Genomic DNA, 142,175 nt, shown 5'->3' with positions numbered 1-142,175 from the left:
TGTGGGTAAATCTACTGCATGTGAGTAAATCTACATGTGGGTAAATCTACTACATGTGAGTAAATCTACATGTGAGTAAATCTACATGTGAGTAAATCTACATGTGAGTAAATCTACATGTGAGTAAATCTACATGTGAGTAAATCTACATGTGAGTAAATCTACATGTGAGTAAATCTACATGTGAGTAAATCTACATGTGAGTAAATCTACATGTGATAAAAGCTTTCTGTTGACAATAGTAAATGATGATTTCAACGTTTGTGTTTCGTGCACCGCTCCTTCAGATATGAGCAAATACTTTTTACTCTTAGTTGGGTAATTTCCTTTTAGGTGTGTAATATTAGTGAAAAGTAGTGGCAGCAGCGGTTGTCTTATAACTGGAGGGGATTCAATGTCCAGCCAGTGCATAATTCATTGTATACAATATATAATCGTGATTTAGATTATTACTCTATTCATTTAGAAATAAATACAATTCATTTCTTTCTGTTCAGGATTATAAGTGGACTCCTTCTGCCACACATAACCTGGAGCACCTTTCTAATACATTACTAATAAAATACATTTGCTCTATACTTTTTCTGTTGGTTCGTTTAGTATAAAAGTAATTGTTTGAAATAATCAATTATGAGCATTTGCCATAATATGTATCATCAGCAGTTTCACTTTGCTCTCTTTTGTTTCCCACTTTTTTATTCCTGCTTATGTACCAGGATTTACATATACTTCTGTGTTAATCCCCAGTATTCTTGTGAAAAGGGGATTTCTAGTTGTGGTTCTGGAAAAAGACAGAGAAGTGGAAAGGCTCTGAGCAGATATAAAATTTGAACTTGCTCTAGTCGAAGTCACTGGGATAGGCTCCAGTCACCCGCGACCCCGAAAGGGAACAAGCGGTAGAAAATGGATGGATGGATAGTGGGGTTTCGGCACCATCTTTCCCTTCAATAGCACCACCAGCAGCAGAAGCAGGGCATTTCATAAAAGATGTTCCCATTTAGTGAGAGTGCGTTCTAACAGGTTGAGCAGGTTACCCAAAGCACCTGTGGACAATAAAAGCCGGGAATCTGTGTGTGAAGGCCTCAGCGGGAGCACCCACGCCCTCAGACGCAGCCGTTGCTCCTGTAAAACCACAAAGGCGCTCACACGTAATGCGTCGAGTGCGTAGTTCTTTCCGTGATGACGGTCAGGGAATCCTCAGGTTAGAAAAACTAAACAAACAATGACTCATTTTAGGCTCATTCATAAAAGGCATGCAGTTACAACACAGGAGGGGTCAATGAAGGTCACAAACCAAAAATAAAGTTTTATTCTTACTATATGTCACAAAATGTTGTAGACGTGACAGTGACGGCAGTAAAATTCTTAATTTCTCTTGTTCATGATGTCTAATAGATCATAATTCCTCTAAGCTGTGACCAGCTTAATTTATAATAATATGGGAGTTAATATCAACAGTCAGATGTGAAAGCTTTTTACATTCCGGGTATGGATCCAACTGAAATAACACACTTTTGCTTCTAAAATGGTCACAATTATTCATTTTTAATTTGTACTATTAATCTATACATCGCTATTCGTAATCTTCACAGTTTAAAATGATCTCCCTAATGATTGTTTACATGTTACATTTGTCCAGACAGTATTGCAGGCGTAGTTATGGAGAGGACGAGTCTGAGGAGGCTTCTGATTCTGCTGCTGTGGTGGATTTGTGGCGGGACAGAGGAACGTTGTGGCACATAACTGAAACGACATGACGCTGGAAAGGGGGAGCGTTGTGTTTGTTTTTTCACACAATGTTATGAGGAAACTCAATTCGACCGCTTTTATCAGCGATCTTGTCCTTTCGGTCATTACCCAAAGCTCATGACCATAGGTGAGGGTGATTGACCGGTAAATCGAGAGCTTTGTCTTTCGACTCAGCTCCTTCTTCACCACAACAGTCCCATGCAGCGACTGCACTGGTCCGACTGTCAATCTCACGTTGCATCCTTCCCTCACTCGAAAAAAGACCCCGAGATACTTGAACTCCTCCCAGCCGCTTCACACTCGGCTGCAAACCGTCCCAGTGCATGTTGCAGGTCCGGGTTTGATGGAGCCATCAGGACAACATCGTCTGCAAACAGCAGAGATCCTGTGGTCCCCAAACCGGACACCCTCCAACCCCTGACTGCGCCTAGAAATTCTGTCCACAAAAACAATGAACAGAACCGGCCCTCGAGCCACCGATGGAGAGTATAAAGCTGGTGCAGTGTAGTGAGTGACTATCGGTCGGATTCTCCTCTCCAGTTCCCTGGAATAGACCCTGACGGGGAGGCTGAGGAGTGTGATCCCTCTGTAGTTGGAACACATCTTCGGTCCCCTTTCTACAGAGGGACCACCACCCGGTCTGCAAGTCCAGAGGTGCTGTTGCAGAGACGTGTCGACCAAGACTGTCCTGCAACATCCAGAGACTTTAGCTACTCTGGGCAGATATCATCCAACTCCCGGAACCCTGCCATCGAGGAGTTTGCCAACATCCTCAGCGACTTCAGCTTGGGTGATGGACAAGTCAGCCTCCGAGTCTTCAGTCTCTGACAACATCCCCAGTCAAGGTCAGCAGGTCTCCACCCGCACCATAAACGGTGTTGGTGAAGCACTGCTCCTGAGGTGCCGGACGATTTGCCAGAATTTCTTTAGGGCCGACCGTTAATCCTCCTCCATGGCCTCCCAGAACTCCTCCCAGTCCCGGGTTTTTGCCTCTGCTACAGCACAAACTGTGGTACACCTGGCCTGCCAATACCTGTCAACTGCACTGATGGACACCCTTGTGCTTGAACATGGTGTTCATTATGGACAATCCGTGGCTAGCACAGAAGTCCAAAAACTGAACACCACTAGGGTTCAAATTGAGGAGGCTGTTCTTCCCAATCACCCCTCTCCAGGTGTCGGTTCAATGTCCAGTAATCCTTCCAGGGACTCCAAGGTCAGGTACTCTGCACTGCTGTTTGGCCCGTAAGCCGACACAGCAGAGAGACCTGTCCCCAACCCAAACATGTAGGGACACGACCCTCTCGTTCACTGGGGTGAACTCCAACACTTGGCGGTTAAGCTGTGGGGCTATAAGCAAGCCCACACCAGCCCGCCGCCAACTCCAGAGAAGAGGAGTGTCTGGCCCTTCTCGAGGAGATGGTTTCCAGAGCCCAAACTGTGTGGGGAGGTGAGGTTGACTATATCTAGTCGATACTGGATATAGTCAACCTCCCGCACAAGCTCAGACTCTTCCCCCAGCGAAGTGACATTCCATGTCCCGAGTTTCTGTGTCTGTGGCCGGCCAATTCAACATGTTTAATACAAATCGGAACTGTCGGCACTAAATTCCTGCTGCTCCAGCTTCTGTTAACACCCTGTATGTCTCTCTGTACTCCTGCCTTTAATGTGTCTGTTTTTCAATGGTAACGATTCTACCTCATGATGTAACTCATGCTTCCTTTATTTAACTGTGCGAGCGGATCAATAACCTGCATATTTGAATTCATATTACTGCACTAACGCTTTTGCTGCTTACACCTCACTGTCTTATACAACTCATTTTTCCACTTTTAATACTTGCCTTTAATACTTTGTAGTTTTAACATGATTCACACTTTCATTTATATGTATGTTATTTTATTGTTATATGTTTAAATCTTCCACTTTTTTAACACACAACAAAAACTATCCTCTTCTGGCATCGTATTCAGTTACCGTTGGTCAATATGCACTGTCCATTAACAAATAGAAATAAAGTAAATAATATTATAAAGTAATTAATAAATAAATAAACAAATTAAGTCTTTGTTCATGTTTTTTGGAAAAGTGGCACCATAACAGCTTTTCTAGCATAAACCTACAGCTGGGTGAACAACGGTAAACATCCTTCTCCTTGGAATGACAAAATATAAACTAAGAGCTTGAAACATATGCAGTAGAAATGGAGGTTTATGAAACATGCAACGTTCACAGAGTTTTGCATTTGGTTACAGCTGTTTCCCCGTATTCTACATGAAACACATTTCACACACCACTCAATTAAATCAAGTGAGACACGTAAAAAGACGAGTGTGGACCCCTTTCACTCGGACGGGAACTTCTGCCTGTCCAACAACCTCCTCGTGTTGGCGTGTATGTTACTAGTATTACGTCATCCAACTCGGAGCAAGCCGCCGGTCATAGATGGCCGACAATTACAGCGCCCATTGTGTCAGAAGTGAACCAGATCTCCCCTCCGCTCTGTCCTCTGGAGCTTCTCGACCGACTTCTACCCCCTTAATCAAAGCCTAGTGAGATTTAGAGAGGAGGTAAACACTCTGGTTTTATGATTGGGCCCCTTCTTAGTGCGTGGCCTGTGTAATTGAAAAGCCCTCGGTGACTATTTTAAGAGAGCAGTGGGAACAGACTGCCATGTGTGCCGCGCTGGGAATGGGGCTCGCCGTCTCGTGTGATTGCGGCATGACGGTTGTCGCTGGCAATTCTGTGATTATGCCATTGAAATGATGATGAAGGTATGAAGAGAGGTGCTGTTCTTGAAAGAGAATGTCATGGATAACTAGCTTTTTCCCGCGCAGTCTGATGCTAGAATCTTTGTGAGCGATTATGACGATTATACGAAATGTAGCGCAAACGGTTATTGTCTTCCCTTTTTTTTTCTTTTACAATTTTAGAGCATTAGTTGTTAATTTACTAACAAATTTATAGGTCTAAATTTTGTATATCTTTGCATTTGACTACCACCAATCACTTTCAAACAGGATAAGTGTGTGAAGCGTCTAACTCAAGGACACAGCAGATATGCAGAATTTAAAATACAAGATTCTACTGAAGATTTGACTGTAAATGTCGTCTATTTTTCCCCCGTTTCACCATTTTGTTGACGTATATATAATCATACTTCCTGGTTGGACATGAGCAGTAGATGTGACATAGCTGTAACCTAGCAACCAAAATACAAATAAATTGTGCAATAGTTATGATTTGACAGTTAATAATACGCAATAACCCCTTTATTTTTGTTAAATGATTGTTTAAACTGTCACTTCAAGTTGTGTGTAAATTGTCTCTGCATTTTCGATGTAATGAGAGATTCTGTTTTAGCTCTACTTCCTGTCATTTTCAACGTATATTCAACACAAGCTGCACCTTGACTGATGTAAAACTATGACGAATATTTACCACATGTACAATGCCACTAAAGAAAGTTAGAAATATTTAGAAAGACATAAGCCAACCTTATGGGCATTGAATTGTTACAGAAATACACATAGTATTACTAATGTGATTTTCAGGACATTTCTGCCAACTTCTGCACCATCCTCTGTCTATAACTACTGGAGAAAGTGGGGAACATGTTTGTCCCAGTGGCTTTTGAACAGGTTTTTACTCGGACCATCTGTTCTTCGCACTGCTCTCCAACCCCCCGACCGCCAACATCCCGCAAACCAAAATTAACGCTGTTTCACTGCGAGTAAAAAGTTTAAACAAACAGAAATATCAACAGTCAGCGTCTTGTCTGGGCCCCGGAGCTGGCCATAATAGAGTCTTTGTTTAGCTCTCAGTGTAAACTCTTATTTTGGACCTTATATGCATGTGTCAACTGGTGCCGTGTGCGTCATTATCATAAATGCTTTGAGTTCAACACAAACAGGGGGCACTTTTCTAAATGGGAGAGAAATGCTGACAGGGGCGCAAACAAGAATAGTAGTTTGATACAGTTTTTCAGGCCTCACCATAAATGTCTCACTCTAGAGTTCTGTTTGCTAGTTTATGTCAAAAAAACTGAAATACTTATTATTAAAGTGAAGTACCTGTGTCAAAATGAAACTACACACTTTAAGCAAGAAACCTTAACCACCAAAGAAACAAAAATAAACAAAAGAGAAAATCAAATATAAAAGTACATTTTCTTCTGTAATAATATTTCAAACTCAGTTTTTATGACAAGGAATAATTTGATACGCAATACAGATTTCAATACCACAATGGGATACTTTTTTTAGACAATAGAACGTAATTTCAAACACAGTATAATAGTACTTTTTATATTACTATGAGGACTTTAACTAAGCTAAACTAAGCTCAAGACCATTCCAAAACATTTCAGAAAAGGTGTTATTTTGTCCAGTTTGTGATTATTTTTTATATTGATGCTCAAAATTTGTATTTATTTTCAATACTAGTTTTTTAAAATAGTTTTGACAATCCCAATAACAACTACTACACAAATCATTCCAGATTAAAAGGTGTGTTTTGTCACTTTTCTACAGAATGGTGCGTGTTTAATGCCATTCCTCTTTTGCAGAATGGCATTAAACATGTATGGAGACGCCCCCACTCGCAGGAATAAGAATGCATGTTTTAAAGGTCATTTTAAGCCATAAAATCACCTTTTTTTTAAGCAAGTTAAAAACATTCTGTGGAACATTCCAGGCAAAGCAATTACATTTCTCACCAGAAAAGTAACACCTTTAATTCATCAGATTGACAAAAATGAAAAGACTCTGGTCTGCACATTCATTCATATTTCCCTCCGTCTCCTTTATTACACGCAGCTTTAAGAAAAGAGATGGGGGAAAGCTGAACGGTGCTTGTGGTAAAAAGACGTTTTATACTTAAAAATATAGCTCTATAAAAAGTATATGAGAGACATAAAGTCATGGTACCCCTGCTTTATACGAAACAGACCAGAAACCACATTAAAGCTGCGTTCTGGTCTGAATGTGCTGCCATTGTGCGGTAGCTGAATCCAACAATTGTCAATATGCAAAGCTGTGAGCAAGTGCGTTTCAGGAAATTCAAACAAACGTCTGAAATCTGAGTCTCTGTCATGTCATGTGTCTGTGTGGGAGCACTGGAAAGTAGAGCTTTTCCCCTCTTGTCCAGTAGAATTCAAATAAACACTGTGGCATTTTGGATGACCCGGCCGCACACCATTGAGCCTCCAGAAAACACCAAGTCTGTCATTACCTAATGTCAACACTTGATGTCAACCGGACTGAGCGAGAAATAAGTTTATGCTTTGGATAAATTATGAAAGACGGCCCACTGCAACCTGAACCCTCCACGTAGACTTAAGTGCGCTGGCACATTTTAAGGTTTGCCACAATCATTTGTTTCCAAAAAAAGATCAAAGAGCGCTGGAAGAAGCCGCACTGTGCTCCTCGCCGCAGGTCGACCGAAATAGAGGCTTTTCAAACATGTGCTCGCTCTGCACTACATCCGACAATGGGACGTACGCACAAAGAATCAGATCACGTTCTGTTGGGGATGACAAAAGAAACGAGCCCCGACTCTAAACTCTAAACTCTAAACCAATCACCGCCAATGAGAAATGATTATGATGATAAAAAGTATGATTTTGTGTTATTAGTGTAAAGGTGCACTTCTGGTGGAGGGGCCGCCGCTATTCTTCTTAAATGTTATTACTTTAACTACAATGTTCCGCAATATGACATTAAATGCACTGTTTTTTACACTGTTTTTTGGCTGTAAAAAGTGTTGAATAATTACAAGATAAGTTTAATGCCATACTGTGGAATATACCAGGGAAAGCAATATTTCTGTGAGATAAGCAGAAAAGTCACATAGTGCACTTTTAATGTACCGTGTATTTTATTTAATGTTTTTGAATACAACACAAACTAACAGAATAGAAACAACACGCAAACAACAAACGAACAAATGTGAATGCACATTTTATGTCCTATGATTCTGTGTACTGAGCTGGACACACATTGACAGTGGGAACAGTTGAGGTACTTTTCGAATGTTTTTTTTGTAACTTCTGCAGCAGCTTTTACCTCTCTGATGGCACAAATCCCAGTGTTTCCCATTGGGCCCCACAGTCTGGATGATGGACAGACTTATTCAGCCTTATTTGCCATTGTGACGGTTGGTCGGGGTTGTCCCAAATGAAGGAGCGCTTGAGCAACAATAAAGCAGCCGCAGCAGCAAATGAAACGGTTTCCATCCTCTGACCCCGAGTCTGACACCAGCCACATACTTTTCCCTTGCATCAGCAACAAGAAAACAACTTTTAACTATTCATAAACCAGCGTAATATAGTGTCACTAGCACTGCCGACAACACTCTGGGGGCTGTTTCAAACCAAGTGTTACAGTCTCATAAAATCCCCGCTTTTTATTCCATCCAGCATGTCTAGACTTTACTTTATCATCATTATTTTTGGTGGCTAATTAGAATTTTATTGTGCAAGTCAATTGAGGTTTTGGTGAGCCTTTGTTTTTCTAAGTTTTTGTCATTCCTCATGTCTGAAGAGGCCAGGCGACCTGTTTCAGCCACCCACTCAGGCTCAGTACAGCACAGCACAAACCACAAGCCCACAAGGAACCAGGAACTGTCTGCACAATCCACTGGCATGAGGGCAGAACGAGGGGGCTCAGTTCAAGTTCAAGACAAACAAAGGAACAACCAGGAATCAAACTGCCAACAAGACTTACTGCTCGAATCGATGCAGGCTGAAGTACTTTTACTGTTTACTCGCAAAGTACATTTTTAGACTTCAAAAACCTTTACTTAAGTACATTTTTGCCCCTGTATCTGCACTTTATTCACTTTAAACTGAGGCTGAAGGCTGCCGTACAGAGCAGATGTGGTGCTGTTGCTGCCGGTACCAGAGAGCTGCTGCCTGGTGTCGGATTACAAGCCTTTTCCATCCTCATCAATCTCCTGTACCTGCTCACCGGCCCTGTCCTGGGGCAGTGTGAAAGCCCTTCTTTTACCCGCTGCACATCCACTCCACAGCTGTCAGACCTCCCCATGGACAAGAAGCGGAGATAGAGAAATGGAAGCGTGTTGATTGAAGCTGTTTGTGTGTAGGACTGCGTGGTAAACAACAGGTGTTACATATGGCACAGCAGATAGCACTAGAGGGGATTAAAATAGCATACAGTAGATTGGATGACACAACAAGAAACCTGAGGCATTGTTGGTGTGGTGCTCAGGTCTAGCTCCAGGCCTCTGGCACGTACAGTGCAAAAACAGGCACTTGTAGTACTGTCCAGCATCCGGGGGAAATAAAAAACAAAAATCTCTATGATACATACACTATTATAAGATAAGACAAGGGGACATTGTTGCAACACACAGTTCAAGCACAGCAAGAGAATAGAGACATTTAAATGTAAGTATATGTTGCAAACTGGCGCGTTCACTATTTGACTCTATTTTGTACACTGTTTACATACACACATTACCAACAACGCCACCTGAGCTTCTGGCTCAGGACCAATCCAAGGCACGTTCGTTGTGGGACGACAGAGGCAAGGTTTAAATCATAATATTGGTCATTTATTAATACAATAATTATGAATGGTGTCACAGTTCGTAGTTTCCATAGTTAGTCCATTCAGTTCATGTACTGTGAGCTGTAAGCTGTAATACGAGGGGTCACAGAAAGGGGTCACAAAAAGGCAAGACAGGGTCTTCTCCGGGCACCTACAGAAGAAGAAACTTATAACCACACTGATTGAACTTCACTATAGGTTCTTATCCAACGCAGGCCACAAACCTGAAGCGAGATGCCTAAAGCCCAGTGAGGCTTTAGGTCTCGGCAGCCGCCCGGCACAGCACGCCGTACATCCCCGAGGTCGCACACCACGTTAAATATCTCATCCAAATTACACTAAAGCTAAAAATACCTGGACTGAGGAGCGATGTGGAGCAAACAGGAAGTGTCTGAGGTCAGAGGCCGACTGACGTCACCAGACGGAAATTTATGGAGCTACTCTAGTCTCCTCTCAGGGGTGTCTGAGCAGTGGCAGGGGCCCGCCTCCAGGTCATCCTGCCACTTATATTTATGATGTTTATAGATCATAATTTACAAATACAACACGATTATGTACAATTATTGGCTCTGATTATGGTTATGTACAGTACAGTGTGGACAGAAAACATAGAACAGGATTTAATGTTAAGATATGAGTTTAACTGTTTGAAGTTAGGGTTTATGTTTAGTGAAATAGTGACAATGGTTTTAATAACTACGAAATGAGTGCAAGTTAATGTTCCCATAAGATATAAACAGTGTCCCTAATAAATTGTACAATGGTTAGACGGCCGCCAACCTGAAGATTAGTGGTTCAATTCCTGCTCGGACCAAGTTTTGTTGTGTCTTTGGGCGAGACACTTCCCTTCACATCTGGGGAGAGCGTGGAGGATTGGTGGTGGTCGGAGGGGCAGATTGGCAGCCTCAGAGGGGCAGATTCTGGCAGCTGTGGCTACAGGAGTATGCAGTGAATGAATAATGTGTAGAGAACAAGCTTGTACATTTATTTGAGCCTTTATTTAACGTGGAAAGTCATATGTAGATTCTGAGATCTCTTTTACAAATGAGTCCCGGCCAAGAGGCATCAACAACCCATTGACAAAACACTTCTGTCTGATAAAAACAGACAAGATAAAAGGGTTTGGGACATGTCTAGAAGCAGAGACGGGTTAATGAAGGTCTTTCAAAATGAGCAATAGGTACAAGCATAAGACATTTGTATAATTATTACACTCACCGCAAACTCCCAAAACGTGGACATTACACGGTTTATTTTTCTTCAATCTGTCTTGTTTCATATTATGGATCAGCTGATTGACAAGCGGCAACACACGACTGTGGAGTCTGACTTTGCTTATACTCGTTGACGTAGGTTGAAAAATGGTTGACACATTCTCACACACAGACTTGTAAACCTTTTGACTCATTTTGATCTGAACATTGACTTTATTACTTTTGTCACGTATATGAAATGAAGAGGTCAGTCACTGGACATGACCCTCTCTCACAAAGGTAAAGAGAAACAGTCATCTCGAACCAATGTTATGCTTAAAAGAACGTATTCCGTAAACCATTCCTTGCACAGCGCAGCATAAGAACTTGATCAGCAGTCGTGATGAGTCCGGTGTGTTGTGTGCATGTGGTTGTTGTGCTGTTCGTCCTGCTGCACTCACACTCCCTCCACACACACCTATAAACCAGTGCAGTGCTGTGCCCACATGGTTTAATTCAGATCCCTGCTGTTCACTGCTGATCTAAAACAGGTGCGATCTGACCTTCATTCCTCCACTCCTCCTCCGCTACAGAAACATATTTCCTCTTTTCTTGATAGTATTCATGTCGCTTTTGGACGTGTTTTCAGATCTTGAAGAGTTGGGTTTTATTTTAATAATAAACCAGTGAGTTTTCTTTAATAACTACAGAATTGCTAAGGCTACGGATGGTCCTAAGTCATTTATTGTTTTAAATTGTGTGTGTTTAGCTCGTTGTTTCGAGACGTGGATACCAACTTCAGTCGAACCAACTGCAAAACTGATATTTGTGTACAGCTCTTTTCAGAAAAACCTTTAAAAACAGATTGGCGTCTATAATTTGTCTCTTCGATTGCCTCTTCTGCCATAATCTTGAACTCTCGTAGTCATCTTAAACCTTACCTTAGTCAAACTCCGTAGCCAAAGCTTTAGTCTGAGTTGGGCACACACACATGCTAATGAAGCATATTGCACTGATTGTTTGGTTTTCATGGAAACAATTGATTGGGTAAATATTTTTACTGGAAAAAAAATGTGATTGAAATTTAAAGAGGGAAAACTTACTTCACGTTCTAATTTCCTGTGTGGTTGGGGCCAGACATTGATTTTTCTCCAAATAAGCGCAAATATTATCAAAAATGGCAGGACGTGTGTGTAGAAAGGAATGTGTGACCTCACTTAACGAATATCAACATTTATTTATCTATTTGCCCAGGGCTCTCCAAAAGGGCCGTTTATAACATTAAAAACTTGATTACTTGATTAGTTAACTCAAATGGGATGCATTTTTTTAAAGCACACCTGACAATCCCTCAAGTCACACTGTTTCCCAGCACACTGGAGAGTCAAGAAGCCACAGCATTTAATATGTGTCAGGAAAAGGACCTCCACGAGTCCTAGGATGGACTCTTGATGTCCAAGGCAAGAGAAGTTTGGTGTGGAATTTAAACTGGTGCAGGTCACAGATCATTGACAAATACATAACCACAAGGGAAGGGAAATGTCCTTGGTTTTGCAGTGCAGGAGAGATAAAATTCACTTTGTACAAACACTTTTAAATGTTTGCTTTTAAACGTCGTCCCTGATAATTAGGGGTTTAAAGCTTCTTCCGGTCCTTTTCTCATCACAGTCATGGCGATCAAAACAAGTCACTTTAGTTCCCTAAACCTGCTAATCCTGCCTCTAGGCCTGGAGCAGCTCTTGTTATCTCCTCTGCTCTCTATAGGGATGTGCACAAAGAGAGAAGGCTAAGCTGGTAATACTAGCCCAGGACCTGTGTGGAGGGTTCTGGATCAAGTCTTGTGTTTCTGTGGAGTTGATTCTCCACTGCAGTGTCCGATGTCACAGGATCTGCTGGATGCTCTTACTTGTGTATTCTTATTGAAGGGGGACGCACGGGGACGCACGGGGACGCACGGGGACGCACGGGGACGCACAGGGACGCACAGGACGCACGAGAACGCAAATAGTAACAGTATACAAAACAATTAAAATGAAAAAGAAATTCAAAAGAAATTAGGACTGCTGTAGCAATTATGGTTTTAAAACTAAATACTCCTACTATACTAAAAACTCCTGAGGGGAAGACCCAGCGGCATTGAAGGATGGGTCAAATGTAGAGGACAAATTGCCCTACGGGGACAATATAGTGTACCTTAACCTTAAAGCTGAAACCCATGAATACAAAACGATGAATGCCTTAATTTTACTCTCTTTTTTTTGGGGTTCAGTGACTCGGTGTCAACAGGTCTAGAGAATCCCTGCTTTGTTATAGATTTTGGGGAATTTTCTTTTTGCTTTCATCATAACCAGAAATCCAAACCTCCTTCTGCATCCTGGGAAAATGTGACCATCGAGGATGTTGTGGGATAAAATGACACAAAAACAGCAGGTGTGGGAAGAAAATGGCTGGATCTATTCTGCCTGAAATCTGGCTTTTCCCAAGGTAATCAGCAATAGCTTGGATTTCCAACCGTCTACTTGACCCTTGTGTGCACTCTCATTGTGCAAGAGAGACATGACACAGGGAATAAAAGGTGTGGGGGGCGGGGACAGGTGTAGTGAATAGGGCAGGGGCTACAATGCATGTAATCTGCACACTTGGTTCACTTGCCAAAAGGTAATCATTTGAGACACAAAGCCATATCGAGGCCATTTGGTAGTAAGTGAACACATGGGTGAAAAATTAGGGCTAAATTTAGATTCACAATTGTCACAACCCTGGAAACGAATACATATTTTTGACCAAACACTATGGAAAAGTATGTATACACTAACAAAAGGCACTGATTTTCACAAAGTATTTACACTTGCTGCTCCACTGTGGCCCCTGGGGTTTCAGCTGTCTCCCAACCAAGTACTAACCAGGCCATATCATGCTTAGCTTCCAAGATCTGACAGGATTGGGCAGAGACAAACAGCTATGGCTACTTAATGAACAAATTACTTAATTAATTAATTCAAGTTATTAATGATTAGTTATTGCCTGAGCACGTGTTCTGGCGATCAAAGCCTAAGACTGCAAGAGCACGGCAGAGCTCCAGCCCTAATGTGAGCCATACACTGCAAGAAAACACAATTACTAAATTGTAGTAACACTACAGTTAGACATGATACTTTTCCCTTATGGCGCTCCCAATATAGTTCTCTTTAGTGGCGGAGCATATTAGTTACTGTACGTGTGGGTCTATAAAGCATATGTCTGGGGAGCTTTGAAGAGCAGAAGCACTGTGATGTGTGCAAAGCCGTTTGGCGTGCACCCCCTCTGGCCTGTAATTAGCAAAAATCCACATTGCATACAATCCATCATGATTCTGAGAACGCCTCGGTCGACATTTTCTTGAAGAATTACTGCTCAAATGCACAACAGAGATTTAAAATTCTTATCGAACAGTTCTGAACTTGCACTGCCAAAAAGCAACAGGATTTGGCCGTTGCAGGTCTAGTCAGGTCGCTGTTTACGTGTCGTCTAATAATCTGTGTTAACCTAAACTGCAATGTTGTCATAAATTTAGTGTAGCGCATGGGAAAGCTTTGTAACTGTCCCAGAAGATGCACTTACTTCAAAGTGGGAGTTTATACAAGAGTCAAAAGAAGATAAACACAGAGAAGTGTTTTTTGGATGGAGAGAGGAATGTCACAAACATCTGGTCATCGGTGATGCAACAGCCTGTAAATGAACGTGGCGCACGGTCCAGAGACGAGACCAAACCTTTTACGTAGAACGTTTGTCAAGGCACTAAGTGAAATCAAGTCACGGAACTTACCATAATGAAAACAGGGAGAGACCGAATAAAAAACAGACGTGAGATGGCCTACACAGTTCTAGGTCTAATGACAAAAATGTCTTCTTCTACAGTACACTTATTAAATGGACAAAAAGAAGAAAACTCTGGAAATAATCAAGTCAATTTAGTGAGTCTAAACAACTATGATAAAAGAACGAAAGACAAATGTTGTTAAACTTCCACTTTTACAGATGTACCAGATGTACCAGATTATTCTCATGTAATAAAGTAAAAATATTTTGCCCAGCACTGATCAATCGTAAAAGCAGCTGTTTGGGTGAGAATGAGTCCCTGATTGTGGCTGTCCAGTGGTGGACCAGACTATTAACGTGGTGTAAAAAAAATAAATAAGAAACTCCCCAGCCATTTCAGGTGATCCAAAAGAGTAATGACAAGTGCTTTTAACTTTTTCATCCAGTTGAAAATGTAGTGAAGTAAGAAGTATCTGAAAGTATCTGTAAAAATACAGTAAAAAGTGCAGATACCTAAACATTTTGCTTAAGTGCAGTTAAGTTTACACAGGGTTTGTACAGATTTTAACCTCCATTTCCATAACTTTTCCATAACCGTTTCCTTTCCATGACCTTGAATAATATATTCAAACATAATTTTCAGTCAATTATTCACTTTTATCAGCTGATTGATAATGTACACAATTGTTTACAGATTTCTAACGTAGAACAAACTACAAATGTTCAATCTCAACCCATTTAGTTACAGTATAGTTTGAAAAGTTTGTTTTGTCGTCATTTCAACTTTTCCTTATTAGGCCTTGTATTAATCACACTGAATTGAACATTTTTTCTTAAAGTGCTTTCATTCACGAAAGAGTTAAAAACACATTTGAACATTTCTATTAAACATTGGTTTGCATCTTCCTCTTGCTTGAAGAAGGATGACACTAGCATCAGAGGGGCAGGTGCTCGCACTGTTCCAGATAGAAGTATAAAGGAAAGTAAAACACACAGATCAGTACCTGCTCTTTACTCAAACCAGCCACAGGCTCTCAACCCTAAACCCAAGAGTCAAAAACCTGGACAAACGGGAAACAGAACCAAGAAGAAAATGAGTTTCTATTCCTTATGTGTCTGGACTATAAAGGATTTTTAGACGGCACAAAACTCCTATTTATTTTAATCCAGGCAACAATTTAAGACAAAAACTGCTTCATCAAGATGATCAAAAACAGAGCAATGCAGTGTATTCTATCCACTGCAGTGAGGAAAGTTGTACAGAGCATTACATAAGTGAGACTAAACAGCCACTGCACAAGAAGCTTTAGCACCATAGAAGACACACCATTTCAGGACCACAGAGCGCCGTGCATCTACATCTTAAAGCCACAAACCACTCTTTTAAAGACTGTGAGGTGAAGATTCTAAGCAGGAGACGAGACGGTTTAAAAAAGGAGTTAAAGAGGCCATTTTTGTAAAAAAAAGAGAACCTCTCTTAAAACAGAAATGGATGTTTAAGGTTCAATCTTCCAGTAGTGTACAGCAGTATTTTGAAGCCCTGGTCAATCTGATACTCAGTGATGAGGGAGCTGCAGCCATCTCTCTCTCTCTCTCTCTCTCTCTCTCTCTCTATATATATATATATATATATATATACATATACATATATATGACCGAGCCAAGGTCCTCTGGGACGACAAGGGTCAGAGGAAAGCCGTGGTGGTGGATATTGCAGTACCATGGGATGGAAACATCCGGAAAAAGGAACATGAGAAACTAGAGAAATACCAAGGCCTCAGAGAGGAGCTGGAGAAGGCCTGGAGCGTGAAGGTATCGGTGGTGCCCGTAGTGATCGGAGCACTTGGGGCAGTGACCCCCAAACTGGAGGAATGGCTTGAGCAGATCCCAGGAAAAACATCAGACATCTCGGTCCAGAAAAGTGCAGTGCAGGGAACAGCAAAGATACTGAAGAACCCTCAAGCTCCCAGGGGCCTCTGGTAGAGGACCCGAGCATGAAGGGCGAGAAATAGAGACCACCTGCAGAGGGTGTGAAAGAGATATTATTTATTCATATATATATGCCGCATGAGACAGGAGGAGGGGAGGAACAAGAACTACTTTTAATGTACACACACAAATCCCCTTAGCTCCCCATTCTGCATCTGGCGGACTTCTGTGCAGCAGTGAACAGCAGTGTGGTCTAAAAAGGCCACTAGCATGGACCACGACTCCAGCTACAATGCAAAGTGTTTACTAGCATAAGAGAAACATGAACATCACAAATTATGATGAGGTCGATGAGGGCTCCCGGGCCTCGATACCCCCATCTAGGAGATAAATTAGAATAATTAGAATAATTAAAAGAGGGTTGGAGGGAGAGGCACAAAGTCATGAACACAGATGTGTGTGACTTGGATGCTTAAATGGTGTGGCCGCAGGAAGGGGCATGAAAAGGGTGTGGTCCTGCTCCCAAACTTAAGATAGCAAACTTATCTTCATGTATCAGGACGTCTGAGCCCATTTTTTCAGTCACTTTTGAGAGTAATAGTCTTTGCTTCTGTCCTGAGATCATGTCAGAAAGGTGCTGCGCGCATCCGCAGTTAACGATTGCGTTGCAGGAAAATTACCTTCTTTTTTCAATAATCTTTTGATGTAGACATTTATCTCTGAAACCAAAATATTTTCTTCTTTCTGAAAAGTGCTTGTAAACTCATCTCAGTGAATAATTAGGTTATGCTAGGAATGAGATATTAGGTAAGTGAGTGTTACACATGGACCGCTGCAAAGAGTTTAAAATGAGTTTGTTCTGTTTTTACATAAGACAGTAAAAATCAGGGACAACACCTTTAGTTAGAATATTTCCAATGAATAAATTACTAAGATAAAACTAAATTCAAAATCTGAAAACCTAAAATAACTCTCTCTCTCTTTTCTGGACAGAGATGTCTGATGTTTTCCCCTTGGTATTTCTCCAGTTTCTTGTTTTCCTTTTTCCTGATGCCACATCAACCACAACAACTTTCCTCTGCTGTTTATCCACCACCACAATGCCTGCTTGGTTTGCCATTACCATTCTGTCAATCTGTATCTGGAAATCCCAGAATCTTGGCTCGGTCGTTCTCCACCACATTTAGTGGTGTTTCCCACTTTGACCTTGGGGTTTCCAGTCCATACTCCACACAGATGTTCCTCTACCACTTGGTTATGGCGCTCCATATATTCTTTCCCTGCCAGCCATCCATTTTTTTTCAGGAATTGTGAAAGCTACTTTGTCCACACACTTTATTGCTGTCCTTGGGACAGGAGTCTCTTTCAAAGTTGTAAATAGGGCTGAAACAAGGTAATCCATTAATTGCAACTTATTTGATTATTGAAATAATTGTGGACTGGTCAATACACCGGCTCCAAAACCTGTCATGTGCTGAGAGAAGAGGCGGAATTACACCAAAATGACTCAGGACACGAGTAAAAGTTTAGTTTTGATGTTTTCAAGCGGCTTCACTTTAGCTTTATCTGGGTCAAATTTTGTGTAAAAAAAAGAATATGTTTTTTAAGGCCTTTGCGATTATTATGATTATGATTATGGTTATGATTATTATCAGTTCTAGTGATCAATACATTTTATAATGTGTTTATCATGTTTATTTGGGCTGGTATATAGTCTCCATCGCGTCAAATCACAATCTTGCGTCACATTTCTCAAGTACAGGCACGTTTAATTCCAAAATAAAATTAATCCCTTCAACAATGTACATGATTCATTTTTGTGTGGCCCAAAAGGGGATGCGCTAACGTTCCTGTACACACCCTTACAGCGCATGGAGGAAAGCCCATTAAATGAGAGTGATGATACACAGAATGATGCAGTGAGAATAGGCTGCTACCATCATCGCGGAGTCGTGCCCAGAGCTTCCTGTGCCAAAAGAAGCCTCCCCGTGCACGCCTTGATCTGGTCTGAGTCAGCACCGTCAGGATGGTGCCCTGTAGATTAGCCTGTGTTTTTGTAAAGAGACAGAAGAGCAGACTCATAATCTTTAAACACAGAGAAGTGCAAGAGCTCAACTGAATCCCAGGCGATTTTAATGACTTGTGTAATGGCTGCTTAAGAGATAATAACATAATTACAGATGCAGTGTACAACTGTGAGATGTTCGGTAGACTTAAAAGTGCCCGCAGTCAGAGCAGGTAGTTAGGCCCCAACACACTGGCATTGTCCCAAAAGAATGTGTTTGTTAATGAGATACATTTAGATCTATTAAGTGAAATAAATAACAACAAAATTAACAATGTGATTAATATAATAAAATGTTTATCTTTCTATATTGTAGTGTTGATACTTTAGCAAGTGAACTTTGCACAGACATAAAAAGGCAAACAGATGCTGACACTGCCATAACAACAAGCATTACGTGTGATAAAAAATAACTTTAGTTTTTAAATGTCACATATCAAAAAGAACTGCATTATTATGTCTGATAACAAAAGGCTGTGTTTCTGGCACTAGCTCAGTCCTCACTCTCCTCATCTCACTGGAGGTTGGAAACACTGACAGTGTCATAATTTTATAAGGATATTTATGGGGCCCGAGGAGACATACAGTACATGTCGCCTGTGTTTTAAAAGCTAATATGTTTCTGAGCTTGTGTTAAACAGCTGTGTGGCCTCACAACTACCTCTACACTTATGGTCCAATATAGATTCATGGAGATCACATTTTTATCTTGGACTATTTGGATAATTTGATTGAAAATGTGTTAAAGTGGTTGTGCCACAGCACATTTTTCTTACTGTAGTTTACAGTCAATTAGAATATACAGATAATGGAGAAATAACATCAAAGTCGAGCTTGACTCGTGTTGAAAATTATAATACATGTGTGTAAGAGTGATGCAGTTATTGGAAAGATGGAGTGATTGATTGAGGCAACGCTGTGGTCAATAAGTCTAAATCCAATTCATCTTTCAGTCTTCTGTTGTGGCAATAAATTCGCCCACCTGAATAATGATGTTGATGATAAATGCTTCGGCGCGTGTATTATGTGGATTTAGTCTATATCTCACCATCTCCTGAATGTGAAGAAGCAATCAAGAAATAAAGCTCCTAATTTTTCATAATGAGTGGCTTAAAAAGCTTTGAAATACTAACCCAATCAATAGCTCCATAAATTGCTTAACATGCATCTACTGTGTCTGCAGAACATGTTAGCAGTGTTTCATATAATAGCTTTAGAGCATAGTGAAGCCATATAATGGAGACCTTTTGCAGGGTTTTATATGAAGCTCTTGGGAAACAAGCACTCCAATGTGACCTAAAGCCATATGTTTTAATATGCCTTTGTCTCAATGCTAGAATTGATACGTATTTCAATGATTTGACAGCATTCGTTATGCACTGGACTTGGACCACTTCCCTAAGCTGATTTGTTTTTTTGGCTGCATATTTTGTGTTTTATATCACGTAACTCCTCTGCACTGTGTCCAACTGTGAGGTCAGGGCTGTTTGTTGGTCCGTAGAGCCTGAAGAAGAGAAGGAGAGAGGGACGGCTCTGAGCACAGGCGAAGAGAAGCAGATGCTGTCTCCGGAGGAGGCAGCGTCCGCTCCCCTTGTTTTAATTCTATCGGCATATGGATGCTAAAGAAAGCCCACAGGAGAAGAGACACAAACAAAGGCAATATGAGGATGAAGAAAGACCTGGAGAACAGCTTGGACACAGAGGGTGAGAAAACAGGAGTAAAAGTGGTGACGATGACAGAGCAAATGTTACTGCAGCTGCATATTTGAAATAACAGCGCTTTCTCCTGAAACCAGAGAGGCGTACGGGACACAGTGAGCAGGGCGGCATGCACAGGGCAGCAGGAAGCGTGCGCTGAGAGGCAGGGTGCGGTGAGGATATCCTCCACTAAGCTCGCACACACTCTGCTCAAATCCCCCCAGTCAGCTGTGTGCAGAGGGGGTTCGATATGTATCCAATGAAAACCCAACATTTGAAGTTATTCCGACCGACCTTTAGGTGTACTTAAGTAATCAATAAAACTGCTCAATGGATATATCTGGTTTCCATGCATTGTCATTTATAGATTTTCTTGACTCATTGAGAAAAATGCCTTCCACAAAACACACTTTTGGCTGAGTTGGAAAGTTTTGTTCCACACTTGAGTTAAACTATAACACATGCTGTGGTTTCCATTCAGATACCTGCAGCTGTGCCTGTTACTGTTGTGTTTACTGATAGCAGTGAGCAGCGTAGAAAATAAAGTTTGTCAAATTCATTACCGAGATAAACGAGTGGATTTCTGAAAATCTACTTGAGCTACTGCTGTTATTTGTTACATAATTGCTGTTTACTAGACACTCCAGGAAGCATGCTCTCGTAAATTCCAGCCAAACTTTTACTTTCTATCGCAACAATCAATTAAAATTTGATTACCCTGGAAGAATATGTATTTGTGAGTGCCAGGTGGTAATGAAAAGCACATTATATCTCCATAACATAAACGTTTGTTTTTCCTCTTTGCATGCCACCTGTAAAAATGTTGACTCTCGCCACACCTTCGCTTAGCAGCCAAGGCTCGAGACATAATGTGTAACTCAATATAGTTTCAAATGGGTCTCGAAAATGTAAATGTCCGAAGAGAGCTGATTACATAAAGGAAAATATGTTTTGATTTACTCACCTGTGAAATGCCATTTGGCGACGGTCCTTTGTTGGCAGCTGTGATTTGTTATGCGTGAAAATGAATCAAGAAATAATGTTTATTCAGACATCTAAGTGACAAAACACTTGATTATAAACAGTTAAACCTTTTACGGGACAATGCAACTTATGAGAATATTTATTCTTGTTGGCTAACGTTTATACTTTTTAGGATACAATATGAAAAGTGCTTTGTAAATAAGATTTCTGTAGATCTCATTTTATATACTATATCTCCTGCCTTCAGGGGCCTCTGGGTAACTTGTCAAGAACACACTGCTCAAGGAATCTCAGTCAGCACTTTACTGGAGCACAATTAAATGACATTTGGAAGAGTTTGGATTGGCCTATTGTGATTGATGACGATTGTAATTTAATTGTTCACTTAGACAGTTCATTGCTATTTTCTTTCACTTTCTTCAAAACAAATAGATCCATCAGACGCACGTTAATACTCTCAATACTCCTATTGTCACTGTACAGGATATTTGTCATGTGAGACCCTTTAACCTTTGACCTGTGGATTAATCTCACCAGTGGGACATTCATTGCACAAGAGGTATTGGCTCCTCTGCTTTGCCTCAAGGTGACGCGGCGGGCCAAGAATGTGCTGATTTCACATGTGGCGAATGGCAACCGAGATGATGATTGTCGAATAGTTGCAGTTGTTATTATTGAAACCATGCTCCACTCAGCAAGAGAGGCCCCGTCACATTCAACAAGCGACCACAGCTAATGTAACCATGGATAATTAACAGATCTGAAGAGCATGTTAAAGTGTCTTATGTGTCAGTGCGATTGGCAGATGGATGAGGAAACACTGAGGAAATATTATTGTGATTAATGGACTTAGACTCATAGTTTAATGCTTTGTCAAATTAAAAGCAGTTGTGTGAAAGCATAACTAATTCTAATATGGGATAAAAGTCAACTGTGCAAATGTATGAATAGAAACATGTATAGATTGCAAATATTCCAAAGAGTAGGGCTGAACAAGTTTGAATCAGCTTTAATAGCGATTTGAGGTTTATTGTTTTTTCACTTTTTTCACCGAGGGCCGCATTTTGAAACGTATACGGAGCAGAGGGCCACAAACAACCTGAAAATGTTGTTGCATTTGACATAGTTTTGATACCTCCACACCTTTAATAAGACTTAATAAGACGTAATAAGACTTTAATAAGACTTAATAAGACTTGAAACATTAATATTATGTTGGTATAACATCGAAATGCTTCAATCTCTCCAATTTTACAGTAAAAACGACTACTTTTTGTTGTTTGGACCAACTTAACAGGAAGCCGGAGGGCCGACAAAAATTGGTCTGAGGGCCGGATTTGGCCCCCGGGCCTTAGTTTGGACATGCCTGCTCTAATGAGATACCTAATGTTGTGCTTTATACTTACAGTATTTCTTTCTTTCTTTTTCATCTTGAGAACTGTCTGACTGGCTGCCATCAATCTCCCAGAGTGGAGATATTTAGAGGCGGTTAGCACATTATATCATTATGGTAAGCATTACTTAACTTGGAGTGCAGGGATGAAGGTTTCCTAAGAGGTACAATATAATACAGCCAAAGCCGTGTCTGCAGGTTGCAGAAAGACTATGCCATTGGTGCTTGTGCAATAACTGTAGTTAATCTTGGTCTAGAATACGTTTTTAATACAATAGCGGTGTTTTGGTATTTATCCAAATCATCTTTCTCTCAAGTTCTAAACTCAATATGGCATAGCTTTGATGATCCAATGAAAATCCAATAAAAACTGATTGTGAAAGTGAACAGTTGTCTACTTGCAATTAGAAAGAGTCACTATGTTTACATGCACGCCACGAAAACCAGCCTTCTCCAATTAAACAGGGTTTTAAAAATACATGTAACCCAGGGAACTATACGTTTCATTGTTGATTAGACTCTCCCAGATCCCATAAACACATTTGCATGTATTTGAATCCTTGTTGCACGTAGCAGTTTATCTGCCGGGTGTTCGCTGACTGTGACGCGGGTTCGGTCCACTGCGGGTTTGTATTTGACGTGTGCTGCGCATATTCACCTGGTTTTGCTTGAGAAAACAGGTCTAATGACCTGAAAACCGCTCCAGACCCGCATTGGAGTTCGTGTACATCTGGCGTAAGAGAGAAAATCAGCAGGAAAACATTGTACATGTGTCTAGATCTGTTTTCACTCATTTTAGAGGAAAAACGACCAGCTTTCACATGTTTCACTTGCATTGTTTTGGTCCACTACATTAAAGGAAAAACAGCCAAACAAACACTGTACATGTCCCTGAACGTCTCTCTGCCCCCCATTTGCACCGATTCATTTCTTTGACCTGCATGAGTGCCACCAAATCCTGACCAATTGTTTTCAAGTGCTTGGCCTGATTTGTAACGCTGCGGTCCATTGCATTGTCCTTAAGCTACAACCACCTATGTGTGAAATGTGTGTTTGCTCAACCATGAGACACATTGCATTATTGTTTCTTATCCAAATAACAACAGACGTTACGGCCCTGACAGGAAACAACAGACTAGAACAATGACAGGGGTTTATATCCAAACATCATAAATTACAGCAGCATTTGTCAACAGCATGTACAGTGCTGTGTTATGGCTCGTGGCTTCACTGCTTGCACAATTAATTGCATTATGGAAAACAAAATCACATGATGAATAAACTGCGTCTCTGCAATGCATTGGTCGCCCAGGACAATTTCAAAGGAACAAAAGGATTCAACAGTTTGTCACCTGACCAAAACGTCCAAGCGTCCTACACACATCACACACAATGCATTACAAGTTGATTAGAAAGAAGAGAGACCACACGCACCAAGTCAAGTCAAAATGCGTCTGAACGAATGTGGTCTGTAATCTTCTGTAAAATTCTGTCGTTCAACATAAGTCACATTCCAACCTGTTATATCAAGCATTCAAACTCCGCGGTCAAGTCAAGCCAAACAATCTGCCTTCGATTATGGCCCAACGTGAGAAAACATAACTGGTTGAGGTATGATTACAGTTGGTTTCATAAAAAAATTAAAAAGTGCTTCCTAAAGAACTCAAATTTCATCTATGGTCTGAAAAATCCAGGAGTTAGAGCAAGGTCAGAAGAGTTTATGCACACATTCATTTTACGCAGGGCTCTGACCACAACACCCTCGCTTTCCATTCTGAGAACACAGCCGTCTCACAGTGCAGAGAGGAGAACTCTTCTGTCATAGAAGTCCCAACGAGTTTAAATGCTTCTGATTGATTTGAATCAGCGTTTTTTCAGTGAGATAAAAAGACACCACTTCCTTTGCTGAGCTTGCTGTGTGTCCCATTCCCCATGTCAGTGTTCTTAATTAAAACCAGACATAAGCTCGAAGTCATGTCAGAGATCTGACCAAGCTAAAAGCTAAAGCTAATAACTCAGTCTGCTTGTTACAAAATAACAAACCTAATGGGATAATAGGGCTCTAACTCACACTCCTCCAATAGCTCTCAAATGTGAGCATGTGGGTTCACGTAGATTTTCCGTTGAGAGTTCATAAAGGAACAAATTAAGACTATCATTCATTTAGATGAATAAAAACGGCCTGGAATTTAATAAAATGCTATCGGCCCAAAGCCTCATACTTTGATGTTGTAATTCTAGGCAACACTATATCTGTAAAACATTTCTACAGCTCTTTTTCTCAGGCTTGTTCTGTGTGCTTCCAGACCCATGGCTTCTCTCTCAGAACTGTTGGGTTTGGGGCTGACGTTGGCACATATCAAAGGGTTAATTAACCCCTTTGATTTGTTCACCTTTATTTCACCAGTTAACACCCATTGAGATCGAAACCTTTTTTTTCCAAGGTTGACCTGGGGGTATATTTTATTTTCTACAGTTTTCTGCATTAGATCATCCTTCAATAGCGCTGGAATTCTCTTCTCCCGATCTTGAGCAATCTTATATATTAGTAATACCCAACTGGGAGTAGCAAACTGTGCATGTATTAAGTTAAACCACACCTGGAAGAGCAGGTAACAGAACATGCAATCGCCACACTTCAAAGGCCTCAAAGCTTCCAGGAATTGAACACAGGACTGTCTTTCGTGTTTATAGCAACCATAATGCGTAACCGTTGAAAGGGAGAACAAGTTTTTGCAGTTTTAGTTGGTCGTAAATATAATGTCATCTCCTCACAGGTTGTTGTTGTGGCTGACCTGGTCAAAACAATAGCCTTTTTTCACATGCATACTACACAGATATCTGTTCAAAATCACAAAACATAATAACTCTCCTTGCAGTGTGAAATAAGCCGCATATTTGCACTTCTTACAGGCCCAGTCATAAATACTATATTATCCTGTCACCACAGCAGATAAATGTGGGACACAAAGGGCTTCATTCACACTTAACTGATCCCCTTTCACTATCATACAGCTCCAATGAACACACTGCACTGTTTTATTAGTTTTTGTCTTTTGGCCACATGTGGTTTAGATTTTGTCAGGGTCGAAGGTCATCATACATCTTAATTAAGCCGTAATACGTATCAGCACAAACTCCCACCCTGTCGCATTGAAGACAATGTCCTATAGCACCTTTCCCCTTCAAATGCTTCAAATGTATAACATATTTGAATTAAAATTGATTAAACAGTTCTTTATTACTTTTAATTAATATAATATTTTTTCTCTTAGAATACAATATTAAGTTTGCAAACATCTTTCTGTGCAGACCCTTGAGCAGATAAGGCTTCAGACTCCCCACTCTCTGTGTGTTCAGTAAATGTGATTAGGAGCCAATTAGGGGGAGGAACATTTTGACACATGTCTTGTATTTGGTGTGAAAAGTGAGATATTTTAGGTGTAAGGAGAAGGGAGTCAGCAGTGTAAACATCTATGTGCCTGCCAAAAGTTTGATCTGTTGGATATAGATATAGATATTTTTCATTTAGTCACTATGAGAACATTTCTTCCAAACACAAATGTAAAGAAGAGTCCTTGATCCACAACAAGGACATCCACAAGAGATGCCTGGCTGTATCATTTGCTTCTACCACTCTTGCTGCTCCTGCACTGATCTGTGAAGGTTTCATATTGAATAGTAGCACAAAGATACATATTTATTTATTTCATACACATTTTTATCATTTGGATCTCCCAGGCAGCCAAGACCACAAGACGGCATGATGGGACCCTATTATCTCCCCAAGTTCTGATGGGCGTGATTGACAGGCCAACAGCCAATCAGAGAGAAGCACAGTCCAAGCGTATCAAAGCAAACATAAAGAATATTAAATTCACAGAGGACTGAGAAACATTGTGAACTTCTACAGAATAAATAGGTGAAGTTTTAGGTGAAAGAACTTTGATTTTGTTCTAAATCATGAGCCTTTTTCCCATGTGGCATTGGAATAAACAAATATAATTGGTTATGTTGCAGATGGATCTTAGTCTAGATAAGACAGACTAAATCACAACAATTATTTAAATATGAAGAAAAAGCTTCATTCAAATCAAATGTACTAACTTTCAGTTACTACATCATTGTCTTCGTGTCAGTGTAAGTCTTATTAAATAGTAAGCAACTAAAGAGTTTAATAAACAGTGGTCTACAATTACCTAATGTTTTGTTGTTGTTTTTGATCATATTTCGACATATATGGTGTGATATATCCTGCTGCTGATGACACATTATTGTTACTAATACCGTTACTACAATAATGACAAATGTATTCTTTTCATTAAAGCATCATTTTCTCGTATTATCACTCGTAATTGAAAAAATGTACAGCATCTTTGATATGTCACAGGGCCGGTCTTTGGAGCCCCGTCCACAGCCCAGCGTTTTCCTGTGGGAACATGGACTTACAAAAATGACATGATCTCACAGTTCTCCATGCGTACATAAAGTGAGGATATACTGTGCTCTCCTACGTCACTGCTAAACCACTAAAGCGGAGCTGGAAGGCTTGTTTTGGTAAACACTCCTCTAGAAACCGCTTTCGATAGGAATGTGGCCCAGCGGCTGCTGCCAAAATTAATATGTGGTTAATGACATGGTTTGGCAAACTGCCCCATGTGCTATTGATCCAGTTTGGATTCTTCCAGTTCACTTTATTACCCTAATGTAAAACAGTCATGGGGGATTTCTGCCATCAAGCTTTACTGAGTTTCAGTGTTCCCTTTAGCGTGTTGCAGAAATGACATCTATAACATGATCAGGTCGGCTTACTTTTTCCTCTGGAGCACTTTGCGAGTCTATACGTGATTCTTCATCATCACTTAATGTCAGATGCTTAATAGCAGTTTGGCATGACTGAGTGTGACCCGCTCAAGACAACATCTGGATGCGATCTGAAACCATGTTGGTGCTAACGACTGACAGTCAGCAGCGTGGAGACTGCTCTGAAGCACATCATTGATCCCGCTGTAGACTCCTCATCGTCTTTAGCTGGTGTTCACAGTGTGAGCAGGGGGCTCATCCGTCCTCCACCGCCTCCTCCACCGCCTGATTGTCAGTCTGTTTCTCATTGTGCTGCTGGATGTGGCTCGGCTCCAGGTGTGTTGTAAGTCTGTGGTTGTTTCCAGGGCACAGGCGCCACAGAGCTGAGCGTCAGTGTTCTTCAGTCGTTCTGTTCCACAAACTCCTGCTTTTGAAAGAGGGTCTTTTCACACATGGCTTTAGAGGCAGGTTTGGTTTGTGAGTCAAGCACAAATCAGCATATTCAAGTTGTCTTGGCAACAAAGAGTTGAACAAATAATCATGAAGATACCAAAATCAAAGTGTTGAACAAATAATCATGAAGATACCAAAATCTAGAATTTAAAAACTGAAGGTTCTCAATTAATATTATATTTTAGATACTGGTATTTGAGAATCACATCATCTTAATTTTTTTATTCTCCAAAAGTTCCCTGTAAAATGCAAAATAAAACATTTAGAACCACAAAACAATTACAAAACTAAAAGGTACAAGCAAGAAAATAAAAAAACTGCAATACAGTAAAAAAGTGATATATTGAATTACTAATATTATCATTGTTATTATTATTATTATTATTATTATCACATGTTCATGGATCCAGGCTGTACTCGACGGTAGTGTGGCTCTCCTGTAGCTTTAGTCCCCATTGTGAGTTCACTATCTGTTTGCCGAATGTCTTCCCTCCCCCTTTCACCCAATAGCTGTCCTCCCCGAAAAAAGGCTGCGGCTCAGAAAAACAGAAAGGACAAGAGCTATTGTCTCCGAGAATTTCAGAGCGCTGAAAAACGCGTCGTCTATTCTCTCCATGGGATATTTTTCTTTCTTTTAGCCTTGTTTACACACACCACATGGCTCCACCACACTCTACTCCTGCATTTGAAATGTGTAGCGGCTGAAAGAATGGTTGCCTCCCATCCCAGGCATGCGCTCCACTGCCAGAGGATGATGTTACTGTTGATGAAGCTGCGCAGGACTCACACGCCAGCAGCAGTGGTCCCCCGATGACATCACGGTGACGTCGGGCCGACAGGCGTGGCAACTGTGTGTGTGTGTGTTTGTGTGTTTGTGTGTGTGTCTGTGTGTGTGCTGCAGTGCATGTCAGGGCAGGGCTGGAATATGTAGTGTCCGTCTCGTGGGGCTCGGTGCAGTCAGTCCGAGTGCTGGACTCTCCGTGTTACACACGAGAGGCGGAGGTGAAGCAACAGACCATCAATCACGTAAAGGGAAAACCTACTGACTAAATTGTTGACTGTTCAATTTCATCTATGACAACACTGCTCCGATAGTCAAGGAGTGTAATGGCCTCTGTTAGTTTGTCAAACAACCATTATTGACATGCAACTAAACAAATCTCATTCTAAGCGCGCCATGACAGTTTACTGTTTACAAGTGAAAATTTGCATGCTGCGCGCTGTTTGGTCGACAAAGTTTATGTGCTTGGCTCTGATTGGCTGCCGAGCCATGGTCCGGAGAATGCCGAAGCTCCACTTCCGTGCGCTGCTGGATCACCATGCACGCAGAGTGCCGTCTGGCACAAACACAAATGTTGATATGAACGTAAAAGAGCCGCATGAGACCAGGCAAAGAGCCGCATGCGGCTCGGGAGCTGTGGGTTGGCCAGGCCTGTGATATTCTGACATAATCAAATTGTAGAAGTGAACACAGCTGATTCATGGGGTCCAGCTTCCTTTTTCCACAGTCAAACCCTCTAAACACCCTGTATATGTAAATTCCTGTTGGTGTAGTATAGAAGTATTTTACGCGCCACACTATAATAATATGTGCTTTTAGATGATCCGGTATGAGGCAAAGAGAATGTCAGAAAAACACCAGAATCAACGTGAAAAACAGGAGGGAACAATACTTAGTCGTTTTTGCAAACACTGCGCCATTTAAGTTAGCTACTGAGCTACTGAGCTACTGAGCTACTGAGCTACTGAGCTACACGCTGAGTGATCATGGGATCCAAACAAACAAGACATGATAAAAGTAGTAAGGCAAAGATAAACAGATGGAGAGGAGAGAGAGAGAGAGAGAGAGAGAGAGAGAGAGAGAGAGAGAGAGAGAGAGAGAATTCAGGTGACAAACATGCACACAAAGCACAAATGAATGCGAGGAAGTGTCTTCATTCATACACTTGGGTCAATTGTCACGCGATACATGAAAGAGATAAAAAGATAAAAAGAGTAAAGGTTTTGCAGTTCAGACACAGCTGATAAACAGTGGTACAGTAGTAGCGCTCACACATGCTGTAACAGTCATCCTTGTGCCTGAATGCAGAGTTCATGTCGTCGTCCACAGGCACATATCAGCAGACAGGTGCAGCCTCGGTGGACTTTGGTTCAGCTCCTTGTGGCGGCCGTAAAACTCCCACGCGGTTCATGACCAAACACCCATTTCACAACTTTAAGACATTCAAGTCCATAGTTTCGCTTACGACAATTCAAGTTATTTTGAATATATCTAAACGGACCATTAATGAGGTGAAATGAGCAGGAAATAAGAGATTCGACACATGTACAGGTGGTGTGAAGGACAATGCTTCTTTATCAGATAGCAGGTCAGTAATGAGTCATGTTCAGGTAAAGTAGGCCAGTCTCACAATAAGACTCAGGTATTCATGTGTGGGCCGTTACCATGGGGATCATCACAGACCTGAGCCTGACCCACGGATGTGCAAACTGTCATCCACGTGCGTGTGAGAGAGCGTCACATATGTAGAAACTGATATGTGTGTGAAGTACTGGCTCCGAAAGTTAGATACGTAATTATCTAATTGATCAAGATAAACGTGTGGGTTTTTATGACATATGATACGGCCCAAGAGTCTGTTTTATGGGACAAAACCTTTGGAAAAAACACCACTAACACAGTTTTCGTGATAACTACAAACAGAGGTGCATTCATTCAGAGTTCTTCTACGCGGCAGAAGCGGAGGACAGTGTGATTACGAAGAGAGCATGCACAGAGTGAGCAGTGAGCCAGTCTAAAGCATAATAAGAGTGTAACTGCATAAACGGCACAGTAACTACAGTGGATCAAGGGCATTTGTGGGGCCCTCAGTGTCTGGGGCCCCTGTGCACCTGCCCTGTCTGAACTGCCTGATGTTATAGGCAATAATGTAATCCACTGTATGGATAATGAAGAAAGAAAAGGGAAAAGACTTGGAAACAAATGAACAAATCAATATAAGTCTAGACATATCAATCAAATCCAACACATTTTTGATTAATTAAACTGTGCCATTTAATGACTTTGGCTTCACTCCATAGTTAGAACCTGAGATAAAGTAATGAATAAAAGTCTGTTATGGGTGAGATGTGGATATAGCCAACCTTAGAAGTTTGCTTTTCGATGTCCAGGTTTTAGAATAACATTTGCAAGCCAATAGTGTTGTTTTATTACTTCAAATATATAACAGGAAAATAGAAAAATAGTTGCTGCCAAACTCAAATTGGTTGGATCCAAATGTTGTAGATTAATAAACACAGGGCAACATCAAATGACAAGAGTTTTTAATTGACAGATATCTGAAATATATATAACACAACAAAAAGTCAGTTTGACTTTATATAAGACCTAGTCTGTTTAAGCTGATGGTGACTCCAGAACGAGGCCTAAATTAACCCCCACTCACCCACAGAAAGTCATGGGTGGTTCCCACACGCTTAAACATATAGGTACATAGACATTTGGACAAAATTAAAGGCTGGTCCTTCTAACAACACAGACCCACACAGATGTCTGGTGTTGTCGGATGAGGCAGAGAACCAGGGGAGAGATACATAGAGTCCTTTGCCTCTATGGTCAAAGGTAAAAACACTATTCAGATGTCAATATAATCGCTCCAATAATTAGTCTACCAAAACTGTGTTATGTTACAGGTTTATATTTGGTTACTACGAACAAGCCATTATGCATGAACATAATCTTCAAACTGTGAAAGATAAAAAGGTTATACCGCAATACTGAAGTTAGAATATTGCCTGATTCTGTTGCAAAATAGTAAATCAAGGATCAACAAACCAACATGCAAATGCGATATGTAATTTAAACTGGCATCACATTCACTCATGGCCTTGACTCAGAGTAAAACTGTGAGCAAAAAGGCAAGAAGGGGGCATGAACACAGAATCATTGGCTAAAAACTGCACAGTAGGGCACTTGGGCGTGGGAATTCCTCGATCAAACTCTTTCCCAGCTGATGACTGTGTCCAGCAGTACAATTTGTCTTATAATAGTTTGACTGTGATTTCCCTTGAGCCAAGGCAGACATGTAAATATGCCCAGCATTTGCAGAAAATAGCTCAACAAAGGAAAGTGAAAGGGGAGAGACAGAATTAGTATCAAGGGTTTTTTTCTTCTTCTGAAATTTAAACCTTTTAATCAAGTGACAAGATATTACACACCTTATTTAGTCTGACACTTATCAAAGCCTTACATCTTAAAATGAACCCTCTATTGTTGCTGTTCTCAATAGTAGCAAGATTAGACTAGGCCACACCTCAGTGGCATTCATAACACCAGCCTGGGTCAGCACAAATATGGTGAAAGAATACAAATACAGCTTTGACTTGTGTTATTCAAAGGGCTCCACCCTCTGCTTTCCTTCCTGAATGTTCTGATCTGAGTTTGTCTCTGCTGTCAGGGCTGTGCTTCCTCCTCAGCCCAGCAGAGTGCTGAGTGTTGCATAACGGCAGGTTGAAGACCTAATCGTATGAGGTCATCACCCTCTGACCAACATTGTGGCTGACTCTATGGCTGGGCTCAGGCCGGAGCCTGGTTCCTCCCTTCCTGAATGTGTCTGTGATGTAGTGAAAGTAGGTCTAAGTCATTCGGCTGGAGGTGAACATGCAGGGCGTGGATGTAAAAACACTGACGTTGTTTTAATCATGACATAACTGTACACAGCAGGAGCTAAAAATAGAAGTAGAAAATTAGAAGATTGACACATTAATAAACGTTGCATTAAATAGCATGACATAAATCAAAAGCAAACTGGTTGCTCTGGACGCAATGGAAAACTAGTGTTGAGATCAAAAAGATTTGATCCACGTTGACAAACTGAATATTGTTTCCACACAGAGAATGTCCACATATTTAAATCCAGCTTAAATGAATAGTGCAAAGTGATGCCACAATAAGAAAGAGCGTGTCCCATTTGGTTGATTTTGTCTTGTGGGGGTGAATCATTCATTAGAGAAGATTTGCTCTGCTAGGAAGTACTTTTCTTACACGATTTGACAGGTTGGTGTCTGTCCTTCCTGTTGCAACTTGGCTGAAATCGCTCTCCCTGAGTCATTTTGAGTGACACCAACATGGGCCTTGTCCAAAGACACAGTTGCGTTAGTAGATCAAGCAAGAAGTACATTTTTGAAATATTCATTCATGTGAAACAACGAATGTTTAAACTGCCTGTATCGTCTCAAACTCACAGAAAAGCAGTCAAGTGGGTTCACATTTTATCGGTGGCCGCCATGTCCAAGAATATAATACAGTGTCTTTTTGTACACCAAACAAACCATGTAAGTCTAAACAGGAAATGGCTTTTTAATGACCACACGACCCCTGGACCGAAACGCTGTGCTACTAGATGCCAATAATGACACGCTGGTGTGTATTTTTTAAATAGCGGTAGGTTTTGGGGGGACAACAGAAAGGTAAAGTCACAACAGGGCCCTTTGAGGGCCTCTGGCTGAGTCAATGTGGCCTTCAGACATTATCTGATGAAGTTTGTTGGAACAAGCATTTAGGGCCCTGTTTGCGTCAGTCAGCTTCTGTTCATGCAGGATCTATTAAAATAATGATAAAACATAATATTATGAGAGCAAAAAACTATCTGCATTTGGCATATCCATATTCAACAAGTTTCAAAGGCAGTCATCCCTCCAGAAGTCTTTGATTCAAGCAGGAATACAAAACAGACTTGTTAAATACCCTAATTTAACATCACACCACATGAAAATATCTTAGAATAATATCAGTCTCCATGGACATTGTGTTCATGACATCTGCTGTGACAGCCATAATGCTTCATAATGCCAAGTGTAATAGTCCAGCTGGCAGTGTCTAGTGAGACATACAATTTAGGAAACACCCTTATTATGGTTTAATGTCTTTACATGAGTGACGTAATACTCTGGGGACCCCTCAGCTCAGTGGAAAACCCCAGCATCAGATCTTGATTTGACCTATAGGTGTTAATACATCTTCGACGCCTTATGTTTGCCTTTTAAAATCATTATCTCCAAGTTCTTACCAACTCATTTCTTCCAAAACTTTCTTTTGCAGGCAAAAACATTCACGTAAAAGCTATTCAGTGATGGAATCTCTGGAAGTTTTATAATCTAAATCTGGCTTTGTGTTCATTGACAACAACCCGAGGCTATAATACACTGCAGCGATCACAAAAGTAATGGAATACTGTTACATGGACTGAATACACACATATCTGAGTGCGTCATAGAGAGGGAAGGGTCTCTATGCTAAGCTGTATTACAATAGAGAGCTGGAGAAAAAACTGGCCTGACAGGCAGTTACACAATGTGCCGTGAACTACAAATAAAATGGTTAAATTGATGGACAAACAAAAAATAAATGTGCAAAGATGACAAAAGTACAGACAGTACTCGCCAGAAAAAAAATATCCGATTCTCTCTTGAACCTTCTCAACTCTGTAACATTAAGAGTTTATGTTACAATCCTAAAAAATGATTTGACTTTTGACCCAAACAATCATTTAAAAAAAGCTATGAATAATGCATGACAAATGTGTATGTTGCAAATTCTGTTCTTCCACAAGCTGTTTAATTCATACAATATGGTATGAGTAAAAAAACAAGTTTTCCATATTTGTGGCCAAATTGTATCAGAAGCAATAAGCAATGTGCTGAAAATATCTGTGGTGTCCAATATTCAGTTACATACATGCAACACAATGTATAGTACTGTTAGAGTCAGCTCAGAACGGCCTGGATGACACAGGTAGATGACTAAAAATAAACCGATGTGCACCCTTGGGCCATCCCCCCTTGTCCCAGATGTGAGAAAGTGACACAGTAAACCTCAGTGTTGTCTAGAACACAAAAGACTATTCCTCTGGAGACTTTTACAAATATCATATCGACTGATCCCTACACAGGATCTCTTTACCCTTTGGCTAAGGAACTAGACTGTCTACAGTTTAAATAACTGCAACGCTGTGACAGGTCCACCCACCGCTCTGAAAATACACATGTGTGAATGAATCCTTTATTGTTTCTGTGGGTGTTCTTTGAATACCTAATCTGCCCTGGTGCTAACACAAGACAAACAAGTGGTATTTTCCCTAAAGCATAGGTTTTGTCTCGAGCGTGAGCCTGTACTTTACACAAGAGCACACATGTACAAGACCTTATGCTACAGTTAACACAATCAGTCATGTTTATGCCCATATAGTTGTTCTCATTTATGAAATGTATATCGGTCAGTTTGGGTCTGATGGTAGAGGAGATTTAAAGGAAGGTTCCTTGTGCAATTAAAAAAACACCATACTTGAAAATATATAAGTGTTACTCCAACATTTTTGAAGTAAAGCAAAGTAAAGCACAAATATAAATACTCCCACTATTTCCCCCTCATTGACTGTATTTGTTTTTGGCCATAACAAACAAAGGTTTGTTGTTGGTTTGTTGTAATTCTGAAATGCAGGTGCTTTATACCACATACAAGGTAAAGAGCTTTGTGCCTCTGACGTGGATCTTAGTCTCATAAAAACACTGAAGCCGAAGTATGTTTTTTGCTGACATGGCTCATTTTGTTTTACAGCTATGGGCTTCATAATTTCACTTGTTTTGAATCACTTATACCAGACTAATTAAACACATACTATGTTTAATAGGCAACATTTACTAGCAGTTTTCTCTGCTGTGCTGGATGTGCTGGGTGACTCATTAGACCATCTCTTCTGCATCAAAAAGGTTCAATCAACATAGTCTCACACTATAGCTGGCTGTTTCTGCCATCTTCCTCCTTTATGACTAATGGCACCAAATCTAACAACCAAGATTTACATCGGATCCGACCAAACTGGACAACCTTATTTGATTTTATAGTTCAATGTCTAATGGAGCCAGCAGTACATTGTGCGCAGTAGAGACAGAGAGTCGGGGAGAGAAGTGGGCCGTTGGTTCATGAGCTGGTGGCCCATATGTTTTACATTATAAAACCCCCTTCTCAATTAGAGCCAGTATGATGTCAATAAAACGTCAGACTGGAGAAGCCATCACTTAAATTCGGTCTGTCACATATTGTTTTTTACACTGCATTCCAGCAAGGACGATCGGTTTGAAATGATTTGTAGTTTGATTAGGTTTACCACAATGTGCCATTTTGGATTTGATTGCGTGTGCATGCTTCAAGTTAAACCGTAAATGCTGTTTGCCTATTAGCGAGGATAGAAAGAGTGTTTTATATCCACGAATTACACTACTTTTCCATGTCAGTCCTCCATGTTCTAACAACATCACTTAAGCCCAAATTCTCCTAAAAGGATTGCCTTCTCTACCTTCCAGATTTATGCTTTGTTATTAAGTTTCATACCATAGGGAGGTTTGGGTTTCCACTGACATTTTTGTTGCTCTTTTCTTATTGCACGGTAAATGTATTAGAGATTGTGTCTTTAGACAGGGAGTTTCCCAAACACCCCTGCCCCCTCACCATTATAATCCACGGATCATCACACGAGGAGGTTTGCATCTACCGAGGACTCAAACCTGGCCTCAGACGTGAACGAGCAAACACAAAAAAAGGAAAATCAAGGTACATTTTGGTTGTGTGGATACAAATAGTTTTCATCGCCGCAGTAAAACACCATTTCTTCGTCACTCCAGCCTCAATCTCCTTCTCAAGTCTTGGCACATTTCCCTTGACAACTCTCTCTCTCTCTGGCTCCCTTCATCTCAGCTTGTTGACACCGATGTTTCTTGCCATATTAAAACTGCATCGGAATTGAAAGTACATGATTCCCCTGTTTTCCCCCACAGTTTCTCAAATGAAACCTTTGCACAATGGTCAAGCCCCGCGCTAACCCTTCCCAGCCTCCTGCGCTTTTCTTCACTTCGACTTGGCTTGTGAAATCTGAAAACAATTACCAGACAAATCTCACTTTACATTAGAATGTCATAGACTATAGCCAATCGCTCACTCATGTCTGGATACCATCAGCGAAAGGCTGTTGAACCGTTAAAGCAGTTTTCCTCGTAAAAAGATAGGTAAAAAATTCACAATGCGCTGGTTAACGTTCCAGAATGTGACTCGTGCGCTCTCGATCATGTTACAGCTACAATTCCGGAGTCCCTCGTGAACATTATACATATTTAATCAAGGGCTGTGTTAAGGCGACAGACATACTTGAAACATAATGGAGGAAAGACAAGCTGCCAGCAGACTGTAGCAGGCTTCATGAATCCTGTGATTGCAGTAATTGCTGAAAAGAAACGTTGTTACTCCCGTGTTTCTATATCATTGCCTCTAACACGATGTGGGCTTTCGTACATTTGTTACGGCCTTGTCTGATGCTTTGGAATAAACATGAAGGATGCATAGAGGAGAGAGCTTTATATGTTGTACCTCTCACTAAATACTATACTTTATCTATTTGAATTGCTCATTATAGCTTAAAATAAAAACGCAACTGTCTTAATCAAGTTTTCTAAATGCCTCCTTTTGCCGACATCTGGCCGATATCCAGAATGTGTTTACAATAACTGTTGCTATGATATGCAGAATTACACACATAATCTCATAAAATGTATTACAATTTGAAATGTATGCTTCAAATAAAATGTAAAATTGGCTAATAAATGTAGAGGCACGTCAGCATTTGCACGTTGTTTCATCATAAGGGTGTGAAATCATTTTAGTCAACAGGCCTTTTCTGGCGCTGGTGTAATATAAAAAGTCAGTTGCAATAATGGACCAAAGGATCAGTTTCTCATGCGAAAATGAGCCTGGCCTGAAGCCCGGCTTCAATGCACGTTCTTCCAAAACGGCACACAATTTGAGGCCGATTAAATAAAATACACCATATTCAAAGTAATCAACAACATCACCAGCTTCACATTGAGTTTGAGTCACATCTCATCAACATTTATGATGTGCAGCCATGATGACCTTCAACTTATTATGTCCATATTTTGGTTTTGTGTTCATGTTTATTTCTGGAGATACTAAGGTAGAGCAGACAAAAAGTATTCTAAATTCCCTTTCTGTGAACAAGGAGTTCATGGGAAGTCCCTTATTCTCCCTGTTAGTGTTTCAGAGCTACACTCTAGCCCCAAACTTTTCTTTTAGAGGCTTCTAATCCTGGCGGGGCCAATCTGACGTCACACAGACCTCCTCCAGTGCCTTTCCTCTCATTTCCTCTGCTGCGAGTCCCTCCGTACGTGACGTCTGTGCAATGGAGTAGGGAGCTCGTCTGACGCCAGGCCTGAGGAAGGGTAACCGTGGCCCGTGTGGGATGTGTAGATGTTGGGCAGCCAACCAGAATCCCTCCCTTCATCACTCTTCCCCACTTCCCTCTTCTACGGATCACATTCGAATGCCTGGGCTGCATCATGTGACCAGGAAGTGTGGCCCCAGTCCATTTCCCCTCTGACAGAAAGGAAACATTGTAGAGGGGGCCGGCGCTGGGCTCTGTTACGTTGCTGGTTAAAAATAACTGGCATATTTAAGGCAGTGGAGGAATCCCAGTGCAGGCAGAGGCTGGACAGCCTGTCGCCCGGCAGGAGCTCTTTCTCCAGCTCTATCTATGTTCAGTGTAATTTCCTGGTTACCTTCCTGTTTAAATCAATTGTACTTCAGAACCTTTTACATGTGCCCTAACCTAAAAACCACAGCCCAAATAGTGTTAATCAAGAGGCACAGCAAGTTGAATGTCAGAAACAAACACATCTGCCTGACCAGACGTGCAAACTACTTCAACTGTGACTGTGGCTGTACCAACCTCATGACATAAACACATCCTTTCATTTTGTTTTCCACAAACTCAAGCTGTGCGGCAACGTAACATCCTCAAACATTTGTAATTTCACTGTGTTGTTTAATTGAGTAAGAGCTAAATGAGTGAAGCAGGCCACATACGTGCAGTATCTGAACTCTAAGGTACATAACAGATATGACAGGACATTTTGAACACACTTCTGGCAACATAATCCACTTGATTCAGAACAGCATTCCTGTCTAATTGGAAAGATTCTACTGAAACTTGCACTAACACTAATGTGTCGCACAGTAAAACATCAACAACCATTTTTTAAATTCAGATTTGTATGCAATCTTAAAGACAATTCAAAGACGATATAAATTACAGTTATTTTACAAATAGGTAACAGGTTCAAACACAACTCAGAAGATTGGATTTGGCTGTGGGAGGAGTAAAGTTCTCAACATGCTCACGACTGCACTAGAGGTGGCAAGTTTCCTTTTAGTAGCAGATTAGTTGCAGTAGTCTCGATCAAGGGGATATATCACAGTCCAAATAATGCTTCACCCCAACTTTAACAATTCAAGTCACTATGGCTTTGTTCATTAAGTGAAAAAGTAGACACTGGTGTCACATTCGGTTCCTTTCACCTTTCCTCTGTCACCATAGCAGTGCATCTCAATTGTGAAAAGTCAATCTTTTGTTTACAGGATCATTTTCAAAACTATTATTTCCCAGCATAAAGACTATGGATATAGTAACATAGGCTCCATTGTAGTCTTAGGAAGCTGGACTTCAAAATCAATACATGCAAACCCAATAATGTACCCAACTGCTTACTGTGCAATTGTTAAAGTTGAACAATGCACATGGGGGTGAATCTCTGAACAATGGCTGATTATGACCAGTGACTTCTTTAACTAGCTGTTGTGTGAATGGGATGTTTGCTAACAGGCTGAACTGACAAGATCCTGATGCAGCAGGATCAGTGGCAGCAGTGTTTGCTTATCACTCTTGAGTCAATGAGCCTAATTACATATCGCTCTGTTAGCCATGAGCTGAGAGCAAACAGAGCCTGGGAACTCAAGCTTCTCGTCCTCTAAACCAGCCATTATCAAGCTTGGGGTCGGTACACAAATGTGGGCCCCCAAAGATTCTCAGGGGGTCCCCATGTTTTTTTGAAGGAGGTACAAACTAGACTGTGTGAATTTAGCTGCTTTATTTTGTAGAAGCATTACTGTTCTGCAACGTCTTTATTAACCAGACCAGAAAGTAATTTGATCTTGTATGTTTTCTTATAAGGCAGTGGCATCTCAGTGCTACCACCACTCACCAGAACTCACCACTGCTTCAAACCAACTTAGAACTTATCCATTCACTTGATTGTACCACAATTGCAGACAAATACCCATTCCATGTGATCCAATGGTTGAACAGGTGCCCCGAGTCCCTGAGGTGCCGGACAAAACTGTCTGACAACTGTGTATTTAGACAATGCAAAACACCCACATGTTTGAGCAAAGCTTCCTGTAAAAGTGTGAGATCTACACAAATGATTTATGTTATGGGAGTGCCTGTATTTCCAGGCTAATGTTTACCGACTCAAAGGGCTGGTCAAGTATTTTAAGTATTTGCATTTGTTCAAGCCAGACAAAGAACAGCCATGACTGATCTAAACACATCATGTGGGACTCAAGAAGATGCACAATCCTGTTCTCAAATGTAAGATACTGCGTTTTCCCTTTGAAGGAGCAGCAGATGTGTTTGAATTGACATTAGGCTGATGTGACTTGGAGCACACAGAGGTGATCTTTTCGCCCACGTTTGGCGTGAATAACAGGTACGGTTGCTACCAATACAAACAAACCTTAAAGCACCACGCGCTCCAGTGCCGTCTCCTTCACGTGCGCACACTCCCTCGCACTGGCTCTGGTGTGTTTTTCTCTCGAGACTGTTTCCAGGGAAACGTGGGGCGTTCCCATTTCAAGTGCGTTCAGCATTTAAAGGATAGAGTCCCGGCGTACGTGCATTTGACGCTGCCGGTCTCTGCGTGGCAACAGGCGCGAGGGATTCCCCCGCGCACACCTCTCAGGCCCACCCTGCTCCAGCATGTCCCGGGACACAGTTTAGACAGAGGAAGAACACTTGGAACTGCGAGACTTTGCATTTGTTGGAAGTCGTTTTGCATTTCCGGACCCAAAGGGAATTTGATTTTTTTTATTGATGAGGTGTGGATCAAGCAAAAAAGTTTTCATGATTTTTGTTGTTGTTGTTGTTGTTGTGGTGGACCGACAAGGATTTCCTCGGAAGGATTTATAACATTGTTTTTAATTCCAGGCAGCCTTCAAATGATGTTGAGATGGCATTAGGAGGTACGCTACTGCCGTCCATTTCAACCTTTGCCAGCTGCCCCGCAATCAAGACAGAATTCCTGGGAAGTGCCAATTTAGTGAGTAGCCTTCTGCATTTTCACTTTTCAACTCTTGAATAAAGTCAGAAAATAGCATTGTCCGTTGTCCGTTTGGAGCGCACGTTGCTCCGGTGGACGTTAAACAGACACGAGCGCGCGCCGCCTCCTCCAGGAGCGCGCGCGCACATGGGGCAGCAGCACTGTGACCCCAGAAAACACCGTGGCCCAGTGTGTGCTCAGTGCGGCTCCTGTAGACGTGGGAGTGTTTGGGTTTTCTCATAGCGCAAATGACACGCTTCAACACAGTTATAATCACAAAAAGAAGTTGACAGTCGTTTGTTGTACAGAAGGAGCATTTCACACACAAAACAACAGGTCATTCCGCGTTCCCTCCAATGATCCACTGACCAAACCTCAAAAAACTACAGACCCGCTCTCAAAATAACCCTAACCCACCTCTTTTCATTGAAACTTGATTTCTTTTGTGCATTAGCAAATATTGACTTGCTACGTTAACACACAACCTGATGTCTAAGCTAAAGTGTATTCAACCTTTTCTTTAGAGATGGAAGGAGGAGTTGTCCCATCTTGAGATATCCTGCGTGCCAACTGGAACCAGCTGCTCCGACCCAGATCCCCCCACTGCCTCCAGCCCTTGCAGCATGTCCAAGAAGGACCCGGAGCCCGACCTGGACCTGGACTACGACTTCATTCTCTCTAACTCACTCTTGCAGCAACAACAACAACAGCAACAACAACAACAACAACAACAGCAGCAGCAGCAGCAGCAGCAGCAGGAGGACGCTCTGGCCTGCGGTTCAACCCAGGCCCTGTCTCCTTCCCCCAGACCTTTCTCTTCCCCGTACCCGCTCCCTTCTCCTCAGGCCACCGCGGCAGAACTCCTCTACACCATCCCGGACATCAACGACGTCTCGCCCTCCGGTGGGTTCGTGGCGGAGCTCATGAGGCCGGATCTGGACCCGGCGTACCTTCACCCTACGGGCCTTCACGGCAAGTTCGTGGTGAAGACGACGATAGACACGGGGGAGTATTGTCAAGGGATCAGTGTTAGCAAAGCCTGTGTTAACTCGGACCCGTTGCGCACTTCTCCGTCTAACTTTTCGTGCCAGAGGATAAAGCAGGAGAACCCAAACAATTGCACCATGTCACAACCCATGGACCTTCACCTGGCGGGGCCCAATGCTCACGGCAGGGGCAGCCAGCAGCAGCAGCGCCCCGGACACTTGGACCTCCACGGTTTCCCCGGTGGAGTGAGAGCGTTGACGGGTGGCAGGTTGTCCTCCTCGTCCTCCCTGTCTCCGGACCGTTCTCTGAGCAGGGAACACCCGGCGCTCGGTCACCCGCACTCGCAGATGCCCCTCGCTCCTCAGGGATACCACCACCAGAGCCCCACGCAAGGATTTCCCTCGTACCCCCAGACTTCTGCGCTGCCCTACCAGGGTTAGTCAGCGATCGTCCTTTTATTGAATGTGAAACGTACCGTGTCAAAACATACTTTATCACGTTAACAAAAACACCAATAGTAATACATTTTAGTGATAACAATAATAATTCTAAACAGACCTAAAAAGTTATAAGTTAAAAGTAATGCTTTGATAAACTACATAGGTTATTATGTTTAAACAAGTAATAAAGATCTAGACTCTACATTATAATGATTTGAATATATTTATTGAATTGTCTAATTTATGGCTTTGCTTTTAACCTGTTGTTCCTAAAGACTCTCCCATGGTTTCTGGAGGGGACTGTCTACCAGAGGAACCTAAGCCCAAACGTGGCCGACGCTCCTGGCCGAGGAAGCGAGTAGCCACACACACCTGTGACTACATAGGCTGTGGGAAGACCTACACGAAGAGCTCTCATCTGAAAGCACATCATCGCACGCACACAGGTCTGGTATCTATGCGTCCAATACCTCTGGTTCTGAGAGACTTAAGCTGTAATAATTGAACGCAGCTATAATAATACAACAGGCCAGTGTTTATTGATGTGGCTGCACAGTGTAGCACAGTCTGGGACAGGTGGGGGGAGGTGGAGTCAGGTGTTGTTTAGCAGGTGCAGTAAAACAGGTTGACACCGATCCCTGCTCAAACACAACCTAAGGCAGATTACACTGGCCTTTCTCTATGAGCTGCAGGACAGGATAGACCTCTTTTTTGGCTTGCAGAAGGATGGTTCTTCTTAACTGGAGGCTTACATTAAACGGTTCATGTGTGTTTTGTTTTCACTAAAGGCGAGAAGCCGTACCACTGCGACTGGGAGGGCTGTGGCTGGAAGTTTGCACGTTCAGATGAACTTACCCGCCACTACAGGAAACACACCGGCCACCGGCCTTTCCAGTGTCAGAAATGTGACCGGGCCTTCTCCAGGTCAGACCACCTGGCTCTTCACATGAAGAGACATTTATGACACTTAACCAAGTCTGCTTTGCAGATACACAGGGAAACAAGGTGAACAGAATTACTACCAAAACCAAAAAAGTAACTAGACGGGCTGTGATTTTCACGGCTGAATATAAAATGATCACGCAAGACATTAACTTTCAGTCACAGTGAAAAATGTTCATCTGAGGGACTTAACTGGAAATAATTTCTTTTAAATGACAAAACTTGGACAACCAGGTGCCATCAAATGAGACTGGAAACGTTTTTTGTCAATGAAACAGGAACAACCAATATCTCCAGTAGCCTTCTACCAGGACATGCCAATAAAGACTCACACTGTATTAAATAAATCTATGTATTTATATATACATGTTTTACCTGCAATGCTTTTCATTTCAGGTACATTATTATTTATATTGAATGGTGCTCAGTGACTACACAGGAGTTTAAAGGTACCAAAGAAAAGGACAAAGGGTGAAAACTTCAAAGTGCCATACGCTTTGACCCTTGCAGTCTGTAAAGATGGCAATCATCAATGCACTGCATTTGCCAAGTGCAATAATTTGTATGAGACATGCTTATTTTTGTATTCAATAACTCTGAACAAAGATGTTTTTGTTTATAGCCAAATTTGTAATATAAACAGAAATTTGTACATTTGTAAAATAAATAAAATGCTTATGTTTGTTTTAAGTTACAGTATAATAAAAATGTAGATTTCATTTAATGAATGGCTATAGAGCATTTTCTTTAGTCCCATAAATATCAACGGTTTGAACAGTTGTGTTGTTGGAATGTTTACCTGGACAAAGTTATACAAAATCAGTTGCTTATCTTTCATTTAGAAATATTAACTACACAAATGGTCCGTTTGGTGTTGTAATAAGCATTGTACCTAAAGTCTATTACAACTGCTGGTGTCTGACGCCCCCTGGAGGTGAAACCCGCTACACACAGGCAGCGTCTGAGCTTGTGTCTTGAGTTTTTAAATGCACAGACTTGTGTACATAGCCGCTTGAACAGGTTACAAAAGAAAGACACTGTTGGTTAATTGATTAATACAATTTTTATTTTTTGTTCATCTCAGAAGTAAACTTGAAAAATAATCCACCAATCTTGAATACTGCCAACAAACATCCCACTGAATGCATAAGATCAGCATATGAAAGTGAGTGCATGGTTTTCTAGTAAAAAGGAACATGTTGTGAACATATAACCAGTATTATCTATCAAATAACCAAACAGGATAGAATTAGTATTTGTGTGGCTTCTCAATCTTCATCAAAATTCTGTTGTAAAAGGAAATTAGCAGCCAAGTTTTCATTCTTCTCACAAGCAAAGTAGGCCTGAACAACAAGACCCTCTGGAAATCCAAGAGCTTTTAGCTGGAATAGAATGACAAATGAATGCGATACAGTTTAAATGTATATTCTAGTGTTATTCTAAGAATGAAGGAGATGCTTTTACCCTCTCAATGGCTTCCTTCTCCTGTGGAGTGATCTGAATGTAGTTCTGAGCTCCTGTAGATCCAGCTCGCCCAGACCCACTTCCATCACCTGCTGTCGACACTGACCCTGGGTTAGGTTCATTCAACATTTGGATAAATTCCTGTTGGTGGCTGCTGATTTCCTGTAAAAAGGTTAACATTTTAAAACAAAGTATAAAAATAAAAAAAATGTATTCATCATAAGTTTACCTGCAAAAGATCAGGGTTTTCTCTGCCGATCTCCTGCAGCAGAGCAGGAAGTAAAGACGCGTTCTCCTGTATCAGCTGTCGCATCGTTTGGAACTGAGGCTGAGTTCGAAGGAAATCCAGTGGATTGCCTAAGAAGACAAAGACATGCAGCATGAGTGCAAACGTCAAGACTACAGACTTAGACCAGCTTAATTAAGAGGAGTGCACACTTTTGACCCACAGGAGGTCCCCAACAGGACTAGGGGCCCCGGTCGCTCTCTGGACAAGTGCTTGTGGAGAGTGCTGTATTGACTGAAAGTCAAAACACAGCTCTGGTTCTAGTCGTTTAGAACCTCCGCATGAAGTAAACTTGTTTAACTGATACGAGTGTGAAACTGCAATTCAGTTTCAACTTCATTCACAGTGGCATATAAGTTTCTCTTCAGTTGCACATATGCATCAGTATTTATTTAGTCACTAGCCAAGGGTGTCCAAACTATGGCCAGGGGGCCAAACACGGTCCTTAAGCTGCGTTCAGACTGCGGCGTCCAATTGGACGCTTGTACATTTTAAGGCAGACGCCCCAGTAGCAGACGTGCCTCCTAGGCGTCCAGCGCACATGTGCAGTGGAGGAGTTGTTGTGTTTCCCTGTGTAGCTGTGCGATGGCAGAACAGGTGGAGAAAGTGGCAGTGGTGTTTAACTTTACAAAGTCAAAAACAATGGTGATGGGCTCCGGGGCTTGTCTGGGACCCACAGATACTGCAGAGGTCAGCAGAGTTTAGTAAATATCATTATTTGCTCCACGAGCTGCGTCTTAAGGATTTACTTTTATCGTTGCAGGGTTTGTTTTGAGTCTTCTTCTGGGTAGTGGGAAGGCACGTCACGGGGGCGTAATCTGATTGGTTGCTGCGAGCTTTGTTCAACTTTTCTGCATCGGCCGCTTTGGACGCCCAAATGCCTCCGACGCACCGCGCATGACGCTCAGAACGCAGGGTTTGCCCTGCAAAAACGCTCTGCAAAAACACAAAATGGCTAAAACGCACGTCCACATAAGACGTGAATGTAAAGTAGACGCTTTGGACGCCGCGGTGTAAACGGCCCTTTAGGCTTCTGGGTGAATTGGCCCTCTACAATCACAACTGCAATAACAAATATTTTAGCGGGAGAAAGACCACACAAAAACATTCAAGCCTAAATGAATGGCTCTGTGCCTGACTTATTCCTAGTTCTATTATTATTTATAGCCTTTTATTTCTGTTTGGAGTGTATTGCATTGCAAAAGCAGCTACTTGAAAAACAAAAATCACCTATGTTATAGGCCTTTTGTTGGTTGAGAACAATGAGGAGACGAAAGGATAAAGAATAAAGTCACTGTCAAACTTGTTTCAGATGAGCGATTTAGCACAGGTGAGATGCTTTCTTCAGGTGTTCTTAAGAGACAAAGCCAAAATGATCTACCTCTGTATCTACCTGCGTTGCACCAATGAAATTTCCCCATGTGGGACAATAAAGGAATATCTTATCTTATCTTATCTTAGTTTATCTGGTCCCGACCTGGTTTTCCGCCTGAGTGCTCGTAACTATGGCAACTCAGAGCAAACTCTGTTTAGTTACGTTGGTGCAACAGAACAGAGGTTTGATGAGCCTGGATTGCCCAAATAAGCCAGGCTTTGGCTAAATCCTACTTCATGGAATAGCCTCAATGTGAGGGCTCATGGTCCTAATAAAAGCGGTAAATAAAACTGCATCATGGAGCACACCAACATATGGGACAACACTTGCCTCCTGCAGCACTTGGGGACGAGCCAGTGTTGGCAGGAGCACTCGAAGGCACAGTGTTCCTTCTGACTGCCGATACCGCAGCCTCAGGTGCTGCAGCCTGTTCCTGATCGATGCCTGGGATACCCTGAAAAACAAATGCAGCAGATGAATATACAGTGTAGGACAAGTTTCTCCCAAAGGTGCGTTCTTACGGTGAGAAGGTACTCCACAGCTCGGTCTGGGTTGTTAAAACTGGCTCTTAAAGCCGCTACCACCTGCTCCCTATCATATCCCATTAACATCATCTCCGTCACCATTGCGTCATAAGAGGGCCCCGTCACTGAAGGAAACGGAAAGACAGAACACAAATAATACATCCATTTTTACTGCTTGTTCCAGTTAGGGGTCGCGGGTGACTAGGGGTCGCGGGTGACTAGGGGGTCGCGGGTGACTAGGGGGTCGCGGGTGACTAGGGGGTCGCGGGTGACTAGGGGATCGCGGGTGACTAGGGGATCGCGGGTGACTAGGGGATCGCGGGTGACTAGGGGATCGCGGGGTGACTAGGGGATCGCGGGGTGACTAGGGGATCGCGGGGTGACTAGGGGATCGCGGGGTGACTAGGGGATCGCGGGTGGCCTTTGTCCGGGTGCACCCTGGACAAAGGCCAGCTCGTCACAGGGTTAAAATATACTATGAATAAATACTAATAATACATATAGTAAATATACCATCTCATTTTGCAGAAAACCATTGTTCATTAACATGTTTAAAGAATATAACAAGACCTGTTACAATAAGATCAGAGTGTCTTATTTACCCAATGATGAAATGGCTTCATTAATTAGGCTTGCGTTTGACGACTCCGTGCTGCTGCAATGGAAACGAGAGAACATATGAAGGACACACAAAGTGCAAATCTACAGTGTACTGAAGAGGACATTAGGGCTCCAACCATTGATTGAGTAAATAGAGTAATTTGATTACAAAAAAAAAAACATTATTTTCTCACTCAACATAAAGTTTTACAAACAAGTTTCTTATTTTAAGAATACTGTAACCGTATACAGTCTGGTGACAAGTTAATTAGTCATTTATATATATTCTTTATATACAAACGGAACAGTTTGGACTGGTGAAGCTAAATGTTTCCGTTTTGGAGACATGCGTATGAGAAATTAAGAATAAAATGTGTTATTTTCAGCAGGAACTCCTTATTTGTTATTTGTGTATTACTATGAAGTATAACGTCTATATATATTTTTCTTAAATGGTTTATGGAATGTTCAAAATAATCGAAGAAATAATGATCGATATATTACCCAATTACGGCACTAAAATAATCGATAGCTGCAGCAGCCCTAGAGGACATATTTACATAGCAGGTGTTGAACTAGTCTCTGCAGATGAAGGCTGTTTCTCCTCTGGTTTAGAGTCATCAGGAGAACTGTCAGACGATGTGGCAGATGAGGCCGGGGGGTCAGGGGCAGGGGCTGCTGCGGCTGCTGCAGGGGCAGCTGTGGAGGACTTTGAATCAGTGGTGGTCACTGCCTTGGGCTAAGAGAACATAAATACAATATAACTAACAGAAACACACACCAAATGCAAACAACACGGTTTAGTCTAACCTTTGTCACCATGATAACTACAAAGTTCTTCTCATCGATCTTGCACTCTGTGAGCAGCATGTCATCTGTAAGGATTCTACCTACAGGGTTAAAACACAAATAGTAATCAACACACAGCACACGACTAGTCTATGCCCTGTCTAGATGCTGTTTATAAAGAATAAGTTGCATAGTTCAAATACAATATGCATTATACCAGCATATATCAATTTCTGCCCAGCCAAGGGGAAGTCTTTCCCCCTCTCTTGTTCAATCCTTTCTTTTAAGGCTTTGACCTGCAATAAAGAGCACATTTAGAGCACAGCAAAAGCACATCTAAAGGCTGAGTTGTCAAAGTCCTTGATAAAGATACGTGCACATAAATAGTTGAGCTCAGAGGTGAATGTCTACACTCATGACTCATCATTAGCCACACAGCTAGCGTTAGCAACATGCACCATGACGAAAATAAAAACATGAGAATCAGAGCAGTGACGTCCTCCTACTTCAGAACTGACGATAATAAACCATTCTTTTTCATGTATATCTCTGTCCCAGAGTGCTACTGTGCAGGAGAGTGTTATTAAAGGCTCCATGGCTGTTTTGATTGTTGTACTTGACTTGTAAACTGACGGTTTGCAACAGTAAAACTGCACAGGCCTAACGTGTGACCAAAGCAATTTATCCACAAACTGACACTTTTCCAAACATTATGCGGATTTAACACGTCCATGACAACATGGAGGTGGAAAACTTAACTCCAGTCCATTTTACAGCAGTTAAACAAGTCACATTAAACTCTTGTAACGTGTAAATATGAGTTGTAAGCTCTTAACTTCAGTGCGTTATCCCCATAGATCAATTTAACTCGCAGTTTGATCGAACTACGGCGTCTCTTACCGACTCATTTTCATCGATTTCGATTTTGAAGGTTTGCTGCTGCAGGGTTCTGAAAGTTATTAACATTTTGCCTTTTATATGTAGCTACTTAAACATAGGAAGGTCAACTCGACAAAAAAGAATATCCTTTTTTCCTTTAGCATTTCAAGTTGTCTGCTGCCATGACTGTTTGTTCTTTCTTCTTCTTCTTCTTCTGTGTTGCTGCTTTAAGTGTTACATTACCGCCACCTGCTGTAGTTGGACGTCTTACACTTGACACTTTAGTCTTTAGACTTTATCCTTCAGAAGCGCAGGAGTTCAAAGCCCACGAGTTCAAAGCACAGGAGTTCCAAACACATGAGATGCTCTTCCTCCTCTTCCTCCCAGGACTGCCACATGGGACTGACATTATGATTATGAGATGATTATTATGTTTTTGTTCTTTCTTCTTCTACCGAGAAAAGTTACAGCGCCACTTCCGGAGAAAGCACGTGGTGCATGCATTTATTAAAATAGGCTTGTTATTCTCATTCTTATTATTCTTATAAATATTATTATTATTGTTGTTATAATAATAATAATAATAATAATCTTCTAATACTCCTACTATGACGCTTACATTTGAACTAGCTTACGTTTTGACAGCTCGGAGTGAACTGTAAAAGGCTGTACTTCATCTCATGACATGCATTTGTTGCAGGTTCTGTGTTGCTCATCTCTTTTCTGGCCTTCTCTCAGTCCTTCAGCCATTACTTCAGGAGCAGTGCTCTGGTCCATCTTGGCCCAAGCACAGCCTCATCAAGCATTCCTTCTGCTCTGCAGTGTCCCCTCTGCCCTTTTATCTCCCTGTGGCTTCTGCTTTAGTCTCCAGGGGTCGTCAGTCTGCCATCGCCCCTTCTAATGTAGTGAACTACAGAGAACACTCCTGCCTGATGTTTTTTAAGTAATGACCACTTGTTGTCAAAGGAAACAAGGACGTTTTCATCAGGAGGTCCCCCATCAGGCCCTGCCCAGAGTAGGATAAATATCGGAGTTTAAGGTCTGGATTCGCAGATTGAGAATGATTCTTGGATGAGAGTCGGAACGTTTCGCTTTTGCAAAAAGAAAAAAACTGAGACCAGATGACAACAACTGAATCTTTTTCTACTATGGAACACTCCTGGACGAATGAGGGATTACACAGACATGTTTCCAAGTATAGATGAGGCAGTTGAAATAAGTCTTGGATATAATTGTGGTCTTACACCTCAATATTGTGAAAAAAACGGGACTAAACCTGCAATTAAACTCTAAACCAGGACTAAACAAGAACAAGAAAAGGACCAACCCTGTAAGAGATCAACATAAAAACACAATTGTTATTGGATAACTTTATTATCAAGTTAAAAAAGACAATGAATTACAATATTTACAGAATATCCAGAGATAAATGGAATACAATTGTAAACAATCATTCTAGGCAACATCACAACCCACCATCAGGTAATCAGATTGATATGGGAATAAAGGCAAGAAGGAGCAGTTCTAATGTCAAACTAGGGAGACAACAGTCTGCAAAGAGAAATGCATCATGAACAAAACAAAACGTTATGTACAAATATCCAGTGTCATCTGAAGAGGTTTCAATTTAGGGATTCAGTGTCATTCTTCTATTGTAATGATCACGCCACAACCATTTGGTCTAGCAGCATTGTCACCAGAATGATTTAAATAAATGTTCTGGATCAAACTCGGTGACAAGCTGCTTCACAGAGCTTATTTGCACAACATGGATGGTTACTTTGAAAAGCAACAAGCCGCACCAGAAACGTATAATAAAATAACTCAGGCCCGGATTTACAAGGGTGCAAAAGGATGCAATGGAACCAAATTTAAAAGTGTACGCGCTGGAAAATAGGGTGCACTTCATGTAAAAGTACTGTCTTTGCACCCCTTTGAAACTCAGGTGCATCCAGTTTGGTCTGGACCCAGGCTTGAAACAAACTAGATTAGATTCGGTGTTAGGAGATGCTACAAAACTACATGATGATGGTCAGCATAAAGGAACAAACAACCTTTTGAAACACAATAGTGCGGTAACACATTCTGGCCTCGTCATGAGAAAGTGAAATCTCATGAATGATGCAAGTTAGATGCAAATGCTTTTATTTTTGCTTGTCTGAACATTGCGACTCTAAATAGGCTATTGTACATCTCGGTTATCAGACAGCACTCATTCTTTTGAAGGACAAATTGAGTTTTTACTGTAACCAGGGATTGAAGAAGAGCATGATGCTTCAAAAAAGGTCCAAAGCGTTTCAATCTTCTCTTTTGTTTATACTTTGTCGCGATACGAGCATTGGGGGTTAGTGAATCCACCCTGTAACAGCACACACCAAAAACTTGACAAGGAGGTTTGTGTTATGTGACAGCAATAATTGACTTTTACTTAGAGCCCTCTTATCCTATGGTCTGTTGTGTCGTCGTGACCAAAAGTGAAGTATTATAGCAGTTAAGTTAACAGGCTGTATTTTTGAATAAGACTTCTTTGAACTTACAGGTCACACATCCAATTCCACCCAACCAACAATTTGTTACGTTTGTAAATGGGCTGATCTTCAATAAGGCTTTAGGGCATTCAAGCAGCAACATCCTAAAAATACAATCTTTACCTTTTAGTCAATATAAATTATGACAACATATAAACTCAGGTGATATTTCTTCTGGAACAAAACACGAGGAACATAAGGACATTTTAAATAACATGATTCCTGTGGCACAAAATAATGTTTGCTAAAACATATTGTGGGCTCACAAGACGTTCAATGCAGTTTAGTACTTTTGTAGTCAACATTTTTAGTATCACACTCAATGACAGCCAAAATGAGAGAAAATATATTTTAGATTGTCTTGTTGGGAATAACTTCACAAAACAATTATACCTATAATTACCTTACATTTTTAACACCATTTTAACTTGAAGGCACTGCTTTTGATCGAGGAGTGAGTAATTTCAGTTGAGGCCAGATAATTGTATTTCCAATGAACCTTGTAGTGTCTGTAGTATGTAGTCTATAGTATTGTGTTTTAGTAGTAAATCACAACAGTTTTTATTAGGTTTATCTCTGAATGATTGCATTATGTCACCATTACAGGTCAAGCTGTGCCGTTCCCTCCATTTCAATGAAAATGTTCTCCTATAATCATGAAGCAGCTAAATGCCATTCAACTGAGAGTTGTCAACCAGGGTTTAAATGGATAATAGCACAATAATGTAATATTGTAAGATTTAAAGAGAGCCACATGGTGAAGGCGTATATTATACGTAGTATAATGTTAACGATTTATCATATAGCAATTTGCTACAAAAATGGTGGCAACTATAATCTACTGAAAATTATTTTTCTAAAATAGTTAAGGTGCAACTCTTACAACTGGGAAATCTACATATGTAAAACATAGCAAAAATTGAAACAAATAATATTTAAAGAAAGGTAGTTTGAATGGGGCCACATGTGTAAATGCTGTTACATTGTTAAAAGGTTTACAGTACACCTATATTTGGGTAAGGGGGGAGATAAAAGGATCATTTAAGAAAATGTAATTTGACTCTTAATATTATACGGCATCTGCACTGTTGATTTATGATGCATTTCCAATATGTTTGCCCTATAGAACAAAAGCATGATTGCTTTTTGTTCAACACAATCTAACAACAATATGTGTAACACTAAACCTATTAATGTGTGAACTCAAACAGAAGTCAGTTTTCTTTAATGTCCTATTTTAACATCTGCACCTACCTAACACTATAACAAGCACGTTAATCCAAGTGGTCAATATGTCTTCACCCAAACGGTTGATCATTTTTGGTGTCGAGCAAGTCATTGTCCTCCACACATTGGATTGGACTTGTTTGTGGTGCATTACTGAGGTCTTCTTCCTCATTGTTGTGGGGCAGGTCTAATCCACACTCCAGTAACAATGAGGAGGGCATGGAAGATGGAGCCTCTATTGCTGACGTGCTGCTGGTGTCTATAGGACTGCTGTTAATCACCCTGCAAATAAGGAGAAAAGATATTAGCACTTTTCACCTCTAAATAATGCCGCCTTCAAGTGCCAGAAGATGATGATCCTTTCTACTTGTGAGGAGGAAATGTGCTTTGGTCAAGTGCTGTTGTGGTCGTAGTGAAATCAAACACGGCGATGTCACATTTTGTCTTAACATACAGTCAATTCAAGCAGGACAGAAGCCAATATATGGCTGAAGAAAAGACAATCAATAACAGCAATTTTATTGATATACTGTGAGAAAATAGAGGTGCCTAAATGTGTGAATGGCATGGAAACTACCAGCTGTCGGGTTTAAAACATCTCTTCATTCACCAGTGTTTCAAGGTCAAAGATTATCATCTCCAAAATGATCCCAGTTCTCTAATGGAAATAATGAGGGGACACGCAGTAATAATAATAATAATAATAATAATAATAATAATAATAAATTTTATTTATATAGCGCTTTTCAGTGACCCAAAGACGCTGAACATAATAAAAAAGGGGGGGTATTTACAGACAGGGGGGGACAACACGTACAATACACATTAATAGTAGAAAAAGCTTCAGTTGTAGTCATCTGGACTCAGTTTGCAAAAATAGACGTTTCGACTCTCATCCAAGAGTCATTGTCAATAACAGAATTTAGGTCGAGAACTCCGATATTAATACTGTTCTGTGGTAAGACCCGCCCATTGGGAGGAGCCTTCCTGAAGTAGAAAGAGTTGTTTGTTTCAACAGAAACTTCCCCCTTGTATCTACCGAGCTAGCCTATTCAGAATCTTAATGGGCTGTTAAAACCTCTTTGTCTTAGTGAGACCCTGGCTCAACCACCCTGAGTACCTGATTAGCATCTGAATGTCCTCTACCTTTCCAGGGGTTCAGTAACCCATTATAAATAACAGGAAGATTAAACCTTAGCCCTCCATTTCTGTTTAAAGAAGGTCTTTCTTTTTTAACAAAAATAGCTTCCTTGACTCCTCTTTCAAACCATCTTTTCTCCCTGCTTAAAACCTTCACCTCACCGTCTTCAAACGAGTGATTAGAGGCTTCAAGATGGAGATGCACGGCGCTCTGAGGTCCTGAACTAGTATTTCTTCTGTGCTGATAAAGCCTCTTGTGTAGAGGCTGTTTTGTCTCACCTATGTAACGTTCTTTACAACTTTCTTCACTGCATTGGATCGAATAAACTACATTGCTCTGTTTTTGAGTCTGCAACTTGTCCTTTGGGTGAACCAGTTTTTGTCTTAAAGTGTTTCCTGGTTTAAAATAAACAGGGACTTCGTGTTGTCTAAAAATTCTCTGCAGTTTTTCCGACAGGCCAGACACATAAGGGATAGAAACACCCTTCCTTCTCTGTTCAGTTTCCCTTTTCTCCTGCTTCTTGGTTCTCTTCACTCTGTTGAGAGCCCAAGCGGGGTAACCACAGGCTGAGAGGGCATTTCGGACATGTTTTTCCTCTTTCTTCTTGCCCTCTGAGCTGGTGGGCACACCTTGAGCTCTGTGTTGTAAGGTTCTGATCACCCCCAGCTTGTGCTGTAGTGGGTGGTTGGAACCAAAGAGCAGATACTGGTCCGTGTGTGTAGGTTTCCTATATACTTCTATTTGGAGTTTCCCGTCCTCTCCTCTGATCGTGGAACAATCAAGAAAGGCCAAGCGATTCTCCTTAGCGTCTTCTCTTGTAAACCTGATATGTGGGTCCACAGCATTGATGTGATCAGAGAAGGTTTCCAGCTCTTGTTTCTTGATTGTTACAAAAGTATCATCGACATAGCGGAGCCACAGTTTTGGGGCTATGCCTGAGAATGATTGTTCCACGATCAGAGGAGAGGACGGGAAACTCCAAATAGAAGTATATAGGAAACCTACACACACGGACCAGTATCTGCTCTTTGGTTCCAACCACCCACTACAGCACAAGCTGGGTGTGATCAGAACCTTACAACACAGAGCTCAAGGTGTGCCCACCAGCTCAGAGGGCAAGAAGAAAGAGGAAAAACATGTCCGAAATGCCCTCTCAGCCTGTGGTTACCCCGCTTGGGCTCTCAACAGAGTGAAGAGAACCAAGAAGCAGGACAAAAGGGAAACTGAACAGAGATGGAAGGGTGTTTCTATCCCTTATGTGTCTGGCCTGTCGGAAAAACTGCAGAGAATTTTTAGACAACACGAAGTCCCTGTTTATTTTAAACCAGGAAACACTTTAAGACAAAAACTGGTTCACCCTAAGGACAAGTTGCCGACTCAAAAACAGAGCAATGTAGTTTATTCGATCCAATGCAGTGAAGAAAGTTGTAAAGAACGTTACATAGGTGAGACAAAACAGCCTCTACACAAGAGGCTTTATCAGCACAGAAGAAATACTAGTTCAGGACCACAGAGTGCCGTGCATCTCCATCTTGAAGCCTCTAATCACTCGTTTGAAGACGGTGATGTGAAGGTTTTAAGCAGGGAGAAAAGATGGTTTGAAAGAGGAGTTAAGGAAGCTATTTTTGTTAAAAAAGAAAGACCTTCTTTAAACAGAAATGGAGGGCTTAGGTTTAATCTTCCTGTTATTTATAATGGGTTACTGAACCCCTGGAAAGGTAGAGGACATTCAGATGCTAATCAGGTACTCAGGGTGGTTGAGCCAGGGTCTCACAAAGACAAAGAGGATTCTAATAGCCCATTAAGTTTCTGAATAGGCTAGCTCGGTAGATACAAGGGGGGAGTTTCTGTTGAAACAAACAACTCTTTCTACTTCAGGAAGGCTCCTCCCAATGGGCGGGTCTTACCACAGAACAGTATTAATATCGGAGTTCTCGACCTAAATTCTGTTATTGACAATGACTCTTGGATGAGAGTCGAAACGTCTATTTTTGCAAACTGAGTCCAGATGACTACAACTGAAGCTTTTTCTACTATGGAACACGCCTGGACGAATGAGGGATTACACCGACAATACACATTAATATACAGATAAAATGAACAAGACAGAAGAAGTAGAGAGAAAAAGATGGGGATGTAACAGGGGGTAGAAGAGTAGGCAATGGGGTAGAGGAGGCTAGGGGTAGGGGAGGTCATAGGCTTGGGTGAAGAGGTATGTTTTTAGGCGGGATTTGAATGTTGTGAGTGAGGGAGAGTGGCGGACAGGTTGGGGGAGGGAGTTCCAGAGTCGGGGTGCTGTTCGGGAGAACGCTCTGTCGCCAAAAGTTTTGAGTCGGGATGTTGGTGCAGTCAGGGTGAGAGAGGAGGAGGATCGGAGAGCTCGGGTGGGGCGGTGGGGGATGAGGAGGTCAGACAGGTAGGGGGGGGGGCAAGGTGGTGAAGAGCTTTGAAGGTGAGGAGGAGTATTTTAAAGTTTATGCGCTGCTTGATGGGGAGCCAATGGAGAGAGCGGAGAACGGGAGTGATGTGATCACGGGACCGGGTGTGGGTGAGGAGGCGGGCAGCGGAGTTTTGGACCATTTGGAGTCTATGGAGGGAATGGGAGGAGATGCCAGTGAGGAGGGAGTTGCAGTAGTCGAGGCGGGAGGAGATGAAGGCATGGATGAGGGATTCAGCAGCGGGGAGGGTGAGGCAGTGTCGGATTTTGGCGATGCGGCGGAGGTGGAAGTATGAGGTCTTGACGATGTGGCTGACATGGGGAGTGAAGGAGAGGGTGGGGTCCATGATGACATCGAGATTGCGTACCAGGGTAGAGGGGGTGATGGTCGAGGTGTCGATGCTGAGTGAAAAGGGACCAGTTTTATTGAGAGTGGATTTGGTGCCAATGAGGAGGAGCTCTGTTTTGTCACTGTTCAGTTTGAGGAAGTTGAGAGTGAGCCATGATTTTATTGTAGAGATGCAGGTTTCGATGTGGCTGAGGGGAGAGTTTTGGGTGGATTTGGTGGTGAGGTATATCTGGGTGTCGTCAGCGTAGCAGTGAAAGTCCAGGTTGAGTTGGGGGAGGATGTGACCAAGGGGGAAGATGTAGCAGATGAAGAGGAGGGGGCCGAGGACTGAGCCCTGGGGGACCCCCTGCGTTACTGGGGAGAGGGTAGATGAGTGACCGGAGAGGGAAATGAACTCTTGCCTGTTGGTGAGGTAGGATGTGAGCCAGTCAAGTGCAGAGCCCTCAACACCCAGTTGGCGCAGCCTTTGTAGGAGGATGGAATGGTTTATAGTGTCAAAGGCTGCGCTGAGGTCTAGTAGTAACAGGATGTTGAGGGCCCCGGAGTCTGCAGAGGTGAGGAGATCGTTGAGTACTTTGACCAGGGCTGATTCAGTGCTGTGAAGTGGGCGGAAGCCAGATTGGAGGGGTTCATAGAGGTTGTTTGACTGGAGGTGGGTGTGAAGTTGGGCGGCGACGATGCGTTCCAGCGTTTTTAAGAGGAACGGCAGGTTGGAGATGGGGCGGTAGTTGGAGAGGTTGGCGGAGTCTAGGGTGGGTTTTTTGAGGATGGGGGTGATGGAGGCCAGTTTGTAGATGGAAGGAACATGGCCGAGGGATAAAGACTGGTTGAAGGGGGTGGTGAGATGGGGGATGAGAGCAGGGAGGCAAGCCTTGGTTAGAGTCGTTGGGAGGGGGTACTTAAGATAAGATAAGATTTGTAAAAAATATTTTAATTATTGATGATATTATTTTGCTTTTCCCCCACAAACTGTCGTCACGTCTAATATTTTTTAATATTTTAAAATTAGACATTTTTTAACTTGACCAAAGTGTATTTGTAGAGCATCCAACATTATGTTAATTAGTAGAGTTGAAAATACTCACATGCCATGGCGCTGGACATGTCGCTCCCATTCAGAGCTGTCGGTGAAGCAGCGGCCACAGAACTCACAAGGAAGACGTTTTTCTGCCTCGCTGATCGACCCGGTGCCGGTGCTGCTGGTTGGAGAGGCCAGAACTTCTGCATAAAAAAAACAAAAACAGTAGCGTTTAAAAAAGAAATAATTCTCTGTCATTTGGTCAATTTACTCTGTACCTTGAATCGATTTTTCTGCCATTGCCTCTTTGAAGCCATCCGTCTGTTCCTCTTCCTCCTCCTCCTCCTCAGCGTCCCCACTCTCTTCCTCTGGGGTATGATCCATCCCCTGTTCCATCCCCTCGTCACCGTCTGTCTCTCTTAAATCCTCTCCTCCAGTGTACTCCATGATTTCATCTTCATCTTCAATGAAATGTTTCCCATCCTCCACAGTTTCCATCACCCCGGGCTCCTCTTCCTCCTCTGCATTTCTCCCTTGTTCTTTGATCGTCTCCAGTTGGTCGAGGTTCACCTGGCCCATCAGCTCAAAGTTACGAATGACCTGAAGATGAGAGCAGCCAGTGTGGTTAAGGACAATATGACTGTTTATCCATCAGTCTTTATGCCATGGTTAAGGACAACGACGAGAGCAAAATACCCACTTCAAATCATCTTAAATGAAAACAAGATTGTCCTGGTGGAAAATATTTTTACAATATATCAAAGCTTCATTAAAAACGTTATTTAAAAGTTATTTTAATTTGTGATTTCCTCAGTCGTTTCTCTTAATGATCTGTGCTATAAATCAAATAAAATCAGCAATATAACTCAAAAATCAAATGTATTCAGTGGACTGACTTTGTGCTCGAGGCGGAGATGCTCCTCCAGTTGGCTCTTTCGGCTGCTGTCATAGTAGCAGAGCTGGCACTGGTACGGCTTGATTTCGGCCTCGTGCTTCTGCAAGTGCATCTGCAGGGCTTGGTCACTGGAGCATGTGAAAGTGCATTTGTGGCAGCGAAACACCAGGCCCTGAAGGTGGCGTGACAGCTTGGACCTGCTCACTTCCAACGGGGCCACGCGCTCTTCTGACAGAGGACAAGGCGGAGGAACAGGAAGTTAATAAACCAAAGCATTTTCTTTCAACATAAATGAACAATAATATGTTGTTTATCCCATGTAGTTCTGATCAAGTTTTAGACTTTTGACAACCCTAATAGACAATAAACCATTCTCTTTTTTTTTTTAGATATAAATAAGTGTTATTATATTATCATTACTTGTATTAACACATACCTCTGTGCAAAATGATGTGGTCTATCATATTGCTCTTGTTTTGGGTGTGGTAGAGACAGAGCGGGCAGCGAAGGTCTTTAAGGGGTTCTTCAGGTACGTTCTTGTTGCTGTTGCTGTTTCCATGGCAATTCTCAGCATGTTTGGCAAGTGTGTTCCTAAGGACGACAATTTAATTTACATTTAATGTGCCCATCAACACTTAATGTACAACCAAACTTGTGCCCGTACTTGTTGCAGGTGAAAAAGTGACAGTCCTTGCATTTGAAAAGCTTCTGGCCTCCGTGGCGGTAACGGTAGTGGCGGCGCACACTCTGAATGTAGCCAGAGCTGAACTCGCAGTATTCACATGTGTAAATGCCTTCTGGACGAAGGTCACTCATTGCAGAAGCACCTGGTGTCAAGCAGGAAGACATCTGACTGCGTGAGGCCAGCTGGTAGTGACTGAGCTGCTGACGAACATCCGGTGGCTCCAAATACGAAGGCTCTAAGAAGAAGACAGACCTACTTCAATTCTACTTATTCGACAAAATAAATGTAAACTATTTACACTGGTGTGTAACTTCTGCAAAAGAAGTTTTAACACAGTTTGGGGCTAAAATTAACTATCTTTATTCCACAAATAATTATAGAAATAAATGATGGCACATGAAGCTAGAAAATTTCTCAGATCAACCCAACCAACTAATAATGACTTTGTTAACTCAATACAATACTCTTGTACTCAGATGTTTAGTCCACAGCATGTTGGCATAGTTAGTGTTAGGCCACAGCGGAGCTACAGCTACAGAGGTGAGAACAATGCTTCCCTGTCTCAGCTGTAGTCTCCAAGACCACACTCTATGCCAGTACCACCAATAAAAATAGACAATTTTAGAGATTATGAAGAATTTGTCAACTCAAGCATGAAATGTCAGTATTTACTAAAATGGCAGCATGATGTCATACCGTCTGTGGCAGATTGTGGGCTCTGCTCCGAGTTAGAGGCAAGCCGAGGTTTCAGGGCAATGTGGGCAGCCTGAGTTGCGGCCTTGAGTTTGGGAAGAGTCAGCGTCTCTCCATGGTCCCTTTGTGAGTGCTCCTTCAGCCGACTGATGGTTGTCGTATAGAACGGACACGATAGGCACTTGTACATGTGCTGCTCACCTGAATGAGTGAAACATTATGAATATTAATATCCAACACAAACAATCTCATGTCACCCACACTTTCATCTTAAGTGATTTTAAGTATTCATAATAAACAATTCATTCTCAAATATTTGTGATTGAAGAGAATCTCAGCGTGGACATGGATGTCATTATTGGATGGCATTATTAACATGCTTGTTTACCTGTGTGTGCCTTCTGCAGGTGGCTCTTCAAACGGTTCATGTAGGCGGATTTAAAGGGACAAAGCTTGCACTTGAAGGGCTTGTAGTGCCCATGGTGTGACTGCACATGTCTGTCCAGACTGCAAATGAGACACAACACACAAGAGGAAAGGGAGGAAAGGAGACAGAAGAAAAACAGATGAAAAGGGAACAAAAGCATGGCAGATAAATCATGGAAAGTAGAGCTTTACTCTATTGCATCCACTTTGATGATTCCAACAGTGGAGTTTCCAGAGCTTCCGAGAGCTCGATTCAGTTTACTTACAAACAACAGTGGCCTATTTCCAATGACTACAGAACTAGGAGCCGTGGGGTGTTCCCTGGTGTGAGTGAATGTGGGAGTACCCAGGGGGACGGTAGCACTGACTTTATAAAGCCAGCTTCGTAGGTGGCACAGGAATGTACGGTACCTTCTTTCTGGGTCAGGGCACATAGAGCAGAGGGATCACACCTGGGTGCAAAGAGGAGATGTGGACTATGCGTGTGCGTGATGGATAACACACTATCTGTATGTATCGGTATCTGTTTGTCCTGTTCACCTAGAAGAAATTAATTAAATGTTTGCCTTATAGCCATAACAGTAATATAAATAATAATTATAACAATAATTCCTAATAAAGTAGTGATTTACAACGCCCATCCTTGTAACTATAACTGTTATGGGGGAGGGACTGCCATTTTCTTTCTTTGCATGAAATGTTCCACAGTACGGCAATACCTTAGCTCCAAAGAGACAAGCAGGTGATGCTGCTATGCCAAGTTTTAGATTAGTTGAGAAGCGAGCTCACTCAGAGTAAGAATGTATATTTTCAAGGCTTGTTTTAGTGATAAAAACCTCTGTAATAGAATAAACACACGGCAGGAAAGTTTAATGTCATACTGTGAAACATTTAAGGCAAAGCAAAAACATCCATGGAGACAAGCAGTTTGTGGACCACCAACGGAATAGCGCACCAACTAAGTAAGCATTGCCCAGACAGATAATTATCCTTATGTATAAACAGAACTATAAGACGGACACATTTAAAAAAAAGGCTCCATTGCAGTGTAGATGTAACGTAACATTATTAAAGGTGCACTCTGACTTTTCTGTTGGGTTCATCACTCGCTTTTCTTGCATCTCTATGGAGATGTTATTGCTTTGCCAAGAATGTTGCATTAAACTTCTCTTTATATAGACAAGTGGGTGTACACCAAGCCACATTACAGGTAAGATCTGTGGAGAGGCAACACCACTCGCACCAAGGTATTTTTTCACTTAACACATGTAACTGATTATATTAAAGATATACAAGCTTAATGCCATACTTTAGAACATTCTAGGGAAGCAATAACACATCCATGGACACAAGCAGGTGGTAGAGCACCACCAGAAAAGTTACATAGTACACCTTTAAGTTTAGTTTAGACTTACTTGTGTCTAAAGGGTGAGGCGAACTGGCAGTATTGGCAGCTGTACTTGTCCTCTTTGCTGAACATAGCCATGGCCATGTGGCTCCTCTCGTGTGAGCGAAGCCCCTGCATGGACATGAAGACCCTGTCGCACTGTGCGCACGGGTGACCTCCTGCTGTCAGGCGCTGCTTCACCTGTGCCCCAGACGCTACTGCCCGAGCGGCAGCCATCAGCGCAGCGGCCTTGCCTCCAACTCCCACACTCTGCGGATCTTCTGGCTCGGCCATGCCTTCCTCAGGACCTTTAATTATTGTTGGACTCATGTCAAGTGGACACTGCATGCCATTAGAATCTATTGATTCTTCTTTCACATCTCCATTTGTGAGGTTTTCGGAAAGCATGGTCAAGGGCATTTCACACGCCTCCTTCTGGAAAAAGGAAAAGTTCTAAGTTGGCTATCAAAAGACATTTTTAAATTCTAAATTTTGTTGTTGTGTATTCTGTATAGTGTAAAGCTCGCTGAAAGTGCACATCACCTGTATGATTTCATGGAAATCAAACATTAACACCATACTTCAGATCCTTTTCCATAGAGATATGTTTTATGTCATACTGTAGAATATTATAGCCAAAGAAACAACATTTTCTTTGAAACAAGCAGGGAGAAGCTCCTCCAGGAGTCAGGTTTGTGGAGATCCAAGTAAGAACATGCTTTTTCCAGTATAATATAAAACTTTATGAATCAACACACACATGCTTGTATGTTTATTCTTTTTTGAGTAAAAGTTATGTGGTGAGGCATCTAACAAACATTCATTTATAAAAAAGTTTCAGTGAAGCTGTGGTGGACATCCCCATGACTTTTTATTGCCTGAAGGAAGATAATACTTTTTAATGGAAGGACCTGACCCTGCACTCCATGAAGTCATAAATAAGATACAGCATCCACTGGCCCAACCTTACCATTCAGCCCCTTACTGTACTGTCAGCAAATACTGTACAAAACAACTGTGTGTGTGATATATTGCAATTGATTTTTACATGACTATTTTGGCTTTAAATTTGTTAAATCAATCAATATTCAAACTCACCACAATCAAATGTTTAACTTGTAAGTATGATTTTACACATTTTATTTTATGTCCAATGATGCTGCCTTTATTTAGGAGAAAAACTGTAGGAGAAAACAAATGTTGCCTCCCCCCACAAAAGCATGTATTAACAACTAACACACCCAAACAGAGGCTTTTCCTAGTTATACACAACATGAGATCCTGATTCTAGGCAGTCACAGAGCTGACATTGACATTATGAACAACTATGATACAAACGACAATAAACAAATACTAGATTATGAGACCCGATCAAAAAGTTACCTTGACATGCCCGACTTTGGCCTCTCCATACTGCACATGCTTCCGTAGGTGGTTGCAGATGGCTCGTAGAGTGGTGTGCACTTCGGTACAAAAGTTGCATCTGTATCCGATAGGAGTGTTACTGTCTGGGTTTTCCTGTGCACAGAACACAATTATTATTATTTTTTTTAATCAAAAGGTTGTGTACAGTAAATGCAGGCACAAATATTGAATTTGCACTCACTTTCTCATCTTTAACTTCTGGGGTCTTCACTCTATTCAGAAGTTGCTTCCTCCTTTCTTGTCTTAGGGCCCTCTTTTGAAAATCATCATTGTGACTTACTAGATGCTTTGCAAGAGTTTCCAGATTCAGAAAATTCAGCTCACAGTGAGAACACTTGTATACCTCGTCCTCCTCCTCGGGACCAGGCGTCACTCCAAAGTCCCTCTTTAAGTCGTTCCCATGATGGTCGTTGTAGTGCATCGAGAGCATCTCCACGCAGCTAAACGACAGCCGGAAACATTTGGTGCACTTGAAGGGCAGTAACCCGTCGTCACTGTCTGCTTTGTCATCAAGTGCCATTTCTATTACTTCTTTTTGCTCCTCTTGCAATCCACCATTCTCATTTTGCTCATCATCTTTGGCATAAATGACAGTAAAGTAGCGCCCGAGCTTGCTAGTTTGTTGTTTTTTGGGGAACACTCCAGGGTGGCGTTTGATGTAGTGTGAAACAATGCTCTTTCTGCTAAAGGCCTGGAAAGCACAAAGGGAGCATTTCCGTTGCTCTACAGCCAACCGTATTTCTTCAGTCATTTCAGTGTTTTCGCTTTCTGCGGGTGACGGTGCAATAACTTTGTTAGGTATATCAGTCATGGTCCTGGAAGCTGCTAAACAGTGAGTATAGTAAGCATCAATATCATGTCGCTTCTGGTAGTGTGCTGCCAGGCCTTTTCGTATTGGGTTGGTATATGGGCATAAAGCACACTTGAACACATTGTTTTTTCCCTCTGGCTGGGCTCGGACATTGTTGTGTTTGATACGGTAGTGCCGAGCAATGCCTTTCCGAGTGGAGCAAAAGTATTTGCAGAGTTGACACTTAAATATAGCATGCTTCTCGGTTTTATTTACAGGTGGTCGAGAAACGCCAAAGTCTACTTCACCCGCCTCCTGGACTAGAGAAACACCAGCTGAATTAGTGGCACTACACTCAGCGGCTAGTTCAGCCTCTTTACTTGAGAAAGTTGTTAATGTGGGACAGAAAATATCTGTAACACACTGGTTATGGCATTTCTCATAGTGAATTTTAAGTTTTTCTAGTGTTCCATGTGTGTAAGGACACAGCTTACATCTGTAAGCACCAAAACCTTGTCTTTGTGTTTTGCACTTGTCGTCTACATCCAGTAAATCAGTAATTTGTTCAATGTCATCTGCAAAGTCCTCTGCAGTGACTTTAACCAGTGGGTGTCTTTTTTGATAGTGGGTGAGCACTCCGTGGATACGAGAGTTTACATAGGGACAGTGTCTGCATTTATACACAGAACTGGGGTTAATATCAGCCTCCTGCGCGAAGTCTGCGGCTTTCACTTTCATGCCAGGGTGTTTCTTCCCATAGTGAGTGAGGAGGCCATGGAGGCTGTTGTACTCAGACAGACAGACAGTGCACTGGTATGAGTTGGTAGAGATGGAAAGGCGTGGGTGCATTTGATGTGAGATACTTTCTTGAGGAGATGTGGCGATGACCAGAGGAGAGTCATCCTCAATGGGCTGACAGTCAAAGGAGGGCTCATCTCTGGGGAGAGACAGGTGAGCATCCTCGACTGATTCAGTTCCTTGGATTATATCCAACAGTACGGACTGGTCTCCCTTGATAACCCATGGATGAATGGCCTGATAGTGACTGGTGATATCCCATATAGTGCAGGCCTCAAATGCACAGTCTCTACATTTGTAATGTTTTGTCTCTACGTTGCCTCCTGTTTGTGTCTCTGGCCCAGCCCACAGTTTGCTGGCCATGTACGCATAATCCACATTATGCTCGGGATGGCGTTTTTGGTAGTGAACCAGTAGTCCTTGAGGTTCTGCATGGGAGTAGATGCACCACTCGCAGTGGTAACCAGCCTCCAGAATGCCATCTCGGTAGGCCCAGTGTAAAATAGTCATAGCTGTAGCTTTCACAGTGGGATGCTCCTTCTTCAAATGCTTCTTAAGAGCATAAACATAAGGTGATGTATAGAGGCAGTGTCTGCACTTTAGGGAGCGCAGTGGAGTGGCTGCATCCGGGTCAGGTGGGGCGGGAGCGACAGCAGCAGAGACACTGCCGGAATTAACCATCTGAGCGCGCTCACGCTGGCTCCGGACTACAGCAGTGTGTCGACGCACCAGGTCTGCACTAGCCTTTGTCTCCTTATGTTTTTTCTGGTAGTGAATGAGTACACCTTTCACAGAGCGGTTACCATAATCACAATGCTGACAAAAGAACAGCTCATCTTTGTCACCACTTCCTGGAGTGGGAATTGACTCTTCCTGCCTGCTATATTGAATTTGCTTTAAGAATTGTTTAGGAGCTGCAATTTGTAACTCATCCATCAACTTCATCAAGCCCTGAGTCGGTGGGCCATTTTTAATATATTTAGCAGTCACTTTTACTTCAGGATGTCTCTTTTGGTAATGGACCAAAACTCCCACCACAGACCTATTGCTATAGACACAATGTTTACAGTAGAACATGTCTTCATTAGAACCATAGGACGCTATCGTACTCACAGAAGGTTTTGAAGGTGAAGCCAAACTTGCATTTAAATTGAGAGAAGATTGAGACTGATCCATTGAAATGACCTTCATATTCTTTTGGATACGGAAATAAGAGGCTTTTTGTTCTGGATGCTTCTTTTGGTAATGAACCAAAACAGAATGCATGTTGGGGCTGGCGAAGGAACAAACGTCACAATCGTATACAACAACATTGCCGACTTCTGTAATAACCTCTATTTCAGAGTTGGTGTCCGGGGTCTTGGAGCCACTTTTGGGCAGAGGACTTGTGCTGGACCTCACACTTGAGGTGGCAGAATTTAGACTCTTGGCCCCAGAGTTTAATATCTCTCTAAGGGTTTGTGATTCACCTGTTTTGTGAGGTTGCTCCACATAATAGCTGGAAAAAATCATTGCATTATTGATCTTGACAGTTGGGTGCATTCTTTGGTAATGGGGCATGAGGCTGCGGACGTTTGGGCTAGTATAAGAGCAGAAGCGACACATGTACACTAGATTGGGTTGGTTAAAGTTGAGAACATTACTTGCTTCAGGGTGGTGATCCATATAATGTTGGTGTAAATCATTATAATTTGTATACTCAATATAACACTCTAAACAACGGAAAACTGCACTTTGATCTTCTGGATCTAGAATGTACTTAAAGCTAAATTTAATGTAAGGGTGCATCCTCTGGTAGTGGGTGCTGACACTACGCGCTGACTTGTTGTGGTAGTCACAGTGTTTACAGTAAAAACGCACATTTCCAGAATCTTCTGAAAAGTCAGTGTTATCTTGAATAGAGTCGCCAGCATTTACTGAAGTGTTTTCACTATCATCAGAAAGTGTGAGAGAGATTGGAAGGCTCCTGTGCTTCGATTTAGGGTTGTTCTTTCTTTTTCCTAGTCGTCCACTCTGTGCACTATAGGCAAAAAGAGAGTTTTGAGCATCATGATTTCTGCCATCTACATCAGCGTTGCTATGATTTCCCCCCAAATCTTCATCATCTAGGTCATCCAGATTTATGACTAAGTCCTGCTGGCTTTGGCTTATCTTACTTTGAAGGTTGCTAGCAATTTCATCAATTCTAGTTCTTTTCTTAACAGAGGACAAGTCCAAAGGCAAGTCATTAATAGACTTTCTGGCCCTTTTCCCCGTCACCAAGGGCTTTTTAGTTCCAAGTCCTAAAATTGAGGTCTGAGCCTTTTGTAGTAACATTGGGGAAGAGCTCTTATCCTCTGGCTGGTCACTGAGCGGACCATCGAAGACAGTAGGATCTAAATCATCACAGTATGAATGCTTATGCTGCTGGTGAACCCTGAGACCTTTCAGAGTAGTAGTTGAGAAGCTACACAGTGTGCAGCGATAAGGGTTTAGCTGGTTGGGTGTGCTGGTTAACGGTTTACCATTTATTTTCATGCTTAAATTATTTCCATTCACTGGCTCTATACTGCTGTCATCATGTTCTGGACTCTCTCCAGTTAAGTCTAAAGTCTCACTCTGTGAAGATCTGTGCGTCTGCTTGTGAGTGCCCAACTTTAGCGGACTAGTAGAAATAAACGGACATTTGTCACATTTGTATACTGTCGCTTTACCGGACAAGTGAATGTTTTCAATATGACGAGATATGCTCCTCCGGTGCATGGTTAGGAAAGAGCAAAACGGACACTGAAATCTGTTCATGTACTTTCTGAAGGGCACTCCTTTAGTCTCCATTAGTTTACTGTCCTCCTCAGACAACAGCAGCTTCATGTCTGCAGACAGTGTCCCTGTATAATTCGGGTCATCTGTGTCACCCAGCTCTTCGTCATCATCATCTTCATCATCATCGCCCTCCAAGCTGCTACAAGACTCTTCCTCATTGTCCATTTCAGACATGTTTTTGGAAATGTCTGCCGATGTGAACTTGCTTGACAAAATTGAAGAACCTATGCTGTTTGGTGTGGCAGCACTAATCTGAGCGTAATGAAAGGAGGAAATCTCTGCAGCATGCTTTTCTTGCTTTTTTTCTGATGTTTGTTCAAATGTCTCCTCCTGGGAACTCATGTTTGGGCTATTGCCAGAGGAATGAACGTCATGCCTTGGTGAGACATCTCTCTCTTCATCCTCCAGATCTGCAGCCATCTTGACCTTGTCGCTGTGTTCCTTCATCACATGATTAGTCCAGCTGTCTTTCTGGTCAGTCTGATAAGTGCACCATTCACATTCAAACATGCTTCCTGCAGTCTCTTTAGAGTCCTCGCTGGGTTGTACATGATCTGAAGAATTGGCTTCTTTGTTGTGATACATAATTTGGTGTTTTAGCAGCCTTGCTTTGCGTGGAGTTTTGTATGAGCAATACTGGCAGGAATACACTTTCGAGTGGTCATTGTGCATGACTTTGCTGCTGGGCTGGTTTGATGCCTCGGATGATACACTGGAGTCATCTGAATCATCCTCTATGACATTGTGCACTTTTTTGGTGTGATTTCTCAAGAAAGACTTGGACCGGAAATAACGGACACAAAACTTGCACTGGAAAAATGGCAGCAGGGATTCAGCAGTTTGCTTTGGTTGTGCGTGGTTGGAACTGTCTGCAGTGGGGCCTATGACAAAACAAAACAAAGATTCGGATCAGTGTTGTAAATAATGACACAATCTAAAACTACTGTGACAACAAATCAAAAGCTATAGCTACACTATAATATTTGAATAAACTGAAATCAATAGACTGATTATTTAGTTTACATTCAGGTTTATATTGTGAACAAGAAAGCAAAGAAAAGATCCCTCACCTATAAGGTTAAGCTATAGGGTTAACCTAAAGTCTACTCACTGTGGGCATTTGTTTTCAACCTTTTATGTAGTTATCTTATGTAATGATATTGCTGTATGGACCCCAAATTTCTACCAAAGTACAAACTAAGATTATTTGCAGATCCATTAAGAAAAAAATTATGTTTCATTTATTTTTTGGTGTGTATGCGTGTGCATGTGCGTGCGCGTGTGCGTGTGCGTGTGTGCGTGTGTGTGTGTGTGTGTGTGTGTGTGCATGCATGCAAAAAAATAGGATAAGATAAGTGCATTTGACATACTGGGTCCAGATTTAGGAGAGGCATAATCTGTGTCATCCTTATCCTCATGTTCCTTCTCTTCCTCCTCCTTCACAGAGTCTGACTCGTCAGCATCAGCCGGCTGCAGGAAAGCTGTGTGCACTTCCTGAATGTGGGACTTGAGCTCATCATATGACTCTGCACGGAAGTCACAGCTATCACACTGCAGTACCTCCATCTTTTGGAGGGGGAGCACTCCCTGGAAAATCAGGGAAACCTGGAAATACAGAAACATGAAAGGTGAAGAATGAAATGAACAAGAATGAACGTCACAAATATAAAAGGAGCAAAAGACTCATGCTTTTCCATACATGCTTTTGTGGTCTTAAAACAGATGCTTGAACTGCTTATGAGTCCATTCTTATGGAATCCTTCTTAAGAATAGGTTTACAGTATCTAAAATGATTACTGATACCATCTTGAACTGAGAACAAGGAATAATCAAGTGTGCTATGGATGACAAATCTTGTCAATTGAAACAGTAAGACAATTAAATTAATATAGCAGGTTGCTTTTACAGGTTTTTTTTGTGTCTTTCAGCTTAAGATTTAAATTAATTAGATTTTCTCTACACTATTCTCAGACAGCATTATTGATATGTGACATGTGATTAATATGATTGTGTGAAATTGTTGTTGTGGTCCTGAATGACACATTAGATATTGTTCAGAATACTACGGTCTAATTTTGGTGCTGCATCATCTGAACAACAATAAAAGAGACTGAAGGGGGATTACGGAGCGATTTGTCCCATTTTTATTACCTTGGGATAAGCAACAGCTGGAGAGCCCAAAGCACAGTATTTACAGCAACACTATTCTTCTATCAGACTATCAAGCGCTCTGAGGTTGAGTGAATCAGAGTAGAGACAATGCATTTCTCCACACTTTGAAAGGACTGGAGAAGAACAATCTGATAATTAAAGCTGCGGTAGCGGCAATGATGGCTCTCGACACCCGTGCGACCGCCTTCCCGCCGACCGTCCCCATACTGCATTCTCTTAGACTTTATTCTCTTAGACTTTATTCTTTAGACTTTATTCTTTAGACTTTATTCTTTAGACTTTATCTTTAAACCCCCTCCTCCCTGTACCCCCGTCACCTAGCAACAGAGATCCGTCGCTAATGCTGCTGCTACCGCTTATGCTAAGACCACGGCACGAGAGGAAATGTCCCATCAAAATAAAAGAGGAAGTGAAGGCATTAATTGCGCCCCTGCTGGCCAATTGTGAAAATACACAATATCTGTAATGCACTTTTTTTCATGGCGTCTCGAGGAGAATATAATCCATGAGTTTCAAACAAATCAAACAATGTTGAGTTTTTCACACAATGGGTAGGGGGCGCTATAGAGTAAATTTATTACATGAACTACAAGAAATTAAGCCTTTTTTAAGGGTGTGTTACGCAGAGACCGTAAGGAATAGCAACATTTTTTTGAATATTTATCAAATTTCAATGTCTCAAGGACAAGTACAATTTTGGAAAAAAAAGTGGCGGTGCCACTTTGATTCAACATGGATGACTTCCTGTTTATCATACAGCAATGCCGCCATGGGTGTTTTACTCCTCAAAGGTCAGAGGTCAAAGATCGCTCTATCACTGTCGCTAGTCTCATGTGCTTAGGCCAAAGATTAAGGGTTTCATGTTTTTTTCTTTTTTTAAATTGTTGCACTGTTGCGACGGGCGTTCTCGCAACCTCCATTTTATTGGAGTTCAGGCCGAGCCGATCGCGTCTATGTCCCATGTGATCTATGACCCCATGTGTGACTTTCATCAATGTTCAGGGGGTCAAAAGTGCCCGAGTTGTGGCAAAATGACCATGCAAGAATAATAATAATAAGAACCATGGCAAGAACAAAGACTCGTTCCATGGAATGGAATGGCTCGAGCCAAATATTAGAATTATTCATGAAGACAATAAATGTCCAAGCATGATGTAATATAGCTAGTGTGGTGTAGAAGATTGTTGATAAATCAGAGCAAACATTTTCTTCAAATAATATTTCAGCATCTAAACATTTGATAAGACACAATGATACATAGTAAAGTATAGCACTGGCGTGGCCCCAGCAGTAAAACTCACTTGAACCATCTGCACACAAGCGCCATCTACAGAACATATCACAGCATACAGATTCACAATCACTAAACCTTATTGAGCTTCATCTGGCTGCTCTGCGGAAAGCATGTGGTTCAAAGTCAATACAACACGGATGTGTTTTCAAACAGAAAACTAGCCATTCAAAGCTTCAGCTGTCTAAGTACTCTAGAAGAACTTTGGCAGGGATCTTAGAGGATTCGGTGATCATTTATCAATAGAGCATGTCCAGAAAAAGGAAAATTAAAGGATGAATGGATCCCCGCACTGATGTTCCTGTTATTCTCACAGCTGTCTGGCTGGCTCCATGCTACAGTGGAAGCTTTCAGTGTGTCCCTGAGCAACCATGCCTACATTGTGTATTGGGTTAAGTTACAGCGTCACCACGGGGCCCCACCCTGCCCTGTTGGCAATCCACCTCCATTTGGAACAAAGTTGCCTACATACTGCTTCTTTGCTTGACAACTCTGTTTTTTGATCTTATTTGTATTATTTTTAGTAGAGAGGAGAGGAACGTTCTAAAGCAGAGGAAAAGCAACCACAATCTGGTCCCAGATGCTCTTTTTGTCTTTCAGGCCAGAAGTTAATAGGTGAGATGGATTGTGTGTGGAGTGAGCTGGGGCTTGGACAGGCTGTGGCTGAGCTCAGATCCTCCTCTGAGCCCACATTCAAGGGCAGCCATTTTAAGAGCTGCCTGTCTGTCTCTGTATACTTAGGTGTTCAGCCAGCACACAACATGGAGCCTCAGATCTGATCCTCTTCCTCAAAGGCAAGCAGCTTGTCACTGGAGAACTGCAGACAGAAATCTATCTGCCAGACGCACAGTGCCCAAGTGTTGCACCACACAGACCAGAGCAAAAACATCTCACTATGGTGCAAGAAAACTTTTACCTCACCCTTTCATTTCCCTGCAACATTATCTCTAACATGTATACATTTCAGCTCAGAGGTTGAATCCATGCTTTATGCACAGATAGCTCAGAACAGGCGGCATGCACCGTTGCTCTGAGAAGGAGAAGGTTAAAGCAAATAGGTTCCTTCAGAAGCTGCCAGCTACGTTCCACAAGAGGGTCTAAAAATGTGAAGCATGTCTGAACTTCTTTATCTGAGTGCACTGCAGCCCTGAGAAGACGCTGAGGGGCGCAGGCAGGGGGCAGGGGGGAGGCACCACCTGGAAGACCTTCAGCAGGGAGCTGCACAGGACAAAGCCATCAGACAGGGCTCCCCAGATTCCAAAGTCTACTGACATTTGTTAATCACCAACCGGTCTCTCGGCATTGGTGAGCTCTGCCAGTGGTCACACCCTCTACTCAAACTCTCTGACAGCAGCTGCTCAGTCTGAATGAGGGCCTCTGAATGAGCCAACATTAAGCTGATTAGAAGTACAGAGGTTTTGTCTTTAACCGCTGGTCACTGCTCCTGTCTGACGCTGAATATGTTACAATACAAGACTTAAATTCAGGGTAGAATTACATAAGGATAGATGTCAGTCTTGTCACTCAACTGAGCTCCAGATAAAGATCATTTGATTGAAAGGGGCATCTTAATTAAAAAGAAAAATCTGGTGGGAGTATCCAGTCAGACAGTTTTTATTGAAAGAAAAACATTCAGATAATGTGTCATATCGACGTTGGTAAGAGAAAGGCAGTAAGTGACAAAAGATACTTTTAGACATCAGACTTTATCATACAATAAATGTTACATATTTGGATGCGTTTACAGTAACACATTGTTACTGATTGGCTATTCCAAATTTGATACCAGGAAACCAAAATAAAAATGTGCATCTGGTGACCTACTCCAATATATATATATGATAAAGACTATAGTGCATAACTGATCAAAGTTAAATAACATTAAACAAGGGTAAGTACTTGATTACATCACTGATGTGATGCTGACACAATGGTGCCCTAGTCAACAATTACAGGAGCACACTGTATGTGCACACAAGTCAAATATTTACATGCAGAGAGTCCATTACAAAGATGACAAGCTCACCAACTCCCAAATATCATTTAAAAATATCAGAATATTTTCTGCACTTTTAAAGGCCCTGGCATAAATATTTCAAAAATAAAACTTAAGTCATTAAATCAGTCAATTAATTAATCTAAATTTGAATACAACAAAAATCAAACAACTGCTTTTTTATTGACAAATTATGACTTTGATATGCTTACTAAATAACAATCCATTATAAAGGCAAATGTACAGAATATGTACATATAAATGCTCCAACCAACAGTTGTCCCAACACCTTCAGTGCAGCAGACATCATGAGGTGTGCTGTGGCATCTGGCACCAAGATGTCAGCAGCAGAAGATATTTTCAGCCCAGAGACGTCTTTTAGTTTAGACCCGTTTGTCCAGATATTACATCCATGTTTCCATGCATTTGTGTCACTTTTAGTGAGCTGAAATGGGGCCACTTTCAATCAAAATAATATGCATTTGTTTACATCAGTGGGAATGCCAAGACCATACCAACGAAGGACAGACAAAGTGTGCATCATGGATTTTTCATGCACCGTATTGGTTGAAAGAAAGGACCAGGACTCAGGACTCAGGACTCTGAGTCATTTGTTCCACATGTGTGTGACAAGAATAGACTATAGAAAATGACACAATGAAACATAAAATACTTATAAGAATATACTCACGAACACAAAATGCAGTAAACCATCCATTCGAAGATTGGGTGATCATAGACATGGCTTAGGGCTGACCAGAACAATACAAAGAAAACACACATTAACCCACGAGGGGGCAACTTGTTAAAAATGTAACCGTTAATCATTTATTTGTAGTCAAGATTTGAATTGATTCTTTTAAAAAGGACAATGCAGGTTACATGCAATGACATTTTTATCATCCCATTCACTGGCTATTATCACATCTTCACATGTTCAGATACGTCTGGTTTATTACTATCCTTTGGCCTTCAGGCTGGACCACAGTGTTGGCTCACAACACGGCCTTTATCTGTCAGCACTGTGGTAGATAACAGCAGCAGTTCAAAAGAGAAGCTCTTTGACCTCCCTGACCTTTATATTCCAATAGTCCACAGCCCCTCACTGAGGTACAACAGAAGCATCATGAATTGAAATGTTGATTAACACAATGGTCACCAACAAAATCACCAACAAATGTATTTGAAAAGACTTTAATTGGCAATGATCTCTGCTTTGTAGGTTAGGTAAATCCTTGAGTTGAAAAGTATTTACATAAATAGAACAGACTGGCCTAATTCGATGCTTTTGTTTTCCATGATTTTACTAAATGTTATTTTGGAATGGATACAACCGCACAACTAGAGGTCACTTGTGAACTTGAACCAATTGGTTTGTAAATGTTTTTGTATCCTATAAAATGTCCTCTTTATATAAAATACAGATAAAAAACAACTACGAACAGAATTGACTGATATTTTTAACCAAAATAGTTTTCTCTAAAATGTACAAATTATTTTACAAGTAGTTAATTAGCGCCCCATTCCACAGAAGCTGGTAAAACCATCACTATATGAGATGTGTTGGGTCTCGATGGGCTCGCTGCAGTCACATTACAACAGTCAGTGAGCCAACTGCCCCACACTTTTCTTGAACGATGCGAGCACATGGCAAGGCTCATTTAAGAAAGTCTGAACACACAGATGAGACTTCGATCGCACCTGGTCGATCCGAGGAATGGGCTTTTTCACAGGAGATGTGATGGATCAATAATGTTCACAACATTTTGTCATAACATTCATCAAACATCTGCCTGGGAGGAGCGAGGGAGGGGACACCAAGCACACAAGAAATTACGAGTCAGAATCCCAACAGAAAATCATTAGCAACACTGACAGAATGAAACCAAAGGCCCAAACAGAGCGATGGAAAACTGGACACAAGCATTTTAGCTGTATACTTTATAAATACAAGAGATGACTCAAAATCATCAAACATCCCAAAACCTCTCCAGAATTCATAAAATACTGGAATTAATCCGACAACCAATCTGGTGCGGGAACCATATGGCACTCAAAAAAGTAGGTCAGGCTTTGACGGGCCAACAATGCATTGACCAAGAGCTTTCTTCAAGCTCCCCTGCCTTCACACTCCAGCAGGCACCGTGAGGAAACCCACCAAACCAGAGCATATGGAGATGCCGTTGAGTCTATGGGCAGAGATAGACCCGTAAATAAAGGCCTTGACTCTCCAGCATGCGCGATAACATTTTGTTTTGGCTGACTCTTCTTCTTAAAGGAAAGATGTAAAGCTTTATTTTAGCACTTTATTGGGAAGAGGGCACTGCACAAAATGTGATTACAGTTACACTGGTCCCTTATAGGTTTGCACTAACACTGGGTTGTGGTGGTAATTGTGTGGTTATTTCTAAATTTATATTTTCCCTTATTATATTGTTATAATAAGCAGGGGACTTGAGTCATTTCAAAACATTTTGTGGGTAACATTATGAAAATTGTTCCTACATAACGGCCCAGACATTAGCAGAGAATATTGGCCATTATTCTACCATATCCATATCGGCCTTAACCATGAAAAAACATTTGGACGATTTCATCAGTTTAAAAGGCGATTATAATGATAAACATTTCAAACGACAATGAGGTGTTTTGGTGGGACTATATTTATGATAAAAGGGTTAGGGTTATGATAATTATGATAAAAATGTATCACTTTTTAAATGAAAGTTGAGTTTCCCGTCTCTGGGATGAACCACATTCTTCCAAAACAAGACCTCCTTTGGTTGAGAACATCGCAGCAGCTGCACATCTTCAAATCTGCAGATACTTTTTGTGGATAAACTTAGCTCTTTCCAGGAGCCAGGGGTATTTTTAACTGTTGGCCGCTTGATACTATTTCCTTTGGAGATTCTTATAGTTTGAACATCCATCAAACTAGTCTCTACCTCCACGGTTCTTATTAATCATATATTTTGGATGTTTTAGATTGTTATATGTGGTAGTTTAAATCTGGCAGCTGCTGTGCTATTTAAGTCAAATTATTTGGAGGTCTTAACAGATACACAATTTAGAAACCTACAGCTTCTTTAATCAGAAGACAAGATCACTCTAAATACACATGTAGTAGTTCTTAAATTAAATTCATGTGCAATCTATGTGCCGTCGTGACACATATTCATGTGCAATTACTGTTGTGATCACATACAATGGTATTTATGTATTTATTTATTTATTTGTCTATGGGAGTTTTTATTTATAGGAGATCTTCTACTGAAAGTGTTTTTCAAACTTCCTATAAGTGATCTGCCTGCGTTGAACCAATGAAATTTCCCCATGTGGGACAATAAAGGATTATCTTATCTTATCTTAAATTCATAATGAAAATGCATAAACATGTTTAGTCCATAAAGAACTACTTCAATCCACAAAGTTAACCTTAGTGGTTCTCTAAATGAGGGACAACAGCAGAATGCTTAAGAGGAAGTCCTGTGTATTTTAGTCAAACAAAATGATGGCGGCCCAGAACAACTGGGCTTCACAGTGAAAGTAACCCTGAAACAGAGACGCTGATGTGGATGTCTGCAGCTCGACCTTCGCTTGTGTCACACAGAAACGCAGCACAAAAGCAACATGTCCAACAGCAAACCTTCAAACGACGTGTTTACTGCATTTGTTGTTTTGAGGACGAGTGATCAGAAACTGATTCGGTTGACAGTGTTCCCATTACAATTCCACAAAGTAAGACTCACCACTTCCAAAAAAAAAGAAAAAAGAAATGTTTGTTTGACTCAACCATACTGCAAGGTCAGTGAGTACTGTGCCAAGCTTGTCTTTGCCGGTTTGATACCTGACATCACATTACCAGTAAGACCACTGTTAATACTTAATACCAGTGCAATTGCCTGGAGAGTCAGTCTACTTTCGGTTTGAATGTAAGGTCTAACCAGTCTACAACCACAACAGAGCATGTAGCACGTGTCTCTCAAATGCAGAAGACGTATCCTCTCGAATATTCAGAACTAAATATATCAAACTGAATAGAGTTAAGTTTTGACACAAACGGGCCCTGATCAGGTAATCTGCCTGGAAGTCCCACCCATTTGAGGTACGGGAGACAGGATACGCTTCCAGGCCATAACATCTTTGTATTGTGTTGTAAGTGTGTGGTCTTGGCTGGCCATCACTGCAATACTCTTGGTCTCACCAAACCATTCCATTTCTGTCAATCACATCTAAATCACAGGGCTGTAAGACAACACTGAAGCAAATCCATTCTGTCTACAAACAAGCTTTAAAAAGGTCCTCCACATGAACCCTTTTCGACATCATCATTGCAGTATTTTGGTCAAACAAAAACTGTTAAATTGGGAAAACGTGGTACATTTTCATGATGCCAACCTGGTTTTTAAAATCCTGCAAGAGCTGGCCACACCACCACTTTCCAATGTCTTTAGTCAGAGTAGCAGACACACACCAGATCCGTTACCTCAACTTTCGGTCAATCTGCTTTTTCAGTACGAGCAGTAGTTTTGGAACAAAATGTCATTGCACATACGCAATGCTAATACACACAGAACGTTTAAAACTATGTTGAAATAATAGTTACTTATTTCTCTACATGTTTCACCCAGTAACTGTTTTTACATTGACTCGTATTCTTTTATATATTTTTTTACTATTCCTATTTGTACTGTATATAATGTAAATGTATGCTTTTTATATTGCTGTCATTTTATACCCTACTTGGGACTACAGCTGGAAACTAGCTAAACTACAGCTAAACTGGCACATTTACAGAAATGTTGATTAATGTGCACTGTCCCAGTTCAAATAAACTAATAATAGTAATAATACTAATAATAAATACAGTCAAAGTCATACCTTCATTTTAGCACTCAAATACTGCTCTGAAATATAAGGCCAGAATAAATAATATCACTAACAACCTGAGAAACACAAGATTTACAATACAGTGCATCAAGTGTAAACATCCACATTCATTATACACACAAACACATACTGTGTTAAGTGTTTTGTATTTTATTATATATGAAAACGCTGCATTTTAACTGCACGTTAGATACATTCATGTTCACCAACCAAAAACAAAAACAATTCTGGTGAAATCCCTAAGCCCTAGTGTCAAGGTTACATTTAATGCCCGTCAATGCAGAGGCTTATTCTTCACATCTCATCTACAATGTTTGTGGTGTGACAGAGGAAAGTCCTCTCCTGCACCACCAAAGCCTGGGCTGCATGGGTGACACTCACACAGCACAAGCCCTCAGAGGCCACAGAGGAGCTACAGAGGAACAACAGCCAATCACACAAGAGGAGCAGCAGTATGACCATCCACCATTTTGTTTTGCTCCTCAAGGTCTTAGAGTGTCCTGCTCAGCTGAAAGAGCAGCCTCTGTGCTCAGCGCTATCTTGTTACACAGATGGAAGTGTTTAACTTGAAGAAAGCAGACCTGAGCAAGCAGCTTCTGCCCCTCCTTGCAGCAGACGGCTTGTTCCTCCGCACACTGTCATAGCTGTCAGCAAAAGAAGCAGAAGTGAGATGTGGAGCAAGATGGCCACCAATGAGGCACTCTGTGCTCTTCACAAGAGGAGGAGATCTGCTGCCATGCACCTGCACTGTACTGTTTCTGAAACCAAACCATAGCCCAAATGGCTTTACTTTAAAACAAGAAAAAAAGAAGGTAAATCCTTAGCAACAAGAATAAATCAACTAATCTAAAATTATTGGCTCGAGCCATTCCATGGAATGGAATGCGACGAGCCTTTGTTCTTGCCATGTTTCTTATTCTTCTTCTTCTTGCATGGTCATTTTGCCACATCTTGGACAACTCGCAACAGTGCAACTAGTTCAAAAAAGAAAAAACATGAAACGCTCAATCTTTGGCCTAGGCACATGAGATAGAGCTACCTTTGACCTCTGACCTTTGAGGAGTAAAACGCACCTGGCAGCATCGCTCTATGATAAACAGGAAGTCAGCCATCGAATCAAAGTGGCACCGCCACGCTTTCCAAAATCGTACTTGTCATAGGTTTTTTGTCCGATCGAGCTCAAAACAACACCTTTTGCATCTAGAGACATTGAAATGTAATAAATATCCAAAAGAATGTTGATATTCTTTACGGTCTCCGCGTAACACGCCCTCAAAAAAGGCTTAATTTCCTGTTTTTTCAAGGACAAGTCACGCCTATTGGAATTGATCTACGGAGCTCATATTTCACTCACTAATGCGTTTTTATGATATGATTGGAAATAAATACCCATTTAACAAATGTAGCGCCCCCTACCCATTGTGTGAAAAACTCAACATTGTCTGATTTGTTTGAAACTCATGAATTATATTCTCCTCGAGACGCTATGAACAAAGTGCATTGCAGATAATGTGTATTTTCACAATTGACCAGCAGGGGCGCAATGAATGCCTTCACTTCCTCTTCTATTTTTGATGGGACATTTCCTCTCGTGCCGTGGTCTTAGCATTAGCATTAGCATTCTTTAGACTTTATTCTTTGACCCCCTGAACATCAATGAAAAGTCACGGGTCACCGAGGCTCTCTCTCTTTCTCCCTGCTCAGATCTGCGTTCAGCACAATCTTGCAATTTGTCATGACAAACTACTATTTGAACCGCAAACTACGCAATCATCAACGGTGAATTACTGAGATTTGTTTGGTCTGCCGCAAAACGCAGCGGGAAGGAGGTCGCGCGGGAAGGCGGTCGCGCGGGAAGGCGGTCGCGCGGGAAGGCGGTCGCGCGGGAAGGCGGTCGCGCGGGAAGGCGGTCGCGCGGGAAGGCGGTCGCGCGGGAAGGCGGTCGCGCGGGAAGGCGGCTTTAATTATATTTGATATTTAATATACAAGTAATGTGCAAGGCTCGATATGGGTTAGACCTTTTTGAAAGGGCATGTTTAGTGCCCCTGAGTCTCAGAAAGATAACTGCCCACACAGGCTAAACCAACTGCACAGTTTGCACAGAGTAAAAACTGTTCAAGGGCAGATAACCAGGAAGTCTTTTTCCTATTTAAAAAAAAGGACAATTAGCCACCTCCAGGAAGCAAATCCCTTTAGCCTTGGATCTGAGGGAAACATTTCCTGACGCTAGTCCATTTGACGTTCAGTTATATTTGGTGATTCAGTGCCTGACATATATAATGCCCTTACGATTATCACAGTATCACCACAAGAGACTGCACTGCTCACATTCCTCCACAATACAGCTCATACTGTCCAAAGGGAGTTTGGGAGTCACCAAGAGGGAAATGGATATAAAAGATGATTAGTGCCAGCTGGACCTACAATAACTATGAGATAATGCCATTATAGGTTTGAATATTAACCTCCTACAGATGAGGTTTCTCCTGGTTCACCAAACTAACCTCCTGAGGTAAGCTCAACAAGTTTGTGAAGGAAAGATGAGAGAGCCATCAATATTAACTTACCACTGAGCCCTCCTTTCCAGGCTCTTAAATATTTAATAATCTCTGGACAGCTCTGTTGCTTGTCGGCCTGGGCAGAGGATTCCCTCTACAAGACCACTCCTGTTCCCGCTTCAATGCAGGCCTTGTCCAGTGGCACCACACTGCCCAAGGAACGAGCGTCTCCAAAGAATTCAGGATTTTTTTCCAACACAGGCCGACTAAAGCTCAGAGTGTGAGTGACTATGAGGAGCACAAATCCACTGTGTGCTCTGCCTGGACACTTCAAACTTTAAATGTGTAAATGTCTAGTCAAATATTCAGCCAGCGCTGTATGGTGCATTTAGCCGAGACAAACTCCCACATAGAGAGAAGCAAGTTCTTGATGTTCAGATAGAAAGCAGAGAGGAGAAACCAGTTGTGCCGTGGTGTAACGTGGTGTAACGTGGCAACTGACAACAGAAACCGTAATGACACTCAAAACAAGCCACTTCCTTGTTCCACTGAAGAAGACTAAAAAACAGGTTTGATCCTGCCATTTTAACTCCACATTACAGCACTTTTTATGCACTGGACAGGGTCAACAACAACAACCACACCAAATGTGAATATTCATGTGTTCTCTTAATGGGTGAACTGATTTGAATCCATGTGTTTGTAGCACAGTGACACACAGCAGCAGGGCCAGACTGCATCTCATGAGCCATGCATCATGTCAAGAAAGCACTCACTGAAGCATTTCAATTTGCTTTTGTGCGTCTCCCCTCTACACAGCCCCAGGTACAACAGAGTGGACCCGGCTTTGCCCTGTGGACTGAAGGAGCAAGCAATGGCATTGTTCCACTTCCTCCTGACAGCATTCAAACATTCTTTTTCTTGAATTTACATTTTTACCGCTTTGAATACTGTTATCATAATCAAATTAGATTTCAAATACTATGTGCAGGTAGGATCTAAGCTATACATGAGTTGGTCTGGCTTGCAGCTTATGTCTATGGTGCGATGATGTGTGGCAATGATTTCTGATACTGAAAAACAAGCCAAGAGCAGGGCTGTAAAGATTATTCGGGTAAATCGATATTCATTATTAATCAGATCATAATAATGGTATTAAACTAAAAAAAAATGGTATGGTAAGAATTGTAGGCAGCAACAGTGAGTAATTTCCTTTCAATCTACACTCCAAAAGCAAAACATATACTTGCTTATGTGACAATATCATTACTTTTTCATTCAGAAAGTTTGAGTTCATAATGCAGAATGGTGATCGATTTAAGATTGAGGCGGAAAGCAAATGAAGGATTTTGCCGTTTTGTGCAGACAATCGTGATGTTTCTTCTCACAATAATCATAACATTCAAATCGTGACAATAGCGTCTAAGGAGTCAATTGTCACTATTTGATACTATTTGATACTAATGCCAGTCATGATTAAAGAACATGGGCTGCACCACTGGAGCAGCATCAAGTGAAATGTGTGTCTACATGTATCAAGAGCGTTCCCCCACAGCAACATTGTTCTGTTTCTGGAGGACAAACGTTCAGGTTTATTTCCTGTGTCCATGCCTCCGTGCCTGTGTGTTCTCCTTGAGAACCTGTTTGCCCTGCCATGCCAGGGAGAGGGAGTTGCGCCACCATTTTGATTGCTCTTCTCAGCTCCGGCATTGTCGCAGCACACTGTGTCAAGCTCACAGTCTCCTTGTCAGCAGGATTTCACACAGTGGTCAGGGGGAACTGCAGAGCTCCACATATACAGCCTCAAAACATGCACAGCAGCACCTTGAGCAGGGCACAGCCACACTCCAATACAAGACCTCCAAGTTAGCAGCTTACTGCTGGCAAACGCATACAAAGAATACAGGCTACGCAAAAAAAACAAATATACTATGGAGTACGCCAAAACACTGGCAAAAAGGGGGACTTGTTTCCTTGTCACTTGTTGCAGAAAATGAAACACACTGTATGAAATGGTGTCTGCTACATTTAGGGTTTTGGTCTACTTTAGGGTCTTCGTGAAACTACAGTGGCCATTATAATAGTTGACTTTCAAAAATAGTGACTTTATTTTTTTTCGCCCTATGAGTGGCAATATTATAGAAATAAAAATATGTCCTCCACAAACCCAGAAAATAAGCTTCAATTGAACCTTCCCAGGCTTAAATCCAAGAGTACTGAATCATCTTGAGAACTTCCCCTTTCAACCCTTAGACTGCAGAAGTTAGCAGTGTCAAGTCCAGTCAGTTGAACATTAACCATGTGCATGTTCAAAACACTGCATTATCCTTCAAGAATGATCATTCAACCGCTCCTGTGCCTCCACCACAGTCATCACTGTCCAATCTAGAACATTAGAGACAGGCTGCGAAATAAGTTAACCTTGAAAGTCATGCTAAAAAGAGCCAAGCTTACTTTCCAGTGTACTTCTTGTGCTTCCTCTAAACTTTGGCAAAAAGCAGGTCAGAAGAAGAGGAAGGAAGGAGAACATACGCCTCAGTGCAGCGTCTGCTCCTCTTGGGAACTCATCCCGTCTTCCTCCATTTTATGGAGAAGCTCTTGTAGGTGGCTATGCCAGAGCAGACCTGCCTCTGACCACAGACAGCAACACACAAAGCCATGTAGCAGAAAACGAACAACAAACCACACACACAACGCCACAAGTCTTTACTCGTTCCACCAGCATGAAGATGTGCGTGGTCCCAGCCTCTGAATTATTCCCACAGGCTGATCGTGTTTCGTGGGGCTGGAGTCCGAGGAGGAGGTATAAGCTGCTCCTCAGTGGACATGGCTCCTCTCCTGGTGGTGTGTGTGTGTGTGTGTGTGTGTGTGTGTGTGTGTGTGTGTGTGTGTGTGTGTGTGTGTGTGTGTGTGTGTGTGTGTGTGTGTGTGTGTGTGTGTGTGTGTGTGTGTGTGTGTGTGTCTGTGTGTGGACCAGCGGCTATGGCAGCCCCTCTGTGTCTGTCGCTAATGGAAGCTGCTGCTTCTGCTGCTGCTGCTGCTGCTGCTGCTTCTGCCTCAGCCTCAGCCTGAGCCTAAGCAGAGCTTTTAGCTTCTCCATAAAGCTAACGCGCTGCTGCAACACGGTGGAGCAGGAGAGCATGAGGGGCAGTAATCCCCCAGAGCAGACATGTCTCAATAACAAAACACTCGAGGTCCTGGTGCTACAGAGGAGCCCAGTCCGCGTCCATTTCCTTGTGTCACTTTGACAACAAACACACACAGAGGCGACATTGCGAAGAAGCGCAGTGGGATATGTGGATATGTGTCGGAGCGAGAGCCGTGTGGACGTGAGAAGACCCGCTGGACTCGAGGTCCTGAGCCACATGAGAGAAACACGCTTGGTTCGGCTTTCTCTTTTGAGTCGCCTGGACCTGGTCTAAAGAAGGACCGCATTTGCCCAGCTCTGCAGGTCATTCACGAGGCGCTCCTCCACATATCCCAGGAGCCTCCACTAAACGTTCTCCAGACCTTTAAAGATCTGGAAAATCTTGGCGAAACTAGAAATAATGTTGAAATAACTCACGGGTACAATCTTCTTCTGAAGAAATCCTCCCAGAAGTTGTCCTCGTATTTCATGCGTGCGCTCGGTCGCTCTAATGGATGATCGCCATCTTTCCTGCTTCTCCTTTGCTGCAGCTGCAGATGACCTGAGATCCGTCTGTCTCTGAATAATGAGCAACCACACAGACAAGGAAGACAATCTGCAAAGCAGGCTACACACAAAGAAGTTTGGGAGCCTAGCAAGCACCAGAGGGTGCACAAGAGTTTAGGATGAGACGAGGGAGCATCAGCGCTGTGGACAACACGCTGGTGTGAGAAGCTCATCCTTCATCTACTCAAGTCACACACTTCGCTTTACGCACGCGGCCACCGTCAATGTGATATAGGCTTTCCATAAGGGCTCGTGCGTGCGCCACGTCATGGGGTTATCTGCAGTTCATTTATGTCATGTTTAACGTCTCCATCACACGAGCCTAGGCTATTGTATGATGGACCTAAAAACTATTGAACTATTAAACTAATATCCAAATATATGATGGCTAGAATTTATGATCTCTTCATTTCTACATAGTCTAATGATGATCATTATGAAACATAACTAACATACAGACTTGATTATTATTCATATTATTATTATCATTATAATATGATTATGACACATCAGACCATTGCCCTGGTGATGGCTCTCACTGCCTGAGTGAGGTGTGCTACTGCTGCTGCTGCTGCTGGTGCTGCTGGTGCTGCTGCTGCTGCTGCTGCTGCTGCTGCTGCTGCTGCTGGTGCTGCTGGTGCTGCTGGTGCTGCTGCTGCTGCTGCTGCTGCTGGTGCTGCTGGTGCTGCTGGTGCTGCTGGTGCTGCTGGTGCTGCTGCTGCTGGTGCTGCTGCTGCTGCTGCTGCTGGTGCTGCTGCTGCTGCTGCTGGTGCTGCTGCTGGTGCTGCTGCTGCTGGTGCTGCTGCTGCTGCTGCTGTTGCTGCTGCTGCTGCTGCTGGTGCTGCTGCTGCTGCTGCTGCTGCTGCTGCTGCTGCTGCTGCTGCTGCTGCTGCTGCTGCTGCTGTGTCCAGCCTGCAGACAAAGGAGACAAAGGTGCAGGTCCTCCTCAGATGTATGTCAGAGCTGCTGGGTGGGGGCTGAGTGGCATGAATAAGGGCACCAGGGGGAGGGGAGCGGGCGTGAGTCAAATGGATTTTAGGAACATGTGGTAAATAAAGAGAAATTATGTGGATTTATGCAATTAATAGCACTGTTTTCTTTCAAGTCAATTATCTATTAGTCTCTATTATTATAGAGTTATAGCTACTGTCATTCAAGTTAAAATCAATATTTTATGGTCATAACATTATTGAACTCTGCTTTCATTGTCTGATTAAACCTTGAATCAACCTTGAAAAGTGACTATGTTGAAAGAGAATTCACAGCTCTCAATGTATTGATTAAGTAGACTCAATGTATAGTCATGTGTTCCTGTAATCTGGTCATGTAATCATGTCACTTTCTCCATCTTTTGATAGTTCCCTGATTCCCTGATATGATTTATGTTGAATCAAACTTGAAATCTTAGTCGCAAACTATTTCTACCTATTCAGGTTCTGAATTCTTGATCACAGATACATGTTTTTTGTATTAAATTTGCAGCTTCAGAAATATTTTACAATCTTTCAATTGCTCATGTCAAAACACTGAGCAGGTGCACAATATTATCAGTGGAAATATTAAATGTGACCAAGAATGAGCCTGAATTGTCCTAATGTTTCAGAGGAACAGTTCTCGACCTGCACTCGCTTTCTATTACAATCTAAATACTTTTTTAAAATTGTAAGTATTTTTGAGATTTTATCATCAGTGTTTGCACTTTGCCTGAGGTTATTCAACCCCCAATACCATCTACGGTTGTTGTGTCCTTGGGCAAAACACACCCACCTTGTCTTCATAGTGTCTGTAAACATGTTTTTGTTTTTTATTTATTTGACGATGACAATCCCATTGAGACCCTATTTTCAAGTGTGTCCTGGCCGAGAGGCAGCAAGTATACTCTGAAGTGTTTGAGGGTGCGAATGGTGATTGGAGATTTAAATAGTGCTTATAAATATAAATTACAATTTACCATTAAATTACATCCAAATTTACCTCGGCTCAGCTGAAGCTTGAAGTAGATTTTCTAAATCATGTCATATCTTGTTTCGCCAGTTTTTCATAATATTCAAATCAATCCTGACCAAGATAGAAAGATAGAGAGTGCTGCCCGATGGAGGAGTGGTTAAGTCACAGCACACACATGCCATGCCATGGGTTCAAATCCCAATTCTGATGATTTCTTCCCATTTCACCCTGGCCACTTCTGTCTAATGAAGCCTACGGCAACAAAATCTATTCAAAAAAATGATAGAGGAAAAACAAAATGTCATATCATTATTCCATTTAGATATGCATAGCCAAAAGCAAACATGACAAGACACTTTGGGAACTCGAAATCCTTAGAACAAATAATAAATTAACAGTAAGTTTAACTCAAAATAAAGGTTTTATTTAGCTGCCACAATCTCTCCAAGGTCACAGCTAAACAGCTGATCTCTCCCCCAAGAAATGTGTTTTAAGTGAATAGTGTATTTGAATATTAGTTTTATTTGAATAAATTTACAGTGCAGGGCACACCAAAGGAATGTTTGAGCCAACGTGTCCGTACACACCCCATGCAGACAACACAGGCTGCATAAACTGTGGGAGCAGGTAGCAGCACAGGGTTATCATGCTGTGGACATATGGCTTCTGCGGTAAATCTGATTAATAAGAGACAGCCGGGAGTCCGTGGAGCACAGCACAACTCCAGCGGGCTCAGACCTCCCTGTGAAACCTCCACTGCCACTGCCCAGAGAGGCTAAAAACAGAGCCCACGTCAGGGATGGTCCGACGAGAGTGGACTGATATAGAAAGAGACCAGAGGCCACTGGAGGACACAAATGGACAGTGGACAGATTTAAGTGCATCGTTTCAACTTAGACATTCACTATTTTACTGACATTGGTTGGTTTCAGGGAGAGTTACAAAATGCTTTGCTTTAAAAAAGGACCGTGAGAGCATAACTGTGTTTGATAATTACTGATATAATATTTCATTAAATAAATGTATATCTCTGTAATCCACCAGTCATCCAATTATAAGTTAATTAATTAAAGCCGCTGCAGTGGCGATGATGGCTCTCGCCACCCGTGCGACCGCCTTTTGATTGCGATTGCCCCCATACTGCATTCTCTTAAACTTTATTCTTTAAACTTTGTTCTTCAAACTTTATTCTTTAGACTTTATTCTTTAGACTTTATTCTTTAAACCCGCTCCTCCCTGTGCCTTCGTCACCTAGCAACAGAGACCCGCCCCTAATGCTGATGCTACCGCTAATGCTAAGACCGCGGCACGAGAGGAAATGTCCCATCAAAATAAAAGAGGAAGAGGAAGTGAAGGCATTCATTGCACCCCTGGTGGCCAATTATGAAAATACACAATATCTGCAATAAACGTTTTTCATGGCGTCTTGAGGAGAATATAATTCATGAGTTTCAAACAAAATCAGACAATGTTGAGTTTTTCACACAATGGGTAGGGGGCGCTATAGAGTAAATTTATTACATGGTATTAATTATTTCCAATCATATCATAAAAACACATTAGTGAATGAAATATGAACTCCGCAGATCAATTCCAATAGGCGTGACTTGTCCTTGAAATTAAGCCTTTTTTGAGGGCGTGTTATGCGGAGACCGTAAAGAATATCAACATTCTTTTGAATATTTATTAAATTTCAATGTCTCTAGATGCAAAAGGTGTTGTTTTGAGCTCGATCGGACAAAAAACCTATGACAAGTACGATTTTGAAAAAAAAAAGTCAAAACGTGGCAGTGCCACTTTGATTCAACATGGATGACTTCCTGTTTATCATAGAGCGATGCTGCCAGGGGCGTTTTACTCCTCAAAGGTCAGAGGTCAAAGGTAGCTCTATCACTGTCCCAAGTCTCATGTGCCTAGGCCAAAGATTAAGAGTTTCATGTTTTTTTCTTTTTTGAACTAGTTCCACTGTTGCGACGGGCGTTCTCACAACCTCCATTTTATTAGAGTTCGGGCCGAGCCGATCGCGTCTGTGTCCTATGTGACCTATGACCCCATGTGTGACCTATGACCCCATGTGTGACATTCATCAATGTTCAGGAGGTCAAAAATGCCCGAGTTGTGGCAAAATTGTACGATGCAAAACTATAATAATAAGAAACATGACAAGAACAATGTCGCGATCCATTCCATGAAATGGATCGAGCCAATAATAACAAATTGTAGAAATGAATACATTCATTTTTGAATGATGTATTAGAGATGTTTGATTGATTGCATGTGGTGGATGTGCTGTAGAGTTGAAAAATCAACAGGCTTATAATATCTCGGTGTAATCCCTCATTCGTCCAGGCGTGTTCCATAGTAGAAAAAGCTTCAGTTGTAGTCATCTGGACTCAGTTTGAAAAAATAGACGTTTCGACTCTCATCCAAGAGTCATTGTCAATAAAAGAAGAAGAATTTAGATCGAGAACTCCGATATTAATACTGTTCTGTGGTAAGACCCGCCCATTGGGAGGAGCCTTCCTGAAGTAGAACGAGTTGTTTGTTTCAACAGAAACTCCCCCCTTGTATCTACCGAGCTAGCCTATTCAGAATTTTAATGGCCTATTAGAATCCTCTTTGTCTTTGTGAGACCCTGGCTCAACCACCCTGAGTACCTGATTAGCATCTACATGTCCTGGTCCTCTACCTTTCCAGGGGTTCAGTATACCATTATAAATAACAGGAAGATTAAATCTGAGCCCTCCATTTCTGTTTAAAGAAGGTCTTTCTTTTTTAACAAAAATAGCTTCCTTGACTCCTCTTTCAAACCATCTTTTCTCCCTGCTTAAAACCTTCACCTCACCGTCTTCAAACGAGTGATTAGAGGCTTCAAGATGGAGATGCACGGCGCTCTGAGGTCCTGAACTTGTATTTCTTCTGTGCTGATAGAGCCTCTTGTGTAGAGGCTGTTTTGTCTCACCTATGTACCGTTCTTTACAGCTTTCTTCACTGCATTGGATCGAATAAACTACATTGCTCTGTTTTTGAGTCGGCAACTTGTCCTTAGGGTGAACCAGTTTTTGTCTTAAAGTGTTTCCTGGTTTAAAATAAGCAGGGACTTCGTGTTGTCTAAAAATTCTCTGCAGTTTTTCCGACAGGCCAGACACATAAGGGATAGAAACACCCTTCCTTCTCTGTTCAGTTTCCCTTTTGTCCTGCTTCTTGGTTCTCTTCACTCTGTTGAGGGCCCAAGCGGGGTAACCACAGGCTGAGAGGGCATTTCGGACATCTGTGCTGCACACTATGGGTCTGAGTGGAACATCCTTTTTGTGTATTTTTGGAAGGCCATAAATGCAAGGCATGGCTTCACCAGGATACAGTCTGTAATACAGAGGCCGGTCTATCGCTTCCTCTTTTTCCAGCCTTTGTAAACAGTCTATCACTTTCAGCACAGATTCCATCACTTACAATGTGGCCAAGCATTTAACAACTATATTGGCTCCGCTTGTGGGGAATTCGGAACATCATGTGGAAAACACGCACAACTTTGTGGATAAAGTGAAACATCTCCAACTGGACCCAGATGACCTCATGGTTTCATATGATGTGGTGTCCCTGTTCACCTGCATCCCGACCTCTGATGCAGTAGCAGCAGTGAGGATCAGACTGCAGGAAGACACCACCCTACAGGAAAGGACCAAACTGACACCTGAACACATATGTAAACTGTTGGACATCTGTCTGAACACCACCTACTTTCAATTCCGGGGACAATTTTACAGACAGATTCATGGCTGTGCCATGGGCTCGCCCGTCTCTCCCATGGTGGCCAACCTGTACATGGAGCACTTTGAGAAGAAGGCACTGTCCTCATTCTCAGGCATAGCCCCAAAACTGTGGCTTCGCTATGTCGATGATACGTTTGTAACAATTAAGAAACAAGAGCTGGAAACCTTCTCGGATCACATCAATGCTGTGGACCCACATATCAGGTTTACAAGAGAAGACGCTAAGGAGAATTGCTTGGCCTTTCTTGATTGTTCCACGATCAGAGGAGAGGACGGGAAACTCCAAATAGAAGTATATAGGAAACCTACACACACGGACCAGTATCTGCTCTTTGGTTCCAACCACCCACTACAGCACAAGCTGGGTGTGATCAGAACCTTACAACACAGAGCTCAAGGTGTGCCCACCAGCTCAGAGGGCAAGAAGAAAGAGGAAAAACATGTCCGAAATGCCCTCTCAGCCTGTGGTTACCCCGCTTGGGCTCTCAACAGAGTGAAGAGAACCAAGAAGCAGGAGAAAAGGGAAACTGAACAGAGAAGGAAGGGTGTTTCTATCCCTTATGTGTCTGGCCTGTCGGAAAAACTGCAGAGAATTTTTAGACAACACGAAGTCCCTGTTTATTTTAAACCAGGAAACACTTTAAGACAAAAACTGGTTCACCCAAAGGACAAATTGCCGACTCAAAAACAGAGCAATGTAGTTTATTCGATCCAATGCAGTGAAGAAAGCTGTAAAGAACGGTACATAGGTGAGACAAAACAGCCTCTACACAAGAGGCTCTATCAGCACAGAAGAAATACTAGTTCAGGACCTCAGAGTGCCGTGCATCTCCATCTTGAAGCCTCTAATCACTCGTTTGAAGACGGTGAGGTGAAGGTTTTAAGCAGGGAGAAAAGATGGTTTGAAAGAGGAGTCAAGGAAGCTATTTTTGTTAAAAAAGAAAGACCTTCTTTAAACAGAAATGGAGGGCTCAGATTTAATCTTCCTGTTATTTATAATGGTATACTGAACCCCTGGAAAGGTAGAGGACCAGGACATGTAGATGCTAATCAGGTACTCAGGGTGGTTGAGCCAGGGTCTCACAAAGACAAAGAGGATTCTAATAGGCCATTAAAATTCTGAATAGGCTAGCTCGGTAGATACAAGGGGGGAGTTTCTGCTGAAACAAACAACTCGTTCTACTTCAGGAAGGCTCCTCCCAATGGGCGGGTCTTACCACAGAACAGTATTAATATCGGAGTTCTCGATCTATTCTTCTTCTTTTATTGACAATGACTCTTGGATGAGAGTCGAAACGTCTATTTTTTCAAACTGAGTCCAGATGACTACAACTGAAGCTTATAATATCCTTCAAAAATCAGATTGCAATTCCAGACTGTATCTTCAGCGATAAATGAGTGACAGATATTTTAGGCTCTGTGTTGTGATGATGAAATGGAATAGCAATACATTGTTTTGTACGCAGTATCACAGTCATCTCCCAAATAAATACGATAAGAACAAATAATCCTTTAAGTTTATTAGTCACATGGCACATGTCCATCAAATAATTGGTCTTGACAGAGACAAGGACAGAAATTCAAACGGGTTAAGGCAGCATCAGAACGTCAATGCAATGACAACACAGTTTAGGTCTTCATGATGGAATGTTGTTATGGCTTCATAACTTCTTCAGGTTAAGCCAATTAGCGGAGTATTTGCCCAATAACCCACTGTCAGAATAGAAATAATAAAATATGCATAGCCCACATTGACAGAAGGCTATTCTTAGTTATATCTCGCTCGTAAAGTGATCTGTGATATCATGTCATAGGAGCCCATGATGACATATCTGAGGTTCATCTACTTTCCCGTGATAATTAAAGTGCTACCTAAAAACTATCCAGTAGGGTAAACACTGAGCGAGAGGAGGTTCCTATCAAACATGGCATGGACAGTAGCATCATGGGATTAAAAATGCTGTATCCACTGTTCCCCTGGCCCATTGACGGATGGATAAAGCCTTGGACTTCACCTTATTGAAAGAGGGAGAGAGTGCCCGGGGAGCCATGAAATCCATAGACCTTCTTTAAATGGGTTTGTAAAAGGCTTCCGCCTTGCAAACCACGGCTGAAAGAGCCCATTAAATAAAGCCCAAGTCCTCAGCATGAAGCTGGGGCAGATTCATCAGAGAGAAGCAAAGATAATGATAGCTCATGGCCAGATGTGAGATGCTTGGTCCCACATGTGAACGCCATGTCAATACAAACAACTCTCAAGGTGGCCTTCCCCACTTTCTTTTTGTTTCTTTTTGAAATGTGTCAGGTAATGTAGCGAGACAATGCTTTGAAATAAAGACAATACCGTTTCATTAAATGAAACAAATTCTAAACTTGTACAAAATATAAGTGTACTGTGACATTGTTTTATGAGAAGGGAAAAAACAATTCTAATGACTGAACACAAAAAAAACATCTATTCTATATCTTAATTCAAATAATTTCACCTGCAATATTGTAAATATCAGTGAAGACAGATTTATTGATAATTTAATACATTTTCTGTCAACCCTACTTTTACTTACCATCTGCAATTCTGAAATATAGCGGTGTGTCTGTCAGTGTAAGAATCAGGGCGTGAACCTACCTTCTCTTGCTCAGTACACTGACAGGACTTACACAGCCAGTGTTTATGTGCCACACAGCCTGGACACATTTGAATATCAATGTGGCGATCTGATGGGGAGGTGTTTGTGGAGGGAGGGCTCTGCCTGGACAGAGGGAGAGAGATATGTCATTTGCTTCAGGTTCCACCTGCTCCCCTGTCATGCCTCCTGCCTCGGGGGCACACCCTGATGTCTGCAGACAGGGGAATGGATGACTGAGGAAAAAAGGCAAACAGGAAAGGTGGTCTGTACTGAAATAAAGACAAATGCAGTTAAATGAGCCAGGAGAGTTGATACATTAACCAAAACCACTGTTCCACTTGCCAATTGAATTTACTTTATTTGCAGCACCATTGTTCTAACCCTTTCTATTACATTCTAAACTTTAATATTAACATGGCTTGTTTAATGTATGATTAATATAGGCCAACCACTCTTTTGTTGGATTATCTTTGTTTCTTCCTGACACAACACTTGACCGGACACTAAGACTTGACAAAACAAAATCTGCAGTTTATTCTCTGGGCAGATTCCCTATTTGGTCCGATCTTTATGTTTCCCCATTTCTCTTTTTACACAGCACCTTATGCTGTAGATTTGGTCAGAGACGGCCTTTGTTGTGTGTTGTGTCTGATTGCTCAAGCATCAGGCTTCCTGAGACACAAGCCCTAACTAAAGGGGCTGGGATGTATGCAAAATATGAGCATGTTCCTGTTCCTGTTGCTTTCCCTGCATTTGTTATTCATGTATATGCAAGTTGACTCTCTTCAGACAAAGCAGGAGGTCCGAGCACTTTTTACCTCTAGTTTGTTTTTCCTTCTCTCCACTCTTCACATGTGAATGAGAGAGAGCAGTGATGGATACCCAGCCTCAGCACTAGTCATAAGCCTTGTAAATGCTGCAGTCCACAATTGCATGCACGCAAGATTTGATTTTGTATTCTGTCAGCAAACCCGATTTAATCCATTTTGCTGTCGGCTCCTCCACCAAAACTAATAGACTTTAAAGTGTAGCAAGAAAACAAACATGGGTACACAATCTTTATTGTAGCAACAATTGTTTTTGCATATCAACTTAAGTTTGCATCTTGCAATTCAAGTCTGATGTTGACCTGCCAATGTTTTTCTAACTATGGCCACAACTGAATTGTTTTTTAAAAGTAAAGAAAAATTTGATCTTTCATCTGTGATAAAACATTTCTATATTTTAATTAATCTAAGTAGAATTTAAAAAATGCTAGTAACACAGACTTTGGACTAAACCTCAGGGGTTTAGTCCAAAGTCTGTGTTACTAGCATTTTTTAAATTCATGGCTCTGTGCCGACACAGGAAATCAGCACAGAGACACAGGAATCTTCAGTTCCATCGATAGTGTTCTGAGACAACAAGAATAACCTTTCCTATAGCTATTGAAATTACAATTTTCTGTAAGGATGCTCAAAAGCATAGGTCTTAAGCACAAAAAACTAATCTGATGCACTGAACACGCAACAAGATGCCACAGTCTCTCCAAGGTCACAGCTCATCTCTCCACCAAGGCTGTCATGCAATCACCAGAAAGAAATGAAAAGCATATGCCAGTGCAAGCCTGAATGAACAAGAATGAGATATTTCTCATTTATGTGTCCGTAAGAAACATGCTTTGGTCGGCACTGTAGCCCAGCAAGACAGGGACCTGCTTTTGCCTACTGGGTTTTAGATAACTGGACTCTATTCACATCCATCCATTAACAGCCATTTTCATTAGGGATTTCATTACATTGGACACCATTTCTGACAGAACCACGTTTACTTAAATAATTCACTGCCAATGACTAAATTATCTGGCTTCATGACATTTTTAATCCTAAAAGGGAACAGCGAGAACATAGCCCATAATGCTCTCTGATTACCATGATTCCCTCCAACTAGATCTTTTAAAGTCAGTGTGGTCAATAAAGAGGAGACAGTCAAATGAAATGAGAATGAAATATTAAAACTTGAGGAACAACAGAAGATGTCGACATTTAATACACTTCTTTGTTGAGATTTGTTCCTGAGACAGTTGGAGGCGTCAGCAGATTCTTGGCGCTGGCACGAAATTCATGGGACAAGTTCCATGTCAGCAGTTTCTCCCTCAGCCAGCGTGCAAAAGGACATTGCTCTATAGCTCTGTCAACTATACGGTGAACCCAAATGATAGAACAAATAGAACGAGTGTCTCTGGTTGGATCAGTGGAATCGGTCCCACTTCGAGATTGACAGGCCTCTCCGGCAGGTACATGCGTCCAGTGACAGGGCAGTTTGGTCAAAAGGTCACTATTATTGCATGTAACAGAAACCAAGAATCTTTCCTTTTGAAAAGCAAAAATGTAAACGTAGATAAAAGGGCAATATTTTAAAACAACATTATGGGGCAGGAGTAGCTCTGTGGGTGTGTGGCTGCATGGTAAGTCCAGATTTTTTCACTGAGGGGGTCCAAGGCAATCATTTACACATAATTTAACTCTTATTTTTTCTGAATAAATAATTTTATGTCGGCTGAATGGGGAGGCCAATCAGATTTCTCCTTATCAAAATACCCCTGCGCCAAAAACATACTTTTGTGTTAAGCTGTAGTCGGTGTAATAATCCCTCAGTTGTAATGATTATACAAAGTGTGCAATCAGTGTGCAAACAGAAACACACTTTCATGTAAGGATGTGTACTCATGTTACATAATTACATTTGATTGTCTAAATAACAGTTTTAATACGTGTCCTTCAGAGAATGTTTCACACACACAAAAAAGCTCATTTTAATCACACTGTACAAATCAGCTAAATTACAATCACTTTACAAAGTTGACATTCATCATTGTTTCATGACCAAATTGCAGAAATCTACTTTCAGGTGTTACGCACAGACCGCTGATGTAATTGTTTGCAAATGACACAGGATTGCAGCAGGTGCACCATTTCTGATTGTATCTGTGAGGATAGCTGTAATGTAGAGTTTAATGGCAGTGGTCTGTTAGCTGAAAAAAGTCTATTCCTTGTCTCTGTCCTATCACAACCCACTGTGGGATTCATTATAAACATATTGATCTGGAGAATCACTGTATGTCACCGCAAAGGAACATGTTGTATTGCTATAAAGACCATTTCAGGGAGCTGTAGCACGATCACATGCAGCGGACATACAGTGTAGACTTGATTGGGAACAAGTTTGTGTTACTGGGGCTTTACTGCGCAGGAACCAGGCTTGATGTGCATTTATTAAAGGTACACTGTGCAGCATTTCTGGTGGGGGCCAGTCACCTGCTTGTCCTTGGAATGTTCCACAGTGTGGCATTGAATTGATCCATCTTACATGAATTCAGTCTTAATCGTTTCATGCTCAAAAATGCATTGAGAAACGTGCATTCTTACTGTGAGTGAGGCCGCCTCTCCACAGACATAACATGTAGCTTGGATCTGTAGCTTGGATCTGTGGTGTCACCTGCTTTTCACATGGATTCAACAAAACAAATGCGAGCCTCCTATTGGGTGATGCAGCAGCTGCAACACTGTATTCAAACCCGACTGATGCAGTGATTTCTGAAACAACCATGTGGAAAGACAACTCCCGTGGTCATGGGAAAGATGTCAGTGTGTTTGAGAAGAGTCAAACCACTGGCATCAAGCAGAGAAAACATCTAAGGAGAAGCAGATACTAATGTACTACAGATCTAAACCCTATTGAGAATGTGTGCTGTAATAAAAGCTAAAGTTGGTCCAACAAAATATTAGATTTTTTTAGTTTTGGCCCGGCATTGTAGGTTTAATGCCATACTGTTGAACATTCCAGGCTAAGCAGCAAACATTCATGGAGAGAATCATGTAGTTACAGTACATCGAAAGCACAAATCTACGTTGTCCAATACAAGACAAAGACAAAGCTGTTTACTGAAAAAAGAGATCTCTGACAGTTTCCCCATTGCTAAATGGAAGATAGACCTTCCATGTAGCAATGGGGAAACTGTCAGAGGTCTCTTGTTTTATATCCAAATAATATAAGGATTCATGAACAGAGGAACCCAGGTGTATCTCTGCTCTCTTCACACAATTCAATCAAAGCCGCAATCTGACTGGTCTCCTTTCCTTTTCTTCTATTTCCAATCTTTTTTTTTTAAATCACAGCGCGCCATGGCTGTAGGCATGGCATTATAGTTATGCAGTGTTTTCATCAACAAAAGATGAAAATGATACTTGGATGCTGCATAGGAAACCAGTGCTGGACCTCTCACTGTAGAAATGTCTAATGTTTCTGACTTTCACCTGTTCTCCATTGACACTAAATCTTGGCTTTCTCTCTGGGATGATGCTTTTATTTTGTGACAGATGAAAAACAGCCAGGTTCCTCGCACTGCAGTCTTTGCTTGTTCTCTGAGGTGAGCGCCGCGCAATTAGTATGCAACAAAGACACCTTGATGTGGACGCAATCTGAGCAGAGAAAATGAAAGTTGTGGGAAAATATGATTTTGTATTTTCCGAGCCTTGGGAGATAGAAGCTAATATACATGTCAGTCAATCCTAGCGGCTGCAGATAAAAGCTTGTCTGTGCTTTGAGCCTGGGGCTGGAGTGATATTGGCATGAACTAACTGACCAGGATGCTGTTTTCAAAGTCGGTGACCTCCAAAACAGAGATTTATGCAGAACAGGTGATGTGAGAAACGGCAGTTCTCATTTGTCCTGGGCATCATTCAAATGGCGAATAGAGTGACACTTCAATTAACTTCCTGTCCTCTGCACAGTTTACCTTGGTCTGAGTGGAGGAGACATAGCATTTCTTCTGCTCATCCAACAGTATTAGCCAATCATATTTCCAATCTCAGAGCTGTCAACGTGGTGTCTGTATGCAGCAGTTGGTATTCTGAATGACACTAAATTCCTTTATTGCCACAAAGCTGTTTTTTTCCCCCCGAACATGTGGAACAGACTCCACAGAAGCCAAAGCATTACTCAAACATAGCACAAGTGGCATTATAATATAACAGAGGAAGAAAGTCTCCTTAGCTGTCTCCTTGGTGACTTGCTGCATGTGGCTCTCTGTCACTCCGTCACTCATTTGGTTCGCTTACATTTGGTGGTTTAACATTCCTTACACAGCCGACAAAAGAAGACACACTGCAAACAAGCTTCTCCATTTTGTGCAATGCATTCCATCTCTGGGCGAGGTCCCTCCAGAGGCTTCGTTGTCCTTGACCAGACCTGCAGCAGAAATACCCACGGAGTCTTTATTGACCGGAAGAACCCAGAAGGGCATTGTGGGACTCTTTCTCCAGATTCAGACCAAAATGAGATGGAGGCAGATGTTAGAGCAGCAAACATCTGGAAATATATAGTTGCAATAAGAACTCCAGATGTAAAAGCAGAAGTCAGGGTTTTGGATGTAGTTTCTCTACATAATCTCACAAAATATACACAAGTCAAGCTTATGGGTAGGTTCTGCACAGTGAAGTTTATTGTCAACAAATAAATAACTAAATTCAGGTTGCAGAAATAACATTTCCTGTTTGACTACAACGACTCCAAGTCCCTGGAGGCAGAAAACATACTCACAAGATCCTCATTTTTACCAAATTAGAACTGCTGTGTTACTGTCTCAATTACACTCACCCTAGGTGATTTTTGTTTGTGGTAAAACATGTGACCCCTTTGATTTTTTTGTTACAAAAACAAATATCGTATTATTCTGTGTGCAAATAATGTGATGTTATATCGTTCTGATGTAATTATTGGTGTTGTATGTGGGGCGCGCCATAAACATGCTGAGAAAATGAAAGCATCCTGGCAGGAGCTGACTGTGAAAGGCTTTATTCCTGGTGTGTTACATGTCACAAACAAAGCAATCATATTGTCAACATTTGTATTTTCTCTGAAATAACAATAGTCCAAAAAACATGAAAATCTGTTATGCCAATTGTATGTTGTTAAGTTGATGTGCAAAAGATCAGGCAAATCCACACAACATCAGGAGGGTTCAAGAAAAACAACATTATCATACATATTAAATAGTTATGTTATGAGTTATTTCAGATGACATTAGACAAATATGACCGTTAAAGCTAATGAATCAAAGAGGCTCCGTCTAACGCTGTGGTGAGGCAATGATGAGGTGATTTGTTATAAATATCACTGTAAATGTTTGCTGTAATTTGTTGCTGTTCCAGTAACTTACAAAGGAAATAATGAGTTGGTAGAGTAGACCACAGTAAAAAGTATATTGTGCAGTATACTGTAAATATTATGGTAAGATAGTGGGCCACTGTAGTAGGTTGATACAGGAGTATATTTCCACTTACAGTTCTCTTGAGATATAAAGATCACACAACACAAAATAAACCACAAACAAACACAGGATACTAAACACAAATAAAACATTCAATAAAATTAACAAATATGTAAAAACCCATTTACACATACAATTAGAGATACATTATATAAAACAAGTGCATCAGCACTGCGGGTAGTCCTGGACCAGTTCTTTAAAATCATTAAAATACATAAAATGATTTTGATTTAAAAAGTCTCTATGTTTTGTTCCACAGGAGCAAAGCTGTTGAAAGCCTTTTTTCTTGACTCTGTGTTGATATGACGGGATTGTAAGATCACAATGTCCTGAGACCTCAAACGGTGAATACTGATAACTGATAATAAACTTGATAAATAATCAGGCAAAATGCCAAAAAAGTGCTGTTCAAGTCCAGCAGAAACTGTCGCGTTCAATGGTATTCTTTCGTCTTTGTTGTAAAAAGGAATTTATAACAAAAAAAGTTAATATAACGATTATTAAAAGTTACAAATTGAAGTAACATTGAGGGTTTTTTGGCCAATTTTCCCTTTTTATTTGAAAGGTTACTTTTGTCAAAATTAAACAAATGATAGCAAAATAAATCATAATGTTGGCATTGTATTTTGGAGGGTCAGGTGTACTGGCATCCTGTAATAACAACTGTGTGTGTCATTTTCATTAATTTGTTTTCTACCACTTGTTCCTGTTGGGGTCAAAACCCGAATGCAGACAGTGAGAGAACATGCAAACTCCAGACAGAAAGGCCCCACGACTCCTTTGAGTCGAACCTGTCCTGTGAGGCAAGACAAGCACTAACAGCTGCGCCACAATAATACTGCAAATCAAATATACAGCTGGAGCATTTTTTGTCATGGATTTTCAGATTTTCCTTTGACTGTTATGAAGCCCTTAATGGTTAATTGTAATCAGTCGGAAACACAACCATTAAAAGCCGCAAGGTGGATTTCTTTGTTTGCTCCACTGGTTGTTGAACCACTTCTACTCTATCTTAGGCCTCTGGAACATCCTGTGTGGAAGGCCATGAGATGCAAAGAGAATGTCGTTGAGCTGTTAGCTGAATTATCAGGTGTAAAGTGCATAATGCTTAACACCACTGACCTTCCAGTGGCTAATGACCCTTGTCGGCACAGAGACTGCAGACGGGCACTGCACACAGGGGAGTGAGTATAAACAACCGGCCCGCTCCACCGCTCCTCCATCAGCGCGCTGTAATAGTGCTTACCTTGGTTCAGTCATATCTGTCGTTATCATCATCTGTCCTGACTTTATCATAAGAGATGAGCTGGGCCTCAGCGGGACGGGAACCACAGCAGAAACAGAAACATGCTTGTCTCCTTGGAGATGTGTTTGTTTTGCCAGAAAGGTCCCACTGTATGGCATTAAACGTCACAGGACTGGCAGGTGACGCCAAGTCATAGGTCAGATCTGTGGAGATGCAAGCTCAGTAATAGCAAGGATACATGTTTCTCTCTCAATGATTATCTTTCGCAATAAAACCCCTGTAATGGAATAAATGCAAGATGGATGAGTTTAATGCCATACCAAGTGAAGCAATAACAATTACAAGCAAGTTTCCTCCACCTGGAAAGTTGCGTCTATGGTAAAACATTATAGGCCTCTTCACTAATGTTCTGCAGCAAAGAGGTCTTCAAATATCATTTACAGCTTTTCAAAAACCTAAGCTGTAGAAGCTACAGTTTGACACCTCCAGGTTCTGTAGTGAGAGGAAACAGGACACAGGGTTCCTCTGAGGCCCGGAGAGGAGAACTGGTAAAACAGGATGGTGTTTTTCTCACAGCAGATGGTTGTCTTGGTGTGTAGTCTCTGAGGCAATCCTATCGGCTTTACTTTCACCCTGGCGTCATGCAGCTTCTACTCGGGTGAAGGCAGCAAACATCTATTCAGACAATTCAGTTGTAGATTGAGAAGTGCGGGAATTGATTAATAGATCAGAATGAACGGGAAAAAAAGATCCACCACCAGAATTAAAGATCCCAAAACAACTCACAGTGGCACAATAAACAACAGGAATCAACTGAGGACTTTACTTTAGGAGTAAAAATATCATATTACACAAAAGCCCAGGCAATACAAATCCAGTGTTTACCAGAAACCTGACTTGACTAGTGCAAAACAGACCTTAGACTAAAAGAACTAAAGCAGATTTAAAGAAGGACTAAAACTGGACTAAAACTGGTCTAAAGCAGGACTAAAGCAGGATTAAAACAGGTTTAAAGAAGGACTAAAACTGGACTAAAACTGGTCTAAAGCAGGACTAAAGCAGGATTAAAACAGGTTTAAAGAAGGACTAAAACTGGACTAAAACTGGTCTAAAGCAGGACTAAAGCAGGATTAAAACAGGTTTAAAGAAGGACTAAAACTGGTCTAAAGCAGGACTAAAGCAGGATTAAAACAGGTTTAAAGAAGGACTAAAACTGGTCTAAAGCAGGACTAAAGCAGGATTAAAACAGGTTTAAAGAAGGACTAAAACTGGACTAAAACAGGTCCAAACCATGACAAAAGGTCTAAAGAAGGACTATTTTAAAACGACTACACTCGTCACTCACTCACTTTGCTTTTTAGTGCATAAGAACAAACACAGCTGTCACTAGGCCACATGAACAGTTTCAAGCTTTTTTTTTTAGTTCTCAGCCCCAGGCCACAACCTCTATTATCTCAACCTGCTTCACATCTATTAAAAATAGACTGAGCATTGAAATGGACAATGGTAAAAAGTTCCTGAAAGCACTAAACTGGTGACAACGGATCTGCACCTGAGACATAATGTATTTTTGTCTTTCCTTCACCTCCATAGTTACATTCTCTGTATGTTAAGCTGTAAAATGATGTATGTTTTATTACAATCCGACAAATTTAGTTTATGAATTTAGGGAGGAGCTGCGCGAAGGAGCTGCGGCGAAGGAGCTGCGGCGAAGGAGCTGAGACGAAGGAGCTGCGGCGAAGGAGCTGCGGCGAAGGAGCTGCGCGAAGGAGCTGCGGCGAAGGAGCTGCGGCGAAGGAGCTGCGGCGAAGGAGCTGAGACGAAGGAGCTGAGACGAAGGAGCTGCGGCGAAGGAGCTGCGGCAAAGGAGCTGCGGCAAAGGAGCTGCGGCAAAGGAGCTGCGGCAAAGGAGCTGCGCGAAGGAGCTGCGGCGAAGGAGCTGCGGCGAAGGAGCTGAGACGAAGGAGCTGCGGCGAAGGAGCTGCGGCGAAGGAGCTGCGCGAAGGAGCTGCGCGAAGGAGCTGCGGCAAAGGAGCTGCGGCAAAGGAGCTGCGCGAAGGAGCTGCCGCGAAGGAGCTGCGGCGAAGGAGCTGCGGCGAAAGAGCTGCGGCGAAGGAGCTGCGCGAAGGAGCTGCCGCGAAGGAGCTGCGGCGAAGGAGCTGCGGCGAAGGAGCTGCGGCGAAGGAGCTGCGGCAAAGGAGCTGCGGCAAAGGAGCTGCGCGAAGGAGCTGCCGCGAAGGAGCTGCGGCGAAGGAGCTGAGGCGAAGGAGCTGCGGCGAAGGAGCTGCGCGAAGGAGCTGCGGCAAAGGAGCTGCGGCAAAGGAGCTGCGGCAAAGGAGCTGCGCGAAGGAGCTGCCGCGAAGGAGCTGCGGCGAAGGAGCTGCGCGAAGGAGCTGCGGCAAAGGAGCTGCGGCAAAGGAGCTGCGGCAAAGGAGCTGCGCGAAGGAGCTGCGCGAAGGAGCTGCGGCAAAGGAGCTGCGGCAAAGGAGCTGCGCGAAGGAGCTGCCGCGAAGGAGCTGCGGCGAAGGAGCTGCGGCGAAAGAGCTGCGGCGAAGGAGCTGCGCGAAGGAGCTGCCGCGAAGGAGCTGCCGCGAAGGAGCTGCGGCGAAGGAGCTGCGGCGAAGGAGCTGCGGCAAAGGAGCTGCGGCAAAGGAGCTGCGCGAAGGAGCTGCCGCGAAGGAGCTGCGGCGAAGGAGCTGAGGCGAAGGAGCTGCGGCGAAGGAGCTGCGCGAAGGAGCTGCGGCAAAGGAGCTGCGGCAAAGGAGCTGCGGCAAAGGAGCTGCGCGAAGGAGCTGCCGCGAAGGAGCTGCGGCGAAGGAGCTGCGCGAAGGAGCTGCGGCAAAGGAGCTGCGGCAAAGGAGCTGCGGCAAAGGAGCTGCGCGAAGGAGCTGCCGCGAAGGAGCTGCCGCGAAGGAGCTGCCGCGAAAGAGCTGCGGCGAAGGAGCTGCGCGAAGGAGCTGCGGCGAAGGAGCTGCGGCGAAGGAGCTGCGGCGAAGGAGCTGAGACGAAGGAGCTGAGACGAAGGAGCTGCGGCGAAGGAGCTGCGGCGAAGGAGCTGCGGCGAAGGAGCTGCGGCGAAGGAGCTGCGCGAAGGAGCTGCGGCAAAGGAGCTGCGGCAAAGGAGCTGCGCGAAGGAGCTGCCGCGAAGGAGCTGCGGCGAAGGAGCTGCCGCGAAAGAGCTGCGGCGAAGGAGCTGCGCGAAGGAGCTGCAGCAAAGGAGCTGCGCGAAGGAGCTGCGGCAAAGGAGCTGCGGCAAAGGAGCTGCGCGAAGGAGCTGCGGCGAAGGAGCTGCGGCGAAGGAGCTGCGGCGAAGGAGCTGCGCGAAGGAGCTGCGGCGAAGGAGCTGCGGCGAAGGAGCTGCGGCGAAGGAGCTGCGCGAAGGAGCTGCGCGAAGGAGCTGCGGCGAAGGAGCTGCGGCGAAGGAGCTGCGCGAAGGAGCTGCCGCGAAGGAGCTGCGGCGAAGGAGCTGCGCGAAGGAGCTGCCGCGAAGGAGCTGCCGCGAATGCCGCGAAGGAGCTGCCGCGAAGAAGCTGCGCGAAGGAGCGGCGCGAAGGAGCTGCGCGAAGGAGCTGCGCGAAGGAGCTGCGGCGAAAGAGCTGCGCAAAGGAGCTGCCGCGAAGGAGCTGCCGCGAAGGAGCTGCCGCGAAGGAGCTGCCGCAAATGCCGCGAAGGAGCTGCCGCGAAGGAGCTGCCGCGAATGCCGCGAAGGAGCTGCCGCGAAGGAGCTGACGCGAAGAAGCTGCGCGAAGGAGCTGCACGAAGGAGCTGCGCAAAGGAGCTGCGCGAAGGAGCTGTCCTTCGTGAAGGAGCTGCCGCGAAGGAGCTGCGGCGAAGGAGCTGCGCGAAGGAGCTGCGCGAAGGAGCTGCCGCGAAGGAGCTGCCGCGAAGGAGCTGCCGCGAAGGAGCTGCCGCGAATGCCGCGAAGGAGCTGGCGCGAAGGAGCTGGCGCGAAGGAGCTGCGCGAAGGAGCTGCCGCGAAGAAGCTGCGCAAAGGAGCTGCGCGAAGGAGCTGCCGCGAAGGAGCTGCCGCGAAGGAGCTGCGCGAAGGAGCTGCGCGAAGGAGCTGCCGCGAAGGAGCACAGAGCGCTATGGTTGGGAAACTGGGCCATGGGCCAGACCAAAGTGCTTCGGGGTCCAGACTTGGCCCATGGGCCGCCTATTGGAGACCCTTGTTGTATAGAGTCAAAAAGCAAGTTGTATTCACCAATACACTAATCCTCATGTACGTACAGTTCCAAGGAGAATTGAGTCCATTCAGATGGACGATAGCGTCAGTGCTAACTGGACTTCTTGAGTGTGAGCTGTCTCTGGATCACCATTCCTGTAGCATTTGCTTTGTATCATTATGTGACCTGTTCATCATGTGAATTAGGACTGTTTTTATTCAGTTCCCAAATCATCTAATTCCCAAAATGTTTGTGTATAATTATCAAACAGCTCAAAAAACAGACCTGGGCCTTTAATTTGGCCTTTATTGACATTGCAGAACTTGAAAAGCAGTTAGCCTAACCTTGCCTCTGTCTCACTCCTTCCTTCCTTCCCTGTCTGCCTCTCTTGGCTAGTTCTAATATATTCTACCCCTCTGGTGGCCTCTAGCCAGCCTGGCTCTTATGTTCCTGAACAATGGAGAAGGAGGAGGTCACTTGATGCCCCTGTGATTGTCACTCAGCTCTCTCCAGCTCTCCTCATATTCCCAAATATGTTCTTTCTTCTCTTCCTCTGCCCTTTACAATTCTTATATGTTTGTGTTGTCATCCAGGGCTTGAGGCAGGGTTATTCTATAAGGCTGTAAAATGTGAAATATAGTTTGCAGTGAAATACCAATGGAACCAGGTCATTTGTAAAGGACATACAGCATTTTTCCTACATTTGATGTTGTCATAAGTGCAGTATGCACCTTTTCTGCTGTCTACCACCTGCTTGTTTACCTAGAGGGGTTATTGCTTTGCTGGAATGTTCCACAGTATGAAATTGCATTTCTTCTTTTAAAAGTATTTTTATTGCTTAAATTACCTTGAAAAACATACATTATCATAAGCGGGTTTTCAGATTGCGTGGTCTCTAGGTAAAACCAGGAAACGCTTTTGCACTAAATAAGTTCATACAACTTCATAATACATATTCTGTTATTTTCAGGTAATTCTTTCATTATTTTCTTTCATTTCTTTCAAGTTTCCAATGGCCATGGTGTTAATTTGTCATTCTGAAATGCTTCTCTCTCCACTGTTGACAGCAGAGGGCTTCAGAAACCTAAAGCGAGTATTCTCAATGAAAATTAATAAGCAACAGAATAAGGGAGATGGTTATTATTATTATTTATTCAGACCACACTTAGTGGTGGTAAGTTACTTTTGTAGCCACAGCTGCCCTGAGGTAGACTGACGGTAGTGAGGCTGCCTCAGTGTCACACAACACTGCCACTGCTTTTTCTCCCATCCAAGTACTAAACCTGCTAAGCCTTGTCAATGTTTAAGGGTTTAAGAAGAATGAGAGAAGAAAATACAGACTAAACTAAATGTGTTTCTGGTTGAAATCATGCTTCAGCTTCATTACAAGCAAACATTTTATAGGTTATAGCCCATTCTATATTTGAGGAGACAGCAGGAGAATTGACCATCCTCTCCGGAATGACCTCTGAACCCACTGGCCCAGCTCTGGACGCAGCTGGCGTCCATGATGAATGATTCATGCCTCAGCATGAAGAAGAGCTTACTCACGCTATGCTCCAGCATCATACCAAGTGAGCAGCTAAAAACAAACCACAGCTTTCTGATCAGGTTCTGAGGCAGATGTCATTTTATCTGTGTAGTCACATCCACAATGTCCTTTTCTTGTTTGGTGAGTGTTTCATCTGACTAGCTGCCATTCGTCATTAATAAAACATTATAAGCACAATGCAACGTTTCTTCATATGCTAAAAATACTTACATAGAGCAATACATGAAATCACAGAGGCCAAATGGCAATCTTTCTTGGTCATCTTCAAACGCACACTCGCCCTGATAAAAAACAATCCGTAATAGCAGCTCTAGCGCTATGTTTATCTTTGAAGAAATTCCCAAAAAACAGTCTTTCTAAAATATTCCCCTTCTCCCTCACACATTGTGCAAAAGATAAACTTGCTGAAGTTCTCACTAAATGATACAAACACATTTATTTCAGTTAGAATGCTGCGTTTATGTGTTTTGCTCTCAGTGCCAGAGGATGTGTCCTTCACTTCCTTCTCTGCCTCTTATTGCGGACATTTGAAATTCTGTGCCAGTTTCTAGATTGAGCAGAGGATTACTCATCTGCCTTGGATGCTGTGTTTCTGTGTGGTGCTTGGCTTTAGCCGCTGACTTAATGAGAGTGGAAAGCTTTGTTGTTGAGATATTTTCTATTCATCTGACAAAAGGAGTAAAGGTGCTCTGGCGGAGAGGAAGAAGAAGAAAATAATCAGACTGTAAAAAAGAATGGCAACTAATACCTGAGGGCACTTTCTTATCTGCTGCCAGTCAACACAGACAGGCCAGACAATTCACTGGGAGCTTTATTCTGTGGGAAAAGCCATCCACCAATAGGAATGAGCCCTACCTTGCATATAAACAGAGATGCTCAATCTGTCGTAGAAACCTCTATCATACGATGTTTATGGAAGAATGGCTCTTCACTCAGCCAAGTAGAGACGTGCTTTCATTTCCTGATCTTAAAGCCAGGCCGAGATGTTCCCGGCTTAAGAGAAACAGAATGAGTAAAAGGAGCCAGTAGGTGCAATGTGGGACAAAGATGAGATTATGGGGCGAGAGAAGATCAGGCTGTGAGTCAAAAGATGTGCTGATGGTGCAGGGGGTGTTCAGTGGACAAAATAACATCCCTCACAAGATTAGAGTTGATGATGCAGTTTATTTCATTTTTTTTTTTTTTTTTGGGGGGGGGGGGGCAGTCAGCGTCTACATTATTAAGAAGCAGTATCCTCATGTACTACAAGAAAACCAACACAACCACATCCTGTCCGGTGCAGTGTGGCCACATCCGGATAAGCTGAAGGCAGCAGCTGAACTGTGGGAATGGCTATTCAAAGTGCTGCAGGGGGACACCACCTCTAAAACACTTGTGTAAGCTGCTGAGCTGAGGCAATTTCCTGATGAAAGAAGAGCGGTCCAGAGCTCTGATGTCCACAGAGTATCTCGCCAGAGGAAATCAATGACCTTGTGGAGGTGGAGACGTACCACAATCCAATACACAGACATGCCCCCGAAGAAAGATCATTTTAAACAGGAGAAGAGTTTATAGACTCACAAACACCTATAAAGGAGGTTATACACAACCACTTCCTACACCATGGTGAGCTCATTAATCCCCATTTTTGGGTTTTAATTGTTTTATTTGAAGTTTTTTTTCACCTTCTGAGCTTCTCTTATGCAACATATAAACTGAGCAGTAAAGAAATGGTATGTTCATATTGCATCTATTTTAGAATTGCAATGTTCTTTCAGTAAATTGAACTTGCACGTTGCCAGGCAATACATCTCTGGAGGTGTCTTTAAGTCTGGTCATGACAGTGAAGATGAAGTACTGTGGTCTCCAGTGCTCAAAGTGGTGACTTTGCTTGATTGTAGAGGACAGGGACGGATGGACGAATTGAACGTGGCCCTCAGAAACCACAGAGGCCGGAGCAGAAGAAAATGGAATCAGTCAAAACACAGTACAATAAGGAAAATGAATACGGCAGTTGCCACAAAACAAGGGCTTCAAAGTTTCTTCTTTTCATGGCTAAAGCTTATTCATTCCCCTCCTGTTGCAAGGGGAGAATGAATGTGAAATAGAACGTTTTACAAATGGGATCAAATACATTTGTTTATCGACCAATTGTCACACAACTGTGCATTTACACCGTTTAAAAAGCTTCAACTTGCATATGACAAGTTGGACAACACATTTCACTAAAACATAGTGAACAGAATTATATTTAAGATTTTACAATAAATGTTGCCTATTTTTCCCCAGTTTTACCATTTTGGGGAAGTTTATGACGTTACTTCCTGGTTGGACATGAGCAGCACATATGACATAACTGTTACCTAGCAACCAAACTGTGTGATTAGACAGATAGAAATACCTAACAACACCTTTTTTTCGTTTTTTCTTAAATTATCATAATGTTTTTTTTCTTTATTTTTCATTAGAAACATACATCCTTTCTGTGAGGGGCCTTGCGTCTCCACAGACCTGGCTAATATATGGCCTGGAGGAGCCTCCTCTTTCTTGTTTTAATGGAAATGTTGTTTCTTTAGCTATACTATCCCACAATAAGGCACAAGACTTAACCGAAGTATGGTTTTAACCCTCTATATCCAATTTCAACCTTTAAAGTTATACTGTTGCTTTCATAAAAATAGACTCTGTTAAGTCTGCTCAGGTGACCTCACTGGCTGACCCCTGCTTGAAATGCAGACTATGGCCGGTCTATGCAGTTCACAAACGTCACTGCAGGAGAGGACTGTCCTTTGTGTGCAAACTGAGAAGAGCCAGAGCGCCAACATGAACACCTTCTACAGAGGAAGCATTGAGAGCGTCCTGACTCCTGACCTGCTGTGGTGTTTGCACACTATCTCCTCATGTATTTATACTTTGTTGAAGGACCAATAGAAACACTGAGTATTATTGACTGGAATGGATTGTGCACTAAAATCCTTAATATTATTTTATATTATAATACACGTCTTTGGTGAAGATTTGTTGGTCAGAGCCAGTTGCAGAGATGTTAGACGAAGACTTACAGGACACTAGGTTGTCCATGTCTAATATTAATGATAATGCAAAGTGACCAGATCTCTTACATGCTTGGTCTTGGTAATGGTAATAATAATATATTTGTTGCCATTGAGTGAGTGGGTGATTAAAATACTTATTTGTCAGTGCCAAACTATGTTTTCTAATTAATCTGCTAAGAGCTTCTTTGTTTAAATAGTTATTATTTAAGCACATAGAGATATATTGATGTATTATTCAAGGTTTCTGTCTCTTTAAATTGAAAGACGAGCGCTGTGCTTGTGTTATATTGAGCTACCACAAAAACAGACTATTGTTAGAAGAGCAGCTTTGATTCTTTTGTTCTGTTCTAAGGTGGGAGCTTATTACCCCCCACAAATGTCCAAATAGTAAGATCCTCCACCAGAGGCTAAAGTTGCAACCCTCTGGAAGGTGATCACAGGAGGTCAGCACTTGGCCTCCATACTCTGCTTGTCTTCCTGTTGGACATGTGCATTCCTTTCCAGCTGCAGGTTGTGCTCTGAGCCAGGCTAAGCTGGACAGGAACAGATGGGTTGTTGGAGCGAGCCTGGCCTTTCTCTCCTTTTCACATCCTCCCTCTGCCTCTGCTTACAATAACCCCACTGCTGTTCTCATGGTAACACTATCTGCCAAGTCTGAAGGATTGGATTTTTACAGGACACATGAGCTCAGCACTGTACCAGCGGGGCAGATGCTACTCCTTTCCCATCTTGCACCTTCATCTCTCACTATGTCTGCGCCAAATACCTTTCTTCTTTGTGTCGCCTCTCTCTAGCTCCTCCTACAGCGCAGAGCCTCATCTTCTCTGTTCCTCGGCTGGGTTTGATTTCATCTCGCAGAGAGCCCCTCATGTGAAAACCAGCTTCATCAATGTGAATATCAACAGCATTGTCTCTGTTTCTCTTCTGGTTCTTCCACATTCTTTTGCATCAGATAACATTGTAATCCTGGTCACAAGCCTTCAACATAGCTGCGATATCATTTGATGAACTATATCTGATATGCTGCATTATGTTGTCTACACATTTTGGACAAGACTTGGCTAATACTTGGGTTCTCCACAAGGAGCTTGAACGTCTAATCGTTACATAGCTCTGCTTTGTGATCGCAGACCACACATGGAAGACACTTTTGTTTCAACATCGGTAGTTTAATTTTGATATGAGATACCTATTTTTTAGTACTTTTGCAAGATGCTAATGAGGAGCATGCATGCATTCAAACGCACTTGTTAAGCACATTAGACTGAAACAAGCCTCAGCATGGTGCAAACCAGCCAGCTGTTCCTCGGACAAACTTGGATTTCTGACATAAAGAAAACAGTGAGCGTCTGTGGTGATCCGAATCAGGGGCTGTTCTGAATCCAAAAAGAGGACCACACATCGATTCAGACTTGACCGCTGACTGCTTTTATCACAAGAATTCAAAACCGTGGGAGGCAAATCTCGCTGGATTTTAACATGCTGTGTGCCACCTTCCCATGTGTCCACAAGGTGAGCTCGCTCCTCTCCTCCCACCTTTTTTTGTGTGTGTTACTATTGACGCTATTGTAAATGGAATGAGTCTAGTTCCATTGCTGTAATACGGTGGGATAAAGTATCAGTGGTGGTAATCTTCTATGGATTAATGGCTTCTTCTTTATCTGCAGCGGCTGCTCTGCTCAGATGTCTGGCCGGGCTGAGAGCCTCCTGCTGGAATACTAATGACAGACAGACAGCTCCAGCTCCTTTTCTCCTCATGTTGCCCTATAGTCCCCCGGCCATGGCCCAGCCCATGGGACTGACTGTGTGTGCATCCATGAGCCCAGATGAGTTGTTTTTTTTATCCTGCCCCCTAGACCCTGTCACCCTCTTTGTGAGGTATTGCTGCTGTCCTCCTTGTCCTGCTTGACACCTGCTTTGCATACAGGGGAGGGGCCATCATGGTGAAATAAAGGTCCCTCAGGATGAGTGCGACACAGCAGGGACAAAGATGCAGAAGCAGGGGCGTGTGGAAAACAATGTGGCAGATTATGGCAAATAAAGCGGCACTGGAAGGAGAAAACAAGTCAGTGGAGCACACCATCTCGACGCGTGATCCACTACCAGCAGGAATATCGGGCATGATCGCTCCAAAAGCTAAAGCCCCTAAAGCAAGGTCAGCCATACACACAAGCTAAGAATACCTTCTAAAAAAAAAAAAAAAAAGAAGGACCAACACTAAACACCATCTGCTTCCTCAGTGAAAGAAGAAAGGGAGAGGAGGAGGAGAAGAGGAGGAGGGGGAGTGACAGGAGCACACCATGTACCAACGACTGGCCAGCGAGGCTCAGCTCAGGGGAAGCAGATATGGTGCAGGGACAAAGGATCAGCACAAACCTTATTTCCACAAGGTGCAAATCAATACAAAAACATGAGCAGAGGAGGCCCTTCAGTGTGTCACATGAACCATGATCACTTCAAATATGAGGTTGCTTCATGTGTAGCTTTGAGTCAAATAAGTGAGGGACCCTAAAACAGCAAAAAAGGTCCAACAATTACAAATAAACCCAAGATACAGTAAGTAAAGTGGAATTAAACATACCTGCAATTCTCCGTGGAGTTGTTGTTGCTTTGCCTTGAATGTTCCATAGTATTGCATTAAGCGTATCTATCTCCATGGAGACCAAGTGTGTGATGCCAGCCAAGATACAGGTCAGATCTGTGGAGAGTTGACCCCGCTCACAGTGAGAATGCATAAATGGTAATTTTTCCTGGCAATAAAAAAACCTCTATCGCGAGATAGACATGGCCACTGCGTGACATTCCACAATCAAAGAAATGACATCACCATGGAGACAAGCCAATGGAAAAGTGATATAGACACTTTTAATCTTGAACGTGGCTTGAAATTGTGTTAATCCTCCTTTGATAAATAAGTAAAGAATGAAAGACAGATATGTGGCATCCTGAAATGTAATTTAAAGCCCATTCTCCAAAAAACATATCAATAATCACTCTTAAACAGACAAAACGACAACAGTTGGAATGGTTTTCCTCTTAACATCAACATTCTGATTGCGGCCATTGAGGCTGTTAATTATGTGTTCGAAAATAAGTCACTTGAAAAATGATTTGACAAAAAGACCAATATGTTTTATCCAAAAACAGCTCTCTAGAGACACATGGCATGGCATGACATGGCATGACATATATATATATATATATATATATATATATATATATATATATATATATATATATATATATATATATTTAAAGTTTATATATAAGTTTTAAAATATATCATTATTATTATTATTATTATTGTTGTTGTTGTTGTTATTATTATTATTATTATTATTATTATTATTATTATTATTATTATTATTATTATTATTATTATCATTATCATTATCATTATCATCATTATTACGTTTTCCTTGCAGCTGGCCTTGCACCCAGACAATATGTGATGTTATAATTTTGATATTGGCATTTTGGCACATTCTGCATTCTAGGCACATTCTACAACTTGAAGGGCAAACGCTGTATCCAGGCTTTGTAAAATACTTTCAGACATAACATTGATATTTCATTTTGTAAAGCAGTGGTTCTCAAACCTTTCTCACTAAAAACACATAGGATAGCTTAGTCTAACAGGCCAACAAGAGGTCTATAACAGGTCTATAACAGGACTATAACAGTTCTATAACAGGACTCTTAACAGGCCTATAACAGAACTCTAACACGACTCTAACAAGACTTTAACAGGACTATAATAGGACGATACTGTAACAGGACAATGACAGGACTATACTAGAACTGGACTATAACAGCACTATAAGACTATAACAGGACTATAACAGGACTATAACAGGATAATAACAGGACTATAAGACTATAACAGGACTATAAGACTCTAACAGGACTATAACAGTTCTATAACAGTTCTATAACAGGACTATAACAGGACTATAACAGTTCTATAACAGGACTCTTAACAGGCCTATAACAGAACTCTAACACAACTCTAACAAGACTTTAACAGGACTATAATAGGACAAAAATGTAACAGGACAATGACAGGACTATACTAGAACTGGACTATAACAGGACTATAACAGGACTATAATGGGACAATACTATAAAATGATTATAACAGGATTATAATAGGACAAAAATGTAACAGGACAATGACAGGACTATACTAGAACTGGAGTATAACAGGACTATAACAGGACTATAACAGAACTCTAACAGGACTATAACAGAACTCTAACAGGACTCTAACAACACTATAACAGGACTCTAACAAGACTATAACAGGACTCTACTTGGACAATATTCTAACAGGACTCCTAATAGGTCTATAACAGGACTCTTAACAAGTCTATAACAGAACTCTAACAGGACTATAATAGGACAATACTATAACAGGACTCTAACAGGACTACAACAGGACTCTAACAGGACTATACTAGAACAGGACTATAACAGGACTCTAACAGGACTATACTTGGACAATATTCTAACAGGACTCTTAACAGGTCTATAACAGAACTCTAACAGGACTATAACAGAGCTCTAACAGGACTATACTTGGACAATATTCTAACAGGACTCCTAATAGGTCTATAACAGGACTCTTAACAAGTCTATAACAGAACTCTAACAGGACTATAACAGGACTCTAACAGGACTCTTAACAAGACTATAACAGGAGTCTAACAGGACTCTTAACAGGTCTATAACAGAACTCTACAGGACTATAACAGGACTCTAACAAGACTATAATACGACAATAATATAACAGGACTCTAACAGGACTATAACAGGACTCTAACAGGACTCTTAACAAGACTATAACAGGAGTCTAACAGGACTCTTAACAGGTCTATAACAGAACTCTACAGGACTATAACAGGACTCTAACAAGACTATAATACGACAATAATATAACAGGACTCTAACAGGACTATACTAGAACAGGACTATAACAGGACTCTAACAGGACTATAACAGGACTCTAACAAGACTATAATAGGACAATACTATAACAGGACTCTAACAGGACTGTACTAGAACAGGTCTATGACAGAACTCTAACAGGACTCTAACGGACTATACTAGGACAATACTATAACAAGACTATAATAGGACTATAACAAGACTATAACAAGACTATAACAAGACTATAACAGGACTATAACAGGACTCTAACAGGACTATAACAGGACTCTTAACAGGTCTATAACAGAACTCTAACATGACTCTAACAGGACCATAATAGGACAATACTATAACAGGACTATAACAGGACTATACTCGAACAGGACTATAACAGGACTCTAACAGGACGTTAACAGGATTATAATAGGACAATACTATAACAAGACTATAACAAGACTCTAACAGGACTATACTAGAATAACAGGACAATACTATAACAGGACTATAACAGGACTCTAACATGATTATACTAGGACAATACTGTAACAGGACTATACAAGACTATAACAGGACTATACTAGAATAACAGGACAATACTATAACAGGACTATAACAGGACTATAACAGGACTTTACTAGAATAACAGGACTATACTATAACAGGACTATAACAGGACTCAACTAGGACAAAAATATAACAGGTCTATAACAGGACTATAACAGGATTCTAATAGGACTATACTAGGACAATACTAGGACAATACTATAACAGGACTCTTAACAGGTCCATAACAGAACTCTAACAGGACTATAACAGAACTCTAACAGGACTATACTAGGACAATACTAGGACAATACTATAACAGGACTCTTAACAGGTCCATAACAGAACTTTAACAGGACTATAACAGAACTCTAACAGGACTATAACAGGACAATACTATAACAGGACTCTTAACAGGTCCATAACAGAACTCTAACAAGACTATAACAGAACTTTAACAGGACTATACTAGGACAATACTATGACAGGACTATAACAGGACTCTAACAGGACTTTAACAGGACTATAACAATACCCTAACAGGACTATAACAGGACAATAACAGGACTATACTAAGACAATACTATAACAGGACTCGTAATAGGTCTATAACAGAACTATACTAGGACAACACTCTAACAGAATTATAACAGGACTATAACAGGTCTATAACAGAACTCTAACAGGACTATAACAGGATTCTAATAGGACTATACTAGGACAATACTATAACAGGACTCTTAACAGGTCCATAACAGAACTCTAACAAGACTATAACAGAACTTTAACAGGACTATACTAGGACAATACTATGACAGGACTATAACAGGACTCTAACAGGACTTTAACAGGACTATAACAATACCCTAACAGGACTATAACAGGACAATAACAGGACTATACTAAGACAATACTATAACAGGACTCGTAATAGGTCTATAACAGAACTATACTAGGACAACACTCTAACAGAATTATAACAGGACTATAACAGGTCTATAACAGAACTCTAACAGGACTATAACAGGATTCTAATAGGACTATACTAGGACAATACTATAACAGGACTCTTAACAGGTCCATAACAGAACTCTAACAAGACTATAACAGAACTTTAACAGGACTATACTAGGACAATACTATGACAGGACTATAACAGGACTTTAACAGGACTATAACAGGTCTATAACAGAACTCTAACAGGACTATAACAGGATTCTAATAGGACTATACTAGGACAATACTATAACAGGACTCTTAACAGGTCCATAACAGAACTCTAACAAGACTATAACAGAACTTTAACAGGACTATACTAGGACAATACTATGACAGGACTATAACAGGACTCTAACAGGACTTTAACAGGACTATAACAATACCCTAACAGGACTATAACAGGACAATAACAGGACTATAATAAGACAATACTATAACAGGACTCGTAATAGGTCTATAACAGAACTATACTAGGACAACACTCTAACAGAATTATAACAGGACTATAACAGGTCTATAACAGAACTCTAACAGGACTATAACAGGATTCTAATAAGACTAAACTAGGACAATACTATAACAGGACTATAACAGGACTATAACAGGACTATAACAGGTCTATAACAGAACTCTAACAGGACTATAACAGGATTCTAATAGGACTATACTAGGACAATACTATAACAGGACTCTTAACAGGTCCATAACATAACTCTAACAAGACTATAACAGAACTTTAACAGGACTATACTAGGACAATACTATGACAGGACTATAACAGGACTCTAACAGGACTTTAACAGGACTATAACAATACCCTAACAGGACTATAACAGGACAATAACAGGACTATACTAAGACAATACTATAACAGGACTCGTAATAGGTCTATAACAGAACTATACTAGGACAACACTCTAACAGAATTATAACAGGACTATAACAGGTCTATAACAGAACTCTAACAGGACTATAACAGGATTCTAATAAGACTAAACTAGGACAATACTATAACAGGACTATAACAGGACTATAACAGGACTATAACAGGACTATAACAGGTCTATAACAGAACTCTAACAGGACTATAACAGGATTCTAATAGGACTATACTAGGACAATACTATAACAGGACTCTTAACAGGTCCATAACAGAACTCTAACAGAACTTTAACAGGACTATACTAGGACAATACTATGACAGGACTATAACAGGACTCTAACAGGACTTTAACAGGACTATAACAATACCCTAACAGGACTATAACAGGACAATAACAGTACTATACTAAGATAATACTATAACAGGACTCGTAATAGGTCTATGTTCTTCTGTATCTACCTCTGTATCTACTTGCGTTGCACCAATGAAATTTCCCCATGTGGGACAATAAAGGAATATCTTATCTTATCTTAACAGAACTATACTAGGACAACACTCTAACAGAATTATAACAGGACTATAACAGGTCTATAACAGAACTCTAACAGGACTATAACAGGATTCTAATAGGACTAAACTAGGACAATACTATAACAGGACTATAACAGGACTATAACAGGTCTATAACAGAACTCTAACAGGACTATAACAGGATTCTAATAGGACTATACTAGGACAATACTATAACAGGACTCTTAACAGGTCCAAAACAAAACTCTAACAGGTCTATAACAGGACTATAGCAGGACTCTAACAGGACAATAACAGGTCTATAACAGGACTATAACAGGACTCAAACAGGACAATAACAGGTCTATAACAGGACAATAACAGGTCTATAACAGGACAATAACAGGACTATAACAGGACTCTAACAGGACAATAACAGGTCTATAACAGGACAATAACAGGTCTATAACAGGACAATAACAGGACTATAACAGGACTCTAACAGGACAACAACAGGTCTATAACAGGACAATAACAGGTCTATAACAGGACAATAACAGGACTATAACAGGACTCTAACAGGACAATAACAGGACTATAACAGGACTCTAACAGGACAATAACAGGTCTATAACAGGACAATAACAGGTCTATAACAGGACAATAACAGGACTATAACAGGACTCTAACAGGACAATAACAGGTCTATAACAGGACTTTAACAGGACTATAATAGGACTATAATAGGACGATAACAGGACAATTTGAATAGTATAGTATAAAAAAAGTAATTTTTGGTTACTATATCTAGCTTGTTATTATCAAAAAATGTAGGCAATTTGAATATCCAAATGAGAAGAACAAGGTGTGGCGTGCGAATGTAAATATTACACCAACTGTTTATTGTACTGTGAATAGCGTTATATATTTGGTTACATTCAAAAGACAGGACAACAATTCTACCCTCTGGTTTTCTTGTTGTTAACCAGAGTTTCCTGTGTGGTCCCACACTGATCATGCCTTTTCTTTCATCTCACTTGAGAGCTAATGAGCTCTTGGATTTCATCACTCACAAAGCCATTCAACTAAACTTTGAAATTATTGTAAAAACTAGCTCAAATGACAAGTAGTACCAGCATACTTTGTACAAACAGTTTTTTAAATGTATAATATGTGTTTGTAGGCCGAACTTGCAAGGTGAGCAAGTTTGACCCTCCTTATTTTGACTTGTAACTTGTAACTAGACTTTGTTGTTCCTAAACACAACACGAAGCTGTGGCATTTGCCCTGCAGAGCGGCCCACCGTGTGTTCAGTACTAACACACTACATACACTACTACTACTATACACGGCATGTCCAAAAAACATGAAACTAATGTACTACAGATCTGAGTGTTTGGGCTGGAGAAGGCTTTGTGCAGCGGTCACTCTCTCACATCATCAAGACAAGATCAACTGGTGAAAAACAATGCAACACTGGATGGAAATAAATCTGTTAATATTGCAGAAGCTAAGGTTAAGGATAAGGTACATTATTGTCCCCATAGGGAATTTTGTCCTCTGCATTTGACCCATCCTTCAATGCCGCTGGTCTCAGTGGTCGCTGCGTGACCCATCTCCAGATCTTTGTGCTGGGCTTGGTCAGGATTACTTTTGCTTATTTATACTATGCCACTCTGTAGCAAAGCTAAAAGCAGTGCTACCAAATATTAGAGCGTGTGCCTCTTTTTTGTGGCAATTTTTTTTTTTTTTTGGACAGGCAGTGTAGTAACGACAAAAGAAGTGGGGAAAGTGTAGGTTTCTAATCCCTGGGAGGTCTGGGAGGGTGAAGTGAGGTCACGTGACTGTTGGTGAAGCGTGAGTGAGCCTGTGTCCCAGAGCTCTTCTCCTCACCAAATGTGTCAAAAGTAAAAGCACCGTGCCCACACAAGACCCATGTTTCAACAATTAGTGGTTTTCAGAAATGTTCAGGTTATACAGATAATATTATAGATGAAAATGCACGAGAAACCAAAGACATGACCTTATAAACCAAAGGTACTGTCACTTTGAGCTTCACTGAGCCACTTTCTAATGACACACACATGCTACTGCTGCTATTGGCTCTGCATCAGGTCTCCTCCTGCCCCTGTTCCTGCCTGCAGCTGCTGGCCAGGCAGACTGTCAGCTTCTGCAGGCATCAAGCCATCAGAGACAACGCCTCCGTATGCCACCAAGTGGTCAAACTTCAGTCCTGCAAACTCACAGCATTAGAGGCTAAATGAATGTACACATTTAAAAAAACATTCCATTTTGCACTATTTGTGTACATGTTATTTTAAAGAGTAAATTTGTTACTCTTTACTGGGATAGGAGTGACCCTTAACCAACATTTTGAGAAACTTGGAAAATATGGAATACAAATATTACAAACCCTGTCCATATTTATGCGTCATCTTTGATGTTGAGCCAGACTCTGCACCCTGTATCAACAACAGATAGAATAAACATTTTAAAACTATAAACTATCTTACAATAGATAACAATTTCAGTTATGTATTAATCATTAGCTAAATGATAGAGTCCCTGATTTGAACTGTCATCAAGCTGCATGTGTAGTGTAGGCTTTGAGCTCGAGTTGGATCCAGACTCTTCCTCCCTCTATATTCTATCTTGGCTGTACAGGCAAGAGGAAGTGAGCATCTTAAATTCCACAACTTCACAGAAACATATAACACGACGCATTTGAAGCCCACATTTTGATATACAAAGCCTTTACTGACATGCAAATGGCTGGCAACCAGAGGCACGTTAAAGCAGAGCACATCAGTCTAAAACAGTGTGGCTTTTGATCGCCTTTGAGCCTCTCCTCTCTTCTTGTTGACACCCGTCTGCTGATGATTTGTATTCACTGGAGTATTCAGTGCTGTCTTTGGTAACATAGATGAGAATTGGGGAGGATTTGGGATGCTCTCTTTCCAGCAGCTTTTAAAGAGGCTGAGGTATCAATCAGGTGCTGATGTTAGCCTGATGCAACGCTTTTCTTTGGAGGCTATACTTCTGAACACTCCAGTGCTTTGTAGCTACTCACTATCATTATCTTTACTGGCTTGTATTTGTAATCCCTCGCTCTCAACCTTTAAAATACTGTAAGTGTTTAAATTATTATCCCTTTCGAACTGAACGCTTGGATTAAATAGAATGTATAGATTACAGAATAGAACTGCATTTTAAACTATACAAGCTCATGTTTTCTAAGAGGAGTTTAACATGTCTTAAGCCTCTGCAATTACAGAACGTCTCATATTTATGAATAACCTTGACTAGATTAGACTACTGTAACTCCCTGCTTGCAGCGTGTCCTAAAAGCTCCATAAAAAGCTTTCAACTGGTTCAAAATGCAGCAGCAAGATTACTAACAGGAACAAAAAGAAGAGAGCACATTACGCCAGTGCTGAAGTCTCTTCACTGGCTCCCCGTCGAGTCCAGAATCAAATTCAAAATTCTACTCTTGACCTACAAAGCCATAAATGACATGGCCCCATCCTACCTCAAAGATGCTATAGAACCATATCATCCAAACAGAGCTCTTCGCTCTCAGAATGCCGGCCTTCTGGTGGTGCCAAGAGTCTCTAAAAGTACTGTAGGAGGTAGAGCGTTTAGCTTCCAAGCTCCTGTGTTATGGAATCAGCTCCCGACCCATGTTAAATATGCTGACACAGTCTCTTCATTTAAGTCCAGGCTTAAAACGTTCCTCTTCAAAATCGCTTATGGTCAGACTAGTTAGGAACAGAAACATAAACCCACAGCTTTAGCTATGCTGCCCTAGGAGTAACTATGCTGGGGGAAGTATGACAGCTTGAGCACTATCCTCTTCTTCTTCTGACTACTTATGCTATCAAACAATATTTATTTTTTGATTCCACTTGCAAACTGTTCACCGCCTTCTTTTCTTTCTCTCACTCCTGAGGACCTGTGGACCCAGATGCCCCTCCCCTGGTGAAGTGGTCCCTGCCCTGTGTGGACGGTCCCTCATCTGCCTCAAGAGTGGCTCCAGTTCGCCTCCGACGGTCCCTCTTCTGCCTGAAGAGTGGGTCCAGCTCCAGTCTCCCTCATGTCCGTCTGTCCGTCTGTGAGTCGGATCTCTCCTTCACTGGAACTCCTCCAGGTTTCTACGCTTTTTTCCCAAAGAGGTTTTTTTTTGTAGTTTTTCCTGGCCGAGAAGGAGAGTCTAAGGACAGAGGACCCTGGGACATCGTCCCTCGCCACCACAGACATTGTCTGACTCCATCGCCACCACAGACATTGTTGATTCATTTCTCCCTGTGGCCCTCAGAGGCAACTGTTGTTGTGATTTTGGGCCTTACAAAAATAAATTGATTTGATTTGATTTGAACTAAGGGCAACTTAAGAGTCATTAAACAGACACGGTGCCATTGAACGTGCTTGTGCAAGTGTTTTATTCTCATGCTTTCAATTGTAATTCAAAGCATTGAACGAGGAAACAGAAAACAATCAAATGTCTTCCTTTGGAAATGTCACACACAAAAGAGTGCAGTTGGAATAGTATAAATAGAATAAAACATCTGATAGAATATATTCTCATGTTTAAAATAGTTCTCTCTGTAAGAAATATAGCATTTACACGAAGCAGAAAGACATTCGCGGTCACTCGTAGATCAGAATCACCTGATCGGCACTGTTCCCCAAACCGAGTCATTCATAATTGTATTCAGCCCTGGATAAACAGCAGATTGCTAAAACAATAAATAATATAACTCTATTTTAAGCTGCATTGTCTCTTTTGAGACGTACAAACCGCTAAACAAGTCTCTAAACATCACAATAATCATAGAAGCTGATGCCCCGCACACACGAGCAAGGCAGGCCAGTTAAAGCATTATTATATTTGGTGAATCAAGTAAAAGAAGTAAAAGCTAAGAGAGACTGAGAAGTTCACGTGACCCCTGACTTGTGAGTGATTCAGAAATAACCTTGCAGTGTCACTAGAAGCTGAAAAGAAGCTGAAAAGAAGCTAAAAAGGCAAACGGCGACTAATTGGACTTCTTGCTGCTTTCTGTGCCTTCCCTCTCCGTCTCGTCTTTGGCTCCGAGCGATCCGTTCACCCCGACGTCTCGAGAGGCCGCGGCGTGCTTTTTCGCCACTCGTCCGTTGCCGGGGGAGGCGGAGGCATCTCGGTCCGTGCACGAGTCCTGGAGGTCAGCGGTGAGGGCGGCGTACGGAGAGCGGCCGATGAAAAGGGTCTTGTAGACGATGGACTCGATGGCAGCGAAGGGCGAGGCGGACGAGCCGGTCAGCATCATTCTCGACTGAACAGGGGGAATAAAAGAAAGCGCACAACGAGGATGAATTCATAAATGCACCGTCTAAAGCATTAACATGGTTCAAAAGCGTTTCTTAGAGGCAATAAAGCGATAAATGGAACTGTATGAGCTTCAAGTATGCCTGAGAGGGGTCAGGATATTGTCTAGGATATTGTAACTTTTCATCAGTAAATCCTTTTTCAATCCCACGTTTAACAGTAGTAGAAAACTGGATATGCTGAAAACTTTAAACGTCTCTCTTACAATTGCACTTTCACAAACCCCAGTGGGTAATTGGTTGATTTGTTTCTTATTAGTTGCTTGTAAAGTGCATGAATACATTAAAACATGGATTAAATAAGAAGCAAATGAACCTCAGTGGGGCAAACTAATAAACAAGGGCTGGGACAAAGCTCTGCGATCTGATGAAATGACTCTGCGTTAATTTGACAGATCAGACTCGGAGGGAAGAAGACATGCCAGATTTATCTGTGTCTCCGTCAAGAGCACAAGTTTCCCAGAGAAGAGAGGGTGATGCAAGCTGATGAAAATGATGCAAACGCCGCGGCCCTACGGGTAATACGAGCGATATGTGAGTCACCACAGCCCCAACTTCAAAAACGCCAAAGAGAGAAAGGTCACAAGAAGACGAGGACACGGGTCGGAGGGAATAAGTGCCTCTTAACAGCAGGAGGATTAAGGAATAACGTTGGCACCCTTCTGAAGTGTGTACAATTTGGATCGTAATACAATCGACCAGATTCTGCAACGCTGAGTTTACAAACCAAAATCAACAGAACATTTAAGTCGTCGTTTCACTGACCTTGATGGCAACGATAAAGACCGTATAGATGAGCATCAAGATGTGCTTTTGTACAGGCAGGTACTGGGTCTGCTGCAGAGCGAACAGCACCGCTCCGATCAGCGTGATCTTTGTGGGGCTTAACAAGGGACAAGAACATCATCTTCAGACCAACCGGAGGAAATCATATATTAAGACGTTTTAGATTCTAAATACTTTTCCTCTTAGATTTGTGCATATTCACTAGTAAAATGCATCAACTGAAATATTTTATTGCATTCCACTTTTTATTCGGGACGTCATGATATCAAATTGTTCATAAGAAACACCACAATTCAACAATTACACACGATTATTGATGCCGTGACCAAAAAACTCTGTAAAATACTTTCTCTTATTGAAATTGTCTAATAGATCACCACTGCTCTTTATGAAATGATCTGTAAAGTTAAGTTACTGTGCAAGTATACTGTGTCCTGAAAGATCACAATAATCGATGAACAGATTCATCTTGACATCCCTAATTTAAGTAAGGCACTTACTAAGTCATTTTGAGGAGCTCATTCGTTTCTGGCCGCCACACGCCTCTCACAAGTTGTTCAAAGTTGCTTATCAAGCCTCCTCCGGCCCCTGACGCACATAGTGTTTCAGTGTATTGTAAATGGCGTTACTCTTTACTGTTTGCAGAAAAGTAAACAGGATCTTACAAACCTTTTGCCCAGCCAATGGCAATCATAACCAGCAGACTGTCTTTGTACTTCATGTGGGCCTGAGACACTCCTCCCAGCACCTTCCACGTCCTCGTCACCTCTTTCATTACTGACAACACCAGCCTCAGGGGCCACAGGGCGGTACAGCAGTACAACAGGTCCCCGGGGCAGTAGAACACCAGGTACCTGCACAATAACACACTCTGCAGATTAACTCAAGTAAAGCACTCAACTCAAATCTCATGTCATGACTCAGTGTTCGACAGCAGAGGGCGCTCAACTGTATGACTGCAGCCATTTTAAAAGGCACCAGTAGAGGGAACCAAAGACAAGTATTTGTCTTTGTATTGAGCATAAAAAACAGAAGTATAATTTTTCCCTTCAAAATGCGTATTACATTATGTAATAAATGCTATATTTTTTGTTTTATTTGTATTGCATAAGTTTTGATTCCATTAATGATGTTGTTCATTATTATAAGACTATCAATGAAACGTTATATTAAATATGATTTAATTTACAGTAAAAGTACAAAAACAGGAGCAAAAAAACACTCAATTAAAAGTATGGCATATAAAAATCTACTTAAGTAAATGTAAAGAGGTACCCATTTAAAAATGTATGTATTAAAAGTAGAGACTGATTTTTGCAGCAATCTGAAGACATTTCCCAATCTTTCTAGTGAATATTTGTACATATTTGTGTTGCTAGTCCTGGTTCCTAAACAAAACCTTTCAACCACATTAAAAGTACTTTCTACTTCAATCCAGTTCAACAATGTAGTGGGCTAGAAAGTACAGCTCTTAAATCTAGTGAAGTAAAAGTAAAACTTTTATCCACTGTAAAGTACAGATTTGTAAAACTTTTACTTTTGTACTTTCCATCGCTGCATGCTTAAGAGCATTATTCCCAATGACTAACCAGTGGTTCTTTTCCTTAATTAATTCACTTGTAGTTCTTCTGGTACTTGGCCCATGCTCTTTTCAGGCTTTATAATTACCAGGTAATTGTGGCCAGAAGAACACCAGTGCCATTGGACAGCGGAGCCACAGGGGGCTCGGCCAGCATGACCCCCGAGAGAACGGCCCCTCCAAAGCAGAAGAGCATGGAGCTGAACCAGCAGGCCAACGGACTCACCCGGGACACCTCCATCGCCCCTGCATGAACAAGAGACAAAACATGATTATAAGGGCACCAGCAGGAGGCCGGTCCATGTTTAGTCCTGACTCTGGCACCAGCAGGAGGCCGGTCTATGTTTAGTCCTGACTCTGGCACCAGCAGGAGGCCGGTCAAAGTTTAGTCCTGACTCTGGCACCAGCAGGAGGCCGGTCCACGTTTAGTCCTGACACTGGCACCAGCAGGAGGCCGGTCCATGTTTAGTCCTGACACTGGCACCAGCAGGAGGCCGGTCTATGTTTAGTCCTGACTCTGGCACCAGCAGGAGGCCGGTCCATGTTTAGTCCTGACTCTGGCACCAGCAGGAGGCCGGTCCACGTTTAGTCCTGACTCTGGCACCAGCAGGAGGCCGGTCTATGTTTAGTCCTGACTCTGGCACCAGCAGGAGGCTGGTCCACGTTTAGTCCTGACTCTGGCACCAGCAGGAGGCCGGTCCATGTTTAGTCCTGACTCTGGCACCAGCAGGAGGCCGGTCCACGTTTAGTCCTGACACTGGCACCAGCAGGAGGCCGGTCCATGTTTAGTCCTGACACTGGCACCAGCAGGAGGCCGGTCTATGTTTAGTCCTGACTCTGGCACCAGCAGGAGGCCGGTCCATGTTTAGTCCTGACTCTGGCACCAGCAGGAGGCCGGTCCACGTTTAGTCCTGACTCTGGCACCAGCAGGAGGCCGGTCTATGTTTAGTCCTGACTCTGGCACCAGCAGGAGGCTGGTCCACGTTTAGTCCTGACTCTGGCACCAGCAGGAGGCCGGTCCATGTTTAGTCCTGACTCTGGCACCAGCAGGAGGCCGGTCCATGTTTAGTCCTGACTCTGGCACCAGCAGGAGGCCGGTCCATGTTTAGTCCTGACACTGGCACCAGCAGGAGGCCGGTCTATGTTTAGTCCTGACTCTGGCACCAGCAGGAGGCCAGTCCATGTTTAGTCCTGACTCTGGCACCAGCAGGAAGCCGGTCCATGTTTAGTCCTGACACTGGCACCAGCAGGAGGCCGGTCCATGTTTAGTCCTGACACTGGCACCAGCAGGAAGCCGGTCCATGTTTAGTCCTGACACTGGCACCAGCAGGAGGCCGGTCCCTGAGGTCCTCAGAGTCTGAGATGGTTCTTTAGGCACTAACATGTACTTTGGTGCTAGGGCAGGGAGCACACAAGTAGAGCTTGTGTCTTGATGCTGTTGTGTAAATATAACACTATCATATCTGCACTAAATCCACCTCTCTCTTGTGCAGTGTCATGGACATAGTCTAAGTATAAAATTATTCTTTGGTTTGTTGATTTTACAGCAAGATGTTATAGTGTTATGTAATGTTATAGTCAATATATCATTTTAAAATTGTGCTTTTGTCTCTAGGATTTGATCCTGTATCTGAAGCAAAAGTTCACAGAAAAAGATCAGATGGCTTTTTAAAAATTCAAATGAATAAATAGTTAGCTCTCAGAGACTAGTGCATTCTAGTGTTATAGAAACACATCATAGGTACAGTTTGTGATCCCAAAGGGTGGGACCCACAGTTGAGACTGTTATCTGCCAACCGTCTGGGACAGAGGTATTAAGGGTCATTCTTCTACCATGTGCCACGCCCTGTTACTGTTGATGCAAGTGCCAAAGAGCTAAGATGGTATGATCACTGTAACTCTACTTAAGCTCTGAGACACGACAGACGCGAGTTTGACTCTGAACATGGCCTTTGTTACACTAGTTTAAATATTAGCTCATGTGTGTAATATGTACGCAAAAGCATAAAGTTCAAAGTGCGACTCAGCAGTATTTACAGTTGAGCACAATCATTTATCAGTGCGCTCCAGGTAAACTGCTCAACGGCCAACAGCCAATCCTTTTACCCCTCAGACAGTTCTGAGGTTTTCACATTTGTGTGGACATTTAGTCATTTAGTCATGTACAATGTGCACCATTTCACTGAGTTTCACTGAGTTTCACTGAGTTTCACTGAGTTTCACTGAGTTTCACTGAGTTTCACTGCATCCGAGTTCACTTCAGGTTGTTCTGGAGCCAAACAGAGCCATACTGTTAATCTGAGGATTACATGAAGATTATGGACTCCTGCAGAGAACTCCGTGTGGCTTCTCGTTACATTAGACATACACGTTTACCTATCACTACGTCAGGCAAACTATGCATGTGAAAGATACAGGACATACGCTAATATAAAGCACTGTTAGAGTCAGAGAGCTGAATGTGGTGACATTTCCCACAGCATTTTGCTCTTGCCTGAGCTCTGCAGCTCACAGACAAATCACACAGGTTCAGAGTAAACACTGCAGCTACGTCATCAGATTCAACCTAAAACAAACTGGAGTGTGCGGTGAGAGCACTCTCAGAGGCATCAAGCATAAACCAATTTACATTTAGGAATGGAAAAGTGCTGTGTGACATTTACAAGTCAAAACAGGAGGAGAAGCAGGTCACACACTTTAGACACAGACTTAATATTAGAAAACGTTTCAAAAGCTCTGGACAATAGTTTGAAATTAAGACGTTTTGACTTCATTCATTTTCTAATGGAAGTCGAAACATTTCAATTCCAAACATATTGTCCACATGACAACCATTAAAAGTGTTCTACCCTGGACTCCTGATGGAAGAATGAGGGATTACACTGACTGTTACAAACTGAAGAGTTACAATCTTACTAAAGAGAAAAACAAAGGCTCTAACAGACTCCTAGTGAATTGTATATGATACAGGATCTACAGAAAACTGTGGGTGGTGTATTTGTGACAATAATATAAAATATAGCCGCAAGCGGCAATGATCGGCCCTCGCCACGCCGCCGCCACACCGCCGCCACGCCGCAAGAGGAGGGGGCGCTAACGCGCCCCAATTGTCCTTTTATTACGCCTACTGCTGAATCTGTGACGCTGTCACATCTTCTCCCCTTTGTTTTACCATCAAAAAGCAATTTTATTTTGAATTCTTGGCAAAATGTGCGGCTTTGCCGCACAGACACCGTGACTCTTTGAATGAAAATGTGGATAACTTTTGATGGTCCTGAAGATGAGTCTCACCAAATTTCAGGTTAATAGGGCTGACGCCCTGGGAGGAGTTTGTGAAAGTCTAAAGTGTAAACATGTTCTGGCGATTTCCCCATTGGAATAACATGAAAGGTTTCGGTCATCGTTACGGCGCCATAAATATTATGACATGGGTCTCATTGACTTTTTTGATGGGGATGCTAAAATTGAGTTGTGTGTCAAATTTCATATAATTTCGCAAAACTAAACATTTAACCTCCATATAAAATCTGTAGGGGGCGCTGTGGCGCCAAATGAATTTATTTCACTTCAAGTAGGTTTAGGGCAAAGAGTTTAACAACTGATTCTAATTTGACGCAATTCGGACTTTATCTGCGCAAACGGCCGAAATTTTAAATATGGGAGATTTCTGAAATTCTAGCTACAGTTTGCGGCTTCGCCGCACCGAGACCGTGACAGGTATCAATGTAATTTGGATAGCTTTTTAGGGCCAACGCCCTGGGAGGAGTTCGTAAAAGTACGACGTTTGGAAAAACTCCGAAGTCATGTTTAGCCATTTTTGAAGCAATATGGCCAACATTTGGTTGGGCAGACGGCGTTGCCGTAATAATATTTTTTACTTCTCTTGTCACCATCTACCTCTGCGCCAAATTTCATGATTCTACGATCAGATTTTTTTTGGGTCATTTCCCATCTCTCAATGCATTTTTGGTACATTTGGGGGCGCTGACGCGCCAATTTTTTTATTTTAGAAAAGGGAAATAGCCAGAATGTAGAGAGGCACGATTTTTAGAGGTGTGAACATTTTTGTGACTTTTCGTCAATGTTCACTGGGTGCAAAATAGGGGGGTTGGTCCCGAGGTGGTGGTGGTGGTGAAGAAGAAGAAGAAGAAGAAGAAGAAGAAGAAGAAGAAGAAGAAGAAGAAGAAGAAGAAGAAGAAGAAGAAGAAGAAGAAGAAGAAGAAGAAGAAGAAGAAGAAGAAGAAGAAGAAGAAGAAGAAGAAGAAGAAGAAGAAGAAGAAGAAGAAGAAGAAGAAGAAGAAGAAGAAGAAGAAGAAGAAGAAGAAGAAGAAGAAGAAGAAGAAGAAGAAGAAGAAGAAGAAGAAGAAGAAGAAGAAGAAGAAGAAGAAGAAGAAGAAGAAGAAGAAGAAGAAGAAGAAGAAGAAGAAGAAGAAGAAGAAGAAGAAGAAGAAGAAGAAGAAGAAGAAGAAGAAGAAGAAGAAGAAGAAGAAGCGAAAACAATGTTTCCCATTTTTCAAATATCATAAACTATACATTTTCGGAAAGCGCTCGCGCTTTCCTACCTCATGGTGTGGGTCCCTGGTCACTGACGGGTACTTTCGTTAATTTTGAGTGGGCTCCGCCCACTTTGTGTTTTTGGCCCTCTGAACAGTAATAATGTTCAATTTTTGCATTACATGCTTATATGCACGGAACATGCAAGAGATGGGGAACGTATTCGTGAGGTACTTAGCGCAAATGAGTGCTTTATATGGGGATGACGTCATCTCAATGTAAAGTGCTCGTTTAGTGCGCACTTTTGAACGGGCTTCGCCCGTTTACAACGGTAATGTTCCATTTTCCTACTACTAATTAGTATGCACGGGGCGTGCATGAGTGAAGGAGTGCGTTAGTGAGTGTTTGGAAGTGGGCGAGCGCTTCGCGCTCGATTTCGTGCGCACTACGTGCGCACTTTCGCAGCCGTGCTTCGCACGGCCTTACGAGATTAATAGGCCTCTCGCCAGCTTGTGGCGCTCGGGCCTAATAAAAAGAACAAAAGCATTTGGCCCTGACCCGCCCTGACCCGCCCTGACCCGCCCTGACCCGCCCTGACCCGCCCTGACCCGCCCTGACCCCAATGAAACTTTGACTCTGGGCGTTCCCACCGTGTGCTTACAAATAGACCCTCCAGAGTGAGCATGACAATCTGAACAAGTCTTATTCATTCATGGAGTAACAACATAGATATAGATACAGTAATTACAGGGGCAGATCAAGGGCCTTTGTGGGGACCCAGGGCCAAGAGAGTGAACTCAGGGACATTCACAGGGACATCCACAGGGACATCCACAGGGACATCCACAGGGACATTCACATGGACATCCACAGGGACATCCACAGGGACATTCACAGGGACATTCACAGGGACATCCACAGGGACATTCACAGGGACATCCACAGGGACATCTCCACAGGGACATCTCCACAGGGACATCTCCACAGGGACATTCACAGGGACATTCACAGGGACATCCACAGGGACATTCACATGGACATCCACATGGACATCCACAGGGACATTCACAGGGACATCCACAGGGACATCCACAGGGACATTCACAGGGACATCCACAGGGACATCCACAGGGACATCCACAGGGACATTCACAGGGACATCCACAGGGACATCCACAGGGACATCCACATGGACATCCACAGGGACATCCACATGGACATCCACAGGGACATTCACATGGACATCCACAGGGACATTCACAGGGACATCCACAGGGACATTCACAGGGACATCCACAGGGACATCCACAAGGACATCCACAGGGACATCCACAGGGACATTCACAGGGACATTCACAGGGACATCCACAGGGACATCCACAGGGACATTCACAGGGACATCCACAGGGACATCCACAGGGACATCCACAGGGACATCCACATGGACATCCACAGGGACATCCACAGGGACATCTCCACAGGGACATCCACAGGGACATTCACAGGGACATCCACAGGGACATTCACAGGGACATCCACAGGGACATCCACAGGGACATCCACAGGGACATCCACAGGGACATTCATAGGGACATCCACAGGGACATCCACAGGGACATCCACAGGGACATTCACAGGGACATCCACAGGGACATTCACATGGACATCCACAGGGACATCCACAGGGACATTCACAGGGACATCCACAGGGACATCTCCACAGGGACATTCACAGGGACATCCACAATGACATTCACAGGGACATCCACAGGGACATCCACAGGGACATCCACAGGGACATCCACAGGGACATTCACAGGGACATCCACAGGGACATCTCCACAGGGACATCCACAGGGACATCCACAGGGACATCTCCACGGGGACATCCACAGGGACATCCACAGGGACATCTCCACAGGGACATCCACAGGGACATCCACAGGGACATCCACAGGGACATCCACAGGGACATTCACAGGGACATCCACAGGGACATCTCCACAGGGACATCCACAGGGACATCCACAGGGACATCCACAGGGACATCCACAGGGACATCTCCACGGGGACATCCACAGGGACATCCACAGGGACATCTCCACAGGGACATCCACAGGGACATCCACAGGGACATCCACAGGGACATCCACAGGGACATCCACAGGGACATCCACAGGGTTTACAGGTTCAGTGGAGTTCAAATTCTTCATGAGGCACGTTTTAAAATAGAGCTCGATCCAAACACGCTGTACAACAATAGTGTGTGTAGTGTCCTTGGACTTGGTGTATGTTGTCCCTTTGGTGTGACATAACTCATACTTTTGTTCTAAGACATTAGTCTTTATACTTTAATATGAGAAAGAACATCGGGAAACACTCTAGTGGTAGTTATCAGTTTGATTATTGACTTACTCGCAGTAATCTGATAACCTGCTATAACAATACTGCAACAACTCTGGGTGTGGTATAGGCCAGAAGCCCAAAGTTGCAACTATTTGTAAAGGACATAACGATTTGTAAAAAAAATAATTAGTCCAATTACACATAAAGAGACAATGACGTGTGGTCAATACAATAAAGGAAATACATAATCCGATGATGGGGGAGTCTCAGTGTCTGCAGCTGTAGTGTTTGTAGTTGCTGGACCTTGTGTTGTCTTGTTGCTGGACATTGTGTTGTCTTGTTGCTGGACCTTGTGTGTGCTGCTTACCTGGCTGCTCCCGCAGGGACATCACTGACACGATGTAATGCGCCATGTCAAAGTAAGGGAACATGGATAAGTTTGCCAGCGCGTGGCCCAACTCATCCACATGAAGCGTTTGAAGCAGCTCCATTGCACTAGAGTGCGACCTGCTCTAGCAGAGCGCTGTTTGGATCGTCCTCAGGCTCTTGAAGTCACCCAAAGTAAAGCACTGGTCCAGTTCAAAGCATCCGGGAGACACTGGTCCATCCGCCTGTCACACCAGAGCCAGGCTCTAAAGCCCAGTGCGGAACATGGGAGCTGCAGACTGGCCCGGGCAGGCGCTCACTTGGAAGATTACGACTCGTCGCTGAGCAACAGTTCCGTATGTTTACGGTCAGAGGATGGCCACCGCCGCCAGCTTTCGGCGCATACGCGGAATTCCTCCCCGCGTTCCGCCATTAGTGACGTGGCAGGCGGAGCCTCTCTGTGATTGGACCGTCTGAGACGGAATGACCAATCACAAGTCACAGAGAGATGAGTGAACGTGCTGCTGACACATGTGCTCCAAACCTTGTTTTGATCTTTTTTATTCTCAGAATTCTTTATGACAAAACATTTATAAATAAACCGTTAAAGGAGAAAAGAAGAAGCAGAAGAGGACAACAACAACAACAGTCTGAGGACTACGAAAAGTCTGAGGAATAAAGTCTGGCGGTAATGCAACAATTGGATGCCAACCGCCATAAAACAACAACAACAACAACAACAACAACAACTGACAGCCTTTCTGCATTGCAAAGCATTAAATCTGGGAAATCGGATTGCAGACAGGATGTGTTGAATGGCATCTTCTGTCTGCTGCTCTCCCTGTCCAGGAAGGATGTGAGGGTTTCCTTCATTTGGGTCCCTGCGCATGTGGGGGTGGATGGTAACGAAATGGCTGATGCACTGGCTAAACGTTCCCTTCGGCGGCCATCAATTGATGTGGCGGTTGAGTTGGGCAAGTCTGAAATCAGGCCCGTTATCAAGAGTCATGTGGTCGGCCTTTGGCAGGAATTTTGGAGCCACTGTGTTACTGGACGGCATCTCTATCACATACAGGGTAGTGTGGGTCCTTGCAGGTCTATGGGCAGGAACGCGTGGGAGGAAAGGGCCTTCGCCCGCGTGAGGATTGGCCATACTGGACTCAATTGGTCACTGAGTAGGATAGGCAAACATCCGACCGGTCTGTGTGGTCACTGTCGGGTGCCAGAGACTGTCGAGCATGTGCTGATTTGCTGTGAGGCTTATGATAGGGAAAGAACCGGGTTGGCCTTGTGGTTTCGGAATAATGGGCGGGAGTTCAATCTGCGGAACGTTCTGGCGATCCAGTCACAGGGTTTGTGTCAGGCTGTGGTTGCTTACTTATGTAGCGCAGGGCTGGGTAAACGTTTATAGAGGTGGGGGGTGTTGGAGACTGAGCCGAGGATGAGGAGCAAGAGGATGTTCTAACGCGCTTTGACTTCATGGGCCTAGAAACGACAGAGTGATGGAAGAAGGACTTCTAAAGGATACAACGACAAAGACGTCCCATGACCTCATGGGCTTTGTAAAACAACAAAGACGTCCCATGACCTCATGGGCTTTGTACTTCCAAAGCAATGGAATAAGAATTTTTAAGGACTACGACAAAGTCTGAGGGGAGGAAGAACTTCTATAGGATACAATGACAAAGGCATCTCATGACCTCTTGGGCTTTGTCAAAGCACTGGAGGTCAAAGCACTGGAAGAACAACTTTTAGGACTACGACAAAATCTGGGGCTACGACAAAATCTGGGGAATAAAGTCTGGCGGTAATGCGACACTCGGATGCCAACCGCCATAAAACAACAACAACAACAATGCCAGGGGGACATATTACAATTAGACTTTATACATGAAAAACTTTTGAAAACATACCGTTTTAACAAGTAGAAATGGCTTTTGGGTTTAAACTTTTGGATATGGTGAGCAAATATGATTTTGTTTAATAAGGACAGGGGGAAAATGGATACTGACGATTAAAATGAACTTTGCCAAATAAAGAATTGGATTGATTGCCATTTTCTCTCTATAGTCCACATTTATGCCATGAAAACCAAAAGTTATATGTTCAAATTTTAATCTAAAGTTGGATTAAATGTGAAGTGCCATAAATTGTAAACAGTCTTTCCAAAAGGTTTTTATAATAGTGCAATTCCAAAAAAGATGACTAATTGTTTCAGGCTATTTTTTACAAAAAGTGCAGTTAGGGTCAATTGTTTTGATATATCTTATCATACATTGATTAATGGGGTAAATTCTATGAATTAGTTTAAAAGAGACATCTTTCATTTTATTGTTTATTTAAAAAAAACATTGATTCAAAGTCCATCCTTTTTTCCATATAATGTCCGGGACAAAGTTTCTTCAGTAGAAAATAGCCACGGACAGAGAGACAACATCGTGTTGAAAAAAAGCACGTATTCTTCTGTTGTTCTTATGTTTTACAGGAGTAAAACAAGCTTTTCCGGTGTCAGTCACAGACAGTGTGGACGTACTTTCATCAATAGCAGTGGTCTTAAAAAGTTGACAAATGGTATATTCTTTAGGAGTCACAGCGAGGTTGTATTTAAGATTGAATTCATTGAACCTGAAATGTCCATTACTGTCAAGAAGCTGACCCACCAGTAGGATTTTCTTAACCAATGAGGATAAAGTAAGGACTTTTTTTTTGTATATGATGTATTTGTTATTCCAGATAAAAAAAAGTTATGAGGAGAGAAATTATGCTTGTATATAAGAATAATTTATGTATAACTTATATAATGCAGATCATTTTACTGGTATTTTGTCAACATTATAGTTACAAAGGAGAAGAAAATTCAGTCCACTTAATTCTGAGAAGATATAATGAGGAAATAAATATAGTGTGTTTTGTTTGATTTAATTTTCTATTTGATTTGGTTTTTATATCTTATTTTATTACTTTTATCCTATTTTTGCCTCTGTAGTCTTTTATCTTGCTGTGAAGCACTTTGGAACCCTCTGGTTGTATAAATCGTGCTATATAAATAAAGTGGATTGGATTGGATTGGATATTCCAGATGGAGTTTTTTTTTTAGATTTGATCCAGTTTGTTTTAAATGTATTATTTAGTGTTGTAAAATTGAGAACGTTTAGTTCATATAAGTTCTGAATCAGATAAAGGAGGCCGATGTCCCAGTGAAGCATCAGAGTGAAAGAGAACAAGACTCTGGGACAGATACTTAAGGCACCGCTATTTAGACCTGGAGCACTTTTAGCTCTATAATAGTCTCAGCTGTTGAACTGGAAGGACATGAACTGTTTGTAATGAATAGAAAAGACAGAAGAGGAGGTGGAGTCTGTAGATTCTGCATTGTAATGGTATAGAAAGCATGTCTACTACAGTTGATAATATGTTAGTGTTATGTTATGTTAATGTTAATGTTGAGTGTGTCACGGTTGAGATTCACATGGAGAAACAAAACAAAATAACTGTCTGTTGCATAAATAGAACACCTGGTTCTTCTCTGGATCATTTGAATGAGTTTATATCTAATATGTTTCACTCAATTGTAAATAAGTAATGTTGACCCAGGTGGACACAAGAAAACCACAGACTTTGTCAATACTTTTTTTTATAATAGTACATTATTTCCAGTAATAGTAAATCCAACTATAATAACAACAGAATCAGCTACATTAATTGAGAACATATTTACAAATGAAATTGGTCAAATTGATAGAGATCTTTTAATGACTGATATTAGTGACCATCTTCATCTGATACATTCTTCAAAATGTATTTAAAACAGTGTGTAATGAGACGAGCGACACAAGAACAGTGAGACATAGAACACCTTAAGCAATTGAGACTTTGAAAATGGAATTAAGTCAGCAACATTTTATTATCTGTGCATTTTATGATCTCATCGTGGTAGATTCGGCCTTCCTGCAAACACAGCTAAGTTACACCTGGTTATGTTTTTCATTTATTGTCAAATATAATTCAAAACGAGGACAATCCTAGGTGATCATATATCTTTATTATATTCTGGTATACCAGGTAAGCAATACTAGCTCTGTGTTGCAGACTGACCACAGAGGGAGACTGTGCCTGGCGTCACTCTGGTAAATTAGTAGCCGTGTTATAAACAGATAATCGAGCCTTGATTATGTGTGTAACTGAATTATGGTTTAGCTTCGACACCGGCTTCAGCCTCACTTCACCTCTTTGATTGTGGGGTGCCACAAGGCTCGGTTTTGGCCCCAAAAGTATGGATGGATGGATAAATGATATCCAAAAAGATATCTTGTTTGCAGATGATACCACAGTTTACTGCTCGGGTCATAATCTTATTGAGCTGGTGAAGGTGATGGAGAGAGAAGTGCATAAACTAAACAACTGGTTTGCATGAAATACATTATCATTAAACTTGAATAAAACTAAATTTATGGTATTCAGTAACAAACATGTAGATAATGATATCAAAATTGAAATAAATAGTTATGAAATTGAAAGAGTCAATTATATTAAGTTTCTTGGCGTAATCATAGATTGCAAAATTACATGGAAAACACATATACAAAATGTACTGAAAAAAGTGTCAAAAACTGTTGCAATTTTATCTAAATTGCAGTATATTTTGAACAAAAATACTTTATATTTACTTTACTGTTCTCTCATTACACCATATTTAACATATGGTATTGAGATCTGGGGAAACACATACAAAACTAGAACCAAACCAATTTTTATTCTACAAAAAAATCCCATTCGACTGATCAATCATGCATCTTATAACTCGCCGAGTCACCCTTTGTTCATTCAATCTAAGCTTTTAAAATTTTATGATTTGGTAGATCTGTATACTGCTAAGTTTATGTATTTAGTTAAACATAATCAAAGCGTGTATGTTTGACAGAGCTTATGTGAGAACCACGCTGAGGGAACAATGTTTGTCAAGTAAAGGAGTTAAATTATGGAACAATTGTTACGACAAATTAAAAAATGCCACTTCTTTATTTCAGTTTAAAAGTATCTTTAAGAAAAAATAATCATAGACAAACATTTAGCAGAACAAAAATGCAGTTTTGTTGTTGTGAAACTTGGAATGCTTGTGGAGGATACTTGTGAGCAGACTGTCCAGTGTTAGTGTTGTTTGTGTTGATGATCTGTCGCTTGTGTACTATAAAATGACAAATGTCCACCAATGTGGGAAGGGAAGCCACAATAAGCCTTTGCTTCTACACCTGGTCAAAAAACATAAATATATCTCTAATTTTGTTTTGTGCTTGAACGTTGAGCGCCTTTTGTTTTTTACCAAACCACAATAATTAAAAATATATATATACAAAGTTACAGCCCAGGACAAACTAGTAATTAAAACAAGGCGTGTCCTAAACAGAGTGAGTCAAACAAAGCGTCTGACACAGCAAACATTTGATGAACACAACTCTGACCTCTTAAGGTGCTAAAGATCATGACAGTGGTTCAGTCTTTTCCCCCTTAAAAAACAACAACACCATCATTAAAACATATTTCCCCCCCGGTATTCTAGATTAAAATGCCCTAAAAGTTATAGCTTAGACTTTTCTGGTTTTACAATTCAGGCAATGAGACAATGGTGTGTGTTTCATTCATACAAATCCTCATATCACATAATGTTGGAAAATATTTCTAAATTACATACGGCTATTAGGCAACTCCTGACCAACGCCTGTAGGTGGCAGCAGTTGACAAGAACTCTGTATGAGAAGTGCAACAGCCTTAGAAATGAATTTGTGATTTACAAAGATAGTGACTCTTTCAGGGAACTCACATGACCTCTTTCTCAAAGGCTATTGTTAAATGCTTAGTTACTTTTAGTAAGCAGTGAACTTTTCTGAAGCTCAGAGTGAAGTGACCTTTGACCACTAATATGTTGTCTCCAAATATGGATAGATGATAAAATAATAGTTGGGTGATGTGTACAGATCTAACCGAGCGCTTCAAGCACTCCTTTGTTTGTCTTGGTGGGCAGCGCGTTGAGATGTTTTAATACTGAAACCCTGCCCTGACGTCAGCAGTTAATATTAGACTACTTTGTTACACTACCATTCAATTCTTCAATTCAATGTCCTATAAATCCTGTATATTTTAGAAGCAGAAAAGTCCCACGGGTTCAAGGCCTAAAGTGCTTGTCATTGCATTGACGGACAATAATAAATCCAGGTATTTATGGATCATATGTTCTGTTATCAAAGTATTTCAGGTTGAGTCATACACATCCAGGAACCAGCCAGAAAAGTGTTCAAAGCAATGAAATGTCCCAAACATAACAGCATCTCATCATTGAAGTCTGCGTCCAGCTCTAAATGTTTGACTGAGAGGAACGTTATTGACCTTTAACGCTACAAACAAGCTAAAATACTGCACAAACTGGGAACAAGGTTTGCAGTGGTTGTATGTGTGCATAGATGACTGATTACCATGGTTACGATCAGGTTCAAAGGTCAACCCACTGGGGCCTTTTAGTCTGTGCAATACATGCGCCTCATTATAACTTTTCCAAGTGCACAGACACAGGTCAAAAAGATTATAACCAATGAAAAAATATATATCCCCTGAGACTGTATTTTGTTTTCATCCTCAAAAAGAATTCAATATTTCTGGTCGAACTAGATTGGACAACAGTGGAGTACAGACCGACGGATATAGGCCAATATATTTCACTATTGGCCTTGAATCATCAGCAGAGGCCAATATATATTATGTTTTTATCTGAACACTTAAGTGTGAAGAGTGTACTGCATAAATGTGACACTCTGACCTCTTTGTTTGCCGTAAAACAAGTTTGTCAATGAGTTCCTATAAAAATTCATACAAACAATTTGAAGAAAATGATCAAAATCGTCCCTAACATCGGCACGGCTTATCTCATTTTATCTGGATTTCGATATCAGCAACAACAAAAAACATATCGGTCGATCTCTACAGTTGAGTCTTAAGTAGATTCTTCACTATTATGACAATTAAGATGCACAAAATGAGGTGCTTTCAGATAGCATAGCACCGTAGCAGCCAACTTGAGTCTATTTATAAAGTCTCATTAGTCTTAAAGGCATTGGCAGCACGTTATGTTAGATGATATTTGAGGTCTAATGCTGCTGTGTTTGGCAGTGACACTGCATCGTCACAAGGCCCAGTATAATTAGAAACATCTCCAAACTATTCGGTTTTGTGGTCAACATTATTCTCTTTGGAATAGTTTTGTCTTAGAATCTACTCATTCCTTGACCATTTCTCCTCATGTGCCACATTGAGTCTAGTGTAATCAGTTAACTGGTCAGCTCCGGCACAGAAGGTGAAGACAAACAAAAAAAGGCAATAACAAACCAAAAAAAAGGAGCCAGACCACCTTCTACTACTTGTATTGTTTAAAGTGCAATTGACAAGTTTCTATGATGTTCTAATTTTGACTGTATTTGGTGCATTTATACCTGTTGTAAATCATTCCATCCAAAGTTTATGCATAATTTACACAACATATTTATTTAATATTTATTTTATTTGACACTCTAAACATTAATTCAACAAAAACAATATGTCCGCTTAGTTTTTTTTTGTCAAATACAAACAAACATTGTGACATTAGATGAACTTTGGCCCAGTGTTTGCTGGGTGACTAGTGTGATGTCATAAATTACAACCAGGAAGTAGAATTATAAACCTATAAAGCTATTCTGGGATAACATTTTATTATTATTATTTTTTAGCATGGTTTAAAATATATTTGTCTTAACTGCATTTTAGTTGGAAGAGCTGTCAGAGGCATGTTAAGAAGTCAACACTGTTTTTAAATGGAGGGTCTTGTTTCTGGCGACACCCTAATGAGGTCTCAAACAGGCTGATCTGATTATTGTCCGTAAATGTACATTGTCGGGGGAGCCCAACCGTTAAGCTGCAAGTAGCTGTGGGGTGCTTTACTTCACAGCGTCATGATCCACATATGCTTGACTGGTTCATTGAGTGTTTATTCAGCTTTCTCAGTGGAGGAAATAGACCCAGGACGGTGGCACACGGGACACTGCAGCGAGAATCTCATAAATGTACAGAGAAGGACAGCGGGTGAGTCAGCTTGTTGTTTTCCGCCTCAGGAAACAAGATGTATGTGGGACATGGGTCGCCTCTGGGTCTGGCAGAAAACCTTTCACCCCGGAGACATTTCCACAGGCTCTGAGCTGCCGACTCTAAACACAGGCACAAGACAGTCTATTCTTATATATTTCAGATCGATGTTTGAATATTCATAATGCTTCAAATGTAAGTATTGCTTTGGGAAGTCACATGAAACTCTCATTCAGGTTTGCCGACAGTGTTTGGCAGTTAATGGATAACGTGTGGTGGGTTTTATGATCTCATACTTCCTGCAAACACAGCTAAGTTACACCTGGTTATGTTTTTCATTTATTGTCAAATATAATTCAAAACGAGGACAATCTTAGGTGATCATATATCTTTATTATATTCTGGTATGTAGAGCTGGGTTTCGATTCAAATTTCAAGAATCGATTCCGATTTTTACGTTTGAAAATCGATTTCATCCGATTTCTCAGATTCCATCCGATTCGCTCCGATTCGATCCGATTTCGATTCGATCCGGGGGTTAATGTTACTAAAAATAAAAAACGTATTTGAACCGTTTCCTTCACTTCATGACTGTGTAGAGAAGCAACATATTAATGTTATTATATCAATATTAAACAAGTATTGGTAGTTACTGATGGACGACTGATGAAAAGGTTAAGGGTCAATCTACCTTCAAGAAAGATAATCCAGGAGTCCTGAATTATCTTTCTTGAAGGTAGATTGAAGTTCACTGAGGGAAATGTAGAAAAGAATTTTAATTAAAAAAAAACTAATTTAAAAAAAAAAAAAAAAATCGATCTTTGGACGTACGAATCGATAATCGGTCATTAATGAGCGAATCGATTAAAAATTGGAAAATTGATTATTTCAACCCAGCTCTACTGTTATGCAAGGTAAGCAATACTAGCTCTGTGTTGCAGACTGACCACAGAGGGAGACTGTGCCTGGCGTCACTCTGGTAAATTAGTAGCCGTGTTATAAACAGATAATCGAGCCTTGATTATGTGTGTAACCGAATTATGGTTTAGCTTCGACACCGGCTTCAGCCTCACTTCACCTCTTTGATTACACATTATTATAATATACTTAGTCTTTTATTGGAATTTGGAGTTTGGTGCGACTCAGACTCTCAATCATGGTCACAACTGTCAAATATAAGTGACTATTTCAACTGAACAACCAGTTAAACAGAAAGTAAAATACTGTGCTGCTTGAGCTGTTCCCATTCGGATCGGTCCAAATGTAAGATTGGTGTATTTCTGGAACTGTTGAATCAACATGAGAGCACTATTTCCATTGCTTCTTCAGCCTCTAGCAACAAGAACAATTATCTTATGTTTAAAAGGTCAAAGGGCAGATTTGAAGGTAGTGCTATATATACTATATGCTAGTTTATTTGAACAGTGTTGTGTCATTTGACTGATCTTTGCGAAAATGTTTCCTCCGAAAGTCCTGTCCCGTTTTCCTCTGGATCCCACCGGACGCAGCCGTTGTTTCCTGTCACAATCAGGAAGTGGTCAAAGTGACATGCCTGTATAATGGCACCTCAAAGGAATGCACAGCCCATCTTCAGTGCATCATCCTCTTTTAAGAGCCCTGACCTCATCCACACACGTTTATGTTGGAATGTGCACTACACCCTTTCCCAAACCTCATGAACCCCGGACTCCTACAAATTGCACATGTGCCGTTTGCACCCTTCACCGAGACGGACCGTATCATTTGGGGAAAACTCGCCCAAAACTGGGTGTTGTCTAAATCTGGAAGGAGCACGTCAGAGATGTTGAAAGTGCTCAACGGCTTTGATAGGAATAATAAAGGCTTTGCTTTGTATAATGTTTGTGGAAATGTTGACTTTCTGAATTATGGGCTATATTTGTTCATTGGGGTCAAAAGTCAAAGAGAAAAGCAGACATTAAAGACACTTTGGCATTAAAGAGGTCACTGCTCCACTGACCTCCAGCAGATGGATGCTGATAGAAGCTGATTTACGACTTTCACCAGGCATTATATGTAGGTATAATGTAATCTGAAACTTTGTAAGGTCTACAAATCTGTAGTGTTTCAGTGCTCTTACCTTGCATTGGAATCAAGTTGGAGCTCACTTAAAGGTGGATTAGAAGAAAACTGCTAAAGGCTACGGTGCTTTGAACTGAAAGAGAAAAGAGCATTGTGAGCTTTGGTGGGAACGCTGTGATGATGAGGTCTCAGCTCCTAAAGCCAAGCTCACAGGAAGATGAGCATGTCCCCTGCTAGAGTTAAGACCACATCTGTTATATCCTGTTGTGAAAACAATACAATAGCAGTTATTGTG

At 41.9% G+C, this 142,175-nt stretch overlaps 4 protein-coding genes across 4 annotated transcripts; 1 reads left to right on the top strand and 3 right to left on the bottom strand.

The window, feature by feature from the left end:
* Positions 1–40,443: 40,443 nt before the first annotated feature.
* Positions 40,444–43,950, top strand: klf4 (Kruppel like factor 4). Its single transcript, XM_072453176.1, has 5 exons — positions 40,444–40,636; positions 40,746–40,857; positions 41,382–42,279; positions 42,560–42,730; positions 43,073–43,950. The coding sequence occupies exons 1-5, from the start codon at positions 40,632–40,634 to the stop codon at positions 43,246–43,248; spliced, it is 1,362 nt and encodes a 453-aa protein (XP_072309277.1). The 5' UTR covers positions 40,444–40,631; the 3' UTR covers positions 43,249–43,950.
* A 324-nt stretch (positions 43,951–44,274) lies between these two features.
* Positions 44,275–49,369, bottom strand: rad23b (RAD23 homolog B, nucleotide excision repair protein). Its single transcript, XM_072453174.1, has 10 exons — positions 49,165–49,369; positions 48,482–48,560; positions 48,286–48,365; positions 48,036–48,214; positions 47,478–47,530; positions 46,873–47,000; positions 46,682–46,805; positions 44,920–45,047; positions 44,691–44,852; positions 44,275–44,608 (listed from the first exon to the last, which is right to left on the bottom strand). The coding sequence occupies exons 1-10, from the start codon at positions 49,228–49,230 to the stop codon at positions 44,495–44,497; spliced, it is 1,113 nt and encodes a 370-aa protein (XP_072309275.1). The 5' UTR covers positions 49,231–49,369; the 3' UTR covers positions 44,275–44,494.
* Positions 49,370–50,498: 1,129 nt separating this feature from the next.
* Positions 50,499–84,474, bottom strand: znf462 (zinc finger protein 462). The gene is made up of 13 exons (XM_072453175.1): positions 84,157–84,474; positions 69,115–69,349; positions 63,536–68,625; positions 63,313–63,447; positions 61,958–62,364; positions 60,505–60,623; positions 60,120–60,317; positions 59,403–59,658; positions 59,175–59,329; positions 58,740–58,966; positions 58,122–58,443; positions 57,911–58,046; positions 50,499–53,180 (listed from the first exon to the last, which is right to left on the bottom strand). Exons 2-13 carry the CDS (start codon positions 69,308–69,310, stop codon positions 52,970–52,972), a joined length of 7,452 nt encoding a protein of 2,483 aa, XP_072309276.1. The 5' UTR covers positions 69,311–69,349; positions 84,157–84,474; the 3' UTR covers positions 50,499–52,969.
* A 36,750-nt stretch (positions 84,475–121,224) lies between these two features.
* Positions 121,225–131,879, bottom strand: tmem38b (transmembrane protein 38B). Its single transcript, XM_072453173.1, has 6 exons — positions 131,736–131,879; positions 124,618–124,774; positions 123,619–123,803; positions 123,450–123,537; positions 122,929–123,046; positions 121,225–122,111 (listed from the first exon to the last, which is right to left on the bottom strand). Exons 1-6 carry the CDS (start codon positions 131,857–131,859, stop codon positions 121,836–121,838), a joined length of 948 nt encoding a protein of 315 aa, XP_072309274.1. The 5' UTR covers positions 131,860–131,879; the 3' UTR covers positions 121,225–121,835.
* Positions 131,880–142,175: the final 10,296 nt, after the last annotated feature.

This window comes from Eucyclogobius newberryi, unplaced genomic scaffold, assembly GCF_026437365.1.
Source record: "Eucyclogobius newberryi isolate DKJ021-1_F unplaced genomic scaffold, fEucNew1.0.hap1 SCAF_2, whole genome shotgun sequence".
Taxonomy (NCBI): Eukaryota; Metazoa; Chordata; class Actinopteri; order Gobiiformes; family Gobiidae; genus Eucyclogobius; species Eucyclogobius newberryi.
This window is presented reverse-complemented; position numbering and strand designations above follow the sequence as displayed.

Coding starts and splice junctions, on each gene's coding strand:
- klf4 (XM_072453176.1), top strand. Junction 40,858..41,381: donor TCCTGGGAAGTGCCAATTTA/GTGAGTAGCCTT, acceptor CCTTTTCTTTAG/AGATGGAAGGAGGAGTTGTC. Junction 42,280..42,559: donor TTCTGCGCTGCCCTACCAGG/GTTAGTCAGCGA, acceptor TTGTTCCTAAAG/ACTCTCCCATGGTTTCTGGA.
- rad23b (XM_072453174.1), bottom strand. CDS start 49,230: ATGTTAATAACTTTCAGAACCCTGCAGCAGCAAACCTTCAAAATCGAA. Junction 48,215..48,285: donor TAGTTATCATGGTGACAAAG/GTTAGACTAAAC, acceptor ATGTTCTCTTAG/CCCAAGGCAGTGACCACCAC. Junction 47,001..47,477: donor TGAAGCCATTTCATCATTGG/GTAAATAAGACA, acceptor CGTTTCCTTCAG/TGACGGGGCCCTCTTATGAC.
- znf462 (XM_072453175.1), bottom strand. CDS start 69,310: ATGGAGGTACTGCAGTGTGATAGCTGTGACTTCCGTGCAGAGTCATAT. Junction 68,626..69,114: donor CTCTCCTAAATCTGGACCCA/GTATGTCAAATG, acceptor GTTTTGTCATAG/GCCCCACTGCAGACAGTTCC. Junction 60,318..60,504: donor CCTGCAGAAGGCACACACAG/GTAAACAAGCAT, acceptor TCACTCATTCAG/GTGAGCAGCACATGTACAAG.
- tmem38b (XM_072453173.1), bottom strand. CDS start 131,859: ATGGAGCTGCTTCAAACGCTTCATGTGGATGAGTTGGGCCACGCGCTG. Junction 123,804..124,617: donor CTTCTGGCCACAATTACCTG/GTAATTATAAAG, acceptor GTTATTGTGCAG/GTACCTGGTGTTCTACTGCC. Junction 123,538..123,618: donor TGCCATTGGCTGGGCAAAAG/GTTTGTAAGATC, acceptor TATGTGCGTCAG/GGGCCGGAGGAGGCTTGATA.